At 38.4% G+C, this 137905-nt stretch overlaps 1 protein-coding gene across 1 annotated transcript; it reads right to left on the minus strand.

Moving 5' to 3' along the window:
• Positions 1 to 16359: 16359 nt before the first annotated feature.
• Positions 16360 to 85836, minus strand: LOC136886160 (stAR-related lipid transfer protein 3). Its single transcript, XM_068225958.1, has 6 exons — positions 85815 to 85836; positions 85539 to 85637; positions 52796 to 52951; positions 44316 to 44420; positions 31055 to 31230; positions 16360 to 16734 (listed from the first exon to the last, which is right to left on the minus strand). The coding sequence occupies exons 2-6, from the start codon at positions 85599 to 85601 to the stop codon at positions 16521 to 16523; spliced, it is 714 nt and encodes a 237-aa protein (XP_068082059.1). The 5' UTR covers positions 85602 to 85637; positions 85815 to 85836; the 3' UTR covers positions 16360 to 16520.
• Between the last annotated feature and the right edge of the window lie 52069 nt (positions 85837 to 137905).

Raw genomic sequence — 137905 nt, forward strand, 5'->3', positions numbered from 1 at the left:
GAATATATGAGGAGATAGAAGATTTAATACAATATGTCAAAGGTGGCGAGAATCTAATTGTGATGGGAGACTGGAACGCAGTGGTAGGCCAAGGAAGAGAAGGTAGCACAGTAGGAGAATTTGGATTGGGACAAAGGAACGAAAGAGGAAGTCGGCTGGTTGAATTCTGCACTGACCATAATTTAGTCCTCGCCAATACTTGGTTCAAACACCACAAACGACGGCTGTATACGTGGACGAGACCTGGAGACACTGGAAGGTATCAAATAGACTTCATTATGATTAGGCAGAGATTCAGAAACCAGGTGTTGGACTGCAAAACTTTCCCAGGAGCAGACGTGGACTCTGACCACAACTTGTTGGTCATGAAATGCCATCTGAAGTTGAAGAAATTGAAGAAAGGAAAGAATGCAAAAAGATGGGATCTAGACAAGTTGAAAGAAAAGAGTGTGATGGATCGTTTCAAGGAACATGTTGCACAAGGACTAAATGAAAAGGCCGAAAGAAACACAGTAGAGGAAGAGTGGAGAGTCATGAAAAATGAAGTCAGTAGGGCTGCTGAAGAAATGTTAGGAAGGAAGAAAAGATCAACTAAGAATCAGTGGATAACTCAGGAGATACTAGACCTGATTGATGAACGACGAAAATACAAGAATGCTAGAAATGAAGAGGGCAGAAAAGAATACAGGCGATTAAAGAATCAAGTGGATAGAAAGTGCAAGGTAGCTAAGGAAGAATGGCTGAAGGAGAAGTGCAAGGATGTCGAAGGCTGTATGGTCCTGGGAAAGGTAGATGCTGCATACAGGAAAATCAAGGAAACCTTTGGAGAAAGGAAATCTAGGTGCATGAATATTAAGAGCTCAGATGGAAAGCCACTTCTAGGGAAAGAAGACAAAGCAGAAAGATGGCAGGAGCATATCCAACAGTTGTATCAAGTTAACGATGTAGATAATTTCGTTCTGGAACATGAAGAGGCTGTTGATGCTGATGAAATGGGAGACCCAATTTTGAGGTCAGAGTTTGACAGAGCTGTGAGTGACCTAAATAGGAACAAGGCACCTGGAATTGATGATATTCCCTCTGAATTACTGACTGCCTTAGGAGAAACCAGCATGGTAAGGTTATTTCATTTAGTGTGCAAGATGTATGAGACAGGAGAAGTCCCATCCGATTTTCGGAAGAATGTTGTTATACCTATTCCCAAGAAAGCCGGTGCTGACAGGTGTGAAAACTACCGCACTATTAGTTTAGTATCTCATGCCTGCAAAATTTTAACACGTATTATTTACAGAAGAATGGAAAAACAAGTTGAAGCTGAGTTGGGGGAAGATCAATTTGGCTTCAGAAGAAATGTAGGAACACGTGAAGCAATCCTGACTTTACGTCTGATCTTAGAGGATCGAATCAAGAAGGACAAGCCCACGTACATGGCATTCGTAGATCTAGAAAAGGCATTCGATAATGTTGATTGGACCAGGCTATTTATGATTCTGAAGATGATAGGGATCAGATACCGAGAACGAAGAATTATCTACAACCTGTATAAAAATCAGTCTGCAGTGATAAGAATCGAGGGCTTTGAAAAAGAAGCAGCAATCCAGAAAGGAGTGAGGCAAGGCTGCAGTTTGTCCCCTCTCCTTTTCAATGTTTACATAGAACAGGCAGTAAAGGAAATCAAAGAGAAATTTGGAAAGGGAATCACAGTCCAAGGAGAGGAAATCAAAACCTTGAGATTTGCCGATGATATTGTTATTTTATCTGAGACTGCAGAAGATCTCGAGAAGTTGCTGAATGGTATGGATGAAGTCTTAGGTAAGGAGTACAAGATGAAAATAAATAAGTCCAAAACAAAAGTAATGGAGTGCAGTCGAACGAAGGCAGGTGATATAGGAAATATTAGATTAGGAAACGAAGTCTTAAAGGAAGTAGATGAATATTGTTACTTGGGTAGTAAAATAACCAACGATGGCAGAAGTAAGGAGGACATAAAATGCAGACTAGCACAAGCAAGGAAGAGCTTTCTTAAGAAAAGAAATTTGCTCACTTCAAACATTGATATCGGAATTAGAAAGATGTTTTTGAAGACTTTTGTGTGGAGCGTGGCATTGTATGGAAGTGAAACATGGACGATAACTAGCTCAGAAAGAAAGAGAATAGAAGCTTTTGAAATGTGGTGTTATAGAAGAATGCTGAAGGTGAGATGGATAGATCGAATCACGAATGAAGAGATACTGAATCGAATTGGTGAGAGGAGATCGATTTTGCTAAATTTGACGAGAAGAAGAGATAGAATGATAGGACACATCTTAAGACACCCAGGACTTGTTCAGTTGGTTTTTGAAGGAAGTGTAGGTGGCAAGAACGGTAGGGGTAGACCAAGGTATGAATATGACAAACAGATTAGAGCAGATGTAGGATGCAATAGTTACGTAGAAATGAAAAGGTTAGCACAGGATAGGGTGGCATGGAGAGCTGCATCAAACCAGTCTATGGACTGATGACTCAAACAACAAACAACACAATATGTAAATTATTCCAACCCCCCTAATTTTTTCACTGAAGATGGCTCAAACGAGCTGAAACATGTCTGAACTTGTTTACTCCGTCTAATGACGGAATATATGATGTATTGAATAGGAGGATACTTTCATTTTTCGCCATTGTAAAACTACAGTACAATGCAGTGAAAGAGCATACAGAGATATTTTCAGGGGAGAATATCATTTACACTTTGTAGTACCACATTTGGACTCGTGTGGGTTATTGTGATAGACTGTTCCTTCCGACTGTTAACAGCGAAAATGAAACCGAAAGCAAGAAAAGCAACCAGGATGTTAGTTTATTCTTGGATTTCATTAAGATAATGGATGGGATTGGATTTTTGATCGAGGTTTATATGAATATTTTCTAAAATGTTTAATAAAGTTCCCTTTTTGGTTATACGTAGGATATCTAGATCTTTATCCCATTCATAATCTTAATGAAATCCAAGAAAAAACAAACATCCTGGTTGACACAATAATCGAGAAAGATCTTAAGCAAAGCTCAATTAAGTCCATCGCAACACGCATTACTGGTTCATCCTCCCCTCCTTCCTCTCACTCTCCCTCCCCTCACCCTCTGTTTCCCCCACCCAACACAACTCGGAACGGTCGCCAGTCAGTGTGGAGGTCAACACGACCCAACCTAATCTATACAAGCACAGGGCTGGAGAAAAGAGGAAGTGAGTAATATTTTGTGACTCTTCATATTATCTTTTACTTCTACTTCATTTTTTTCGTTCTCATAATCAGCTTATATGTTTTTCATTTTTAGATCCAGGCTATACTTGTATTCTCCATGAAGAAATGTAACTGATTTTTCAGAACTTCACTTTGTTTCCAGAAGCATGACAAATAGAACAACATTTAACAGTCTTAACAATTTTTAAGTATTTCCTCCAGCCAACCAATAGTTGTATTAAATACAGTTGAACCCACACTTACAACCAAGTTCGTCCAAGATTGAAGCTATGTACATTTTAAACACAGATTTCCATTGCATTTCTTGATTGTATTTTAAGGTTGAAGCTATATACATTTTAAACATAGATTCCCATTGTATTTGTTGATTGTATCTTATCTCAAGTTTTTTATGCATCACTGTTTTTGTACACGTCTTTCTTCTTTGTTATTTTAGCTGATGACCTCTAGGCTAGGTCGAAACATGCCCTATGTAGCTCTTTAGACAACCATTAATCAAATGGCAAACGCGTATTGAACAGATGGACTTTATACAATTAAATTCTTTTCAAATTTTATCTTAGATATTTAATGTCAATATGGAACTGGAATGAAGTTCATTACTTGTAAAAGTAAACCTACTATATACATATTATGAGTCATTGTTGCATGTACAAATTCGTAGAAGATGAAACGGATGAGATCTTCAGCTGTGGGGGATGGGGGGGTGGTGAGAAAAGGGAATGGTTGGGCGATGTGGGTGGTGGGTCAGTGGTTCTAATAGGGGCTACAAGTTCTGGTCGATTTTGGAGAGGTGGAGGGCGGCTTCTGCAACGGCGTGAGTATACTGGGTAAGTGCCTCCAAAGGTGTGACACTAGAGTGGTTGGTGTGTTTGTTAGGAAATCTGGGCATAGCGTATTGTCGATTGCAATATCCACATACCGGACTTGGAGCAATGCAGTGAGTGGGGGCCGATTGTTGTAGGTGAGGCACCTCTCGCACCTGATGAATTGGAGAGGTGGTGCACGAAATGGTTCAACTTTATGGTGGTGTCGGTGAATGGATACTTCGCTGTCCAGCCCTCGGTCTATGTGTTCTGGTGATGGTAGAAGAATCCGTACCATGTATGTTGGACCCGTTGAATTCTTGATCTGGAATGCCCGTTTTGCAGGGATGCCTTCTGTGTTGAGCTTGGAGAGTATGGTATCTTCAGCAATAGAGGGTCTACCCCTCGTATGATGCAACTGAGAAGTGGGGGGGGGGGGGGGGGAAGTGGAGTTTTTGTAGGTGGTGGTAGGAGAGGTTGAAGGAGGGTGCTGTATCCTAGATGTTGAGAATCTATGGCAGTGGTGAGAAGAATGGCAGAATGTCCCCATTGACCTGTATGATGACTCCATTTGTAGTTCTTCTGATGTCCACAATGTCTTCTTGGCTCATGTTGTGTCTGAGTAGGGTGGAGAAAATGGTGTGTGGTGATTGGAAGTCAGGGAAGGGATTGGAAAGTAAGAATGAATGTGTTCCTGCTGGAGTGAGTCGGAGGAACGGGAGCAATTGATAGGGCATCTAGTACCAGGTACAGTAGAAAATGCAAGCTTGGGTGGGTAAGGAGGGGGGGTGGGGGCAGTAGGAGGAATATTCTGAACTGAGGTGTCCATGGGAAGCAGATCAGTTTTCGTCGCTGCTGGAGGTGCCAGTTGGTGTTGTTGAGCTCATTCCTCTGCTGCCGTAGATTGTAGCGTCTATCTCATAATTGAAATTGGAATCTGGAGGTGTCCCATTGTGGAGCTGGTGGTGCTGGGATCAATCTGGCTTGGTAATTAGACACAGTATAACTGGACATTACCGCCGAGTGATATGCAGCTCCGGCTGACTGGCTAAGTTCGGTGATGGTGGTAGTTGTGGTGGTACTAGTTGTTGCCGTTGTGGTGGCCAGACAGTGAGGTAAATGTGGAAACATTATGTCTGACCCAGTAGACTGTAGAGTTCAGGGCATATTATTCCACCAGTGTTGCAGTAGTTGCTGATGATGGACTTGTCCTGGGGTGAAACCAACAGGATTTTTTTGTGTCCACCTGTTCAGTTCACCTTTTCAATAGGGAATGCCCAACGTGCCTGACTTGCAGTGTTGAAAACCATTGGGCAGCAAAGGATGTGTAGTAGAGGCTTTTAATTTTCTTTTCTAGTTTTCATTTCTCCCCTGAAGGGGGAGGCGGGCCACTCAGAGGATGACGCCCTCTCTCTGACCATGAGATTCGGGCTGTTAGATGGAAAAGTGAAGCGTTGAAAGAGTTGGTTGGGAGCAGTGTGAATAATAAAGTGGTGGGAAAGTTGTTGGGATCTTGGCTAAGCTTGATTGGGTCAATAACTGGAAGCTTGCTATTTTTATTTATTTTTAATTTGGTAGATGATTTACGGTATGGATGTATGTACGAATTCATAAATGAAAGGATGAGTTCATGTGGAGATATAAGAGAACGAATGTGTAACTGCAAGAAAGGGGTGATAGGAGGATGTATGATTGAGTGAATGAGTGATTAGAGATGGATATGAATGGACGGATAATTCTTCTCAGTGAGCTGTTATTTAATGCGTTATGCCTTGCCAATTGAAAAGATTGTATTTGACAGTCATTTTTATGTACATATATTCTATTACCGTCGAAGTTTTACGGGTAAAACATGTTCTTAAAACAACTTTGTCATCTTTCGTTATTATGATTCGTCTGATATAAAAAGATAATGAGCTCGAGTTCAGCTTTATTATGCTCTTGTAATGTATTGCATCTAGGCTTTATACTTTGTCAGATGAAAGAAAATGTGTCAGAAGCTGAATTGACTTTCTTTTTTTTCCAGCTTCTGATACACTGATAAAAAGATAATGTGCTAGAGTTCAGCTTTATTATGCTCTTGTAATGTATTGCATCTAGGCTTTATACTTTGTCAGATGAAAGAAAATGTGTCAGAAGCTGAATTGACTTTCTTTTTTTTTTTTTCAGCTTCTGATACACTTTCTTTCATTTGACAAAGTATAAAGCCTAGATGCAATACATTATATTATAAGAGCATAATAAAGCTGAACTCGAGCACATTATCTTTTTATATCAGACGAATCATAATAAGGAAAGATGACAAAGTTGTTTTAAAAACATGTTTTACCCATAAAACTTGGACGGTAATAGATATATGTACATAAAAGTATTTTTATCATGTATTGTGATCTTTTTAATGTGTTTATATAGTTATCATTTTAATATGTGTATTAAGTCTTCAAATAAACTTAAGTATATAAAAATTGGACGAACCACTCTGAAACATGACTACTTAATGACTGTCAAATACAATCTTTTCAATTGGCAAGGCACAACACTTAAGAATATGTAATCTAATGTAAATGTACAAGACAGCTGAAGATGACTTTGTGAGGAGTCGAAACCAGTTCTGTTATTAAGAAATTTAATAAATAAGTATTGATCAGGTGGATCTTTCTTTTCTTTCTATGATATATGGTAGATATCAATACGGAACATAATGAAATTAATTAATCAAGATAAATCTGGTCAATCCATCGGTGGTGCAGGAAGAGCTTTGCATTTTCTTGAGAAGGTAGTGTGAGCTTGGCTGCAAGTGTGGCATAGAGGTGGTGCGTGAATATTTGGGCAGCTGGGTGTGGAGTGTGCTTAGCTGCAGTGTTCACAGTTTTAGAGCTCTACGCGGCAGTGATTGGTGCTACAACTGTTGTACTGCGAGCGGGGTTCACATCGTGGGGGTTGAGGTGGCGGAGCATGTAATGGTTCCACACGATAGTGCTGCCGATAGATGTAGACCCCTTCTGTAGATGTTCGTGAGTAGTTGCTAAATCATGAAGGTTGGTCCAGAGGAGCTCTTTATTCGGAATGCCTTTTGGTCGGGGATTCCGTCGACATTTAATTCTTGTACGATTTCTTCCGTAATGGCAGGATCAACCCCTCTGACCACACAGCTGAGTAGACGATGGCGAGAGGCTGGATGTGGCGTCTTGAATGTGGGCTGTTTGAGAGGTTGAAAGGTTGTAGAAGAACCTAGTTGTGCTGCACCAATTGTATTTGATAGTTTATGAGCTGCTTCCACGCCATTCACGTTGATTATGATGCCATTCCCTGTTGGTCGAAAATCTGCTATCTCTTCTTTCCTCACATTGAAGTGGAACAGTGTGGTGAGAATCTTTCGAGTGGAGTGGAATTCAGGAGTGAGACTAACTAGAAGAAATGCTTGAGAGCCTTGTGGGCGAGGTTGTATGGAGCGAACGGAAGTGATTGAGCGCTGGACTGGAGGAAGGGGTGGATATTCTAAATCCGAAGGAGTGTTAGTTATCATGGGTGTCGATTCTATACTGAGTTGTTCTTCGTGAGTTGAGATGTGCAGCATTGGTAGATCTGTAGCAATACGGCGAGAGGCTGGTGCAGCTTCGGGAGGGGTGTGAGATGCTGGGCGCTTATACTGTACGCCTGGAGTGTACTGAGGGACAGTAGGCACGGGATTATGTCTGGGGTAAATGGGATTGTGGGTATAAGACTAATACCATATGAAAAGCTACAGCCACTGCTTCAGCTGCGGATTGACCAGGGCTAGACCTGGTGGTAGTAATGGTTCTAGTGTGAATATGGGTACACGATGGTGCCTGTAGAAAGGGAAGAAGATGAGGGAGAAAACATTGTCGGCAATCCTGCCCTCTATGTGAGGTGAAATAACCCAAGAAGAAATGGGAATTTGAACTTTGAAGTGAGGGGGATACAGCCAGCCAGTTTCCAAGAAGAAATGGAGGTTTTTTTAGAATTTGCTTTATGTTGCACCAACACAGATGGGATAGGAAAGGCCTAGGAGAGGGAAGGAAGCGACCGTGGCCTTAATTAAGGTACAGCCCCAGCATATGCCTGGTGTGAAAATGGGAAACCACAGAAAACCATCTTCAGGGCTGCTGACAGTGGGATTCAAACCCACTCTCTCCAGGATGCGAGCTCACAGCTCCGCGCTCCTAACTGCATGGCCAATTTGCCCGGTGAAGTGGAGTTTTAAACCTTGAAATGAGCCAAGGAGATATAACGTAAAGTTCAGAAGTGAAACCTCGCAAAACACTACTCGGTGCCTGTCTGACCACGTTTTTAAGTGGCTATGAACCACGGTAACAGATTATCTTACAAAATTGTACAAAATTATGTTGATATCCTCCTACTATAATATTTTACGTCCAATTAAGACGATTCTTTACACAGACATAGACATGTTTCGAACCGGCATTGGGTCATCCTCAGTAAGACATATATAATGAATTAAAAACATCAGACACACAAAATGAAATGTTAGTTTTAAAGTTTTTTCTTAAAAAGCAGAGTCCAGCTCTCGAGAAAACAGATCATACAAGCGGGCCACGTAACACTAAAAATCAGACGGTTCAACTTCAATAATGCTTATGTATATCAGCTCATGTCTGAACATAACAACTAAGCCAATAGTTTACAGATACTAGGTTGAACTACACTAAGGGACAACAAAAACATTGAAACATTGAAAAAGATCTCCAACTCAAGACTGTTTTAACAATCACCATCTCACTGTTTTTAACTTTCAACATCTTTTTTAAGAAAAATACTTTTTAACTAACATTTCATTGTGTGTGTCTGATGTTTTTAATTCATTATATATGTTTTACAGAGGATGACTCAATGCCAGGTTGAAACATGTCTATGTCTGTGTAAAGTTTCATCTTAATTGGACGTAAAATATTATAGTATAGGTTATCAACATAATTTTGCACAATTTTGTAAGAAGTTCAACCGTTAATATGGATCTAACATGAGTTTCATAGTCTGTAATGGCAGATTATAGCATAAGAGTGTTCATTGGACTGAGAACAAACTTAAATCTGACAGTTGCCAGAAGAAGCGTTCAGTACAACGAAGGATGTAGTGGAGACCACTGCGTGGGCTACTTGAAGCCACAGGCAGTGCCAATGCACTATGAGAGACTTGATCTCTTTTACAAAAATTGATACCTGTTAGACCATCAAATGATACAGATATTGATTACCATAGGAACCCTGAAATATTTGTCCCGAATGAGTAAATTCATAATTCCAATATACTGTAAATGGTCCGTTATTGCACATTTTGAATTTTCCGGCTAACTCATTCTTGGTTGCCAGCGATTCACCTCACTGTGCCAATTTCGACTTATCAGTTGGTAACTAGCACACCTACCAACACGCATGGCTAGTGCACATAGTGGAGGATACTGTGTAGGCTACTTGGAGCCACAGGCAGTGCTAATGCACAATGACATACTTGGTCTCTTGTACAAAAAGTTGATGCCTGCTGGGCCATCAGATAATATAGATATTGATCCCCATAGTCTTCCTTGGACTCTTGAGTCATGGCTTGCCGAGTGTCTTTTTCCCTGTTCCTGTCACGTTGTGTACACTTTCACCTGAATGTGGCACAGGCAAACCCTTGGCCAGGAATGTGTTTACCCCATTGCCCATCATGTCTTGACAAGTTTCAGCTGTACTGGCATTTGGAAGTTCACTGGATTTATGTAACACTCAAAAATTTCGCTTACAATGCGACACTGCATGCACTGTTGCAGGCTAACTCCCATGTCTGTTGTATATCATGCATTTAAGTGCAGTTTTATGCCGAGATGCCCTTCCCGAAACCAACTCTCTGTCGAGAGATGTATTCACTATTGTGTGTTTCTGTAATGGTTGGTAATGTTTTGTGTAAATCAAAAGATATATATTAAGACAAATACAATCACCCATTCCTTGAGCCAGAGGAATTAACTAGACGTGGCTAAAATCCCTAACCTCTTAACCAAAGGCTGCTACTGTGACCATCTAGCCAAGGAACCAGATAATAGAATGTGTTCTCAATTCAAACTAATTGTAAGAAGTTTTTTGTAAGAAGTTTGTTTTTTGGAGATGGTCTGAACTTATAGGCAGTGTTAAAAACTTGCAACTTTGATGTTTATTCCTTTCTGTTACCTATAATGATCTGTTAGGATCCTTTTTCCTTTCTATGTCTGCCCTATGTTTCTAATTTTTTACCACCTGTATTCATCTGTTTGTCTTCTCCCTTTCCCTGACTTTATCCAGCTTTGTTCTTATCATACACTTCTCACATTACAAGTTACAATCTTTCTAAAATGTTTTTTGAGAGTCCACTGTTCAATACGTTGGGTTTTTTTTTATTGATTTATATAAATATAAACTCTAGATAGCAAACTCACATGGCTTAATGGTTCAAACCCAAAAGAAAAAGACCAAACCGCAGAAATATTACCGTAAACCTGTCCAATGTGCATTTTTCAGAAGATGAATTAAACATATTTAACAAAGGCCTCAAATTCAATTGGCCCAGTGTCCACAAAGTAAAAGACATCATAACGACAATCGCCGAAGTAGAGTCTAATATTGCCAAGCTTCCCACTGAACAACAAAATGACACGAGATATGAAATTAAGAAGAAACTCGCCAGTTTGGTGAATGAAATAAACATAAATTCTACACACATCAATCATAAACAAAATAAAGATTTACAAAATAAAACAGAATGATGTAATTAATCATCACTTGAGCCTGGAAGTTAAGCATTTATTTTTGGTTAAAATAGGCAGGCAAAAAGGCACTTGAAATACTGAAAATAGGCATTCATTAGGAGTGAAAGTAAAGAGGAATCTCGCTCATTATTAATGAAAATATGTATTTTCAATACTTACTCATTTCTTTATTATCAATTTATCACATAATTAGCATACTTACTCTTACTTCCCTTGGTTATAAGCAACAACAAGGTGCTTTTTCAAAGTATCAACTGTCATAGACAGACGCTTGTCAGAAAGAATGTTTTTCATCATGGAAAAGGAACGTTCTACTTCCACTGAAGTGATTGGTGCAAATTTGAAACAAGCTATTTCAGAAGGACACATGCCAGTTAAATCAGAATTTTCACCTTTCAGAACATCACAAATGTTCTTAATTTTTTCAATGTCCACATTAGCACTCGGAACACGTTTACACTTTTCACTAACACTGCTTCCTTTTTCTCCTGGTGCTTGCAGCAGTTGATTCACTGCATCTTCAATGATCGCCATAGATGATACCAGCGAATCATCTCTTTTCTCCAACTTCAAGATTGCTTCCGGTATCACAATATGATGTGTTGTTATAAATGCCAGATCATTGCTGAGCTCTTCATGGCCCAACAACTTTTTTACCTTGCGAACTGAAGCAACTTCGTCTACTGATACGGCATGAAGTACCTCACGTATCTTGTCCAAATTGTTGCTGTAATATGTGACTGCTGAGATAAAGATTCCCCATCTGGTGAGAACTGGCTGTGGAGGTAAAGGGAGCTCTGGGACCACGTCCTTGAAAACCCGGATTCGGGAGGGTGATTTTAGGAAAATTTTCTTGGTATTCAAAACTAAATTATCCACGTGAGGATACAAACTTCTTATCTCTTCAGCAATTCTGTGCAGTCCATGGGCTAGACATGTGAGGTGGAGCATTTTAGGAAAGAGAACTTTCAACGGTGTAGCTGCTTTTTTCATGTAAGGTGCCGCATCTGTGACAAAACGTAGGACATCATCATGCCGTATTCCATCCGGCCAGAGTAACATTAATGAATTTGTGAATAACTGTGCCACTGTGGAACCATTTGCTCTCTCCATCTCTTCTGTTGTCAAAAGAAATATTGATGATAAGTCAGTTTGCTTTGCTTCTATAGTTCCAATGATGACGTTGGCCATGTAACGTCCCATTGCATCCATAGTTTCATCAATGAAGATCCAGATCTTCTTTTCTGCAACTCTGCTTCGGATCCTCTGCAGGGTCTCTTCAAAGGAGATATTCAAATACGTTTTTCTTAATGTGGGTTCTGATGGAACTTCTTCTTTAGTGTACTTCTGCAGAAACATCCTGGGGGATTGATTTTTCAGTTTCCAGAATGGAATTCTGGAGTCCAAGAAAGCTTTACATAGATCCAGGGAAAACTGAGATTGGCTGCTGGATGTTTTAACTGCTGTTGATATTAAATTGATCTTAGTGCCAACAATTTTTAACCTAGACTTATATTTCGTTGTTGCGAAATGTTGAGTTATAAAGTATTTTTTTGTGATTAATAGATTTTTCACAGATTTTGCAAAAGAGTATAGCTGCATCAGTAGAAAGTGCATCCGAACCAAATTCGCGAACATAGCCATGTAATTTACCACACAAGGATGAAAATTTCGGCATGATAAATAAGTCAGTGCGAACACCCAAGTTGCCTTTAACAATTTCAACAGTAGACTAACAGCTTCTTTTATGTTTGACCTGTTAGACAGAAGTGATTTCCTCCCTTCCTCTGCATTATTTTATCATTTTGAAATCGGGAATACCAGGTAATTACACATTGTCACAGCAAAAGGGGTGTGAGGATGGAGAAGAGACGTACTTCCCTCATTCTATCTCTTTCCTGGTATTCATTATGCTTGTGCATTCCTTTCACTAATGAAGGTTCTGCTATTTACAGAGGTTAAATGAATGGGTTGAGAAAATAAGCTTTCAAATGCCTGAAAACAAATAAACGATTTACAGGGAACAATATTCTAGATAGATATTTGTGACGACAATATGCAGTTTAATTTATGGAACCATTTTTATCTTCGCTGTTCGGAAATTCATGATGTGCTTTTTAAAATGTGTAAATCGCAGAAAAAATTGCATAAAGTTCAAACAAGGCAAAAAAAAGCTTTAAATCTTAAAATAGGCACCGGGCGCCAAAATAGGCAAAAAAAGGCAAAATAAAAATTGTCTCTACACTTCCTCAATGCACGAAAACATATTTATCTCTATGTGATTCTTCAATATATCCAGTCAGATAAAAAAAAAGGCATTTTGCCTAACTTCTGGGCTCTAATCATCACAAAGGCCAATAAAGGCTGCAGCACAGTAATAATGAACAAGAATGGCTACATTAATAAGACTGAAGCCTTTTTCACAGATAATTCTTTTTCTTTAATAAACAAGGATCCCACAGCCAAGACTTTGCTAAAAAATTCATCCTTATTACTAAATGAGCATGAATCACAAAAATTAATAAACATTTCCAATATGTACTCGAACATTCCAACAAGAGAAACAGTTAAACATCATTAAGGGTAATTTAACTAAACACAGCCATCTCAGTATAAAATAATTCATGCAGTAGAGGGTTAAAGCACATCAATCATGTTTTTATCAAATGTAAAATAATTGCTAACTTGCCCTTTTTTAGACAGAGCAATATATATGTATAGGACTTATAGAAAATACTAGCTGATGTACCCGTGCTTTGCTACGGGATTCTCAGAAAGACTGTCTTTTTGGTTTTCCTAACTACAGTTAACTTAGGCCATTACAAAATTGTCAGTAGGAATGTAGGGATTAAAAGCAATGTTATCGTATAAAATACTCGCTCAAATGAAAAACCATTTCCTCACTTTTAACGAACAGTACTACGATGCCGATCTAACAGTCCAAAGTTCCAGTGCGGGAATGACCAGGCTGCAGACAGTCGTGAACACTCCTCTACCATTGTTCCATTAAATATACACACTGTTCATTCCAATCAGTGCCTCAGGGTAGGGATTGAATAGCTCGAATGTTATGATGAACCAGTTTGTTACATGCCAGTAGTATCAGAAAATTTATGAACCAGAGGAATGGCATGCTTAAGAAGAAAGTTATCTAACTCCCCAGCTACTTCCCGTCAATATTCAGGCAGGCTCTTATACTCGGTACGACCGGGTGAGTTGGCTGTGCGGTCAGAGGCGCGCAGCTGTGAGTTTGCATCCGGGAGGTAGTGGGTTCGAAAACCACTGTCAACAGCCCTGAAGATCGTTTTCCATGGTCTCCCATTTTCACACCAGGCAAATACCTATCTGTGTCGGTGTGACGTAAAGCAAATTTTTAAAAAAGTACTCTGTATATAGCATTAATCCCATCTATCGGACATGACTGGCAACAGAAGATACAAAGTACATCACAGCAAACAATGGTCAATGTAAGTTATTGTTGTTCAATGTTATGAGCTTTCTGTATTGTAAGGCTTCACATTTAGGTTTCTTTCAACTCTGCGATATTAGGGCGTCTTACGAAATTATTTATAGCTTAGACCAGGGCCTCTCAAACGCTCAAAATCTCACGCGTGCAAATCGAGGCACAGAGACTCTGTGCACTGTACATTGTTCCGACTCGCCTCAACTCGGCTTGACTCGGATGGTGCAGTGCGCTGAGAGCGACGAAGCGTTCGATGATAGACGGCTTGTTTATCAGTGAAATAGATAAGCGCAAGACAACAACAACATAAATGGAGCAACTTCTTTCGAAGAAAGCAAAGACTTCCGAAAGTCCATTTCAATCGAACTGGGAACTTTCGTATTTCTTTGTCAGTCGTGATGATGAAGCCAAATGTCATCCGCGGGACAATAATTATGTGATAAGTGAATCAAAAAGATATATTTTCCAATATAAAGGCTTTGCTCAAATTCTACAAGAATTTGTCGAAGGAAGATTTTCCTAAGCTGCATCAAGAAGCAGCTAAGATTATTTCTATGTTGGTTCCACATGCATATATGAAAAGAATTTTTCCTGCTTTGACTTGTACGAAAACTAGATTGCGTGCAAGTAGGCCTATTTCTGATTGTAATTTAAAGAAGGCTCTCAAATTGATGTCAGTCGGTCCCTTGTTCCAGACATAACTGGTATCATTGCAAAGATAAAGGAAAAGAAGAACTAGAGAAGATAAATTGTCTGCTCAAACTAAATTGAAAGAATAGTGTTTTAACACCGGTAACATTGTCCCATACAACAGTGTCACCGCTCACCGCACATAAACATTTCGCAATGAGGGGAGGATCAGCGGGGAAGGTGGAGAAGGCGAAGACAGGCCAAACGGGTGAGACAGGTGTAGGGGAAGTGCAGTGGGGGTTGCACTCTGGTCAACCTAGTGAAGTCGTCTCCTGCACCTTGCGCCCGTGCACTGCACGGCGCATGCACCCTGAGAGGCCCTGGCTTAGACTGTAGTTCCTTATTCCCTGACTTTACATAACGATTTTCATTAAATTCTGTTTAGCCATTTTCTCGTGACTTGGCGCTGATATGGACTTGGCAACAATAATCCAAATTCATGAATATCTCTGTTACCATAGCCGGTACGGTAAATATGTATAAGACGTAAATGTTCGGAAATTTAATACTATATAACTTTAGTCATGTAGTATTTATCGATAGGACCACTAATAACACAAATATTTGAGAATTTAAATTTAGGCCATCCCCTAAACTACCATTCCACTCAGCATGAATAAGATTATTTATGGCTTAGATTGTAGTAACTTATTCCTGGACACTACATACCGATTGTCATTAAATTCTCTTCAGCCGTTTTCTAGTGATGCGTGTACATACATACAGACAGACGGACAGACAGAAATTACGGAAAATTAAAAAGTGCATTTCCTTGCTACTATGGACACAGCCAATACAGAAATACCATTTTTTAAATACTGAGCAATGTACAGACAAAACTCTTATATATATATAGATTAGTGGTGACCTAAGCATTTGAGTTACAGTTTCTGCTCTTTCATAATCAGGAGGGGTGGGTATCAATGCTCGTTGAAGGACTATCTTGACAGATGTTCAGTCTTGATATGGGAAGTGTACGATAAGAACAAAGCTGGAAGCCATCCTTTCAAGTATCCCAATTATTCAACAAGTGTTGGAAGTGGTTCCTTTGAAAAAAGAGATGCACTTATGATTGACTGCTCTTGAATTCAGTCTAAATCTGTAAAGGTAGGTAGGTGGTAGTTGTTCCTGACACGGGCCTAGTTAAGAGATACATTCATAATTAAAACTTAGTGTCCCAATATAGGAAAGTATATACCGTATATTACTTTTGGGTGTATTTAGCTATTGTAAAGCTTTAAATCAGCTTTTCAAATACTTTGCTTTCTAGAGAAATTGTCATTCCCTAGATTTTTCTTAGTAAACACTACTGCTGTAGCAACTGAAGGTAGTGTATATGTAAAGTTGAGACATTATCCAAGAAGGAGAACGTAAGAAAAAAGACACACACAATCTTAAAAAAATAGTTTTATTTTCTGTTACACTTGGTGGTATTCTGAAATTCATCGAAGAATATGGGCATTTCTATAGTAAATACAACTTTGCTATGTTCTTTTCATGTTAGTCATGACTGTTGTAGGGTATATCAGAATGAATTATCACAGTTAACAGAACACTCAGTTACTTTGTGAAGAAGCTTGCTCGTTCTGTTTCTTGGCATATGCACGCACATTGTTCAGATTGTCCAACATGATGGATGAGAAAGCAGCATCCACTACATACTGAGGTAGCCACCCACGTAGGTTTGTATCAAGATACCATTCCAACTGGCACCGAGACTTGGACTCTTTCACAGGCCGCATAATCCAGCAGCTTGGCCCATTCTCACCCCTGAAGAAATTACAATAAATATTTTCATGTGATTGAGCATTCTACATACATACTAGATTGGCTGCAAAGTCTTTTTTTATAAACAGTAATTTATTTCTCAGGAATAAACTAAACTAAAATTTATTAGTATTATTCAATATTGAATTTTCATGACCACATTGTACTCTAAGTTGTCAATGCATACTGAAAAGATGTTAAGTACTGAACAAAAATGGCAAACTGTACACTAGTGGGATCTGAACCCACAATATCTCTTGGCATGTATTAAATGTACCAAACACTATCTAATACGTTGAAAGTTTAGTTTGAGCACAATGTGGTTGTGAAAATTTGATGTTCATTGAATTGGCCATCAATGGGCGATTTGAACGCACTCTACAATTGTGATGGCAATAATGCTGGATCTGTAGCTTAGATCCTTAACAGAATGAATATGACCTAGGCTCAACTGATAGAGCATCTGATGTGAACTAAGGAGGTTGTGGGTTAATGATACAAAAAAACTGGTTGTTCCAGTATGTTGGACAAGCCAAGAAAAAGAGGGTGTAGGCAAGGTTTTCTGAGGCAAAATGAATTAACATCAAATAAATGAACTGTAGGTGTAATAGCCATTGAGGCAAGATGTCCACAGGCAAACCACCTGCGACAAACAAACAATAATCATTGGTAATAAATTTCATATTAATCCGTATTGAAGAACAATATAGTGTAAAACAAAAGCTTAAAGGTTTGCACCTATTCATTACTGTTTGTTGTAACCTTAAGAAAGTTACCTGTATTTGTTGAACCTAGTTTTGGTCTTACTAGAGACCATCATCAGTCAAAATCAAAGTAAAGACAAGACATGAATAAAAAAATGAATTTAAAAAATATGTATGAAACAAGCACGTCTGAAAACTCTGGGTTTGATTCCTGACCAAGTAAAGGATTTTTACTTGTATCTGAGAGCTGGTTCAATGTCCACCTGGCCTACGTGAGAACAATTAAAGAGCTATCTGTCAGTGAGACAGTGACCCTGGTCTAGAAAGCCAAGATTGATGGCTAAGAGAAATCAATGCACTGACCATGAGTCACCTTGTAATCAGCAGGCGACAATGCCTTCTTACAGTAATATTTATTTACATTTTATGGCCTTCATTGGACCACTCTAGCCAAATTTATACAAAGAATTTTTCAGTTTCCTATCAGCCCAGTACTTCTTCCTTCTCTCGGATCTTATCTTTCTTTCTTCATCGGAAATCCCCTTTCCTATTGTCTGCTGATTCTAGTTTGCAGTCTGGTTTGCGTGTCTGTGAGTTTCCTCAATCAATCAATAAATACTGATCTGCATCTAGGGCAGTCGCCCAGATGGCAGATTCCCTATCTGTTGCTTTCCTAGCCTTTTCCTAAATGATTTCAAAGAAATTGGAAATTTATTGAACGTCTCCCTTGGTAAGTTATTCCAATCCCTAACTCCCCTTCCTATAAATGAATATTTGCCCCAGTTTGTCCTCTTGAATTCCAACTTTATCTTCATATTGTGATCTTTCCTACTTTTATAAACGCCATTCAAACTTATTCGTCTACTAATGTCATTCCACGCCATCTCTCTGCTGACAGCTCGGAACATACCACTTATGATATAGGAATCTGAAATGTAATACCATGGTATTATAAATTTGCTCATTCAGGACAAACATTTCAGATTCCTATATCATCTGATGGCCAAGCAGGCATCAATTTTTAGTGATGAGACAAAGTCTCTTAGTGCATTGGCACTGCCGGTGGCTCCAGTTAGCCTAAGCAGTGGCCTCCACGGTATGCACTAGCCAGCGTATTGGTAGGTGTGCTAGGTACCAACTGATGAGCCCACCCTAGCACACGAGGGCGAAACGCTGGCAACCAAGAATGAGCTAGCTGGAAAATTTAAAAATGGTATTATAAATTTGCTCATTCAGGACAAACATTTCAGATTCCTATATCATCTGATGGCCAAGCAGGCATCAATTTTTAGTGATGAGACAAAGTCTCTTAGTGCATTGGCACTGCCGGTGGCTCCAGTTAGCCTAAGCAGTGGCCTCCACGGTATGCACTAGCCAGCGTATTGGTAGGTGTGCTAGGTACCAACTGATGAGCCCACCCTAGCACACGAGGGCGAAACGCTGGCAACCAAGAATGAGCTAGCTGGAAAATTTAAAAATGGTATTATAAATTTGCTCATTCAGGACAAACATTTCAGATTCCTATATCATCTGATGGCCAAGCAGGCATCAATTTTTAGTGATGAGACAAAGTCTCTTAGTGCATTGGCACTGCCGGTGGCTCCAGTTAGCCTAAGCAGTGGCCTCCACGGTATGCACTAGCCAGCGTATTGGTAGGTGTGCTAGGTACCAACTGATGAGCCCACCCTAGCACACGAGGGCGAAACGCTGGCAACCAAGAATGAGCTAGCTGGAAAATTTAAAAATGGTATTATAAATTTGCTCATTCAGGACAAACATTTCAGATTCCTATATCATCTGATGGCCAAGCAGGCATCAATTTTTAGTGATGAGACAAAGTCTCTTAGTGCATTGGCACTGCCGGTGGCTCCAGTTAGCCTAAGCAGTGGCCTCCACGGTATGCACTAGCCAGCGTATTGGTAGGTGTGCTAGGTACCAACTGATGAGCCCACCCTAGCACACGAGGGCGAAACGCTGGCAACCAAGAATGAGCTAGCTGGAAAATTTAAAAATGGTATTACATACCACTTAGTCGAGCAGCTCTTCTTCTTTCTCTCAATTTTTCCCAACCCAAACTTTGCAACATTTTTGTAACGCTACTCTTTTGTCGGAAATCACCCAGAACAAATCGAGCTGCTTTTCTTTGGATTTTTTCCAGTTCTTGAATCAGGTAATCCTGGTGAGGGTCCCATACACTGGAACCATACTCTAGTTGGGGTCTTACCAGAGACTTATATGCCCTCTCCTTTACATCTTTACTACAACCCCTAAACACCCTCATAACCATGTGCAGAGATCTGTACTCTTTATTTACAATCATATTTCTGTGAATACCCCAATGAAGATCTTTCCTTATATAAACACCTAGATACTTACAATGATCCCCAAAAGGAACTTTCACCCCCATCAACGCAGTAATTAAAACTGAGAGGACTTTTCCTATTTGTGAAACTCACAACCTGACTTTTAACCCCATTTATCAACATACCATTGCCTGCTGTCCATCTCACAATGTTTTCGAGGTCATGTTGCAGTTGCTCACAATCTTGTAACTTATTTATCACTCTATAGAGAATAACATCATCCGCAAAAAGCCTTACCTCCGATTCCACTCCTTTACTCATATCATTTATATATATAAGAAAACATAAAGGTCTGATAATACTGCCTTGAGGAATTCCCCTCTTAATTATTACAGGGTCAGATAAAGCTTCACCTACTCTAATTCTCTGAGATCTATTTTCTAGAAATATAGCAACCCATTCAGTCACTCTTTTGTCTAGTCCAATTGTACTCATTTTTGTCAGTAGTCTCCCATGATCCACCCTATCAAATGCTTTAGACAGGTCAATCGCGATACAGTCCATTTGACCTCCAGAATCCAAGATATCTGCTATATCTTACTGGAATCCTACAAGTTGAGCTTCAGTGGAATAACCTTTCCTAAAACCAAATTGCCTTCTATCGAACCAGTTATTAATTTCACAAACATGTCTAATATAATCAGAAAGAATGCCTTCCCAAAGCTTACATACAAGGCATGTCAAACTTACTGGCCTGTAATTTTCAGCTTTATGTCTATCACCCTTTCCTTTACACACAGGGGCTATTATAGCAACTCTCCATTCATCTGGTATAGCTCCTCCGACCAAACAATAATCAAATAAGTACTTCAGATATGGTACTATATCCCAACCCATTGTCTTTAGTATATCCCCAGAAATCTGATCAATTCCAGCTGCTTTTCTAGTTTTCAACTTTTGTAACTTATTGTAAATGTCATTGTTATCATATGTAAATTTTATTACTTCTTTGGCCTTAGTCTCCTCCTCTATCTCGACATTATCCTTGTAACCAACAATCTTTACATACTGCTGACTGAATACTTCTTTCTGCCTTTTGAAGATCCTCACTTACACATACACACTCCCCTTGTTCCCGATTTTGTCGGTTTTGTTTCTTAGGTCTTCCACTGTAATTTGTAGTTCATCCATATCTTCTTAATCCACTTAAGGTTGCACTTACTATTCCATAATTTTTCTATTATTCTCCTGATGATCCTGTTCTCTGGTGATATGAAAGCAAAAAAATTATTTTTAATTACATTAGAATAAAAAGATATACAGCAAACAGTTACATGAATTAGTGAATTATTAGAGACTATGAATCTCACGTTAGATCCATATTGACGGTTGAACTTCTTACAAAACTGTACAAAGTTATGATGATATCCTCCTAGTCGATACTATAACAACCGAGCTCAATAGCTGCAGTCGCTTAAGTGCAGCCAGTATTCGGGAGATAGTGGGTTCGAAGCCCACTGTCGGCAGCCCTGAAGATGGCTTTCCATGGTTTCCCATTTTCACACCAGGCAAATGCCAGGGCTGTACCTTAATTAAGGCAACGGCTGCTTCCTTCTCACTCGTAGCCCTTTCCTGTCATCGTCGCTATAAGACCTATCTGTGTCGGTGTGACATAAAGCAAATAGCAAAAATGGCAAAAGATACTATAATATTTTACATCCAATTAAGACGAAACTTTACATAGACATAGCAAATTATATCGAAACAAGAAATGTAATGATAATAAAGGAAATATTTTTTAAAAGTACTGGTACATGACAATAAAAAATTACTTACAAGTAGTGTAACTTAATAAATGGAAGGAATCATAAAGAAATAAAACGAAATAACGAATTTTCCATTCCAAGTAGTGTAGTATAGCAATCATACACAAATTCCCAGATAAATATATCCAATACCTTAACATCACGATTTACCCTGGGTTGAGTTGAGGAATGAGTTACTACTAGCTTAAAATTATAAATACAATGCCACCACATAAAAATTTAGGGGATATTGAATCATTTCTTGAAACATCCTGCATGTTTGGAAAAAGGTTCCAAGAGTGCAACAGTTCCTTACAGTTTCGCGATTTTCAAATTAATATTTACTCTAGTTTGTTTTCTGCAGCCTACCTTTTCCCCTACACGAATGATCGGCCCTGCTTATGTAATAGAACTTTTTTAGGTTGATGTTCAACTCTCCCCAAGCTGGCTTATTTTTATAGGCATTGTACATAGCACATAATCATGCTCTTTTCTTTTTAACACCCAGCATGTCCCACCCAAGTCTCTCTACCATTCTTGTGACTACTTTTGAGATTGAAATCATTAAGTATCAACCTTGCAACCTTTTGCTGTACCACCACTAGATTATTGATGAGTGCTATTTGTTGTGGGTTCCATATCCCATATGGCTGCTCCATATTCCAAGATTGGCCTCTTGAGCATAAGATAACCCAGTGCCTTTGCCAGGGATTTGCTAGCCTTTAGCACCCTCATCGCGATATGTATAGACTTGTCTAACCCCTAACCCCTTGGCACTGCAATCCTGAAGGGCCTTGGCCTACCAAGCGACCACTGCCTATCCCGAAGGCCTCCAGGTTACAAGGTGTTGTGTGGTTAGCACGACGAATCCTCTCAGACGTTATATTTTGCTTTCTAGACCAGGGCCGCTATCTCACCATCAGATAGCTCCTCAATTCTAATCACGCAGGCTGAGTAGACCTCAAAGCGGCCCTCAGATCCAGGTAAAAATCCCTGACCTGGCCAAGACTCAAACCCGGGGCCTCCGGGTAAGAGGCAGGCATGCTACCCCTACACCACAGGGCCATCATATAAAAACTTGTACTCTTAGTAATTACACTCCCTATGTGACTGTTCCATTGTAGTTTTTTTTTTTTTACTCCTAGGTATGTGCGTTACTCACTTTCCCCAAAAGCATCCGATCCAAGACAGTATTGAAAGCACTCTTGCCACTGTTTCTTCCGTATTCTTATGAAATTGCATTTTCATGAATTTATTTTAATTTTGTTGCCAAATGCCCACTTGTAGAATATCTCTAGATTGTTTTGTAATAACCTATTATCATCAGAATTTCAGATCTTTCTGTATATTATACAGTCACTAGCAGTTTTGAACAAGCTCTGCCCTCAGTGTATCATGTTGTTCATTAATATCCCTCCTATGAATGTACTTGCAAAGTTTCTAGGTAATAAAATAATACACATGAACTGTTGTGATAACAGAATGTAATATTATATCAACAAACACTTGAAAATACATCACAAATAGTCATTGAATTACATTTGTTATTTTGCAGTTTGGTAACTTTTTAAAACTTATTGCAAATTATTGATATTGATTCAGTACATCTTTTCTAACCACAAAATCATTAATACAGTGCTGTAAGATAAACAATATTACATGGCACATTATTAGGAATGTAAATGTATGAGTTCGAACCCTGGAGCAAGCTACATAAAATTGACCCTGACAGAAACATGAAGTTTCCAAATTAATCCCTGCTGCTTTTCAGCGATTGTCCTTAACCCTTGTTTGCAGTCATCGTGAAAGCTGCGTTACAATGATGTAGTTATAATTTCCGCTGATGATGAAGTTGAGGTGAAAGATTCATAGCAGACATTCCAATTGCTGCACTCTGTGACTAAAACAAAGTCTCTACAGGTTGGAATAAACTGAGTCAAAAAATATGTAATAAAAGCATAAGTTTAGAATTAAGATACACCATTGAAAATACAGTTAAAATCTAAGACCGCCTTGTGAATACTATAAAAAGTTATTTAATCTATATCAATAAAATGCTGACCAGGCGAGCTGGCTGTGCAGTTAGGGGCACCCAGCTGTGAGCTTACATCCAGGAGATAGTGGGTTTGAACTTCACTGTCGGCAGCCCTGAAGACGGTTTTCTGTGGTTTCCCATTTTTACACAGATGAATGCTGGGACTGTACCTTAATTAAGACAACTGCCGCTTCCTTCCCACTCCTAGGCCTTTCCTCTCCCATCGTTGCCATGAGACCTATCTGTGTCAGTGCAACGTAAAACAAATTGAAAAAAAAAAATGCTGTATATGTTTCGAGAACTTTTTCTTCTTCTCTTTATCAGCGACCAATCATTCCACCAAATATTGAAATAGATAAAATAACTTTTTGTAGTATTGACACGGTGGACTAAGATTTTAACTGTGAGTGTCAGTAGTGTATTAGATAAGTCAATATGGACCAAAATCAAACCAAACCATAATGGTTAAAATAATAAATTCAAAATTTTAAATTACAAAACAAAGAGGAATGCAAAATCATGGTAAATACGATTGAAGAAAGTAATCCGCACTGGAGAGCAATCATTCCTTACTCACTCATGGAAATGAAGTTAATTTTTCAGAGAATGAATTGCTGGATTGTATCATTGAGCAAAATCCATGTGTGAAGTAAGCTATCACTGTAGGCCTTGAAGAGATAAAGAAGAGGTTTTTGTGGATGTTGAGAGATGTCTGCATGAAATATCCAGTTGTTAAAGTTAGCTACACCATTTTTGGACACTGCCTCTTACAGAGCTAGAGGGAAAGTTGAATGGAACTTTATCACCAAGTGAGTTGGTTATGCGGTTCGAGGCATGTAGCTGTTTGCATCCACTCCGGAGATGGTGTTACCAAAGTAACGTCTGGCCATACCTTGACCATTTGCAAAGAGTTGGGAGATTTTTGGACATATCTCAGAAACAGCTGATTTTTAAGGCCTTAAAATGCTTTTCTGGGGTCCCACAGGGATTTATCGACTATTGTTTCTCTCAGTGAGGAGCATAAAATAAGCTGTGTCCAGTCCATCTATGACAACTTTGATAATTTGCCTACTGTTTTTTGTTTTTGTTTTGTGCCCTCTTACAACATGAAGTTAAAATTTTAATTTGACAATATAAATACATCTACAGCCCATCTGAGTGTCTCATGTGCCTTAGCGGAAATTTGTATAACAAACAAACTTACTTTTGTCACTTCAGATTTCAATAATATATACCATAAAGAGAAATGGCCCAACAACACTACCCTGTATGACTCCTGATGTTTTATCAACTTTGTCACCAAGCGAGTTGGTTACATGGTTCGAGGCATGTAGCTGTTTGTATCCACTCAAGAGATGGTGGATTCGAGCCCCTCTGTCGGAATCCCACAATACGGTTTTCTGTGGTTTCCCATTTTCGCACCAGGTAAATACTCAGGCTGTACTTCCAATCAATCTGTCACCATTGATCAGCAGTTAGGACTGTAACCCAGGAGACAGATTCCCTATCAGTTGTTTCCCAGCCTTTTTTTAACCCGTAGTGAGCCAGAAAACGATATATCGTTGTTTCGTATATACTCGTAAAGTGCCAACCATGATATATCGTTGTTTGAATTCTGTATGAGTTAGTACAACTTGGGCCGTCAGATTGCAACATCTTATGTGTCGAGTCCATAGAGAATTATTGTCATTAGATTTTAACTATGCCACTAGATAGTGAGTAAATTCATTCGTAATCATGTGCTGAGTTTCTAATGTCTGTGTTCATCTACGACGTATGATCTCCATGCCGTGTGAGTAAAATGGTGACTAGCAGGAGAAGTTATTTTGTTAACAATGAAGAACTGGCTGTATATCTTAAACATTTTTAGTGAAAAAAAGGATGAGGAGACTCAGATAAGGAATTAATTCCTCCAACAAGTGAGGAAGGGGAAAGTGAAAGTGTTATTGGGAGTGATAATAGCGAGTTTTCTATAAACACTCAACCACGTGCTCATTGTCCGAGTGTAAACATTGAAAGTGGTAATGACCGTCTGTGTGATGATAATGACAGCTGTAACAATGTCCAACAGCAAAAATGTCCTGTTTTCCGTGAAATTCAATTAGGTCAAGGTGCAAAAGGCCAACCCTCACCTGATTATGATGATACTCCTGGCTAGAGACATGCCCCTTCGTCAGACACAAACCTATAGCGTATTTTTATTTTATTTTTCACAGCTCAATTATGGAAACTCATAACTACAGAGACAAACAGGTAAGAGAAATCATGTCTTGTCACCACATGCCAGAGCACAGCAGTGGCGCCCAGTTACATTGACTGAAATGAAGGCTTTCATTGCTGTTTTGTTGGAAATGGGTATAACTAGAAGGCCGAGCATATTTTTTATTGGGTCAAAAACCCCCGTTATAGTCCATGGTTTGGAAATATGTACTCAAGAAACAGATTCCAAATGATCTTGAGATTCTTTCGTCTTGTGAACAATGATAATCTGTCACCATCTGGTCACCCTGACTACAACCCATGTGCCAGGTTCGATCCCATTGTTGAACAAGCCAATTGTGTATTATGATACCATTGTACATAACTCTTAAAATACTGTAGATAAAAATTTAAAACTTTACATGTTTATTCATCTGAAATAGGACATTTCAAAGAACTCGTCAATATTTATCGTTGAGTTGAATTTTCTGATTTTTTCTGTTTTGTTTCTGAATTTTAATTTTTGGTGTTTTAGAATTGTTTGGATTTTTTTTTTTCAAAATACCCAAGAGCATCTTAGTAATGTAATTTAGTTCATCAGCAAGAGTGCCTTCTTGTTAACATTTCATAAAAATTTCAAGTCATAGTTATAATATTTGTGAACTATACAGTCCAGAGAGTGAGAACCTGCAAAATTCTTTAAATCTGTCGGGCACTCTTGGCATGCTGTGAACACCTGGGCCTGGCACTGAAAGGGTTAAAGGATTTGAAAGAAGTTAGAAATGTTCAAACATTGCCCTTGATAAATTATTTATAAATCCCTAATTCCTTCCTATAAACAAGTGTTTGCCCCCATGTATCCTCTTAAATTACCAAGCAAGTGGCCTATGTGGTTTGGGTCACATAGCTATCAGCTTGCATTCAGGAGATAGTGGGTTCGAACCCCACTGTCGGCAGCCCTGAGCAAATGCTGGGGCTGTATCTTAATTAAGGCCACGGTCACTTCCTTCCCACTTCTAGCCCTCTCTTACCCCATCATTGCCATAATACCTATCTGTGTCGGTGTGATGTAAAGCAGATTGTAAATAAAAAAAAATAATAATTCTTAAGATCCAACTTTATTTTCATTTTATTATCTTCCTTACTTTGAAAAACTTCACTCAATGTTATTCGTCTACTAATGTCATCGACCCATCTCTTCACTGACAGCATAAACGATTCTGCATAGTCAAGTTATTCGTCTCCTTACTTCCAAGTCTTTCCAGCCCAAAGTTTGCAATATTTCTATAACATTACTCTTTTCTCGGAAATCACCCAGAAAAAAACTGCTGCTTTCCTTTGAATCTCTTCCATGTACTCAAGTAATCCTGGTGACGGTCCCATACACTAGAACCGTACGCTAATTGGGGTCTTACCAGTGACTTATGTCCCAGGCGCAGCAGGTCTATGTTTGCCATGTTAGCCGTCTAACACCATCTAAGCATCCTCAAAATAGATGAATACATTAATTTACTTGAATTTGCCCTAAACAATAATTACTTTAGATTCCACGACACTATCTACAAACAGCAAGGCCTTCCCATGGGCTCACCAGCTTCAGGAATACTAGCTGAGATCTACACAGACCACTTAGAACACTCAAAAGTTAGCAAAATCAACAATATATCATTCTGGTGCAGATTTGTAGACGATATCTTTGTTGTTATAGACTGCAGGTCCACAAACAAAAACGACATATGGTACTTGAACAGCTAAACAAAATAGATCCACATATAAAATTTACTATGGAAACTGAGAAAGATCACACTTTTAACTATCTTGACTCATCTGTCACTAAAACTGAAGGCCACTTAACATACAAAATCTACAGGAAACCTACACAAAACTCCAACACAATAAAAATTTCTTTCACTCACCCGAACGCACACAAAAAAGCGGCATACTACAGCATGATTTATAAAGGTTTCAACATACCTCTCTCTCAGGAAGAATTAAAAAAAGAACTGAACATTATTCACGAAATAGGGGAGTATAATGGATACAATAGAAACATGATGAACAAAATCATTCACAAAATAAAACATCAACTGAAATCCAAATTAAGCAGAAACAGTGAAACTAAGAAAGACTACGCACTTTTTACATTCAATAACACCCACATCCATCCCATAACCAATATTTTCAAAAAAAACAATCTAAGAATAGCTTACAGAACCATGCGTAATAATGCTTCTGTTTTACACAACACTAAATCAGTCAATGAGAATAACAAATACAGCCACTCACGAGTATACCACATAAAATGCAAGATTGTGAAGCCAGCTACATTGAGCGCACCGGCAGATGTTTTTCTATTTGATACAACGAACACATCTACGCCACTAAATATAACCACTCTTCATCCATAGGGCAACATGTTGAAGCACACAAGCATAAATTCACTAAGATCGAGAATGACATGGAAATTTTAAATATGAACCCCACAGGCCCATTGCTCAATATAATGGAAGATTTTTACATCAATATGGAACAATATGCTAATCCTAACTTCAACTTAAACGGAATCACAGACAAAACAAACATTATTTGCAACACAGCCATACCCATTCTAAAAGACACATATTTAAAAAGAATCAACAAACAAAAACCCAAACACACCCTAGCAGACACACCCCACCCCACACTACCTCTCCACAAGCTGCTTCCCCCTCCCCACCACCTCTCTTTCTTAACACTACGACAGCCACAAAATGTACACGCAACAATGTGCAACATGCTCCCAACTATGCTCGAGGACATATCCAGCTCACAAGTGAGTAACACACACACACACACACACACACACACGCACGCGCGCGCACGTTCACACACACACACACACACACACACCATGTACACAACCTATTTAACAGGCACACTATCAGTTATTCTAATACCTACCTTCTTTTTCCTTCTTTCTCAGTTTTTTTTTTAATTTACCTGATGGAATGCAAGTATGAAGAGGGGAGCACCCACAACTCACTTTCATTGATTTCAATATGTCACACACAGCAAAGTAAACCTCAACAAGGAAGTTTGATATAGACTAGCATGTCTTTCAGCATTGATATAGACTGAGAGTGAGCTATGTATCTGTAAACAGATTACTAAACCTCTTATTCTAATGAACACAACGTCCCCGCATATTTGCGGCCTAACAATGCACTTTGAATAATCTCATAAAACCGTTGGACATAGTGTTGGAATTTAACATTAGATATCCGAGCCTGACACCAGAATGTCAGTGATTCTTCATAGACTATAAGAATTGTATCCAATTTCAACCTCAACAAATATCCTTTTTGAAATATGTAGAAATCATGGGGCCAGGATAAAAGCCCTTTAACCCCCCAAAACTGTACCATATGTATATATCTTAATATTAAGTATTTTTAGTATAGTGGCATTCACCAGCATGTTTTTCAGTATTGATATAGACTGAGAATAAGCTATGTATCTGTAAACAGGTTACTGAACCTCTTATTCTAATGAATATGACGTCCCCACATATTTGCTGCCCAATAATGCACCTTGAAACATCTCATAAAACTGTTGGATATTTTATTTACATTTAACATAGATATTCGAACTTGGCACCAGAATGTCAGTGATTCTTGATAAACTCTTAGAATTGTATCCAACCTCAGAAATATGTTTTGAAATTTGTAGAAATCATGGGGCCAGGGAAAAAGTCCTCTAACCCCCAAAACTGTACCATATATCTTAACCTTAAGTATTTTTAGAATAGTGGCATTCATGTTTATTTTAAGGCATTCTTGTTTAATTTTAATTTTAGTAGTATTTATTCTGTACAGTCGCTATTAAGCAGGTTCTTCAACAGCTGAAGATGTCCTATTTACAGGTCGAAACCAGTACTGTCCTTTTATGTAAATAATTGACACTATGTAAAATAAAGTATTGATTAGGTGGAGAACTCATGCTTCATACTTGTGTACTTAGAAAGCTTCCGTCGAGTTTCTCTTTCACATAGCATAAACGCAAAAGATATCATGTCTGTTATTCTAGACCATGGAAGCATCAATCTAAGTAATGTCTATCCAATTCAGTAATGCTTTAATTTATGACGCCAGGCTGAGTGGCTCAGATGGTTGAGGCGCTGGCCTTCTGACTCCAACTTGGCAGATTTAATCCTGGAGCAGTGGGGTGGTATTTGAAGGTACTCAAATATGTCAGCCTTGTGTCAATGGATTTACTGGCACATAAAAGAACTCTTGCGGGACTAAATTTCAGGACCTCGGCGTCTCCGAAAACTGTAAAAGTAGATAGTTGGATGTAAAAACAAATAACATTATAATTTATGACAGTGCTATAAAGGAGTAGTTGAATTTAGTTTTGTCACAACCAAAGAAAATCTAACCATATTGTCTAGCAATTGCAGTGCAAGAGAGGCAAAATAAACACTTATCACCTATATTTTAACCTTGGATTGGCATCACCTCATCAATCCTTGAATGAGGATTTGCATAGAGGCATTAAGAGAGATCAGATGAACACAGAATGTTCAGCATTCATCCATATAAAATCTACACAGGACTACTATTCTGTGCATCTTTGATAAACACTGCTTTCATTTATGAAGAATACATATTTTGTCAAGAAACTGTTCCCAAGATGAAAAAAGATTGCTTGTTATATCCGGAAACATTGATGCATTATACAGAGCCACAAGAAATATCACTCAGCTTCATTGGGATGTAAGAAATTCCCCCAGGGGCTGTCAATTTGGGAGCATGGGGTGGCAATTATGGTACCTCCTCATTGAATCTGGCATTGCTTCCACTTATGTTTGCAAGGCTCCTTGCTTTCAGCTTTTCTATTTGTCCTCACTTGGCCATCTCTTGATCTCTTCCAACCTGATTAATATGAAGTTTATAGAACTTAGGGGTGTCTTTAATTTTCAAGCTGTCCATGGCCATTCCTTTCGTTCACTGATGGCCTCCTTCTTCTAAGGATCAGACCTCTTCCTTCTCCTCTTGTTCGGGCTTGTGTTAAGAGAGGGTTGGTTATACAAAGTAAAATATTAATCACCACCAATAACCACTACCACTATATGAATGCCCATTCACTGAAATCTGGCCCAATTAAAAGGGAAAAGGTGATATTCCTGAAAGAACCTGATTTAGATATAGTTCAAGGTATGATTATTAGACTGAATATTACTGAAATATGGAACAATCTGGGCTTGAAATGATGGTACCTTAAACAGCAAGAACTTGCCTTACATATCTGTTGTGATGTGGTGCAGCTGGGTGAGGCACTGAAGCCCCAGCTAGAACATAGCAGTTATCGCGCATTGCCCAGTGTGACAGGATAACAAAATCTCGACGTGCTACCAGCCCACCCACTCGTTCTGCTGTGACTTGATATGAAATATGAGTGTTCTCATCAATATTCTGAAACAAGAATCATTAAATCATTTAGGATATTAATTGAAAATGAAATGCATTATAACATAAATCCCATCATCTTAATACCATGAATAGTAATAATAATGGCATGTGGCCTCCAGAGAGGCACAAGCTTGTTCCTTTTCATTACTTGTATTGGGTTATTTTTATCCTTTCGTGTTTGTCTTATGTTCCTGGTCTTTTACCTCCTGTATTCTCGTTTTCTTCTTGTCTCTCCCATTTTCTTGTATCTGTCTGGCTTTCTTCTAATTATCTTTTATTTCCCTCAATGAACAGTCGAGGGCAAATATGAAATAGGATAAACTTCATATCATCATTGCTGGGACAAAACCTCCTATGTGAAAATATTTGGAGATATACTGACCTGCAGCACATACATTATAAAGAGCGAGAATGCCTTGACAATATGTACACAATATTGCACCTTAGATGACAGAACCTTACTGGCCAAAGTTCTAAGCTAAAATATTTCACATAGGAGGTTTTGTCCCGGCAGTGACGATATGTTCATGTACTGTCTTCACAAAGTTGGCCACTCTTCAATTAGTCTCAATTCATCTGTTTTTCTTAAGCCCTGATGAAGTTCTTTCTGCTTCCCAGCTTTATTAAGGTAATTGGTTTCAACATTCATTGATTAGGCCATCTTGATAGATCTTCAGTCTTGATTTAAGAAGTGTAAGCTAAGGAAAAAGTCAAATAAATTCAGGAAAAGGAAAGAGGCAAGAAGATAAAAGTTTGTACTGATATTAAAAGATTAGGAATACAAGACAAATACAAAAGAATCCAATCAGTAATAGAAAGAAACAAACCAGTGACAGAGTCTAATATAGAAAGATAGAAAACAAACTCCATAGCCTCACACATTGCTGTCTTAACATAGAAGAGCTTTCTTTCTCATTTACTGGAGATCTATTTCTTCTTATGCTCTGAAGAATTCATTTCTGTCTCCCAGTTTCATGAAAAGGGTGAGTATTCAGACACTGATGTCAAGATTGTTGAAGATCTCTCAAGAATAGTTTTCTCAATGAAAGACAAGCTTGAGAAGTAGTTCTAGACAAACTTGCATTGATGATGAAGAGAGTTTCCAGGTATGAAGGTACGGGGTTTGTCCTTGTCCTTTCATGTTTTCACTTTTGTAAGTTGTCTCTGTTGGTCCCTCTTCTCAAAGTAGCCTGTCACTGTTTATATTTCCATCACCATGGCTAAACAGTTAACATGCTGACCTTTGGTCCAAGGGGTCCCAGGTTCAATTCCTGGCTGGATTGATATTTTGACATTGTCACAAGTTTGTTCCTTTTCATTACTTGTATTGGGCTACTTTTCTCCTTCTGTGTTTGTCCCCTGTTCCTGGTCTTTTATCACTTGTATTCCCCTTTTTCTTCTTGTCTCTTCCATTTTCTTGTCTCTATCTGGCTTTCTTAGTATTATCTTTCATTTCCCTCAACAAGAGTAAGAATCTGTTAAGGGGGCCTCTCAATGATGTCTAATGCCCAGCCTACTGATGAAGCTGGACCTAGAACTGTCATCATTGTCAGGTGATTCAGTCTTGTGACTTGTCTTCCCCCTTAAAATAAGACTTTTCCATTTGATTCAGTCTTGTGCAGTACATTTGGCATCTTCATAGCACCATAACCCTACTTTCTCAATGAATGTCTTCACAGACGTCTTTCTTGGTCTTCCTCATGGGCACTTACCAGATGTTTTACCATCAGTCACCTCCACTTTCAGACTGATATGCCTAGACCTAGTCCCAGAATAGAACTAAGGAATTATTATTTTATGTTAAAGCTGTATGCTTCTCTAGACATACAACCAGGAAAGCAGCACTCCTTTTCCATTCTCTTGTTTTTATTGAGCTAAGGATAACATGATGGAAAGCATAATTAGCAGTCATATGAATTTTAGCATAAATTGAAAGGGTATGTATAGGTACAGTCGACTCTCAGTCTGACACTCTCTAATTTGAATCTCTCGATAATTTTAAGTTTTTCCCTGTCCCTTGAAAGATACTCGATAAATTGAAAAAAAAAATCAATGTGATTTGATCTCCTCAGTAATTTGAAGTTGTAGGAATGGCATTTTACCGACATTCTATAATTTAATGTCAGACTTCCCTACTCTATAATTTGAAGTCGGTGATTACAGTATTGTTATCATGCAAAGACCTGTCCTTTGTTTACATCAATAATGAGATATATGAGTGAGTTTACAGTCTTGAGTCTTCTTTCAAACATTAAAGTGTGTTACAGTATAGTTAATGTTTTATTTCTGTAATTTTTTAGTATCAAAATGAGTTCAAGAAAGAATGAGTGTCTTTCCATAAGTGAAAAAAAACATGAGATTCAAACTGTGGAGGATGGACAATTAAAAAAGTATGTTGCCAAACAGTTTGTCACTGATTTTGAAAAACAAAGATCACATCACCAGATGTGCCTTAAGTGCGAGTGGAAAAATATCACATCAGGGTGAATTTCCTGTCTTGAGGAGTGTTTGCTTAAGTGGATTCGTCAGTGTAGAGGACACAATGTTCACATGTTTCACATGGGCGGTTTCATGTTGAAGGAAAATGCCCAAGTTTTTGCACAGTCTCTTGGGATTAAAGAATTTGCAGTAAGTGAGGGGTGGCTTTCAAAATTCAAAAACAGACATGCCATCACACTTAAAAAGATCTGTGGAGAGTGTGCCAGCATGGATAATTCCATTTGTTCTGAATGGATTGACAAACTAAATCAACTTTTTAATGGCTATGACCCAAGGAACATATTCAACACAAATGAAACCAGGCTTTTTTCTAAATGTCTTCCTGATCGCACCCTGATGTTCAGAGATGAGAAGTGTCATGTAGGGAAACTGAGAAAGGATAGAATAACTGTCCTTCTAGCATGTAACATGGATGGACCTCAAAAGTTAAAACCACACATTATAGCGAAATCTGCAAAACCATGCTGTTTTAAAGGAATAAAATCACTGCCCACAGCTTATTGGTCAAACAAAAAAGCATGGATAATGACAGAGTTGTTTAATGAATGGCTGACCTCGATTAACAGTGACATGAAAAAATAAACACGCAAAATCTTACTGCTTTTGGACAACTGCACCATGCATAATAATCCACCACCATTAGACCAAGTGAAATTGATTTTTTTTTTTTTCCCATCCAGCACAACATCAAAATTACAACCATTAGACCAAGGCACTTTTCAAAATTTTAAAAGTCGCTACTGCAGAGAAATTGTTTCTCTTGTGCTGCATAGCATTGAAAAAGGTGAAGGCAAACATAACAGTTTTGACCATTATAATCATGATTGATAAGGCCTAGAAAAATGTCAACCCTACCACCCTTTATAAATACTGCATAAAGTGCGGATTTAAGCAAACCAAAAACACAGAACGGTCATCAGAGCCGCCAAAGTTTATGAGTTCTGACTCAAGGTGGAGACTTCTACATAGCAGTGGAGAGTTACATTTGAGGATTATGTTCAAGTTGATGATGACATCGGTGTCCACGGGTGCCCTAACCGATGCTGAACTGTTGAACTTGGCCTCTCCGGATGAGGAAAAGGAAGAAAACAAAGAAGAACAACTGCAAATTCCAATCACATTGCGCGAGGCAAGGGCATCTCTTACTGCCCTATGCTCCTACACCCTTAGAACGGGCACAAGGGACAATTTCTTCTCAGCACTCACCAATACAAAAAATTCACTGGACAATGATAGGTGGAAGTTGCTCACTCAAAAGAAATTATGGACTTTCTTTTTCAAAATGAACATTTGTGTATAATTGTACAAATGTTGTGAAATAAAAATCATAAATTTTAATCAAACTCTTGTTTGTTAGAATTTTTTCCTCCCTCCCTCTTGGTTATTTGCACTATTATTTTGAACTCTCAGTAAATTGAACTTTTCTCTGGTCCCTTGAGTTTCAAATTACTGAGAGTCGACTGTACTTTAAGTCAGAAATAGTTTCCAGGAGGACATTCCAGGAAACATTAGTGAACAAGGGGAGTGATTTGTGAGGATTTACTGTACAGTAGGCAGCTAAGTTAAAGATGGAAAAGATACAAAAGATGACAGATTAGGAAGAGAAAGCTAAGGGTGTGGAAATTTGCAGGAGGGGAAATAAAGAGTTCCAGACACACATTAAAACAAGTATACCTAAGGAAGACATCGGAAGGGTCAAAGAAGAATGGGCGTACTTTAAAACAGTCATGGTGGAGTCTGCAGAAAAGACCTGTGGAAGAGTATCAGGAAGGAAGAAAGATCAAGAAACACCCTGGTGGAATAACGGGGTAAAAGATATAGTTAAACAGAAAAAACAAGCTTGGAAAAAATGGCTGAGAAACAGAACAATAGAATGCAAAACAGAATACAGGCCCTGCAAGATTGAATGCTCCAAGGTGGTTCAAGAAGAGAAAAAGAAATGCTGGCAAAAATTCACTGAATCTCTGCAAAAAGATGCAACTGGAAGCGAAAAGATCATATTCCAGTGGGTAAAAAATGAAGAAAAACCCAGGTAAAGATGCTAACTTCATTAAAAATGAACAGGAGGAAGTGATGACACAGAAGAAGGATATATTGCAGAGGTGAGAAAAATACTTTGAACAGCTTTACAACATGCAAAATATCTCTGTACAAGGAGAAATCGAAGAACCAGATTTACTGTAGATGGGAGATAAGGAAAACGGGGTGTCCATGGCAGAGATTGAGTGAGCCACTAAAAGGATGAAACGAGGCAAGACAGCTGGAATTGACGAGGTCACTATAGAAGTGATAATAGCATCAGGAGCAATTGGTCTACAGTGGTTGTATAGACTCTTCAGAGTGATATGGAGAGAAAAGACTGTTCCAAGAGTGTGGACGAAAGGGGTCATTATACCAATTTTCAAGAAAGGTGACAGGAAGCAATGTGAAAATTACAGAGGAGTGACATTGATCGCTCATACAGCTAAGATCTTTGAAAGAATCTTGGATAAACAAATAAGAAACAGAGTAAAGGGAAAATTGGCAGAACACCAGTATGGATTCGGAAAAGGCAGGTCCACATTTGACCCATTGCGTCAAATGATGGGAAGGTATTGAGAATATGGAAAGGACATGGTAGTAACGTTTCTAAATATTGAAAAGGCATATGACAGTGTCCCAAGGAAATTGGTTTGGAAAACATTGACAGAGGCACAGATTAGGAATGAAATAATGCAATGGTAATAGCACTGTAGAGTCTAGCCTAAGCAAGCAACGAGAACAGACGTGCCGTGGCGAGTGTACTGGTTGAGAAGAGTAGACGGGTCAACTGAAGTGTGACAAGGAAGATGATCGGTTTAGAGCATTTTAAGGTCGCTAGGAAGATGGCAAGGAAGAATAAAGAAGGGAACAATCAGAAGGAGCATGAAAAGATGCAGCAATGGATCCAGGAGAACATGAAGGAAACTAGAACAAAAATGGAAAGCAGTGACAGGGAAATTGTAGCACTAAGAGAGAAAATAAAAACTTTGGAAGAGAAGATGTTGAAGCAAGAAATAGCAGGCGTCAGTCAAGAACGTAGGGAAAAAAAATCAATATTTATTTACGGTGTGAAGGAAGAGAAGACAGAAGCTAAGGTGGACATTATTTATAAAGTGGTAGATATTGATCAACATAAAATGAAAATCAACTTCAGCGAGGTTGATATAGACAATGTTGTGAGAGTAGGAAAAGTGAAGGGGAGTAGACCAATAAAGGTGATGCTGCTATCCACATTGATGGCAGACATAGTGGTAAGGGACACTGGAAATCTGCAGGGTGATAAAATGTGGATTAAAAGGGACATAGGAAGAGATGGGAATGAGAAATACAAGACTCTAAGGAAACATCTAGTGAGGGAAAGACTGCAAGAGTTGAGGGCACGTATCAGGGGCCAGATTCTGGTAATGACCAATGGGAAATGGACGCGGAGGTGGTTGGTGTCCAAACTCAAGGCAATGGAAGAAGGTATGAGAGTGAGAGTGGAAGAAAGGTGGGTTTCAGAAAACAGTCCCAGAGAAGACGGACTTGGTGCTAAAGAAAGGTCAATAGGAGGCTGAGTGTTTAGTGAGTCTAGTGTAGAAGCAAAATCCGAGGAAAGGCAAATCAGTGTTTGTATGGAAAAAATGGAAAAAACATTAAAGGATATGATAAAGTGGCACGTGGGGCTGGCAGGTGGCACAAAGTATAGTGAAAGTGAAGATATGTGTGAGAGCGCAAATAGAAAAGAGACTACGACTAAAGGAAAAAGCCTAAGTCTAAAGAACATGTGAGGTAAGAAAAGCAATAATGAGGAGGGCGTAGTAACGAGAAGTAAGAAAGCCAAGTAATATGTTTGAACGATAAGAGAGGTAGTGTAGTGTAGTGTAGTGAGGAATGATGAATGAGTTGGTAGCAAGGTAGTGGTGGATCAGTGTCTTTGTTAAATGTATGCCAATTGTAATTGTATTGTCATGTATTGCGAGCTGGATATGGTACATGACTAAAAGATGGGTTTGGTAATTTAAATGAAGTCCGACTCGTTGGCTGAACGGTCAGCGTACTGGCCTTCGGTTCAGAGGGTCCCGGGTTCGATTCTCGGCCGGGTCGGGGATTTTAACCTTAATTGGTTAATTCCAATGGCACGGGGGCTGGGTGTATGTGCTGTCTTCATCATCATTTCATCCTCGTCACGACGCGCAGGTCACCTACGGGTGTCGAATAGAAAGACCTGCACCTGGCGAGCCGAACTTGTCTTCGGACACTCTCGGCACTAAAAGCCATACGCCATTTCATTTCATTTAAATGAAGGTGGCCTGGAGTCTAAGTGATAGTTGATTGCACTGAATGGTGGCTGGAGGTTGGTCATAGAGTGATCAGAGTTATTATGTTTGAATAATAAGAGAGATAGTGAAGTGTAGTTGGTAATTATGGATGATTTTTTAGTAATTAATGGTGGATAGTGTCTTCGTCAACTGGATGTAAACTGAAAGTGAAACGTATAGTGAGCTTGATATGATATATGATTAGGAAAGGAAAGGAAGTATGGTCAATGAGGGTTACTAAGAATTTAAAGGTGGTTGGAGGTTGGTCATAGAATGATGAGAATTATGTGAATTATAAGGGAACATTAGAGTGATTATGGTTGATTGATAAGACATTGTTTTGAAGAAGTTAAGGTGAAGTGTGGTGAAGTAATGCTGGTTGGACTGAAAGGTGGATGGAGGCTGGTCATAGAGTGATCAGGAGTTATTTGAATTATATGTGAACGTAAGAGTGATTATGTTTGTTCGAGAAGACATTGTTTTGGAGGTGAAGTTAGGTAATGCTGTCTGGCAACAAGGAAGTAGTTCATATGGTAAATGCAATGTGTGGCACACTGGCGTGGCAGATGTCGTAATGTGATGGCTGGCTCAGCAAACCTGACCAGGTCAAGAGATAGGCTAGGTTTGCGAGACCAGCCAGGAGAGAGGTGAATGTCTTCCGCCTTCTGATGTCCGACTGCCAATGTTTTATTTTATCTTATTTTATGTTTTTTTTATTCAGCTGCCTTATTGCCATGGCTAATGGATCTCTGGAAGTGAGTTGACCATGGGCCACTTGTTTCTAATTACTATATTGTTTTGTTTTAGGTTTGCTTATCTTTATTTGTTATTTGTCTGATAAGTTGTGTAGGAAGAACTTGTTTAGGCTTAGAGATTCCACAGGGTCAAACATGGAGGCAAACTCTGTACTGACTCTGAAATAAAGAAATAATAGCATTGTATCAAAATTGCAAAAGCCGTGCTAAAACCAAAGTGGGTCAAACTGAATGGTTCAGAGTTGAGACAGGCTCTCCCTTACTCTTCATTATCATCATGGATAGAATTTTACATAGTGTCAAGGAGAAGATGATTGGCGAGCAAGTAAATTCTATGTTCTTTGCTAATGACATTGTAGTTTGGGGACATAATGAGGAGGAAGTACAGACACAAGTTGATTTATGGAATGAGGAGATACAAAATTTTGGAATAAAGAGTAGTACTGCAAAAAGCAAGACTTTGATCATGACGAGAGGTAACAGAAAATCAAGGGGAGTGATAAAAATAGGAAATGAACCTCATAAAGAAGTGAAAATTTTTAAATATTTGGGCAGCATGATGCCACAAGATGGAAATTTGGATAGAGAAATTGATTTAAGAATACAGCAGTCTGCAAGATTCTACCAGTGTGTGAGAGACATTGTATGGAACAAAGATGTGACAATGAAATGCAAGAAGGTTTTATACTCCTATTTTAAACCTATACTGACCTGTGCTTCAGCTGCCTGGACGTTGACTAAGCGGAACCAAAGTAAGATACAAGCAGATGAAATGAGGTTCTTGAGGAGCATACAGGGAAAGACAAGATGAGATAGAATACGAAATGCATTAAAGCAGATGAAATGAGGTTCTTGAGGAGCATACAGGGAAAGAGAAGATGAGATAGAATACGAAATGCATTAAGGAAAAGCATAGGAGTGTGTAAACTTCAAGAAGAGATTGATATAGCAAAGCTGAAATGGTTTGGACACAAGATGAGAATGCCAGGAGAGAGAATACCAAAGAGAACATTCTTGCATACAGAGACTGCAAAGAGGCCTAGGGGACATCCTAGAATGAGATGGAGGAGCTCTGTTGTGGACTGTATTGCAAATAGAGGAGTTGACAGCAATAAAGTACTAGAAGAGGAGTGGTGGAAAGATCAACTAAGGTGGAGGGCTTTGGTACACTACCCTACCCAGAGAGAATCTGGAAAAGGGAATGGATGAAGAATGTATAAGAAGAAAGAAGTATTCAGTCACCAGTATATAAAGCTAGTGGAATACAAGGAAAATATCAAGGTACAGGAGGTTACAAATACTGGAAAAGTACTGAAATTTACCATGATAACAAATATATTTATAAAATTAACTAGAAAAACAGCTGATTTCTGGTGATATACTAAAGGCAATGTATCTGAAGTACTTATTTGATTTCTATTTGCATGAAGGGTCTGTACAAAATCAATGGAGAGTTGATATGTGAGCCTTTGTGTATCAAGGAAATGGTGATAAACACAAAGTGGGTAATTGCAGGCCAGTCAGCTTGACATGTGTTGCATGTAAGTTCTAGAAAAGCATTCTTTCCAGTAATATTAGATAAAAGGTTATTCCAGTGATGCGCAACGTGTAGTATTCAAGCAAGATATAGCAGATATTTTAGATTCAAGAGATCAAATGGACTGCATCACTACTGACCTGTCCAAGGCTTTCGATAGAGTAGATCATGGGAGAATACTGTTGCAAAAACTAACAGGTTACGTAATTAATGGGCCTCTCCTCTCCTGGTTTGAATCGTATCTTAAAAATCCCTTGCAGATTGTTAAAATAAGGAATCATTTTTCTGCACCTATTATTGTTACTAGTGGAGTTCCTCAAGGTTCACACCTTGCGCTCTTACTTTTTACTCTCTACATAAATGACATTAAAATTATACTTAAGAATTCTGAATTGCTTTTGTTTGCCGACGATGCAAAAAATTTTATGCAAATTAATTGTCCACTTGATTGTTTAAAACTTCAAGAAAATCTACATCATCTGGAAAAGTACTGTATTCAAATAGGTTGAAACTTAATCAGGAAAAATGTAAAATAATATCATTTTTAAAAACAAGAAGAAAATATCATTTCAGTACAAATTTAGTAACAATAACATTCTAACTCCTGTTTCACAAGTTAATGACCTTGGTGTTTTATTCAGTTATAACCTATGATTTAATGAACATATTGAAAATATTTGTAAGAAATCATTACAAAGATTGGGTTGCATTACTAGATATTGCAGAGAATATTCATAGCTACCTATCGATGCTGTATGTATGGTACGCCCTATACTAGAATACTGTACACCTGTATGGAACCCTTCTCATCAGACCTCTATCCATAGATTAGATTCAGTACAACATAAATTTCTTTGTTTATATTCATTTAGAACAGGATTCTAATATGAAAATGTTGATTATACAGCCCTACAACAGTCTTTAAATCTGCAAAGTCTGTCACAACACCGTGAATTCCTGGATACAATCTTCATTTTTAAATTGCTTCATTCCTTGGTGAATTGTCCACAACTCCTTGAAAAAATTAACGTACATGTACCAGACAGACGCACGAGGTTCAAGAATACATTGTCTACAAATTGGCATAGAACTAACTATGTATTCAATGGGCCAATTGAACGAATGTCAAGATCTCTAAACAAAGCGGATTGATATATTTAACTGCTCATTGTCAAAATTTAGAAATCACTTACATAATCTCCAGAATTGACTATTACTTTCCTGTGCTTACTTGTAATATAACCTGTGTATATATCTGTTCATATTTTTCTACTTATACTCCACTGAACTTTCTTTTAGGGTGTTTTGTTTTGTTTATTTTTCTCTATTGTTTTGTAAAATGGTATTACCATTAATAAAGTATTACATTACCAGATACCAACCTCAATTGAGGAGCTAATAAAGATGAAATGAATGATGATGTATGAGATGGATAAGGAGGTGAAGGAATCAGCTGTGGCCTGTGAATAGGAACTGTCCTGCCATTTACTGGAAGTGAAAATGAAAATGAGAAACCATACAAAACCCTTCTCAGGAATGGGGTCAAATCCACTCATCTAGTGAATTTAGAGCTTGGCTGCACAGCCGCAGCATGGTCACTCTGCATGCAAAATGCTTCATCCAAATGTAATAAAAGTATAGTGTGTCATAACCTTAAAGTGTCCCGAACATGATTTCAATCTTACAATTGTTTTATCACAATATGTTAAAGAGAGGTTATCAATTTAATTTACAGTGGGTTTCTCAGTTCTGCGAAGTCAGGTAAAGTTGTGGTTAACATCATTATGAGCACTGTGATACTGTTTTCATAATAAATATTTATATAAAAGCTATACATATCCATAGAGTGTATATGGATTATTATTCAGGAGGGGAATTGTGTGTGCGCCAAGCAGGGAATACAGCTACACTCCAGATTCTTGTAGAGCACAGTGTTGCTGCACTCACAGTAGGCCATGCATTATTAAATAAATTATTATCGACTCTCTCTTTGAAACAAGAAAAATATTTAATTTAATATCGACTATTTCCCATCACCTTTTTGCATGAGAGCTTTGGACTTTAGTTACAAAATTTCCTCATCGGAGATGTCGGTTCTTGCTGAATCAGAGCTTGAATCCACATTAATAATGTTGTCAGGGATGTTGTCAGGAAATTCATTGTTATCTCAATAATATGCCTTTGCTGGCAAGATGTAGTGTTTACAGTGCGCTATGTCTTCTGGTACCGGTATGGGCTAGAATAAAATTGTTACTTTCATTGACCTGTCTCAGTCTCTTCCTTGGCTTTGACAATATGAAAGTGGCTGAGGTATGAGTGATGCTAGTAATGCCATTCCTTATGCAGCCAGTCCCTGTTATGAATGGTGTGAAAATGTCGCTCATAGGGTCGGTTGGTGCAGGCATTTCAGTGGGCTTGGCAGACTGATGTGTAATAGCAACTTCTGGCTCAGTGAGGAAAGCAACGGGAAACTACCTCACTCTTCATTTCCCTAGTACGCCTCTTCAGTGATACCTAGGCCATCTTTGACAGCTAATGGTGAACATGTTGAGGATCCAACCAGCCTTCGGGCTGAATACCCAACATACACATACATCTCAATAATGGTACTCAACTTTATGGGCATGCTGAATACATTTCTCCAGAATTCATGAGTTACCAAGAGCAAAGCTTCAGTGCATAGATCTTTAATTATTTCCATGCTTCTCCCTATTTTTGTCACACTGGTGATATTTACTTTCATCACTCTTGCCTTAACATAACCCCAAATGAGCTCAATTGCAATTAACTTCCAGTGAGCAATTGGCAGCCAAACTAACTCTACATCAGTACAGAGTTGTTTTTTTAGTATGTCAAACTTTCTTTTAGGTGTCACAAAGTGTGATCCAGCATGGTTAATTATTATAGCTTTGATTTCATAAGCTAGTCAAGCCTTTCAACATAAATAGGTTGTGAAACATTTCTCTTCATAACACAAGGTATAATCTCTGTTTTCTTCCACCACACACTCGGATTCCTTGTAGATGGATCTATTATTGTGGGATGCAGTGCATGGTCAATAACAAAGGCTGATTTGGATGCCAAAAGGCTTAAAATTTTCCTAAACCACTCCTCAAAATGGGTAGTGTTCATTCCATTGTGATAATTGCTACTTCTTTTATTACCAACAAAACATAGCTGAGCACCAGGTAAGAAACTATCGCAAATCACACTTAGATTCATCATGATTTCTCCTTCTGAAAACCAAGATCTCAAAGGCATTTTGATCCAGAATGGAACAATGAACATCACTGAGAATGACCATGTTTCACGTGGTTTCAATAAATTCCAGATGATTCAGGCCTGGTGGGAATACTAAGTGAAAATAAACCGATTGCGGTGATGCGGCAACACTGCGTTTTCAACACAGCCATCATGTCACTGTTGGCACCTGCTAAATTTCCCGCTCAAATAATAATTGGTAAAAAAATCTCTTGTAAGTTTCAAAATCTTGCATGAGACTTAAGGCTATGACACATTAAAATTGTATCATATTCATTAAAATTCGTTTGTAGAATGCCAAAAAATATGTTCTGTTTTTTTCAATTACAATAGCTGCAGATATAGACATGACAAAAAATGTTGTACTCTGCTACTAAATGAAGAAATAATGGAGCTATAATTGGTGCAATTAGATTTGAGTTTGATGCACCCATTCAGTTTTTATACAAGTTTAAACTTGAGTCTCCAAACTTTTGAATCTGACTATAGATTTTGGAATTTTACCAAGGGAGATGTTTGATAAATTTCAAACTTCATTGAAATCATTTAAGGAAAGACTAGGCAAATAGTGGATCTGGAATCTGCTACCTGAGTGACAGCCCTAAATGCAGATCAATGGTCTTGATGATTATGTGGTATTAAGTTTGAAAATGAATAACAGAAAATGTAGTTCTCAGGTGAACCTTCTTTAAATAGGTCTTTCATTAGTCTTACCTGTAAGAGACGAGATTCCACAATTACAGGATTCCATTTGGAAAACTGATCAGGTTGACAGAACATCAGGTTGAGAAGAGCTCGAGGTTCCATGTTGACAATGCCCTAAACATCAATTACTGATAAGCACATATGGTTAATTTGGAGAAATCAGCTATTATTTTCATGGTCGTGATGTATTGTACTGCTTACTAATTCTTAGCAATACAATGACTAACTTTTCTATATTGTATGTACTATAACTAAAGGCCACAGCAGGTGACAGTACTCAAGCTCCTTGATTTTAGCAGTGCATTTGGTACAGTCAACATACAACTCCTTTCAAAATTGTGCTCCCTAGGCACCAACAGCAGAGCGCTCAGTTTGTTTATATCCTACTTTAAAAATCACCATCAATGTGTCTGTAAATAACGTTACATCCCAATGGGCTTTCACATTATCTGGCATCCCTCAAGGATCTGTGCTGGGACCGTTATTATTCAGCCTACATATCAATGTCATCTCATCCCCACTCCTCTACTGTAAACACAATCTAAACTATGTTGATACCATATTTCAGTCCAATGTATGAATACTGATGCACAAATGCTCACTATAAAGTATATGCCAGATTGACATACGTCATCAGCTCACAAAAAACTCAAAACATTATTACTGCACACCAGAAATGACTATGTACTCCAAATAATCAAAATTATCCTCCAATTACCACAGGTGATACTGAAGTCTGTAACTCCAGGACAGTTACAAACCTAGGGGTCACCATAAATGAGAGACTGACCTGGAGTGAACATATATGTTATGTGTGTAGAAAGGTTCATGCATCTCTTTATTCCCTAAAGCATCATAAGAATGTTCTGGACCTTAAATTAAAATTTGTACAATCACTTCTATTCCCCATCTTTGACTAATGTGATAATGTACTAACCTGTGAACAAGCAGCAGCAAAAACTATGTGTACAGAATTCTTGTATTTAATAAGCCTTCCAGCTTCAAGATGATGCTCACATAATCATACTACAAAAAATAAGTGGGGTCAAAACTAAATCACCATAAAAAAACCCACAAAATGACCCTCGTCTACCAGTTTTATACGAACAGTCCCTCCTATCTATTGTCTAATTTTAGGCTTCTTCCATAAAATTAATACTTGTTCCAGATTACTGCTCAAAATAGCACCACATCAAACAAATACATACAGCCATTCCTTCCTGGTCACTGCTTTGAGGCTATGAAACACAATCCCAGCAAATTTTAAAATCTCATTTTTGTTGATTTGCATAAATGTATGAAAGAATGATGTATGAATGAAATCAAATATAATATATTAAATGCAGGGGCCTGGCATCTATGTTACCACTGTAGCCACCGACAACATACAGAAGGTTGAAATTTGGAATATTCCTTAAGATGTATCATTTGTATTTTCTGTCAACAATATAAAACCACTAAATTCCTACAACACATGTCAGAAATGATATGATTGCTGTCTAGTGCCAAAGAATTGAACTGAAACATAGTATGTACACAAAACGTCTTCAGTGTTTCTGATTTACACCATGTGATGCCTCCAATGCTTGAATGGCAAACTCACCCAGGCTGAGTGTTAGTGACCTTCAGTGAAATGGCAAGATATTGTCACACTTGGTGTTATGCATTATTTGCCAGTTAGACACAAAGACAAATGGTGTTTTTCTTCCTTCTCCTATTCTCCACAAGCATGGCTTCTGAACTGACTGGTGAAGTATTCTCCTATGATTGTGCTGTATTGTAGAGAGCCTTTTAAACTGTTCCTTAGGATCATGTACATTTAGTGAGAAAAGTAATATTATTTTGAATAGCAGACCAACTTCTGAATTAAAAGACATGAAGCCTAAATCATATGGAGGCTTCAAAACACATCTTAATATAAGTTTACCAGACTAAAATTAATCACCCTAGTGCGCACGCAGAGATGCATCATTAAGCCTGTACAGATGGCGCAGCGAATGGGTCCCGTGCACTGCCTCTATGTGAGCATATGCCAGTAACAATCCACGAGACATTGATGTTTCAAGAGGACAGTGAACGTCAAAATGGATAGATGTAAGGATGTGACAGAGCAGCAAAAAAGGGCAATCGTTTTTTTTCTATTTGTTTTACGTCGCACCGACACATATAGGTCTTTGGCGACGATGGGATACGAAAGGCCTAGGAAGTGGAAGGAAGCGGCCGTGGCCTTAATTAAGGTACAGCCCCGGCATTTACCTGGTGTGAAAATGGGAAACCACGGAAAACCATCTTCAGGGCTGCCGACAGTGGGGCTCGAACCCACTATCTCCCGATTACTGGATACTGCCCGCACTTAAGCGACTGCAGCTATCGAGCTCGGTGGCAATCGTTTTAGGCCGTGCCCATGGACATATGGCGAGTGAAGTTGCTGGATTTGTTGGTGTTTTGCAGCAGACTCTTCAACGTGTCTGTCACATGTCACTACATGTGGCCACGAAACATGACGTCAGAATTGTGGTCGGAAAAAGATCCTGACTGAGAGGGACGTGTTTCATGGCTTATGAATCAAAATCGCTTCCAAACCCGACAGGAATTGCTGCAGTCCATGAATGAAGGTCCAGCCCAACCTGTTAGCGAGAAAACATTACGACGGGAACTGCAAACTGCATGCAATGAACATGTGGAGTTGGTCACCTCACAAAAGGCCATTGCTTACGCAGGCACATAAAGCTGCGCATCTTCAATGGGCTAGAAATCATCGAACATGGACAGTAGCTGACTGGTGGAACGTAACGTGGTCTGACAAATCACGCTTTTGCCTGTATTCCAATGATGCACATCGTCGAGTGCACTGAAGGCCAAATGAAGCATTTCATCCTGGATGTGTGCAAGGTAAGGTTCAAGCTGGAAGTAAGTCTGTGATATTTTGGGTTTTTTTTTCTTACCATGCATTGGTCCCGCACACGGAGGTGACCACTAAAATGAACCATCATATTTATTTAAACATTCTAAATGATTAGGTGTTACCTTTCAGTCAACATCTGCATGCTGAGTATGCTATTGATACCCCCGATTTTTCAAGATGACAACAGCAAAGTTCATTGGGCTGGACTCATATGAGACTGAGTTTATGAACTGTCCCCCACCCTATTACATGACGATTGGCCTAAAAAATCACCTGGCTTGAACCCTGTCAAAAATCTGTGGGATATGTTGGAACAACGTGTAATGCCGACATCAGCATCCCTGCAATTTGGTGGAATTGCACAATCAAATCATCAGCGAGTGGCTTAACCTGGATGCGACGTACCTGCACAACCTTATGGACTCGCTTCCTAACAGAATCCAGGTGTTTATCAAGTTCAGAGGTGGAGTTACACGGTATAAAATGATGCCTGTAATGATTTCCCCAGGGGTGACTAATTTTTTGTCCTGTGAGCTTATGCTATACTGAATCACCATAGCTATGTGTTTATTTTGGTCACATCTTCCAAAATGGCAAATACACTCGATTATTACTATTCTCATAATTCTATTTTCTTTGTATAATTCTATATATTGGATATTGTATTTGGAAAGAACTTCATCCTCTCCTAAACTGTACCAGTTTCAAACGACAGGAGCCAGGAAATTTCCATGCCACGCCACTGATTAAATATTAGACTAGTATCTTACGTGATCCCATCTACGTTTTAACATAGTAATATTCAGTTAATTTCTTTTTTCCTCATATTCAATATAGTAAGTTTTAATTTAAGCTAGCTAGTAAGATTCTGTAGTATTACACATTCTTCAGTCATTAATGTGATGTTTTTCTATTATCGTTTACTCCTTATTTATCCTATACTTTTTCAATAATTGTAATCCTTTTTTGACTTACATGTTTTCCTCATTAATTTTAATTGATTACAATGACATTTAAATTAATACAGAAAAAAACAATACAGGTCACGTCAGGATTATGCTGCTACCATACGTGACAATAGACGGTACTGCCTGTGATTGTCTGGCCGAGGATAAAGCAGCCATTACCAAACTTGGCTACGAGTGGACTCATACTCCCTTTGGAGGCCAAGTGACGCCCTTAGGTAGGAAATGACACATAAATTCACCAGAAAAGTGGAAGACAACCTCAGACCAAACAGCAGATAAAATGGAAGAACTTTCTCCTGTCAGCAACGCCTGTTCTTTAGTGAAATGGTTGCAAAATGTGTCTGTAATCCTGAGGAGCTGCCTAAAATTACACCTGGCAGTAGGTATGAAATGCCTCTGGAAGTGGTGACCCTACTGTAATAATAGCCTGTATGGTACTTCTACACTTGCCTTGAAAAAAGTTACCGTGTACCCTGCAAGTGATGTGCAGTTCCTTGGGTGTTGGGAGAACTGTGAAAAATGGGCGACCAGTAGCTAACATCATGAAGGTCGGCATAATCATCCTTATGACCCTGACAGGAAAGGCAGGAGAAGTGGTGGATTTTATGGAGAAAGAGGGTATAGAAATGATGGGGTTGAGCAAAGTTAAATGGATGGGAAAGGGAAAGAAGAGAATGAGGAAAGGATATACACTATTCTGGAGTGGTGGTCTAGAGGCAAAAGAATGGAATGACTCTGATCATTTCAAAACAGCTGGAGGAGTATGTATTGTAGATATGGTGGAGTACATATCAGTGAAAGTCTAATAAAAATTAGACTGAGAATGAGGTACAAAGTGAAGGACTGCATAGAAGTAGACAGGGAACAAAGAGGAGGATGTCGAAGAATTGCTGAAGAAACTAGAAAAAGAAGATAACTGATATGAAAGTAAATTCTTGTTCTTTCGTCATTCATCAATCAGGTCTAGTATATCCTGAGTTATCCATTGATTCATAATTGATCTTTCCTTTATTCTTAACCTTTCTTCAGGAGCCCTACTGACCTCATTCTTCACAACAGTCCATTCTTCCTCTATTGTGTTTCCTTCAGCTTGTGCAACATGTTCCTTGAAACAATCCCTCACACTCTTTCCTACCAACTTGTCTAGATTCCATCTCCTTGCATTCCTTCCTTTCTTCAATTTCTTCAACTTTAGATAGCATTTCATGACCAACAAGTTGTGGTCAGAGTCGACATCTGCTCCTGGGAAAGTCTTGCAAACCAACACCTGGTTTCTGAATCTCTGCCTAATCATAATGAAGTCTATTTGATACCTTCTAATGTCTCCATGTCTCGTCCACGTATACAGCCATCGTTTGTACTATTTTAACCAAGTATTATTGAGGACTAAATTATGATCGGTGCAGAATTCAACCATCCAACTTTCCCCTTCATTCCTTGGACCCAATCAAAATTCTCTGACAGCATTACCTTCTCTTCCTTGGCCTACCACTGTCTTTCACTCTCCCATCACAATTAGATTCTTGTCACCTTTTACATGTTGTATTAAATCTTCTATCTCTTCATATATTCTTTTGATTTCTTCATCAACCGCTGAACTAGTAGGCATTTAGACCTGAACTATTGTGGTGGGCATTGGCTTGGTGTCTATCTTGACAACAATAATTCGTTCACTATGCTGGCCATAGTAGCTTACCAGCTGCTCTATTTTCTCATTCATTATTAAAACAACTCCTGCATTTTCCATGTTTGATTTTATGTTGATAATTCTGTAGTTGCCTAACCAAAAACCCTGCTTTCTCTGTTAATGTAATTCACGTATACCAACTACATCTAACTTTAGTCTACCCATTTCTCTTTTCAGACCTATCTGTGTCAGTGTGACGTAAAGTAAATAGCAAAATAATAAAAAAAAAACTCTTTTCAGATTCTCTAACCTACCACAATGATTCAAACTTCTAAAATTCCACGCTCCGACTCGCAGAATATCAGTATTCATCTTCCTAATGATTTCTCCCTCTCGTGTAGTCCCCATCTGGAGATCCAAATGGAGGACTATTTTACCTCCAGAACATATTACCAGGGAGAAAGCCATCATCAATACATCATTCAATTTTATAGTTACGGTTGTAGTTTTCCATTGGTTTCAGACTTGTAGCACTATTAACACAGCTAAGTCATATTATCATGTTGACTACCAGCTCCTCAGCGGGTGATTTAAACCTCCAACCCAGCCTTTTTAAATCCCCTCATCTGTATAGTGCACTATTTTACATTCAACGTTACTGTACAAAAACTGGTCGCTGAGCCTTTCGAGAACTGGCCTAATTTTGTACAGCCTATCAGGATTCCCCTCATAAGGACTGCTGTCGTTAAAGTGCAAGAAAGACAATATGTTTTTGAACCAGATTCGTGCCATAGTTTTCTAAAATATCGGCAAGCGAAAACAGTGTCCTCTGTTCAGTACATTTTCAGATTTAGTTTTTAAATTATTCCAACGATAGTCCTAAAAAAAATTTTATCTCATTTATGTTGACCAGTTTCCACGTTTAAAAAATAGAAAAGGTCTATTTAGTGAATGGACGCGGTGCTGCACTAATAACTTGTTCCGCGTAAAGGTTTGTCTAATGGCATACATATTCAAGGAAATTGTCATTTACAAATAAATTGATGAAAGACATAATTTCAGTGCTATTTTCAATGTCAACATTTAATCATACCCGGCCAGTGAACTTGATTGCCCGCCTGCGTATTGGTTATTTCAATGTACTGAATTTCACTTTGCCCAGAGTCTTGTATATCATCATCAGAATTGCTTTCACTATCACTGAAATCAGGGATGTGTTCTTCACCAGAATAATCGTTCAGTAGTTTGTCTTCAATTTCCTCACTTCGCGTACTGTGTTTGTAACTCGTCATGTTATCGCGATACACAATAACTCACTTCACTACACACCGTCACAAGAATACCACGACTGGCTTAGGTCCATGTTTACTCAAAGAACAAAAGAAAGAAAGCATTGGGATGTACCCTAAGTTGAGGTAGTCAGGGTGAGGGACCGTTCATTTATATGCCATCTGTGGTTCTCAACACGAACTACGACATCATATGAATTTAGCGCTAAATTCAAAACATATGAATTATAACACAGTAGAGATTTCCACCTATTCAATACTAAGATGTATTTACAATATTTACATTACATGGGACTAGTTTCAACCCTCCTCGGGGTCATCATCAGCCATATTAAACCATACACAATGTATGGCAAAATCCTAAAACAATTTTTTTACGGCAAATATCTTATGGTTATATAATTTACAATATGAAGTGTGGTTGAAATGTTGCAAATGAAAATGAGAGATATTACGTGTGATGCAGGTGAGTAATAATTAATACAAGTAAATAATACATACTAGAGAGTCTGGAATAAAAGTACCGACCGACATACATACATACATACATACATACTAAGAAGTCTGATCGGTCGGTCGGGTGAGTGAGTGAGTGAGTGAGTGAGTGAGTGAGTGAGTGAGTGAGTGAAAACCTATTTTCGTCTATCCACAAGATAATTTCAAATAGTTTAATATTTCAGTAAACCTCTAGCAATTTCCTTCCCTACTATAGCCTCAAGTAATTACAGATATAATAATTACACAACTTTACAGATAGACTTCACAGCATTAAGTATGCAGAGCTGTCAACCGCAAAGTCCCAAACCATTTACATGGAACACACCAAGCAGTGTGGGCTTTGGCTCAACAACGGCTACTTTTACTAGCCTTGCAGTTCTGCATTCTGGAGGTGGAGGGGCTGGTCTTGGCTGTCGGCTGTCCTGAGAATGGTTTTCTGAGGTTTATCATTCTCCTCCACTAAGAGAAATGCTACGACAGATCCTTTCATAGACCATGGCTGCCACCACCTCACCTTCTCTGCACTTCAAATCTCCTTGGCCTGAGAGAGGTAATAACCTTCTAAGAGGCCTGCCATACTCCCTCAGGGCACGGAATGAAAACATTGTTGTAGTTGTAATAGTAGTAGAACATAAGACCAGAACAAATTTCTCTTTTTCAGAAAGGATAGGCTTAAGCTGACTTCATTTTATATCATCCTTGCTTCTGTTCTCAAAATTTCCATTACCTAGGTAGAAGATTGGATCTCCAAATAAATTACCTGTCCTAACTATCGAGTATGTTCTGCAGTTTTTAAATTATGTGTTTCTGTGCACCTGTTTCCTAGCACAAGAGTGTCTATTTCATAAAATTTAAAAGGATGTTTTTTGAAACTACATTTGAAGTACTGTATGGTATTTCATTATATTTTATAACAATTTTTAGTCTAAAATATTAAATATAAGTTAGCATTTTCATACAAGATTGTCAACACACTGCCTTACAGTCATCTGCAGACCATATGTGATGTATTATTCAAATATTTCAACAAAGATAACATTTCTCTTATATTGGTACCTTCATTTTCCTGATGGATAATACAGTAGATAAACATGTCCAGATCATTTTACATCTTTCCTTAGGACACAAAATAGTGTTCATGAGTGAAGCATGGGGAAACAGAAATGAGAAACTCAGATTTCAATGAGAACTTTGGAAGCTACCTGAGCCTTGAAGACCTTCCCTACAACAGGCAAATGAGCACTGTGAACAGTGTCTCCATTTTCCATGTGTTTCTCAAGTCGCCAGTTGGTGTTGTGGAGTATGTCCCAGGAGACTTGAAAAATGCGGTGAGCTTCAGCCAGATACTGATCCTGGGTCTGGAAATAAGATTTTGATATTAAATATTCAGATCTGAATACTATCGAGAGCAGAATTAAACATGTTCAGGAATTATTGTGTCATGAGAGTTTTACTTAAAGTTTACATAGATTATCAAATGAGCACCTTTCATTGCAAGGTGTTATGCATTGAAACATTATTATTATTATTATTATTATTATTATTATTATTATTATTATTATTATTATTATTATTATTATTATTATTATTATTATTATTATTATTATTATTATTATTATTATTATTATTATTATTATTATTATTATTATTATTATTAACAAATACATTGCAATTGGGAAATATCCCAGTGGCAATGGTCACTTACTGTAGTGTGATAAGAAAGTAAAGTTAAAACACAGTTACACAACAACAACAACAACAACAACAACAACAAAATTACAACAAGCAATTGCATGGAAAGAAAATATTACAAGAAATACTACTAGTTTAACATTCTAAATCCAGCATCATCATATACAAATTCACTCACAACTTAAGTATCTCCAGACCTAAAAATTATGGCTTACAGTACTATAGGTTGAGCTTACTACTAGCTTAACATTACAAATGATAATAAAGTAAAGTTAAAACCCAACTACCCAACAACACCACTACAACAACAAGAGCACAACAAGAAATTCTATGGAAAGGAAATACAACAAGAAATACTACTAGTTTAACATTCTAAATCCAGCATCATCATAATACAGTCTCACACACAACTTACGTACCTATTTCCAGTGCTTAACACTATGGCTTACAATACTGTAGGTTGAGCCAAGGCCAACTAGATATACAGGCCATAAGGCTCCCCCTCCACTTCGGGCGCTACGTCACACTAGTCGCCAGCCGCTTCACTTCTCGCCAGTGACTTATAAGCTGATCTGAACTTCGCAGCAGTGAGGCTATCGATGGTGTTGAATGATTTAAACGTGTGTGAACATTGTGAATTATGGCCACGTCGTGTTGTATACCTGGTTGTAGAATAAACTACAGTTCAAAACAGCCTAATATTTCAGTGTTTAAATTTCCTACTGGCGTGTTTCGGAAACAAAAGTGGATCATAGCTATCCATCGAACCGAATTCATCCCTTCAGCAAGCTCAGTTGTGTGCATAAAACACTTCGACGAAGTTTCGTAATTAGGGACGATTCCGTTAAAAGACCTGATGAGTCTATTTTAACTGTAAAACCTAACCATTTAAAACTCTCAAACGATGCTATTCCTAAGTTTTAAAATGTGCCTGCCTATCTGTATAAAAAATCTTCCAACAACGAGCAAAAATCCTATTCAAAGACAAGAAGAAATTGAAAAACGGGAAGAGGAAGGAAAGAAAGAAAGCTGAGGAAGAATATGACAGGATCAAGGACTTCGACGACGTTCAGGGTAATTTCAGTATTAAACGCAAATTAGATTTGGACAAAGTTTCAGTCAACTTTAACAGCCAAAGTCTGTATTTTCAAAATGTATGTGACTGAGGAAAATATTCCGAAAATTGGTACTTCCTTAACATTAAACGAGGCTCTTGATTTTAAATCCATTAAACATGATATTTTCATGAGTTATAACCCTGATATACGTGCATTAGGTGATGGGGGCAAGATATTAAAATGGTCAAATTAGAAAAGTATTTATAACTTCCTGTTTAGACCTGCTCGTAACTCAAAAGTGACTGTCCACGACAAAATAGAATCTGTACACAAAATAATCGATGAAATTGAAAGTTAAGTTAATGAGTGTATCATTACTGATAAATTATATATTTTTTTAAGGAACAGTTAAATATAGCCTTTGCAAAGAAAGTATCTTACTCCTGTATTCTAATAACATGGTTCACTTCAATATTTTTCGCATTTCCTGGGGCATAAAAGAAGATAAGACAGTCAACGTTTCTTACAATGCCCCACTTGGTTATTCACAGTCTTTTACTGCAAAACTAGGCACGGGAAATTCGGGTATTGATGATTCACATTTGAATTACTTGAAAAAAGAAACTAAAGTTGTTAAAGGAGCATGAAATATTTTGTAACTTGTTGAATGGAGTCTACATAAAACGTGAGCTGAACTATAAAGGAGGAAAGGTTTTATTTTTGTTTTTGCCAGTGGCTTTACGTCGCACCGACACAGATAGGTCTTATGGCGACGATGGGATAGGAGAGGCATAACAGCTGGAGGGAAGCGGCCGTGGCCTTAATTAAGGTACAGCCCCAGCATTTTCCTGGTGTGAAAATGGGGAAACTACGGAAAACCTTCTTCAGGGCTGCCGACAGTGGGATTCGAACCCACTATCTCCCGATGCACGTTCACAGCCGCACGCCCCTAACCGCACGGCCAGATCGCCCGCTAGGAGGAAAGGTAGAGGGAGTTGCTTTTAGTAGTAAAAGCGGAGAAAATAACACTACATTAGCTACAACTGCACAAACGTTTATGTTGTCATCCAGTCTTTAAAAAAATAAAGACGTTGTTGATTTGTTTCCATGTAAGAACCTATGACATTTCTTAGAAGAACTAACTTTGCAAGTCTTTAAAGTATTAACAGATAGTCCTATAGCTTATAAGGTAGCATGCATATTTTCTAATAATAACAGGAAAATGTTTGAAAAGCTGTGCAAAAGCAATTTACAAACCACTTTTCAAAATCCATTTGACGAAACACACACACACTCAAAAAATTGTTTGATACTGGTCATTTATTTAAAATCTTAATAAATAACTGGCTTAATTAAGCTGACAACTTATCCTGACTTTGACAACTCTGAGTCAGACAAAAAAATGTCTGAGTCTATCTAGTGCGGCCTTGGCTTGCTCCTGCCCTGTACCAAAAGGTGTTGTACCAGACTCTTTTAGAGCTACAAAATGTAAACCTGTATACTAATGTTTTTACATGAGGATTCTCAGAGAAAAATTCTGACTTCGCTTGTCAAAAATGTTCTGGAAAACGAAAATGTTTAAACATGCTGTGATTAAATAAATAGTTTTAAACATTTCGTTGACAGATGTATATACATCTTTTGTAATATATTATTGAATAACAATAGAAAAGTTACCGTAGATAAACTCATCGCTGAGAAGAAGAAATCCTCAGGAAAATAAAAATGTACAAACTGAAACCTTAGGAATTCTTAGGTAAGTTTTAAGTTGCAGCTTAATTTCTAAGAAAGGATTCAGACTTTTGTTGTGAATTGCCATCATGCATTTTCCTAGTAACATTAAAACTTTTTGTATACGTATTATGCGTTCTAATCTTTTAAAGATACCGTGTTGAGTTACAAGTGACAGATGTCATCATAATTTTACGTAAAGAAATGTACATGTACTGCCCTTCCAGTTTTCTCCCCGCATAAAACTCGTGTAGTATATAAGCCTAAGTAAAGCCACAATTGAAGGAGTGTTCAATTTTACCGTTAAGGTTGAATAAATGAACAATATCATGGTGAAATTGAGAGGGGGCCCTACACTGCCATGCTGAACGCCAGCCACTAGCGTGACGTCACGATCCGAGCCTTGTGGCCTGTCTATCTAGTGTGGCCTTGGATGAGCTTACCACTAGTTTAACACTACAAGTGATAACAAAGTAAAATTAAAACATAATTACCCAACAACAACTACAATAACAGGAGTACAACAAACAATTCCATGGAGAGAAAATATTACTGGAAATACTATTAGCTTGCTTTACATCCCATTTCACACCAGGCAAATGCTGGGGCTGTACCTTAATTAAGGCCACAGCTGCTTCCTTCCCACTCCTAGCCCTTCCCTGTCCCATCGTCGCCATAAGACCTATCTGTGTCAGTTCGACGTAAAGCAACTAACTATCTTCTATGCACCACACAGTGCAATTAATGCTGAGACCAATAAGTCTGAAATTACAATGTACTATAACTGCAACAAAGGAGGCGTAGACACCTTGGATGAAAAGTGTGTTGTTTATTGCACTCAGAAAATAGAGAAAATCATGAGGAAGTGGTAGTTAGTGCAGTGAACAATGAGACAGAAAATAGTGTGAGTGAATCTTCCAACGAAAGTAAACACAATATTTTGAGACTCCCAGCTTTACGATGTGCAGCTCAAATTGAGAATTGAGCGGTGGCCCATGGCCATTTTCTACAGGGTCCTGGACATCAGTGTTGTCAATCTCTTCATCATGCACAATGCCTTCAAGAATGATCCTGCGAGAAGTAGGTTAGAATTCATGTTAGATCTCGCCCCCTCTCTTGTGACACCGCAGATGGAAAGAAGAGTGAACAATTTTCATCTCATGTTTAGCTGAGAGCTTGCATCCACAGATGAGAATACCAGAAGAAGAACCACAACCCTCAAATGAAAAGATGCAAAAAAGGAAAACGTGTTACCTGTGTGACCCAAAGAAGAAAAGGAAAACCTTTTACTTGTGCCATGGGTGCAAAAAAGCAATCTGTTTGGTGTGCAATAGTAAAGTATGTAGGCTACTCACTGCATTCAGCACAAGTAGAAATGAAGACTAAGAGAAACCAAAGTAATAGATGGTATTAGTGATCACGAAGCTGTTTTTGTCATAGTTAAAAATAAATGTGAAAGGAAGGTATTAAAATTAGGACCATTAGGCAGTACTATATGGCTGATAAAACAGGCATGAGGGAGTTTTTAAAGAGTAACTATGATCGCTGGAAAACGGTAAATAAGAATGTAAACAGACTCTGGGAGGGGTTTAAAGCAATTGTTGAGAAATGTGAAAATAGGTTTGTACCTTTAAAGGTGGTAAGGATTGGTAAAGATCCACTATATTATAACAGAGAAGTAAAGAGACTAAGAAGGAGGTGCAGGTTGGAAAGAAATAGACTTAGAAATGGTTATGGAAGTAAGGAGAAATTGAAGGAATTTACTAGGAAATTGAATCTAGCAAAGATGGCAAGCATAATTGGTGGTCATACAAATTTTAGTGAAAAACTGAAGGGTATGTATAAGTACTTTAAGGCAGAAACAGGTTCAAAGGAGGACATTCCAGGAATCATTAATGAATAAGGGGAATGTGTATGTGAGTATCTTCAAAAGGCAGAAGTATTCAGTCAGCAGTATGTAAAGATTGTTGGTTAGAAGGATAATGTCCAGATACAGGAGGTGAGTAATACTAAAGAAGTATTAAAATTTACCTATGATAACAATGAGATTTACAGTAAGATACAAAAGTTGAAAACTAGAAGAGCAGCTCAAATTGATAAGATTTCTGGGGATATACTAAGGGCAATGGGTTGGGATATAGTACCATATCTGAAATACTTATTTGATTATTATTTGGTTGAAGGAGCTATACCAAATGAATAGAGAGGGCTATAGTAGCCCCTGTGTATAAAGGAAAGGGTGATAGACATAAAGCTGAAAATTACAGGCCAGTCAGTTTGACATGCATTGCATGTAGGCTTTGGGAAAGCATTCTTTCTGATTATATTAGACATGTTTGCAAAATTAATACCGTAACTGGTTTGACAGGAGGCAGTTTGGGTTTAGGAAAGGTTATTCCACTGAAGCTCAGCTTGTAGGATTTCAGCAAGGTATAGCAGATATCCTGGATTCAGGAGGCCAAATGGACTGTATTGCGATTGATCTATCTAAGGGTAGATCATGGAATACTACTGGCAAAAATGAGTGCTATTGGACTAGAAAAAAATGACTGAATGGGTGGCTATATTTCTAGAAAATAGAACTCAGAGAATTAGAGTAGGCGAAGCTTTATCTGACCCTGTAATAATTAAGAGGTGAATTCCTCAAGACAGTATTATTGGACCTTTATGTTTTCTTATATATATCAACTAGCAAGATACCCGTGCTTTGCTACGGTATTATACTGAAATTTATAATTGGATGCTTATTGTTTTATATAAAATCTGCCGAAATTCGCGATGTGACTCGTTTTCTGAGAGAATCCGCCAAAATTCGCGATCTGACTCGTTTTCTAATACATTACGGCAAGTTTCCTCCCATTTTTCAATCTTTCTTTCCAGCAATCGATTTCGTACTTCCTGGGCTAGCTCCAGGTATTCCACCCGGTCAGTTGGGTCCCTAAATCTTTGTCATCTTTTCCTATAAGCATTTTTAATATGGATCAAATCCTTCAGGAGATCCGGCGTGGTGTCGTCTTTGGTGCCTTGGCGATACTGAACCCGCGGCTGGACTGAATTCTTAGTCATTACCCATCCAGGACCCGTTTCCAGTGCGGTCCGTACATTTGACGATGGTGCAGAACATTATTATTATTATTATTATTATTATTATTATTATTATTATTATTATTATTATTATTATTAGATGTTCTGGACCCCACAGCAAGATGCGAGACCACTACTTGGTGGTAAATTACATCTGCTGCCATTGTCATTGTTTCCAGTCATTCGACAGGGTCAGGAATGGAATGAATAAAACCCCATCTAGCGGCGACAATAGGAATTATGCCGGCTGCCGAAGTACTCCTCTGGGGCAATGATCGATGAATGACAAATGAAATGAAATATTGGACAGTGTTGCTGGAATGAATGATGACAGGGAAAACCGAGTATCCAGAGAAAAGCATGTCCCGCATCCGTTGTGTCCAGCACGAATGTCACATGGAGTGACCGGGATTTGAACCACGGAACCCAGCTGTGAGAGGCCGGCGCGCTGTCACCTGAGCAACGGAGGCTCCTTATAAGTACATTATGAACAGTAAAATCAATTGGTCTCACCTCCTTTTACACCCCACCGCCGTTAAGTTTATTTACCCGCCCCACCCCCCATAAAAAATTAAAAGAAGGCATGTTTCTTTATGTTTAAAGGAGATTCCAAACACCAATGTTCATGTCTATTACCTTCAGTTTTGAGATATAAGTATTCCCATAAAAATAATTCACTTTTTTCACTTCCTTTCACACTCCTCCCCCTCAAATGAATTTTCTGGCAAAAAATACTTGTTTCTTTAATAGTAAAGGATCTTCTAAATACCAATTATCATGACTACAACTTCTTCAGTTTTTTATTTATGTGTCCTCATGAAAGGAATTCACCTCCTTTTCACTCCCGCCCCCCAAGAGGTTCCCCCCAAAAACACGTTTTTCTTTGTTTTTAAAGGAGGTCCAAATATCAATGTTCACGTCTGTAACAACTTTAATTTTTATTAGATGTATGTATTCTCATACAATTAAGTCAATTAATTTTTTATTCTTTCACCCCAACCCCCCTCATTGGATTTTCCAAGAATACGTCTTTCTTTACTTTTAAAGCAGATTCCAAATATCAAATTTCACGTCTGTAACATCTTCATTTTTGAGATATCAGTAGCCTAATTAAAAGAATTCACCACCATTTTCGGTCACTTTTACCCCCTCCACCCAAGTGATATTTCCAAAAACTAAAAGTACAGGTCTCATTATTTTTAATAGAGATAAAAAATACCATTTTTCACTTCTAACTTGTTAAGTTTTTTGAGATATACTGTAGAAATTCTCATTTTAAAATTTCACCCCTTTTTAGTTCCCCTTAAGTGGAGTTTTCAAAAACAAATCACCTATGTTTCTTTACATTTACAGGAGATTCCAAATACCCACTTTTTATGTCTGTAACATTTTACGTTTCTCAGATAGGTATTCTGTAGATATAGTCTTTCAAAAAATTCACCCCAATTTGTCACTCCTGTTTAACCGCCATTTATTGGATTTTACAAAAACAAAAAATACATGTTTCTTTATTTTTAAAGGAGATCCCATATACAAATTTTCAGTTCTGTAATATCTTCAGTTTCTGAGATATATGTATCCTCATTAAAGGGATTCAACCCATTATTCACCCTTTTACACCCCTCCTATTGGGATTTACAGAAAACAAAAAAATACGTGTTCCTTTATTTTTAAAGGAGATTCTAAATACCAATTTTTACATCTGTAAACGTTTAAAGTTTTAAGATGTAGACACACTCATTTTAAAAATTTACCCCCCTTTTCACCCCTCCATTATTTGGATTTTCCAAAAATGAAAAAATACCTATTTCTTTATTTTTAAAGTAGATGCCAAATACCAATTTTCAGGTCTGTAATATCTTCACGCTCCGAAATATAAGTAGCCTCATTAAAGGCATTCAACCCGTTTTTCACCCTTTTCCACCCTTCCTATTGGGATTTTTCGAAAACAAAAAATACGTGTTTCTTTATTTTTAAAGGACATTCTTAATACAAATTTTTACATCTATAAACTTTAAAAGTTCTGAGATATAGATACACTCATTTTAAAAATTCACCCCCCTTTCACCCCCCAATAATTGGATTTTCAAAAACAAAAATATGTGTTTCCTTATTTTTAAAGTAGATCCCAAATACCAATTTTCAGGTCTGTAATATCTTCAGGTTCTGATATGTAAGTAGCCTCATTAAAGGCATTCAACCAATTTTTCACCCTTTTCCACCCTCCCTATTGGGATTTTTCTAAAACAAAGAAATACGTGTTTCTTTATTTTTAAAGGAGATTCTAAATACCAATTTTTACATCTATAAACTTTAAAAGTTTTGAGATATAGATACACTCATTTTAAAAATTCACCCCCCTTTCACCCCCCAATAATTGGATTTTCAAAAACAAAAATATGTGTTTCTTTATTTTAAAAGTAGATCCCAAATACCAATTTTCAGGTCTGTAATATCTTCAGGTTCTGATATGTAAGTAGCCTCATTAAAGGCATTCAACCTTTTTTCACCCCTCCTATTGGGATTTTCCAAAAACAAAAAAATACATGTTTCTTTATTTTTAATGAAGATTCTAAATACCATTTTTTACATCTGCAAACTTTAAAAGTTTTGAGATATAGATGCACCCGTTTTAAAAATTCACCCCCTTTTCACCTTTCCATTAATTGGATTTTCCAAAAACAAAAAAATACGTGTTTCTTTATTTTTAAAAGAGATCAAAAGTACCAATTTTCATGTCTGTAATATCTTCAGTTTCTGAGATATAAGTACCAGTATCCTGATTAAAGGCTTTCAACCCCCTTTTCACCCTTTTTCACCCCTCCTATTGGGATTTTCTGAAAACAAAAAAATACGTGTTTCCTTATTTTTAAAGAAGATTCTAAATACCAATTATTACATCTGTAAACTTTTTAAGTTTTGAGATATAGATACACTCATTTTAAAATTTCACCCTCCTTTTCACACCCTTAGTGACGGAATATCTAAAAATCCTCTCTTAGCGAGCACCTACGTCTTAATATGAATCTCCAAAATGTCCAGTAGTTTTGGCTCGGCGATGATGAATCTGTCAGTCAGTCAGGACAAGTTATTTATATATATAGATGATATGTGTGAAGAAGTTGAACCAGAGATAAGGCTGTTTGCAGATGATGTTATTTTGTACAGAGTAATAAATAAGTTACAAGATTGTGACCAGCTGCAGGGTGACCTTGATAGTGTTGTGAGATGGATGGTGGGCAATCGTATGATGATAAACAGGGTTAAAAGTCAGGTTGTGAGTTTCACAAATAGGAAAAGTCCTCTCAGTTTTAATTAGTGCGTTGATGGGGTGAAAGTTCCCTTTGGGGATCATTGTAAATACCTAGGTATTAATATAAGGAAAGATCTTCATTGGGGTAATCACATCAATGGGATTGTAAATAAAGGGTACAGATCTCTGCACATGGTTGTGAGAGTATTTAGGGGTTGTAGTAAGGATGTAAAGGAGAGAGCTTATTTGTCTCTGGTGAGACCCCAACTAGAGTATGGTTCCAGTGTATGGGACCCTTACCAGGATTACTTGATTCAGGAACTGGATAAAAGCCAAAGAAATGCAGCTCGATTTGTTCTGGTTGATTTCCGACAAAAGAGTAGCGTTACAAAAATGTTGCAAAGTTTGGGTTGGAAAGACTTGGGAGAAAGCCTTACATCTGGTATGTAAGTGGTATGTTCCGAGCTGTCAGTGGAGAGATGGCGTGGGAGGACATTAGTAGACGAATAAGTTTGGATGGTGTCTTTAAAAGTAGGAAAGATCACAATATGAAGATAAAGTTGGAATTCAAGGGGACAAATTGGGGCAAATTTTCGTTTATAGGAAGGGGAGTTAGGGATTGGAATAACTTACCAAGGCAGATGTTCAATAAATTTCCAATTTGTTTGCAATCATTTAAGAAAAGGCTAGGAAAACAACAGATAGGGAATCTGCCACCTGGCTGACTGTCCTAAATGCAGATCAGTAGTGATTGATGAAGTTTCTGCTTTTCAGATTTTTCCATGTTAAAAATTTTCATTGATTTCCACCATTTCTGGTAAGTCATGACTGTGTTCTAAGTGGTCGTCCTTCAACCGGGGAAGAGACAGTGGAACGTGTTCATGCCAGTTTCTTGCGGAGTCCGCAGAAGTCCACCTACAGGGCAGCGAGGCAGCTTGAACTTCCACAGGCAACTGTTTGACATATTCTGTGGAAACGTTTACGAATAAAACCCTACCGCTTGCAACTGTTGTAGGTCTTGAAAGACACTGATTATGCTGCTCAAGCATCCTTCTGTACTGATTTTCTCACATTAATGGAAAAGGATGGGTTCTCCGAAAGCGTAATTTATAGTGATGAAGCGACTTTTCACCTTTCTGGGACTGTGAATAGACACAACGTAAGGATCTGGGGAACTTAATCCTCATCAAGTTGTGGAACACCAATGCAATTTTCCCAAGGTGAATGTGTTTTGTATGTACAGACAAGAAAAGGTTCCACCTTATCAATACAATTTCATTATTGTAAGAATTAGCTTACAGGACCAGTTTCAACTTTTAAACAATCATCAGCAGCTGTATATGAATACTTTTATATTTGTGTCAAGTATTATATGGTATGCCCTTTTCTAAGGGGAAATGCCATAGGGAAGCATCATGTCTAAGTGTCCAAATTTGGCATGTTGAATGTAAAATGGTTATATATTATATATAATTCAGGTACTTAGATATAGTGCTATCTCTTTCAGGACTAGAGTTTGTTTATAAAACCTAACTTAAGCTTAAATCTAAATTACAAATACATTAAACACATTAAGATACACAGTACATGTTAAAATCCTTTAAAATAATGAATATATAATATTTCATAAAATGAATGTATGCATCTTGCGTGTATCTATGTTCTCGTTTGAGTCCAATGTCCAAAAGATAATTTAAAAGAGGAAATACGTCTAATCCACAAATAGCTAAAAATAATGGATACAAGAAAGAAATGGTCAATACAATTATTCATAAAATCAAATCTCAACCAAAAACCAGATTGACAAAAATAGACAAACCTAAAAAGGACTACGTATTATTTACTTTCAACAACGCACACATTTATCCCATAACTAACATCTTCAAAAAAACCAACTTAAAAATAGCATTCAAGACCACGCACAATAGCACTAACATCTTACACAATACCAAGATAATCAACAGTAGCAACAAGTACAATCAATCAGGAGTATATCGTATCAGATGTAACAATTGTGAAACCAGCTATATTGGACGTACCGGTAGAAACTTCACAATCCGATATAATGAACACTTAAATGCTGTAAAACATCATCATTTTTCCGCAATAGGCCAGCACATCGAAGAATATAAACACAGCTTCACAAACATCGTAAATGGCATGAAAATATTAAATATAAATCCTAAAGGCCCCTTGCTCAATATAACAGAAGAGTTTTACATATTGTTGGACCAATACGCCAATCCCAATTACAATATAAATGAAATCACAGAAAAGACCAATACCATTTTCAATAAAGCCATTCCCGTCTTAAAAAATGACTATCTCAGAGCAATCAAAAAACAGAACATAACACGCGCCATAGTACCATCAAACGACATGCCCAGCTCCGCCCCTAGCCCCACAACAGCAACTCTCCCTACCCCTCTATCCATTCCCCTCGCAGCAGCAGACACAAACCTAATGAGAACGCGATACAGTACACGCCAAGCTCTCAAATCCAACGCAACCCAACCACGACAGCAATAGAAAGTACACATTCACATTAACACACACAAGCATTCCTTCAGCTTTTAACTCTATTCATTTATTTTCGTCTTCCACAGATAATATATATCAGCATACAGTTATAGACGAGGAAGGAGCCACCACTCTGCATCAAGAAATACTTACGTACAACCAAGACCACAACTTCCTCCAATACTTGAAGATAATATTCCACGCACAGCTGCACATACTTACCTCCGTCTATATAACTGGATTTTGTTAACAACAGAAGTCCCCTGCCTGTTGTAAAAGTCCCTGTGGAGGTGGGGGTGGTAGAACAACACCCACGATATCCACAGATTTTCTTAAGAGGTGACTGAAATGGGCCCCAGGAGCTTTCAATTTGGGAGCATGGGTTGGCAACCACGGGACCCTTAACTGAGTCCTGGCTTTGCTTCCACTTACTTGTGCCAGGCTAATTTTAATCTATCATGTCCGACCTCTGATGGTCAACTCTTGTTCTTTTCCGAACCCGAGCCTATTAGAGGATTCCAGTACTAGAGATTCTTTCATTTTCTCGCCCTTCATGGCCCTTGTCTTTCTTTGGCCGATATCCTCATTTCTCTCTGATTAATGTTCATAAAGGATGGTTGCCTAGTCGTACTCCCTCTTAAAACAATAATCACCACCATGTGTTGTAAAAGGCAGTTAAGGGGGGTCTAAGGGTCTCTTACCTTCGGAGTGTGGTTTGGCGTCCAAGTGGCCTAACGGGCTCTTAACTTCAGAGTTGGGTTGGCATCCAAGGGGCCCTTAGCTGAGCCCTGCATTGTTTTCACATGTGTCAGAGGATGGTTTACTTGATGGTCATAAATAATCACCACCACTAACACTGCAGAATACATAGTAAGCAATGTTGCTAAGCCCAGTTTGGTGATATATTGCGCATTCCCCTAAAGCATTCAAATTGCAGTATGCCCTTATTAATAGCCTACTCCTTATCTTTACTGATATCTGGTAAAGATTTGCATCTCCTGTTTTTAAGATACTTGGTTTATAGTACCAATAGTCAACTACAATAGTATTAAAATATTTTATTATTAAGGTCCACCTTTTCAGTACAAACTGTACAATGTTTTACATTACATTTATGTTCAGGGACTAGTTTCGACCTAACTGTAGGTCATCATCAGCCTTAAAGCATATCAACACAAATATATTGAAGAAAATAAACAATGTACAGACACAAAGGTCTTAAAAACTATATGCGCAACTCATAGAATTGAAGTTAAGACTGGTTAGATAAAATAAAAATCCGTTGAAAGTTCAAGCAATTTAAGACACAGTGCAGTGTCAATCACATAAAAAATGATATATACATACCATGTAAGAAATTAAGGTAATGTTCAAGAGATGTACTGCACTACATTAAAAAGTTGCTCTTTGATAGAGATTCATAAAAATCCAGTGTGGTGCACTACATTAAAAATTTGTTTATGATAGAGATCCTTAAATTCCTGCTCAAAGATGATACATAAAGTTCAAGAAAGGCTGGCTCCTTAAATATGCTGCTTTCTATTCATAGTTTAACTAGGCTGCAATCACGCTGTCCTCTCAAGATATTCATATATTCAGTATACAAAAATGCAATGCATGATGTTAGAAAGGCTCTTCTGTTTTAAGAATCTTGAAAGATGATGATTGTTGCACATGGAGGTCTAAATACATAATAGTAATTAAAGGTGGTTGGATTTCGCAGTTCAATGCGAACTATACAGTTGACCTGGATAAATGACAGCTAAAATAGAAAGAGTTATTTTAGGGGGAAGAATATACTTAAATGACATATGTTGTATGGGAATCACCTTGTGTTGCAACAAGTTGAGCGAAGCTGGAAATGAAGCGTGAATGAGGAGTGGAGTGGGTTAGGTTTTAATGAAGCCTTAAGAAGGAGGTGCGGGGAGGAAGAGAGGAGAGAGGAAGGAAGTGAAGCGGAAAGAAAGGGGGTCAAAGTGGTGGGGGCTGAGGGATTCGGGAATACAGACAATTGCCTAAGTAAAGTACTGTGAATAGAACAAAAAATTGGACCTTGACTATTTGATTTTGTGTTTCTGAAAATATGAATTAGCAGGTCAAATAAAATATTCGGTCTTTCAGAAATGTCATTAAGATTGTAATTTGGATTAAAATATTGGTCCAAATGTATAAAGCAGTTTTTGGTATGTTAAGGAGGGGTCCTTTATTCATAACTTTGAGAATTTCCATATCCTGCTTAATGTCAGTGAACTTGTGATTGTAATCGTGCATGTGTTGTCCTACTGCTGAAAATGTATTGTATTTTAGGGTATCTTATGTTAAAGCTCCTTCCAGTCTGTCCAACATGAGGAAAATTACAGCTGTTGCATTTTTTGCTATATAGCCTACTCCTGATTTTGAAAAAATATTAGTATTATTAATAGAAGTAGAAGTGTGTAAGATTGTTGCATTATTATTGATAGTTTTAAAGGCTATTTGAACATAATGTTTCTTAAAACTGTTAGTGACTTTATAAATTTATTTATTGAACGTGAAGGCAGAAAATAAAGTAACATTGGGTTTTTCTCTTTTCAAAGTGGTAAAAGGGCAATGTTTGTGTTTATCAATAATTCTTTCAATGGAATAACTATTGTATCCATTAAGTTTTGCAATCATACAAATATTGTTCAATTCTTTTTTAAGATAATAATAATAATTTTGTGTGGCTATTACCAGCCGAGTGCAGACCTTGTAAGGCAGACCCTCCAGTGAGGATGGGCGGCATCTGCCATGTGTAAGTAACTGCGTGTTATTGTGGTGGAGGATAGGGTTATGTGTGGTTTGTGAGTTGCAGGGATGTCGGGAACAGCAGAAACAGCCAGCCCCCGGGGCACTGGAATTAACCAATGAAGGTTAAAATACCCAACCCGACCGGGAATCGAACTCGGGACCCTCCATACCGAAGGCCAGTACGCTGACCATTCAGCGAAGAGTCGGACATTTTTAAGATCACATTTGGGCATTGGTACAGTAAAGGCTCGATAAATCATGCTATGGTATGCTGCTCGTTTATGGATTTGGGGATGTGAAGAATCTTGATGAATTGTAGAAGCTGTTTGGGTAGGTTTTTAAGGAGTCTGGTTGTCTAATGATAGTCAAGTCTAAAAAATGTATTCTTTGTTCATTTTCAGATTCGAGCATAAATTTTATGTGTGGGTCAATATTGTTGATGTTAAAAAGAGTAGTAGCAGTGTCTGTTGTGCTCTCATCTAAGATTACTAAAGTATCATCCACATATCTAGCCCAAGAAAGAATATTGTCGAAGTTATTATTGTTATCAATCTTAGTATGTTCTAAAAAATCTTAATAAATTTCCGCCAAGATACCTGAGGCCGGAGATCCCATGGCCAAACCTTCTTGCTTTATTTTGTATCTTGCTGTATCCTGTATTTCTAAAGTACTTACTGTAGGTGCCTGAATTTACTTAAATTGTTTTCTATGATAGGGTATAATTTAGACATTTGAATACTAGGATACATATTTACAATGTCGAACGAGTGAAGGGAATGATTAAGTTGAATACAAAATTTATTTAGTTTATCTATCAATTCTATACTATTTTTAACAGATTTTTTGGGTAGAAAATGATAATACCTTCTTAAAAACATTTGAATGAATTGAGATGTCTTATATAGAGGGCTTGGTCTATAATTGATGATCCGGCTAATGGGGATGCCGGGCTTGTGTATCTTATGAAGGGCTTTAACAGTGGGAAGGCTTGGGTTCATACTAGTTAATTATTATTTTCTTGATCCGTTAAAAGGAACGAAGTATTCTTTAAAGTTTGATTAAGTAGGTGTTGGATTCTTTGAGTAGGGTCCTTTTCAACTGTAGAAAACGAACTGTCTGAATTCTTTAGTTTTACCTATATATTCATTTCTTTCATTGTAACGGTTGTGTTGCCCTTGTCTGCTTTTGTGACAATAAGATTATTATCAGTAATAATAAGAGCATGTATTTATTTCTGTTCAATGACTGATTCTGTATTGCTATTATAGTTAGGGGGTTGCTATTATTATTTGAGTTAAGAATGTTTCGTTTTACTTTGAACCTCACTTCATCCTGTTTTCCATTGGTAATTTACTGATGGCTAGTTCAGATTCTAATACCATTGTGGTAGTGGTATTAAGTTTATTAAGATTAGGCCAGTTGTGATTAGGACATTTGGTTAGAATTGAATTTTCTTCGTCATTCAAAGGTACATTGGATAAATTAATAATCGGTGGATGAAAATGATTTGTTGTGCTAGTGAAATTTCTATTTTCATTAACATGGCTGTTGCTAGGTTTAGAGTTCTTTAGTGTGCAAAGCTTCTAGCGAGAGAGTAGATTTAAGGCTGCGGGTCATGAGAAATGCTTCCTTAGAGCTTAGTAAAAAAGCAATTATAGGTCTGTTTGCCAGAAAATTTTGTTACAGGTAATCGCTGTGTTATTTTAAAAACGAGTGTACTTAGTTGAGTGAATCGAAGTTTCCCTACTCCATAGAAATTATCTTAGTTTATATATATCCACAACGTAAGAATTGCCATGTTCTGCTAACCATGGGGGGCGTGGCTATTGACTTCAAGCGATAGCCACAGAGAGTAGTGGAGCGGGCAGCTCCCTGTATTCTTTACTCCTGGAAACACTACCATCTTCTCTTTTCCTTCCTCCTCCTCTTCTACTTTCCTCAACATCTGCCTTAACCTAATTCCTGGATGACACTCTATCCTGCTTCCCTTTCCTTCGCACACTTTCCTTACATGTCTAACAATGAAATCCCCCATGATCAGAGCCTTAACCCTACCCACCTCATCTGATACCCTCCCCTCCTAGTCCGCCCTATCTTTCCTCGTTGCTGCAGAAGCTACTTCCTCCTCCCTTCTCTCCCGCCCATGACCCTCCATCTGTCTTTTCCTATCCTCTGTTCTATATTTCCCTTCCCTACCTTTTCCTTTCCTCCTACTTCCACACTTCTCAGCAACAGTTCCCTGTTCCTCATTTCCCTTTGTTGTTCAACCTGCAGCAACTCGTACCGATTTCTCACAGACACCTGTCATAAATTCTGATCCCGAATGGAGCCCCTAGCCTGCAATCTCCTTCCCCTTAAACATTAGGCCATCTGAGTTTTACAATTCCCCCTTTCCTTCCCATTCCTCTTTTACACCTGTTGTATCCTGTACATTGTTTAAGGGAGGTCTACTTTCCTTCCTGTCTTCTGAGAGAATCCTAATTATCTCCCTCAAACTCTCCAACTCCTCCCTCCTACTCCTTAATGCCCGGCCACATGTACAGTTCCTACACTTGCACTCCTTAGCAATTCTTTACAGAATAATAAAAAGGAAAGCAAAAGTAAAATAACTTATTCTGTTCAAAATAAAAATGAAAGGAAAGAAATATTGTCTAGGGTAGTACACAAAGGTCACATGACAGTAAGGTAATGAATATAAGCTACTATTACACCACTACAATACTACTTAGTTTTACTAAATTTTGATCCTACAACACCCTAATAGGATGAAAACTGCTGTTAATTACTGAAAACCAAAAGGAATACACAAGAATTACACAATTCTAAACTGCAGTTAAGTCTACCCTAATTACTACAACAGAATTCTAGTAAGAGAGTTACTATATGTACTATACTACACAAATATTTCACAGTAATAGAATAAGCACACTAATTTCTAGTAAGATACTACAATACACTACAATAATTATAAACTTTGTTCCAACATATCCTAATTACAACAGGTTATTACTAAGCACAAACAGAAATGGAAATTAAATTAAAGTTTGAAATTCCCAAGAACTACTCAAAGATTACCGACCTAGCTAAATGCATAGACAGGTTATTATTAGCACTATTTTTCCTACTATGCTCTAATAGAAATGAAAACTGCCATTTGGTTGATGATACTGTTTGGGTGATACTCTTCAACGTGGTTACGCCGTCATAGATTGTCACATACCATTGTTCGCATTTAAAATTGATTTGATTGTTCATAATTTGCTGTTTTTGCTACCTAATGTATTCTCTAGTTTTTGGATGAGTATTCTCCTATCTAGTGTATACTGTCAAATGCCTTGGAGTAGTCTATGTAGATTGCATACAGTGGTGTGGTGGGTTGCGCTGGTGTTATTGTTATTTCTTGTACCTTGAGCAGCATATAATCTTGATCTGCTCAGGGTGAAGCCATATTGGTTCGGTGGTATGCTGGCGTATAATTTTTGTTCCATGCATCCTAATAGGATCTTGGAGTAAAGTTTGAAAATAACATTTTCCAGGGCAATTCCCTTGTAGGAGTGGGTTATCCTTCCTTCCTTCCTTTCCCTTTGTAGATCACGGTTATAATTGTCTTTCTCCATTGTTCTGGGACTGAATTATTCTTTAGGCATTTATTGAATAGGCATGTTAACAGCTCTAGCAGGTCTTGGAGTGTGTCTTTCAGGTGTTCTATGAATATTTCATCAGGTCCGGCCAATTTGTCATTTTTCCCCTTTCTTATGAGTTGGTTGACTTCCTCTGTTATAATTGCGCTCGTGTCTTATTTGTTCGCTGCATTTGGTGTGAAACAGTTTGTCATTTTATCCTTCTCCCCAAGGAGGTTGGTGAAGTGGGCTTCCCATTGTTCCATGTTTGCGAGTGGGTTTGGTGCCAGTTACTTCGAGAGCCTTAGTATTTTGTGAGGTTTCACTGCTGCTTCATTTATAAAATTCTGTTCTGTTCTTCTTTTCCTTCAACAGTCTTTTGTATTTCAGACGTTTTTCAGCATATTCCTCTAGAGCAGGGCCTCTCAGGGTGCATGCGCGTGGTGCATGCACTGTGCACGGTGAAAAAGACGACTTGGCTTGGTTGACCAGAGTGCAGACCCCCCCACTCCTCTATTTGGAGCAATAGCGCTTACTCTCTCTTTCCTCACGGCTGTCTCGCTCACTCCGCCTGTCTCCCTCTGCCCCACTTGCGCCGTAGCGCTCCAAATCCGGGCTGAGTTCAGCCGAGTATAGCCGAGTAGCCCAGAGACTAAGCGTTGATCCGAGTCATGCCGAGCAACACCGATGCACAGTGCACGGACTTCTTGCGCCTCGCTCTGCACGCGTGAGAATTGAACGTTTGAGAGGCCCTGCTCTAGAGCTTCCCCTCCGTGTTCCCTAGCGTTATGGAAAAGTTGCAATGTGCTTTGTCTCTTTGTCAAACCATGGCTTTGCAGTGCGTTCATATGTGAATATTTGAGTGGTGGCATGCAGAATTGTGTTGTTCAGTGCTGATACCACATCATCCAGATTCCCCTGCTTCAACATATGCATTACTGCCGGCAGCTCTTCTTTGTTCACTTGCCATCTTTCCTCATCTATTATGTGCCTTGAGACCTTTGGTTTAAAGTTTTCGCCTGCTTGCTCCTGTATACCAGATCTTATTTGGACTTCAGTTATTATTGGGAGGCATTTTCTGACAGCAATTCTTTTCTATTTTTACCTGTGTGTGCCCTTGGATGTTCGTAAAGACTAAGTCAATTTTTGCTCCTCGCATTCGGAGCTATATACGTGTAGTCCTCTCTATTTAGCAGTCTTAGCTGGCATTCCGTGACCGCTTGGGTTTTTGGGCTCTATTTATCTATAAGGCAGTTTAGGTCCCCTAGTAGTATGGTAGGCTTGTCGCTTTCTATGTTCTCCATTGCCTTACCTAGCCCGTCAATGATGATCTCTGATTCTGTGTTTGGTGTGAAGTATGCTCCTATTACGTTAATTTTTGCGATGACTACTGTTAGAGTGTTCTTTGTATAAACAATTGAGCTGATGGGTTGCAGGTGCAGCTTTATGAAACAGCTTAGTCCCCCTGATGGTCGGCCTCTATATCCTTTTTTAGCTAGGGAATGGATACTGTAGAAGCTGCGAATGCATACTTCCCCTATGCTGAAAGTTTCTGTGAAGAATAGCACATCATTTTCTTGAAAAATGAGAAGGGGGGTCATGGAAATTATATATTTTAGGCATTCTATATTTCTTGTCATTATTTTGAGGTGTTCTGTGTTGTTGTTGATGTTGATGTTACTGCACAATCTGCCGTCCTGATAGCTTTTGCGGGGATATATAGCACTGGTTGCTGACCTTTAATATTGGAACTGAAAGGGTCAGAAGTTTTCATTGTCCACTGTTTCTTTGTCTTCTTCCAGGATTGCTATCTTGAACGCCTTATTTCTTCCTTACGTTGAAGGTTAGGTCAAATCTTCCACCTTTACAATACTAAGATTCTTTATTAACTAAATATTTACTTGATTTTTAATTATATCGGGACATGTTTCGTCTACCTTGTAGACATCATCAGCCATAAAAACTTTTGAGAAAAAGCTACAAGGACAAGGACAAAGTAACACATTAAAATAATTCGGATAACCGAATATGTCATTTAAAATGGTGAAGAATTCAGAACTGTTTTGAGCACAGCACTTAAGAATACCGTTGACATTAAAATTAAAATTGTCCACATGGGATGATTCAGTAAAAACTTTGCGTTAAAATTCTTCCTTTTTGTGTGATGTGTTAATATATAATATTCTGTTATGTCGTGAAGGCTTGATAATGAATTGCACAATGTTCATTCCAATAGGATAATAACGATGTATAAGAAATCCAGCGAGCATACGTTAAAGCCGTCTTATTGGTGTAGTGTTGGCATTTCCTGTTGAGAAGTTAGGTGGAAAATTTGAACGTGATGACGTAATGTGGAATGTGCAGTAGAGGGCCCTAGAATAAGAAAGATAGCTGTTGTTAGTGTTAAAATAGGCAAGTTTTTGTGTCTTGAGATGTAAAGTAATGAAAAAATGAAAAATGAGAAGTGCGGCACATCTGATTACTTACGTTCTCGCCTGTCTGACAGCGACTAGTTCAGTGTGGAAGCCTGTGGTTGACTGAGAGCGAACTATGGAGGTCGTGTGTGAAGGGAGCCGCCATGAGGGGAAATTAGGGGAAGGTTAGGATCAGTAGGCAGGAAGCCGTCACATGGAAGCTTGTAAGTGGGTTTGTCAAAGTAAGAACTATTGAGCAATGCCTCAAAAATTACGTTCGCAGTTTCGAAAATTTCATTCAAATTGTGAAAGGGATTGCATTTATGATCTATATTAATATAGATGTTTTCTAAAACATTGAGTAAAGTGCTTTTATTATGAAAATAAAGAATTTTTAAGTCCTGTTCTATGGAAGTGAAGGAATGATTGGATTCTGGCATGTGAGTACTCATGGCGGAGTACCTTCTATGTTTAGCGGCGTTGATATGTTCCTTATATCTAACTGAAAAGCTTCTTCCGGTTTGCCCAATGTAGCTCGCGGAACATTGGTTACACTTTAACTTATAAACGCCTGGAATGAACATTGTGCAATTCATTATCAAGCCTTCACGACATAACAGAATATTATATATTCTTAAGTGCTGTGCTCAAAACAGTTCTGAATTCTTCACCATTTTAAATGACATATTCGGTTATCCGAATTATTTTAATGTGTTACTTTGTCCTTGTCCTTGTAGCTTTTTCTCAAAAGTTTTTATGGCTGATGATGTCTACAAGGTAGACGAAACATGTCCCGATATAATTAAAAATCAAGTAAATATTTAGTTAATAAAGAATCTTAGTACTGTAAAGGTGGAACATTTGACCTAACCTTCAACGTATACTCACGACAATACGGGCTTTATAATGAAGTTTATTTTATGTAATGATTATGCCAACCAGGCAAACAAAGCTAACACCTACTTGAATTTTAAGATTAAGCTATCAAAAATAGGCAAGGACATTCCTTTCTTGAAGAAATGTTTACATAATGGACTCATTCCAAATTTTTTGAAGTTCAATCAAAATAAGAACAACAGTTCTTATTGGCACAGAAAAACCCAATCTAGGTCTAATTCATTATGGATCAGGAATGAAATTAAGTTTCTACACAGGAAAAAATCTTTACTTAACACAAAGTTATATGAAGAACATCTGTTTGCTTCGTCCTCCCTAACCCCTCTAGAATGGGATTCTTTTCAGAAATTCGCTCTTACGAAGATAGAGAATGTAATTGTCAAAAAACAGGCCACTTTAGACAACAAATTCAACACACTTTTGCGTAATAATAGTCACAATAAAAACTTCCTTCCATACAATACACACATCAACGATTCCGACTCGGAAGACGTGAAGTTCCATGATCCGGTTATAAATCTTTCTGATGCCCAACTTAGCGCTTCGGATATCGAAATTTTAGAGAAGGGCCCTAAATTCAATTGGCCTACTGCTTTTAAGTTGAAAGATGCCATTACTATCACTGCCGAAACTGAAAACGCCATACAAAAACTACCAATTGACAGCCAAACAGAAATTAGACTTAATATTCGCAAAAAAAATTCTAATTTAATTAAAGTCAGCAAATCTACAGCTCCTTTATTTCCCAAAAAAACCATAGACTCGTTAAAAAAGAAGATTAACGAAAATGATCTAATAGTCACGAAAGCGGACAAAGGCAATGCCACAGTTATTATGAACAAAGAAAATTACGTGCAAAAAACTGAAACCTTCTTTTCTGATAAATCTTTTAAACTGATAAAAAAAGATCCTACTAACAATATCCAAAAAAACTTAAAACAATTATTGAAACAAACGTCCTTTATTCTTACTGAACATGATTCTCAAAAACTCATTAATATGAATCCCAGTATCCCCACAGCTAAAGCATTGCCTAAAGTCCACATAATAGATATTCCCATAAGACCCATAGTTAACTACAGGAACAGCCCGACTTACAAAACTTCCAAATTTATTCATAATTTCTTGAAGAAATACTACAAATTTGAAAATCCCAACTCCATCAAGAATTCTATAGAATTTTGTAATTTGACAAAAAACCTAGAATTACAGCCGCAACAAAAAATGTACTCATTTGACATTAAAAACATGTATTCCAATATACCAGTCAAGAAAACTTTAAAGATCATCAAGGATAATTTTCTAAAACACAGAAAATTAAGCATACAAGAAATAGAAGAATTTTTAAATATTTTAGAATTTGTAACTTCCAACAACCATTTCACTTTTAATGGGAAAATTTATAAGCAGGATAGTCTTCCTATGGGCTCCCCGGCTTCAGGAATAATGGCAGAAATTTATTTAGACCACTTGGAAAATTCCAAAATTCTTAACAAAATTAAAGGTATCGTATTCTGGACACGCTTTGTTGATGATACATTTACTTTAATAGATCACAACGTCTCCAACGGCGATATCGTTCTTGAACAGTTGAATGCAGTCGATCCATGGATCAAGTTTACTTCCGAAGCGGAAGTCAATAATTCATTAAACTTCTTAGATGCCACTATTAACAATAGCTCCAACAAATTCTCTTATACCATATTTAGGAAGCCCACCCAAACTATTAATACTATTCGACAAGACTCAACGCATCCGGAATCTCAAAAAAGAGCAACATTTTATAGTTTAATCCACAGAGCTTTTCACGTCCCTTTATCAAATGCTAATCGTAAAAAGAACTTGAATTTATCCGCTTAATAGCGAGTAAAAATGGTTTTAGCAGGCATTTCATTGACAGGATAATCAATAAAGTTACTAACAAATCCAGTTCAACTTTACTTAGAGAAACAAAAAGAAAAACAGACAAATACGCCACTTTCACTTATACAAATAGTAAGATTTATGATATCACCAACACCCTCAAGAAACATAAGATCAACATTGCTTTTAAAACAGTCAACAATAATACTAATCTTTTTTACAACCAACATAAAATTAACAACACTATGAATAAATATAATAGGTCAGGCGTTTATAAGTTAAAGTGTAACCAATGTTCCGCGAGCTACATTGGGCAAACCAGAAGGGGCTTTTCAGTTAGATATAAGGAACATATCAACGCCGCTAAACATAGAAGGTACTCCGCCATGAGTACTCACATGCCAGAATCCAATCATTCCTTCACTTCCATAGAACAGGACTTAAAAATTCTTTATTTTCATAATAAAAGCACTTTACACATGTTTTAGAAAACATCTATATTAATATAGATCATAAATGCAATCCCTTTCACAATTTGAATGAAATTTCCGAAACTGCGAACGTAATTTTTGAGGCATTGCTCAATAGTTCTTACTTTGACAAACCCACTAACAAGCTTCCATGTGACGGCTTCCCGCCTACTGATCCTAACCTTCCCCTAATTTCCCCTCATGGCGGCTCCCTTCACACACGACCTCCATAGTTCGCTCTCAGTCAACCACAGGCTTCCACACTGAACTAGTCGCTGTCAGACAGGCGAGAACGTAAGTAATCAGATGTGCCGCACTTCTCATTTTTCATTTTTTCATTACTTTACATCTCAAGACACAAAAACTTGCCTATTTTAACACTAACAACAGCTATCTTTCTTATTCTAGGGCCCTCTACTGCACATTCCACATTACGTCATCACGTTCAAATTTTCCACCTAACTTCTCAACAGGAAATGCCAACACTACACCAATAAGACGGCTTTAACATATGCTCGCTGGATTTCTTATACATCGTTATTATCCTATTGGAATGAACATTGTGCAATTCATTATCAAGCCTTCACGACATAACAGAATATTATATATTAACACATCACACAAAAAGGAAGAATTTTAACGCAAAGTTTTTACTGAATCATCCCATGTGGACAATTTTAATTTTAATGTCAACGGTATTCTTAAGTGCTGTGCTCAAAACAGTTCTGAATTCTTCACCATTTTAAATGACATATTCGGTTATCCGAATTATTTTAATGTGTTACTTTGTCCTTGTCCTTGTAGCTTTTTCTCAAAAATTTTTATGGCTGATGATGTCTACAAGGTAGACGAAACATGTCCCGATATAATTAAAAATCAAGTAAATATTTAGTTAATAAAGAATCTTAGTATTGTAAAGGTGGAACATTTGACCTAACCTTCAACGTATACTCACGACAATACGGGCTTTATAATGAAGTTTATTTTATGTAATTATTTCTTCCTCTCGTTCAAAAGGCAAAGCATTCCTTTACTTTGGTGAGGCCCTTTTCTGTCATGTAACCTATGATATCTTCTTCTGTGGTGTCCTCATCTAGGTGGCCTACATACAGGGAGTACAAACTTTTGCCGGTTTGAGTCTTCCTCCAGTATTGTTTCCCTTCTCCCTTTTGGATGGTGGTGGATGGAGTACTTACTGAGTGTGTCGTAACTGGTGGCTTCTATTTTTGATTGTCATTCCCGTTTCTAGTGTTACTGTCTGGTTCTTGTCAGGCCCGCCGTCTTGTTACTGTGACGAATCCCATATTGTCTGTGTCCTCCCCAGGATTCTTTGTTGACTTCCTCTCCGGTAGACAGGTTGTTTTCTGTTCATTTTGTAGTTCAGTTGTCTGCTGGGCTGCTTCCTTTATCTCTTCTCTAACCATCTTTTGGATATTTTTCATCATGTTCTCTATCTGCAGGCTGATTCTCCCCATGATTTTCTTCTCCAGTTCTCTGTGGATGCCTCTCTTTTTTGGGAGGTATGATTCCTTGGGAGGTGGGAGGTGGCTTTGTCTTTTTCTCTGTGCTGACCTGTTCTGGTCAGTTGCTCTGGTGATGCTGATATTTAGTTGTGGGTTTGGTCATTAGGTGCTTCTATTAGCTGATCTCTCAGGTCTCCACCTTCTCTAGACTGTTCTGTTCCAGGAGACTGATCTTCTGATACCAGTGGGGGGTTTGTCGATTTGGCCGTTGGGTGCCTCTCTTGGCTGGGGTTCTTCCAGGTCAACAGATGGCGACACCTGTCTCGGCAGGTTGCTGCCTACCTCTTGCCATACGTCCTTTTGGGTTTCCTTGACTTCTTTTGAGGTATTTTCTTTTAGCTGTGTCTTTCCCTTATTTAACACGTTCAATGCTGAGGGACAGGATCCGGCCCCTAGCGCGCTTCCTGCCAGTGCGCATGAGTCGGATCCGGCCCGCGTTGCCATGCCATTTCTAAGCAGTCATGTGAGCTCAGCTCTTGATGAAGACACATTGTATGTAGTACGCACCTTGAGTAGTAGTGGCGTGATATATTTTCGCTCGTGCGATGCACACATCTTTCGGTGATTTTTTAATGATTGTGGCAGTAGTGGGCCTATATGTTATAACTTTGGATTTTATTTAAATTGTTTTTATTATGATTGTGTGATGGCTCATTGTTGTGTTGATTTGTCCGGCAGTGATGATGAGTCTACGAGTGAAGGAAGTGGTGATTCTGAAACGGAAATTTTGGAAAGTGAGGACGAACCGGAAATCAACCCAACCTGGTCAGATCGAACGTTTGGCTTGAAGAATATACCATTTAGCAGAGAAAACAAATTGCTAGTGCCGATACCAGGAGAAAACAAGCCAATTGACTGGTTTCTATTGTTGCTTGATAACAATCTTTTTGAACTTGTTTGTCGTGAGATAAACAATTCTGCATTAGAGTTGTTTTGTGGGCCAAGCACAAAGGAGAAATCTCGCATTACGAGATGAAGGGTGTCAATGTCAATGAACTAAAGACATTTTTGGGTTTGCTGATTCATACAGGAACATTGCGAATGAGCAGATTCCAAGATTATTGGAAAACTCACAGACTTATCAACGCTCCTGCGTTTCGACAGTATATGAGCTGGGATCATTTTCTACTTATATTACGATGCCTACACTTTTCCCCGGCTAGACCTATCAATGATCCCAAACCCCAGTCATTAGACAGGCTGGAAAAGGTGAGACAAATTATTGATCTTTTTCAACAATAAAATGTCTAGCATATATTATCCTTCAAGGGAACTGTCCATTAATGAAGCTATGGTACTTTGGCCTCACTTACAAATTTATTGTGTATGCCGGAGCCAACAACCAGTTGTCTGGGAAAGGACACTCTACAAAAGAGGTCATGCATCTTTTGGAGCAACTTCCGAATAATGGCCATGCCATGTTCATGGACAATTAATATAACAGTTTTTCCCTAGCGTCTAAGCTACTGTCAGAAAACACATATAGTACAGGAACAGTCCGAACTGACCGGCAGCACAACCCTCCAATTGTAAAGATGGCAATACTGGCTAAAGGTGGAACTATCGCCCAGTATGCCGAGGGAATTATGGTGGGCAAATGGAGGGACAAGAGAGTGGTACAATACATTTCCTCGCAATTTGAGAACACAATGGTCACTGACAGAAATAAAAGGGGCCAAAAAAAGAAAAACCTTTGCCAATAGTACAATATAATGCACACATAAAAGGGATGAATCGGTGTGACCAACTCAAGACATACTATCCTTTCGAAAGGAAAACCATTTGCAGGTACAAAAAAATTTTGTCCACAAGCTAAATGTGTTTTTTACAGTTTTCCAATTTATAACATGTCCATGTCATATATTTCATTATAACATAATATTTTCAACAAATAGTGAGTGATCAGTGGTGTAGCACATGGTACTGAGGGGCCGAATCCGACCCACAGACTTTAGACGTCTTCAGAAATTTTAATTTATGCACAATACCAGGGTTGGAAATCCAAAAATGGTTTTATACGAATTTCGCCTACAAATAGTGGAATCACTTCTGCCATCCCGTCAAGCAGAGCTCTGAGAAAGAACAACTTACATCGGTTGGTGAAAAATGATGAGCGAGACTTCAAAGGAGTAACTAAACACAAAAAGTGCAGGGTCTGCTATAAAGCAGGAAGTAAAAAACAATCAACATTTGTCTGTTCTGGGTGTCCAGATTTGCTGGGGGCTTTGCCCGGTTGGTTGCTTTGACAAGTACCATAAAGACATGTAAGTGAACCAAACAGTGGACGGTGGGTGGAGCTGTAAATTATTGTACATAGTAAAAAAACAACATTAATAAAGCTAAATGTGTTTTTTACAGTTTTCCAATTTATAACATGTCCATGTCATATATTTCATTATAACATAAGATTTTCAACAAATAGTGAGTGATCAGTGGTGTAGCACATGGTGCTGAGGGGCCGAATCCGACCCACAGACTTTAGACGTCTTCAGAAATTTTAATTTAGGCATGTATCATCTTTATAGGCACATGTTCGGATTTTTGACAATATGTGGTAAGTTTTATATCACTTTTTCATCTTCAGTATTTGGGGGTGGGAATGTGTAATTTGCAGAGCAGTGAATGTGTTAATGGAGTTTTCATTTCAGCAAAACATATCTTATGGCATTCACTACTTTTTGCATGGCTTCCTTTGTCTCTTTCTTGAGGTAACCAAATATTTCTGCAATATTTTCAATGCTTTTGAGAGTTGATTCCATATGGTTTTTTGTCTCGTCTGCCATGCTTATTTAGATATCTGTGTGAATACTTTATGACAGATGATACATGCAGTGTATAAATTTGCCTTTTCAGTGTCTGAATGCCTATCCTCATTTAGCGCGTGAGTCAAACATTCGACCCCTATGTGCGTGTGAAAGTCTTACCACGGCGCGTGCCTGAATACGTATCTTCTACTGCGTGAATGAGATGAATGAATGCCTTACCGCACTTGATGCATAAGATAAGCGTTTCCCCTCTAAGTATAACATTCTGCTGTGTGCGCTGGTAGTGCGGTAATCAAGTTGTTTTACTGTCCAACAGACCGGCAAGTAACTCTCGTGTGCAACGTACCTTATTGAGGTTAGGAGCCCCAGATATTTTGTGTACGAATCTTCTAATTTCTCCCATATTTTTGGGTTTTTGGTCATTTTATTCCATTGTTTTACTTTCATGCAATTGAACAGATAGTGTCTAAGAATGTATACATTTCATTTATCACTTTTATTTGTCGTATTTCTGGGACCGACTGATACACGAATATTGCTACATCTTTTGTTCACTTTATGAATGACTAGAGGTGTTGGTACTGGTGTACGAGTCAACAAATCTTGAAATGGAGAGTGACAACCTGCTCCAGGAGATCTTTGCTACAGGTCAACTGCTACTGTGACAGTCTTGCACTATGACTCGCAGTTTGCTGTACCGTCCACCGCTACTGTGACAGTCTTGCACTGTGACTTGCAGTTTGCTGTACCGTCCACCGCTACTGTGACAGTCTTGCCCTGTGACTCGCAATTTGGTGTACCGGTCCACAGCTACTGTGACAGTGTTGCACTGCGACTTGCAGTTCCCTCTACTGGGAAGGGTTGTTACTCCTACCTGCAAAAGGTCCAGTGATACAGCTGTTTGTCGTCGTCGTCGTCTTGTACGGTTAGGGAGGTTGTAACAAGAACAGGATGGAGACATACCAGTACGGTGTTTATTATTTCATGTAAGGGAAAGAAATGCATAGTAATCTATAGTCCGCACACTTTATGTTGGTGCATTTGTGTACGTGGTTGAGGAGTAAGGAGGGAGGTGTCCCGGTATCGATAGTGCTGCCTGCTGCTGCCAACCGAAGGAAAATGAAATCTGAATTGGATCGAGAATATGATCGATCGATACGAAGTTTCTAAACCGTTATCATCTTAAGCCAACAACTATGTCACATACACATTATATAACATTATAAAACATTTCTCGATGCGGATCTTGTTCCTAGCATGAATTCTATACTTTGGCTTTGTTGTGTAAACAACAACAGTACTAGTACGTAAAGTGTACACCAGATGTCGCACAACGATGCTTAAGCGATTCATAGTTTGTGTTTCAAAGGTTGCCAGTACGAATCTCGAAGATCGCCGAGGTCGACCGATTCAGCACTAGCGTGTAAATGCACCAACATAAAGTGTGCGGATAATACTTCAACATTAAAATGTTTCTACAAATTAGCATTATTATTACAAGTTGCTTTACGTTGTACCCACACAGATAGGTCTTATGGCGACAATGGATAGGAAAGGCCTAGGAGTGGAAAGGCAGCGACCATGGCCTTAATTAAGGTACAGCCCCAGCATATGCCTGGTGTTAATATGGGAAAACCACAGAAAACCATCTTCAGGGCTGCTGATAGCGGGGTTCGAACACACTGTCTCCAGAATCAAGCTCACTTCTGCGTGCCCCTAACCGTACGGCCAACTTGCTTAGTATTATTGTTATTATTATTAGTGTCTGCCTCTGGGGTGAAGTGGTTAGTGTGATTAGCATCCATCCCGGAGGCCGAGGTTCGATTCCTGGCTCTGCCACGAAATTTGAAAAGTGATATGGAGGCTGGAACGGGGTCCACTGAGTCTTGGGAGGTCAACTGAGTAGAGAAGAGTTCGATTCCCTCCTCAGCCCTCCTCAAAGTGGTTTTCCATAGTTTCCCACTTCTCTTCCAGGCAAATTCCGGATGGTACCTAACTTTTTTGCTAGGGGCTTTACGTCGCACCGACACAGATAGGTCTTATGGCGACGATGGGATAGGAAAGGCCTAGGAGTTGGAAGGAAGCGGCCGTGGCCTTAATTATGGTACAGCCCCAGCATTTGCCTGGTGTGAAAATGGGAAACCACGGAAAACCATTTTCAGGGCTGCCGATAGTGGGATTCGAACCTACTATCTCCCGGATGCAAGCTCACAGCTGCGTGGTACCTAACTTAAGGCCACGGCTGCTTCCTCTTTCTTGTCTATCCCTTCCAATCTTCCCATCCCCCTACAATGCCCCTGTTCAGCATAGCAGTTGAGGCCTCCTGGGTGGGGTACTGGTCCTCCTCCCTAGTTGTATCCCCGACCCAAAGTTTCACGCTCCAGGACACTGCCCTTGAAGCAGTAGAGGTGGGATCCCTCACTAAGTCCGAAGGAAAAACCAACCCTGGACGGTAAATGGATTATTATTATTATTATTATTATTATTATTATTATTATTATTTATCTTAACATAGTTAAAATATAGTCAAACATCACTTTTGATACTATAACTAAACATTTAAGCTGGCGAATATTGTCAATAAACATTTTAAATTTGCAACACTGAATAATTTTTAAAACGTCATATGTTTCAAAATGATTATCGGCGATCTCTAAACTATATTATAGGTCATTCACATTTCAGAATATTAGGGAAGAATTGCACACAAAATGCTCTCATTTTCAGAGTTGGGAAGTAACGGAGTAAAAGTAATCAGATTACTTGTAATGATTACATTCATAGTAAATTTTACTTTTAATCATTACGTGTTACAGAAAAGCAATTCTTACTTGTAATTTACTTCTGAAATAAAATTGTGCCGGCCTGAGTAGCTCAGACGGTACAGCGCTAGGCTTCTGACCTCAGCTTGGCAGGTTGGATCCTGGCTCAGTCCGGTGTTATTTGAAGGTACTCAAATACGTCAGCCTCGTGTCAGTAGATTTACTGGCAAATTAAAGAACTGCAAAACAAAATTCCGGCACCTCGGCATCTTCGAAAATGGTGAAAGTAGTTTTTGGGATGTAAAACAAAATACATTATTATGTATTTATTGAAGATAATAAATGTAGGCCTACCTTCGAGTCTTTCAACTTCAACCTACCACCAGTGTGTCATTATCGAATCAGAATGTATGATCATGATATCATTGAAGAACAGCACAAATCATGCATCCCCGGGCTACGTAGGACTACAGTGCTGTTCCTCAGCTCCATCTGTGCTAGTACCAGTTTGTCACTGTACCGGCAACCTGTCACCCCGGCCTGTGTGCTATGCCGTAGGCTATGACTATGCCATGCTCCTCAACTCCATCTGTGGTTGGACCAGTTTGTCACTGGACTGACAACGTTTCACTGCCCCAGTCATGTCACTGGAGCAGTTGGAGCAGTGACACATTATTCCTGAACCGTCACACCTCTATGAATGACATTAATAGATAAATATGCTTGAATGAAGTTTTAAAAAGTTGGAACGTTTGAATTCAAGAGGACAAACTGGGACAAATATTTGTTTCATAGCAAGAGAAATTAGGGACTAAAAAATTTACCAAGATGTTTGATAAATTTCCAGCTTCATTGAAATATTTAAGGGAAGAATAGGTAAAATAATTGATAGAGTATTCAGAAACCATAAAGCTAGTTAATGGAACGTAAAATCAATAACATTAATTGATTGATAGGGAATCTGCCACCAAGCCAACAGCCCCACATGGTGATTGATTGATTGATTGATTGATTGATTGATTGATTGATTGATTGATTGATTGATTGATTGATTGATTGATTGATTGATTGATTGATTGATTCTATCTCAAGCTGTATTTTTTTAAATAAAATTATTATTATAAACACAGGTTTCTATGTAAAAGATATTGGTGCCATCAGCAAATAATTACACCTTGCTGTGCAAGTGGAAGTTTTCATTGTCGCATTAATTAAACATCATAAATTATTTTTCTAAACACTCTTCTCCAGATCTGTGAGAGTAGGTATCCAAATGTTCACTTACTCAATCCTCTAACTACTGTATAGAAAGTTATAGCTAATTTGTACCTTCTATGCTACAGACTGTACTAGGAATGAATCTACTGTACAGCATGACAATCCTCCAGAGACTTTCTGTATCTAAAACATAATATTGTAGAAACCTATGAAGACAATATCTGAATACGGCCATGAAAAAGTATAAAATTAATAAGATTTTGAATCGTTTCTGTATTTGAACCAATAACATTAGAATAAACTCACCATTGGTTCTTTAGCATTCTCCTTATCTTTTGATTCTCCTTGGAAAAGTTTGAGAAACTTCATGGTGTTGATAGAATAAGTCTGTCCACTGCTGATTTTCTGAAATCAGTTAATTTATTCTTCATTATTTATTAATAAATCAATATGTACTCTTACAAAATAATATGAAGGGGATTACTATCAGATTATTCCATGGCGTTCACATCTTGTGAGTATGGAGTGATGACCAAAGAGTGCCTACTTGAGTCTGGCATCACTCCAATTACTTATATCCACCTTATCTCTATTCTCTTTCTTATCGAACCTCCCTTGATTAACACTAGTTCCCTTCTCATCCCAATGCTAGTATATTTGCGAGGTCAGGGAATACTTTCATTTTCCCATCTTTCATGGTTCTTCACATTCCTCAACCAATACTTTCATTGTTCAAGAGATTAAACCTCTTCCTCATACTTCTTGTCAGTTTGCCTGTTAAAACAATATTCACCATCAACACCACTTCAATATAGTAAATATTCTCAACAGTGTGAACAGAGTATACATAACTTAATCACTCTTAATATATAGTTTATTCACAGAGATGGAAACACATTTTCCATGGAACTTAATGATCTTTTATGGATCAGTGGTAGAATGACAGGCTTTGGATCCCAGTATTGTGGGTTCAAACCTGACAGAGAATAAGAGCACTACCCTAGTATATACATGACATACAGAAAATTATTTTTATGGACAAATACCATACTGCTGAATTAGTCATGATCTTACAAAGGTCGATCAAATATAAACAAGATTTCTGTTCCTGAACATCAACAGTTGGTAGGAATGGTAGTGCAGAGAGTGTGCTCTCAGATATTTCTCACTGTTTCATCAGTAACACTCACGATGTCAGAGCAACAGTTGCACCCCTCCACTGCGTAACGAATAATTATAAAATTTCTTGCTCATGAAGGAGTTACAGTGGCGGAAATTTGCCAGAGATGACTGCACAGTTCGGTGATGAAACATTGTCAAGGATGCATGTGTTTGCCTGGCATAAAGAGTTCAAGGAAGGGTGAGAACATGTGGAAAATCAGCAACACGATCGTCGTCCTTGGACCAGCATTACAGACGAAATCATTTGTGTGGTTAAAGACATTATTGACGACAATCAACGGGCATGAGCAATGCACAATCAATGCTGCTTACTAATGCGAGCTGCTGAACAATTTGAGGGTTGCATATCACCGCAAAAGATGAGACCAACCAATTCAACAGGTCATTCTCCTCCACGACAATGCGCGGCCCCATACTGCAGCTCTAACTGCCTTCAAGCTGCAGGAAATGCACTGGACTACCTTTGATAATCCTCCTTACAGCCCGGACTTATCGCCCTGTGATTTCCATTTGTTCGGACCGCTTAAAGATCTAGGAGGGCAACGATTTGAAGGTGACGAGAGTGTGGAAGACTTGGTGTGCAACTGGCTGGTGACACGACCCTGTTCTTTTTACGATGAAGGCATCAAAAAGCTGCCCATATGCTGGGACAAATGCATTTCCAAAGCAGAAAACTATGTGGAAAAATAAATTATAATTGCCTTGTGTTTTCCAATAAATGAACTTAAATACAAAATATAATCCTGTTTATATTTGATCCCCCCTCGTATACTCAACGGCTTGGTGGGTAAACGACTACTACGACGACGACGACTACTACTACTACTACTACTACTGCTACTACTGCTGCTGCTGCTGCTGCTGCTGCTGCTGCTACTGCTACTTTGATATTTTAATATTCAGAATCCATGAAACTGAATTATAGTTCCCTTACGGTGAAGGCATCAAGAAGGTGCCCATATGGAATTTTTTATATAAAAGCAAAGGCAGGCATTTATACAAGTAGAGATATGTATCGCCTCTAGTCCATCATCACTGCATTGTATTACAAAGGAGGTTAGAAGTGGTGCCAGATGACATACCTGTGGAGGTACTCACCCCGTATACTCCCGCCGTTGTAGAAGCCGCCCTTCACCTCCCCATAATCGCCCAGACCTGGTGGCCCCTATTAGACCATAGACCCGCCCACATTGCCCAATCGATTTCTATTCTCACCACCCACCGTTGAAGATCTCATCCGTTTTGTCACTCTCTCCCTGCTCAACATTCACCCCTACAATCGCTCCTTAGTCCTCCATCACCTGCAGGCCACAGCCAAACAAACCTTAAACCTCCACTTCTCCACCACGCATTCCGGCTTAAATTCTCATTTCAGTTTCACCCCTCTGGAAACACTGGTTTAACCTCCCATACTCTCCCGTACATCTTGCAGGTCTGTAAGTGTTTTACAAGAACATTGTCCCATGGTTAAATATTTCCACCGCTTGCTGTCTGTTTTCATACCTGGTATCCCAGGCATCAGATATAATGGACAATCACTCAAGTTTTGTTAAAGCTGTAAATTATGTTATTACAAAAAAAAAAAAAAAAAAAGCAAACTGTACTAAACCCTTCCACTTTATTATGCATATACTTGTAGCTTGTATGTATGTTCAAAAAAAAAAAAAAAAAAAGAGAAATAAATAAATACACTAGTAACATCCTTAGGCATAGGCAAAATTCCTCTCCCACCTCCTCCTTATTCACATCCTTTACCTACCTCCTTCTTCCATCACATCTTCCCAACCTGCCCGCATCTCTTTGCCAGAGAGAGGGCGTGACCCTCCAGGTGGCCCACCCCACCCCTTCAGGGTGGGGAATGAAAACTTTCATAGATAGATAGATGCCAGATGACACACACAGTTCTGAAGATCATCGTGGACACATCACTCTACTTGGATAACACTAGATTTTCATCTACCAACAAGCTGACAGGAGCTGCAAGACGCCAACATCTCATCCGGTCTATGGTCAAGCAACACAGTATGAGTCAACCGTCAATCAGCGACCCAACTAGCTCTTAAATATTATGAGTAAAGAACTGGAATCAGAGATGATATTATGATGCCGATGATGTTATTTTATATAGAGTAACAAATAACTTACAAGATTATAACCAGCTGCAAAAAGACTTACAATGTTGTGAGATGGATGGCAGGGAATGGTGCGATGATACACGAGGTTAAAAGACAGGTTGTAAGTTTCACTAATAGGAACAGTCTCCTCTGTTTTAATTACTGTGTTGTTGGGGTGAAAATTCCTTACGAGGACCACTGTAAGTACCTAGATACTTAAGTACCACTCTGTGAGGTCACACCATTCTAGTAAGAGGTGTAGGCAGAATTCCAAAACTGTATACAGCTTAGAAAGCCAGCCTTCCTCACTCTGACATAAAAAACATGATGAGGTATGTTTTTCAACTTCAAAATGAACTAAGCATGCTCAGGATAAAACTCATGATTTTGGGTCATAGGATATAAATTTCATCATGATCCATACTGATGAGCCGTATCCTGCCGGCCCATAATAATAATTAGAGTATTATTTGACCCAATATGTAAAATTTATTCATAAAAGTTACAGTCTAATATGTTAAAGCATCGTATCCCAAGATAGTTGATACCAGATGTTGAGCAAGACAGTGAGTCGCTGGACATTGCTTCATATTTCCGTATGACCGTGAGAAAGGATGGTGTAACCAAGCGCGGGCCTGGATCGACACGTGTATTAGATGCTGACCAAGCAATATATTTCAGCCAATGGAAATTAAGGACTTGGGAAACATGGAGGCTACACCGCGCCAAATCTTAATTCCAGAATGACCAACGTGCTCAGCTGCTAAAGTCAGTTTCTGTAGGTAATCGGTTTTCCACAGTTTCAGAAGTCAGATATATTTGGAAATGTAATATAAAAATTGGTGGAAGAGATTTGCTAGTGTTTGAGCTGTGTTTTGTAAATATATCACAATAAGTAGTGTGTCATCATATACGACGAATTCTCTGATTGGTGGTTGGTTCAGACACCCGGGAACCCCAGTATTAATGGCGTCACCGAAGCCTCCTCAGTAACCCTAGCTCTGGAGAGCGTCACTCTGTGTTAAATGCTTGGATAGTGCGGAAGCACAAACTCTGATTGGTGATCGTGGTTAACGTGGTGTTATTCCAGTAACAGTAACTGGTTCTCAATGATATTTTAAATTGTGCAGTTGGAAAATTTTAATGTACTTGAATAAATGGAATAGTATAATTTTAGCAAAGTTTACTTTCAATCGATAAAGACGGTGTTTAGTGACCGCTGTGTAACAAGTGTAGTGGAAACGTGCTATTGTTTCACTACTTCGCGACGGGCGCGTTTTCGCGTGGAACTTCCGTAACGAACCGTGTGCTGCTTTTCAAACTGTATTTTTACCCTTTAAGTGAAGTGTGTAATATATATGTGAATCAGTGTGTTTAGCTGATATTTTAAAGAGAAAGGGTATTTCGGCTCATAGCATTAAGCAGTGAAGATATTGTCAACTAAAGTCCTCTGTGTTTCCAGTGAATTATTTTCCAGCAAGATGATGGCCACAACCGTAAAAGAAGGAAGTGCATTCCCACATGTTAATGCTGTGATTAACATGGAATAAATCCCTCAATTAGCGGGGATGTAAGCTGCTATCCTGGTATCTCGAGGGTTGTCGATTCAGTTAAGGCGCATGTGATATTTATGGCATGATATGTAAATTATGTTAAGGTACTAGGGCAGTGTAGATAGGATTTATAACTTCATGTAAAGTAAGCCTGACGGCATGTGTTTGTTTAATTTTGTTATTATAATAGTTTCGGATACGAGAATAATGCATGTTTATTTTATTTTCATTTTGCTTTATGATTAGATGTTTGGGAAAATGAGGGATTGATAGAATTAGTTGTTGTTTATTTACATATGTTACTTAGCGTAGGATATTCCGAGTTTTCCTTAAATATATGCTAGAAGGGCTAGATTGACAGGTTCATCTTTATACAACGTTAAACACGTATTAGTTCATTTTATTTCGGTTATTCAGAGAGACAGGTATAGCTATTCTGCATGATGCATGGTTTTACAGAAGCTGATTGAAAGAGCTGCAAAACGTCGTTGTTAAAATAAGATCTTTGAAGTTAAGTTGGATTCTGTTTGCCTGATGGTCTGCAAAGGACACGAACTGCGTCTCATAATGTGGAAGGCCAATGGGATTTATGAGAAATAATGAGATAAAGATTGCATGCCGAATTATAATGTATTGGTGCAGGCTGATTGTATGCCTGACAAGATAAAAAGTATTGTGCAGATGTGTGTGCCTGCCTAGTGTCTTCTGAGTGTATATTGTGATCAGAATGGACAGTGTTAATTCCAGACTATTGAGTCTGATATTGTTAAATGGCCCAAGCATGCTAAGAAGGAATGAATATACGTGAGTTTCCGTGTAGCCGATGAAAGGCATTATCTCATGGCAAGCTGATTTCTGGCCTGTGTTTATCTGTAGGTGTGAAGGAGACAGTATTTCCTTGTGGCAGCCTCGGGAGACAAAATCCAATCTTTAGCATAGTGGAGTTCAACATTTCTTTTCAGCTCGTAATCTACCCGGAAGTACATGATGGATGACCGCACTGTTGAGCGCTCAAACGCAGCAGAAGGAGGCAATGTTGCCCATTGCTTTCTTCATGATATCAAGGGTTATTTATATGTTTTTCCCTTACAGGATGATGTTTTACATTGTTATTTGTGATTGTATACCTTGTCTTGTTGTTTTTAAAGGGAACAGCCCGAGTGCTGAAGTATTGATGGTTTATCTAGTTCTATCTAGATCTTTTGCAGTGAACCGGGATTCACATTAGAATCAGTGTAGCATTTAAGACTTTACTCGATATCAGATGTATATAGATGTGTTTAGTTTGATTATTTGAATTGTTGTAAATACAGTATAGGATATGCCCCTAGTATTTTGCATAACTTACATAGCGTCCATTGCGTCTTAATTATTTTTCTTTTCATCGTAACTTTTCTTTATAATGTAACTTTTATTTAATTGTAATTTCGGCGACTCTCGGGATTAACTTAACTTTGAAACCGTATCGTTGGGATGCGATAGTGAGAAACTCCATACGGAAATACCACATGTCAGTGTTTGCGTACACTTGTTGCCATAAATTATAAACATTGGACTATTAGAAGAAGCTCAGTCTTTATGTATATAAGTGTTCTTTGTTGAACTTGATTTTGATGTCAAATTTGGTATTATCATTCAAGTAACTTTGACTTATTTTTAATATTTTGAGTTCATTTTTTACAAATTATTTTTCTTGATTTAATTGTTTTCTTGGGATATGATTGGAGATATTTATTAATAAATCCATCTTACCCCCTATGATTGTTTCTCATTCGTGTTATACCTCCATGTCCTGTCATTGATTGATATTTTAGAGTATGAACTTCGACTTTTTATCCTGACCCAACCGACAACCAACCCACTCTCTGCCCAACCCTGAGTTAGTCGGATGTTCATACAGGAATGGAGGCATCGTCCTAGTGGGTATTTACCCCTGGGTACGGTACACTGACAAACGTTCACATTAATAAGAAATTAAAATGAAGGTCCACCTGTTCAATACCATTTAATATGATGTCAAATCACTTATACAATGTATGCATTTAACACAACTCTCACTGATACATGTTACTCAGCAAGGCAGACTTTTACCAACTAAGCACACAAAATAGTTATTTTAATTTTCAACAGCAGTGTAAGAGCTCAGCTCCAATTTTAATATTATATGTGTAACAGTTCAGGTCCAATTTCAATACTTAAATTATACATGTACAGGTGTTACTTTTTAGGACTGTTCATTTTAGATTAATACCAACGGCAATGTCACACATGACAAAATTTGACTAGTGGCTTTTAAATTCACTAATTATTGTATTATAGACTGAGAGATTCTTCTGCCTCTTTTGAAAAATAATTTGTAATATGTACGAAGGGTATGTTTTTAAGTAAGGGCTGTTTGAGAATAACTACACAACAAAAGATGATTTTCAAACATCACATTTATTTTCAGATTCTACATACTTTACTCTATTTCTCAACATAGCCGCCAAGTTTTTATAAACACTTATCATACCTTACAATTAAGTTTTGAATACCCTCTTCATAGAAACTTGCCGCCCACTCTGATAACTAAGAGTTCACGGCTGTTTTCATTTCATCGTCATCATTGCAGTGATTGCCGCTGAGGTGATGTTTGAGGTGGCGGTACAGATGGTAATCGCTCGGTGCAAGCTCAGGGCTGTAGGGTGGGTGGTCTAAAACTACCCAGCCAAAAGTGTTGAATAAATCTTGGGTCTGAGCTGTAGGCTTCCGCATTGATAGTGGTTCCTCGCTGCATGAAGTCGACCAACAAAACACCATGGCTATCCCAAAACATGGATGCCATGATCTTGCGCTGGTACAGAGTCTGTTTGGCCTTCACCTTTACAGGAGAGTGCGTGTGTCTCCATTCCATTCTCTTTTGCTTTGATTCGGGCATGATATGCGAAACCCATGTTTCGTCTCCCATTACAATCTGACTCAACATGTCGTCACTTCCTTCGGCATAGCGAGTCAAAAACGTCATTGAACACTCAAATCTTTCATTTTTGTGGTCCTCCGTTAAGAGTTTAGGGACCCAACGGGAGCACAGTTTCCAAAAGTTTAGGTTTTCAGAAACAATTTTGTAAAGCACTGACCTAGACACATCAAAAAATGCGTTTGAGAGAGCTGTTATTGTGAAGCGACTGTCCTCATGAATCTTCGCTTCAATTGAAACCACCAAATCGTCTGTGATCAGATATGGGCGACCAGAGCGGGCCTCATCATGGACGTTGTCACAACCATCTTTGAAGTCTCGTACCCACTTACGCACTTTGCCTTCACTCAAAGCATTAGCACCGTACACTTCGTAAATCTGTCAGTGAATGTCTACAGCAGATAGGTTCCTTGCCGACAAAAATATATCACTGATCGAACCTCGCACAAGACGGGCGAGTCGATAATCTTGAACATCTGTGCAAGCACAGAATAGAACTGTACAGTTTAGCAACAGAGCTGCAACTGAGCACCGTTATTCCCAAGGCATGCCGGTACACAAAGTACATGCTCATTGCATTTCGCGTGCGAACTACTAGTGTCTCCAACAAAATGGCCCTTACTTAAAAACACGCCTCGTAGATAATTATTTAAAGTGTTAACATGATTGTATTTGCACTATATGTTATCAGTTTTAGTCCATGGCTGAAGATGATCCATAATGGGGTCGAAACCAGTCCCATTGTATTAGTGTTTTGACATCATATCATGATTATTGGCCTAAAAAGCTAGCTCACTAATATAATGAAAGATCTTCATTGGGCTAATCAGATAAATTGGATTGTAAATAAAGGGTACAGATCTCTCCACATGGTATGAGTGTATTTAGGGGTTGTAGTAAGGATGTAAAGGAGAGGGCATATAAGTATCAGGTAAGACCCCAATTAGAGTATGGTTCCAGTATATGGGACCCTCACCAGGATTACTTGATTCAAGAACTGGAAGAAAAGCAGCTCGATTTTTTCTGGGTGATTTCTGACAAAATAGTAGCGTTATAGTTGGTCCGTTATCAGACATAATAAATTTTCCAGCTAACTCATTCCTGGTTGCCAGCGTTTTGCCCCAGTGTGCTAAGTTGGGCTCATCACTTGGTACATAGCACACCTACCAAGACGCATGGCTAGTGCATACCGTGGAGGCTACTGCATAGGCTACTTGGAGTCACCAGCAGTGCCAATGCACTATGAGACACTTTGTCTCATTTTCAAAAATTGATGCCTGCCTGGCCATCAGATGGTAAAGATGTTGGTTCCCATAGTACCGTTAAGTAAATGTTGTGAAGCTTGGGCTGGGAAGATTTGGAAGAAAGGAGATACGCTGCTCACTAAATGGTATGTTCCGAGCTGTCAGTGGAGAGATGGTGTGGAATGACATTTGTACACAAATAAGTTTGAGTGGTGGAATATGAAGATAAAGTTAGAATTCAAGAGGACAAATTGTGGTAAATATTCGTTTATAGGAAGGGGAGTTAGGGATTGGAATAATTTACTACAACCGACAAAAGGGTAGTGTTACAAAAATGGTGCAAAAATGGTGGCTGGGAAAAATTGGGAGAAATTTGGTGATCAAATTAGATTGTTAGGCCCAAAATCATGAGTTTGACCGTGAGCATGCTTAGTTCATTTTTGAAGTTGAAAATTATATAGTACATCAGGTTTTTTTATGTCTATGGAAGAAAGTCTGGCTTTCTAATCTGTATGCACCTCTTACTAGAATGGTGTGACCTGACAGAGAGGCTAGGATGTGAAAATTGATGTACAAGAGAAGACTAAAAGCAGAAACTAAAGGAGTTACTTATAGTAATTTTGAATTCATACTTGCTCCCTATGGAAGAAATCTAGTAAGCCCTTATCCCTATAAGGAAGCTCCACTGTCACTTATAGCTAATAATGTCAGCCATCTTGATAACACATAAAACCAAACCAACCAAACCCCATGGCACCACAGCCCTTGAAGGGCCTTGGCCTACCAAGCGACCGCTGCTCAGCCCGAAGGCCTGCAGATTACGAGATGTCGTGTGGTCAGCACGACGAATCCTCTCGGCCGTTATTCTTGGCTTTCTATACCGGGGCCGCTACCTCACCGTCAGATAGCTCCTCAATTCTAATCACGTAGGCTGAGTGGACCTCGAACCAGCCCTCAGGTCCAGGTAAAAATCCCTGACCTGGCCGGGAATCGAACCCGGGGCCTCCGGGTAAGAGGCAGGCACGCTACCCCTACACCACGGGGCTGGCCTTGATAACACATAAGAACTGTAAATTGATATGGAAATTTAGGGATTTAGTTAGCAGTGACTACCTAAGAATGGCATATTTTGGTCTCTTCCAGTCACACATTACTTATGGACTGATATTATGTGGGCATTCTTCTTATATATATAATATTCTTTTAATACAGAAAAACCAGGCGAGTTGGCTGTGCACGTAGAGGCACGCGGCTGTGAGCTTGCATCCGGGAGATAGTAGGTTCGAATCCCACTATCGGCAGCCCTGAAGATGGTTTTCTGTGGTTTCCCATTTTCACACCAGGCAAATGCTGAGGCTGTACCTTAATTAAGGCCATGGCCGCTTCCTTCCAACTCCTAGTCCTTTCCTATCCCATCGTCGCCATAAGACCAATCTGTGTCGGTGCGACGTAAAGCCCCTAACACACAATACAGAAAAAGGTTGTCCGAACAATGTGTAGCGCTGGTGCAATTGATCATTGTCGACCTCTCTTCATTGAGCTTTAAATACTGACAATTATAAATTTGTATATTTATAAATCTTTGATATAATTATGTTAAAAACAACATAAATGAATTCAGTACTAGGGAAAACATTCACCTTCATGATACGGGGCAAAGCAGACATTGACATCCCAATTCACAGACTGTCAAAATTGCTCACTCACATAAAATATTAGTTGTTTAAGATTATGTAATAAATTACCACATTCTGCATGGTCCACTCCTTTAAGTAATTTTAAAAGAAAAGTGTATGATTGGTTAAGAGAAAATCCATTTTATATTACCTCTGAATTCTTAGAAATGCATAATCTTAACATTAAGTTTTAATAAAAGGTGTATGTTCATTTAGCCTTAGTAATATTAAGTACTAAATTATTATCAGTTGATGAAGCCTATTTCATTGTATATGGTCAATGGCAAATAAAGATTCTTGATTTTTGCTGTTTACTGTTTACCAAGCTCGTGGTTTGCCGTGTTCCCCAGGCAATTGAATGGATAGTCGCCTTCGAACAGGCCATGGCTGATTCCTCTGTAACTCCTCATTCCAACTCATTTTAAAAGGAGTTTTGTATTTGCCTACTGGAAAGTAGAGATTAAATATTGTTAACCAAGGGATTATTTCTCTATACCTATTTAGAACAAGATGACGCATTATTGAGCATAAATTCTTCGATCAATTTATTCATTTGCAAGGCGACGGTGGTGTTGTAATGAAGTTGTGCTGCATAATATATTGATCTATATGCAAGAACTAGCAAGATACCCGTGCTTTGCTACGGTATTATACTGAAATTTATAATTGAATGCTAAACATTTTATATATAATCTGCCGAAATTCGCGATCTGACTCTTTTTCTGAGAGAATCTGCCAAAATTCACAATCTGACTCGTTTTCTAATAGATTACGGCAAGTTTCCTTCCATTTTTCAATCTTTCTTTCCAGCAATCGATTTCATACTTCCCGGGCTAGGTCCATGTATTCCACCCGGTCCGTTGGGTCCCTAAATCTTTGCCATCTTTTCCTATAAGCATTTTTAATATGGATCAAATCCTTCAGGAGATCCGGCGTGGTGTCGTCTTGGGTGCCTTGGTGGTACTGAACCCGCAGCCAGACAGCATTCTTAGTCATTACCCGTCCAGGACCCGTTTCCAGTGCGGTCCACACATTTGACGACGGTCCAGAGCATTATTATTATTATTATTATTATTATTATTATTATTATTATTATTATTATTATTATTATTATTATTATTATTATTATTATTATAGCTGTTCTGGACCCAATAGCAAGAAGCAAGACCGCTACTTGGCGGTAAATTACATCTGCTGCCATTGTCATTGTTGACAATGTGACCAGCACCATTGTCGTGCGTAGGCAAGTTTGCGGGATTTCTGGCGAAATGAATGACATACTTCAGTGCATGAAGACCTTATTATAGAGGTGAACAATTGGACGGTCAATCTCATTCCTATCGTTTATTTCAAAGGTGTTTAAATTTTTATTTATATGCCAGGAGAATCTACTGTAGTCTAAGAACATTCTCTGAAGAAAAAGATGGCTCTTGAAAACGAACCCAGGAAAGATAAAAAATGATCGGTTTATGATCAGAATAAGTACATCAAAAATCTACAGCCTGTTTCCAGTCATTCAACAGGCTCAGGAATGGAATGAATAAAGCCCCATCTAGCGGCAACAATAGGAATTGTGCCGGCTGCCGAAGCCTGTCGCACTCCTCTGGGGCAATGGATAATGAATGACAAATGAAATGATATTGGACAGTGTTGCTGGAATGAATGATGACAGGGAAAACTGGAGTATCCAGAGAAAAATCTGTCCTGCCTACGTTTTGTCCAGCACGAATTTCACATGGAGTGACCGGGATTTGAACCACGGAACCCAGCTGTGAGAGGCCGGCGCACTGCCGCCTGAACAATGGAGGCTCCTTATAAGTACATTATGAACAGTAAAATCAATTGGTCTCACCTCCTTTTACACCTCATCGCCGTTAAGTTTATTTACACCCCCCAAAAAAAATTAAAAGAAGGAGTGTTTCTTTATGTTTAAAAGAGATTCCAAACACTAATGTTCACGTCTATTACATTCAGTTTTGAGATATAAGTATCCCCATAAAAATAATTCACTTTATTTCACTTCCTTTCACACTCCTCTCCCCCCCCCCCCCTTAAGTGAATTTTCCGACAAAAATACTTGTTTCGTTAATAGTAAAGGATCTTCTAAATACCAATTATCATGACTCTAACTTCTTCAGTTTTTGTTTTATGTGTCCTCATGAAAGGAATTCAACTCCTTTTCACTCACGCCCCCAAGATGATCCCCCCCACCTTAACACGTTTTTCTTTGTTTTTAAAGGTGATCCAAATACTAATTTTCACGTCTGTAACAACTTTAGTTTTTATTAGATGTAAGTATTCTCATACAATTAACTCAATTTTTCAATCCTTTCACCTCCTCCCCCCTACCCTTCATTGGATTTTCCGAGAATACGTGTTTCTTTACTTTTAAAGCAGATTCCAAATATCGAATTTCAAGTCTGTAACATCTTCATTTTTGAGATATCAGTAGCCTAATTAAAATAATTCAACACCATTTTCAGTCACTTTTACCCCTCCCCCCCTCCCCCACACACCCTCAACCCAAGTGTTATTTCTGAAAACTAAAAATTCACGTTTCTTGATTTTTAATAGAGATAAAAAATACCATTTTACACTTACATGACGTGTTAAGTTTTTTGAGATATACTGTAGAAATTCTCATTTTAAAATTTCACCCGTTTTTAATTCCCCTTAAGTAGAGTTTCCAAAAACAAATCACCTATGTTTCTTTATGTTTACAAGAGATTCCAAATACCACCTTTTACGTCTGTAACATTTTACGTTTTTCAGGTATTCTGTAGATATAGTCTTTCAAAAAATTCACCCCAATTTGTCACTCCTGTTTAACTGCCATTCATTGGATTTTCCAAAAACAAAAATACGTGTTTCTTTATTTTTAAAGAAGATCCCACATACACATTTTCAGTTCTGTAATATCTTCAGTTTCTGCAATATATGTATCCTCATTAAAGGCATTCAACCCATTATTCATCCTTTTACACCCCTCCTATTGGGATTTACAGAAAACAAAAAAATATGTGTTCCTTTAATTTTAAAGGTGATTCGAAATATCAATTTTTACATATGCAAACTTTCAAAGTTTTGAGATATAGATACACTCATTTTAAATATCTACCCCCTTTTCACACACTCTCCCCCTCCACTATTTGGATTTTCCAAACGCAAAAAAAAAAAAAAAAAATCTTGATTTTTATAAGAGATCTCAAATAAAACTTTTCTGGTCTGTAACATCTTCAGTTTCTGAGATATAAGTATCCTCATTAAAAGTATTCAACCCCTTTTTCACCCCTCCTATTGGGATTTTCCAAAAACAAAAAATACATGTTTCTTTATTTTTAAAGGAGATTCTAAATACCAATTTTTACATCTGTAAACTTTTCAAGTTTTAAGATGTAGATACACTCATATTAAAGTTTACCCCCTTTTCACCCTCCATTATTTGGATTTTCCAAAAACAAAAAAATACCTGTTTCTTAATTTTTATAGTAGATCCCAAATACAAATTTTCAGGTCTATAATATCTTCAGGTTCTGAAATATAAGTAGCCTCATTAAAGGCATTCAACCCATTTTTCACCATTTTCCACCCTTCCTATTGGGATTTTCTGGAAAAAAAAAAAAAAAAAAGGTGTTTCTTTATTTTTTAAAGAGATTCTAAATACCAATTTTTACATCTATAAACTTTAAAAGTTTTGAGATATAGATACACTCGTTTTAAAAATTCACCCGCTTTTCACCCCCCCCCCATTATTTGGATTTTCCAAAAACAAAAATTATGCGTTTCTTTATTTTTAAAAGAGATCAAAAGTACAAATTTTCAGGTCTGTAATATGTTCAGTTTCTGAGATATAAGTACCGGTATCCTGATTAAAGGCATTCGACCCCTTTTATCACCTTTTTTCACCCCTCCTATTGGGATTTTCTGAGAACAAAAAAATACGTGTTTCCTTATTTTTAAAGAAGATTCTAAATACCAATTTTTACATCTGTAAACTTATAAAGTTTTGAGATATAAATACATGCATTTTAAAATTTCACCCCCCCTTTTCACCCCCTTAGTGATGGAATATCCGAAAATCCTCTCTTAGCGAGCACCTACATCTTAATATGAATGTATACCCAAAATTTCATTTCTTTATATCCAGTAGTTTTGGCTTGGCGATGATGACTCAGTCAGTCAGTCAGTCAGTCAGTCAGTCAGTCAGTCAGTCAGTCAGTCAGTCAGTCAGTCAGGACAAGTTATTTTATATATAAGATTGTGTCTCTGTTGTGGTTTCTGGCAGGCGTTTGTGGCTTATTTTGATGTGCTGACCTAGTGTTGGCATTGTCTAGTAGTTTTACGATCTTGCTGTTATGAATTTGCTGTTATTGGTGTTATATTTGTGAAAGTTTTAAGCCTCAAGTGACAGCCATCTTGGATTTGCTATAATGGTTCCACAGATAACACTAGATAGAAAGGCAATTTATTATATCTGTCTATAAATACCTACTGTTTACAGTGCACTTTGTCTTCTGGTATGGGCTAGAGTAATTTTGTTACTTTCATTGATCTGTCTCTGTCTTATACTTGGCTTTGACAATATGAAAGTGACTGAGGTATGAGCAATGCTAGTAATGCCATTCCTTCTCCAGCCAGTCCCTGCTATGAATGGTGTGAAAATATTGCTCATAGGGTCAGTTGGTGCATGCATTTCAGTGGGCTTGGCAGACTGATATGTAATAGCAACTTCTGGCTCAGTGAGGAAAGCAACGGGAAACTACCTCACTCCTCATTTCCCTAGTACGCCTCTTCAGTGATGCCTAGGCCATCTATGACAGCTGATGGCGGAGCTGTTGAGGATCCAACCAGCCTTAGGACTGAAGACTGGACAACAATAAATTCTTGCCCTAAGTGTCAGCCATCTTGTCCGATTTAACATAATTGCCATAGAAACCACAATTCATACAGGAACTCTGCACTACATATCCGGTGTTCCTAGACCGCAGAATCTGTATTGTTTAATTACATCTATGCCCTATCTAAGTAAACCATTTTCAAAACAGGCAAATCAGCAGCGTCTGTGCTTCAGTGGAGTGACTGCGAATGGCGTCTGTTCTCCACATTAGGGGAGGTCTAAATATTACCTTAGAGGAAGAGGAAGGAAGCGGCAGTAGCCTTAAGTTGGGTACAATCCAGCATTTGCCTGGAAGAGAAGTGGGAAACCACGGAAAACCACTTCAAGGATGGCTGAGGAGGGAATCAAACCCCCCTCTACTGTGCAGTCAATCTCTGGCAAATTTCCGCCATTGTAACTCCTTCACGAGCAAGAAATTTTATAATTATGTGTTATGCAGTGGAGGGGTGCACCTGTTGCTCTTACATCGTGAGGATTGCAGACAAAATGGTGGGAAATATCTGAGAGCATGCTCTCCCCACTCCTAACGGTCAAACCTTAGCATAGCAGAAGTAAGAGGCCAGTCCTACCAACTATTGATGTTCAGGAACAAAAATTCTGTTTATATTTGATCGACCTTTGTAAGATCATGACTAGTTCAGCAATACGGTATTTGTCCATATAAAGGATTTTCTGTATGTCATGTTTACGAGTATACTAAGGTAGTGCTGTTATTCTCTGTCAGGTTTGAACCCACGATACTGGGATCCAAAGACTGTCACTCTACCGCTGATCCATAAAAGATCATTAAGTTCCATGGAAAATGTGTTTCCATCTCTGTGAATAAACTATGTACTAAGAGTGATTAAGTTATGTATACTCTGTTCACACTGTTGAGAATAATTACTATATGTATATCGAAGTGATGTTGATGGTCAATATTGTTTTAACAGGCAAACTGACAAGGAGTATGAGGAAGAGGTTTAATCTCTGGAACAATGCAAGTATTGGTTGAGGAATGTGAAGAACCATGAAAGATGGGAAAATGAAAGTATTCCCTGACCTCGCAAATATGCTACCACTGGGAAAAGAAGGGAACTAGAGTTAATCAAGGGAGGTTCGATAAGAACAAAAAAAAAGAGAATGCATTTTCTCCTTAATCTCTAACAAGTGGTCAGATAGAAACAGGTGTTTAGTAGATCTGATTAAAAGTGAACTTCTAATTACTGGAAACATGAACATGTCTTGTAAAGAGTTCCATGGCATATTGCATTTAGACAGTGCAGTTTTAAAGTCAGTTAAGTCAAATGTGAAGTACAGATGGAGAAAACAAGTCATTTCTAATAATGTTTTTTCTGCATGTTTTTTCATACCTAATGCATTTTCTGAATGTAGTTTTAAGAGCATGTAAGTTAGTTTCTTTTATGTATTTCAATAATTATCATATTCTGTTAATGAAACTAATTATAATCTAATTAAATTTTGGCCTAACGTTTGATTTTCAAGTATTTAAAACGGTCCCTTATTTTTGTGAAAAATTCCATATTTTTAGGTAATTGTCCTTTATTTCTTATGTCAAAAAGTGGCAACCCTAAGTGGAGGGACAGTGTGGAATGATATTAGTAGATGAATAAGTCTGAGTGGTGTCTTTAAAAATAGGAAAGATCACAATATGAAGATAAAGTTGGAGTTCAAGAGGACAAATTAGAGCAAATATTTGTTTATAGGAAGAGAAGTTAGGGATTGGAATAACTTACCAGAGGAGATGTTCAATAAATTTCCAATTTCTTTGCAGTCATTTACAAAAAGGCTAGGAAAACAACAGATAGGGAATCTGCCACCTGGGTGACAGATCAGTAGTGATTGAAGATCAATTGATACACAGAGAGCTATCCTCGGGATTGGGTTACAGCTATAGTTTCCTGATGCTTTTTGCCATGAAGCAATATCAACATTGCTAAGCCATGTTAAATATTATTACCAGGCCATACCAGTCAATCATCCAGACTGCCACCACTTCCAACTTCCAAAAGACTGCTACCCTTTTCATGAACCATTCGTTAGTCTGATCTCTCGACAGATACCCATCCAATATGGTTGCCTCTATGGCTCGGCTGTCTGCTTCATTGGGATATGCAAGCCTCCCCACCATGTCAAGATCATATGGTTCATAGGGGAGGTGTGTGTTGATATGACTGTTTAATAATAATAATAATAATAATAATAATAATAATAATAATAATAATAATAATAATAATAATAATAATAATAATAATAATTCTAAATCTACCTCTAACCCAGAAAATCTGCAACAATTGGTTAGCAGAAATTCTTGAAGATCTACAAGAAATGGGTATTGAGGATGAAACCATTCAAGATAGAATGAAATTTAGAAGCTTAGGAAACAAACATAAATTTGCAGAGAAACCAACAAGAAAAAATACAGACTGGACAGAAACATGCAGAAAGGAACACAGTGAAAAATGAAGAGATATTGGGAAGAAAAGAAGCAGAAACATTGTGCAAAATAAGTTCAAATGCGCTCCACAGTTGGGCACAACGAATAAATAAAAATAATAATAATAGAAGCTTCCATGGCTTAGGTGGCAACGCATTGGCCTCTCACCGTTGGGTTCTGTGGTTCAAATCCCGGTCACTCCATGTGAGATTTGTGCTGGACAAAGCGGAGGCGGGATAGGTTTTTCTCCTGGTACTCCGGTTTTCCCTGTCATCTTTCATTTCAGCAAACTCTCCATTATCATTTCATTTCATCTGTCGGTCATTAATCATTACCCCAGAGGAGTGCGATAGGCCTCGGCAGCCGGCACAATTCTTATCCTCGCCACAAGACGGGGGCTTCTTTCATTCCATCCCTGACCTGTTAAATGACTGGGAAAATGGTTGTAGGTTTTCATTTTCAACAACAACGACAACAATAATAACAAAAACAACAACAGGATTTTAATATAATGACTTTGATATTTTATTGTTACTGGGGGGGGAGTACCATGATTTACAGAGGTGTAGGAAGGTGCGGGCATGAATGGGTGGATAGAGAAAAGGTCAAATTTTAATTTAAAACTCTAAAACAGGAATTTTATTTCTTCCCTTATTTTTTGTTTTCTTTTCAGATTTTAAACTTTAAACAAATAACAATGGACCAGATCAGGTTAGCTCATGAGCTTAAGAAACAATTATAGAAAAACAATCAGACAACAATGATTTAACAAAAGAGCTTGAAGCTCCCAAGTTACAATTTCACCAGAGCACCATTGCTCCCTTCAATAAATCCTCAAGGAGACTGAGCTCCCGAAATTTACTACATTCACTTGGAGCGTCTTTGCTTCACATACTTAAGTAGGGGACTATTCTCCAAAATTTACAAGTTTCAAGCCTCTCCAAGGCACAAACTAACTTTTACAAAACAAAAAGTATTCACTGTCTTGTCTGCTCAACAGTCGAATTTACATAGGGAATAGAATAATAGTAGTTAACTTTAACAGGGGTAATAAGTACCCATTTAGTGAAAAAAGAAAAGGTTAATGTTATTGGCCGAAAATAAAAATGTTAGGAGACGAACACTTGCACTCCTTTGAAATTCACCAGAATATCATTAAAACACTATGTGGGCTTATGGCCCGAAGTTACAGAGGCTAAGCCTATGCTATGGAGGTGACTAGATGGAGAGAAAGTTTTAAGTTACAAAATTAAGAGATAAATTTAAAAATTACAAACTCATATTCACCTCAATACTAAGTTGAAGGGGAATAAATGAGCGTACACACTCTTTATTCCCTAAGTTTGACTAAGGTCTTAGTCCTGGTTTAAAGATTTACAGAGTTACATTAAGAAAAGATTTTTGAAACCTTCCCCTCAAGTTAGCTTTCAGAGACTATTACACGATTACAAGATGTCTGCCATTACCTTGAGCTGGATGGCCTTCCGGAGGTGGGCAAGGCGCGTCCCACTCTACTGCTGGACTTTGGGTGATCAAAAGACAACATGCCCCGATAGGTCCCAGCTTTTATAGTGGAGAGGGAGGTTCCAGAATTATCTGGGCCAAAGCCCTGGACACACCCACCGTTTTGAGTGGTTGATTAAATAAATTTCAAAAATTCCTTATTTGTTAATTTTTAAAGCTGGCGGGGAGAGATCAAAGTGCTGATAACCTTAGAATACTAAAAACAATCTATAAACAACTCAGTTTTACCAACTAATGACTACAAAATTTCTCTTGAAAATTAATTGTCCATCCTCTCACCAGAGGGAGCACCTAGGTTGACAGTAGAGACAACACAGAGATAAGTTTTTTAAGGTTCAACCTTTTCAATACAAATTGTAAATAAAATATTATACAACTCATAATTTGTATTGAAAAGGTTGAACCATAAAAAAATTATCTCTGTGATCTCAGTTCAATACATAAACAAAAATGTTTATATCTTTGAGTAGAAACATTTGTCGATAAACATTTAAACTTCCTCTGAAATGAGTTTCACTGATCATATTATAGATGGCTTTCCAAAAGGTGCTCCTTTTAAATGTGCGGAGTTGGTGTACCTCTGGTACATTTACGATGATTATAATTGTACATGTCATTCTCAGAAATGAAAAATATTCTCACTCATGCCTTCATAATTAAAAATACTGTTGTACCTAATTCAGTTATTTTTCCACCTGTTTTAGGTACCAAAAAGTAACTATTTCATGCCTAAAATAGAAGTGATGCCCCGAAAAGGGATCTAACCAACATTTTTACCGAAAATGAGATTTCATCAAAATGACGATCTATATGGATGTTCCTGCATATTGGCATTGTTATGTGGAAGAATTCAGAACTTGTTGCTGTACTAGAGGGTGGAGAACTTCTGTCTCATGCAGGAAAGAAATGTAACTCCATTCCAAGATGGTGGAGCATAGTTCTTTGCTTGTGACAACGAATGCATTAAAGCATGAAAATGCGAATGTAATGTGAATGAATGGAAGGACGTCAAGCTCAAACATCTTAGGGAAGCTGGCTTGGCATATACTTCAAAGAAAGGTGTTGCAGTTCCAGGGAGAAAAGCACCAGAACCAGTGAGTATGTTTGCATGGAATAGGGATCTATATGCATGGAGTGGAGTTGGTCAGAATATCGAGTACATTTTTTTAAAGCTTTCAATGATGACTGCTCACAGATCTCTGCACACACCAAGCTGGATAGCTGCAGTTGCTTAAGTGCAGCCAGTATCCGGTTTTCGGGAGATGGTTCAAACCCCACTGTCGGCAGCCCTGAAGATGGTTTTCCCCTTTTCACACCTTAATAAATACCATGGTTGCTTCCTTCCCATTCCTAGCTCTTTCCCGTCCCATCGTTGCCATAAGACCTATCTGTGTCGGCGCAAAGTAAAGCAATTTGCATGCGATCTCTGCACATGGTTATGAGGGTGTTTAGGGATTGTAGTAAGGATGTAAAGGAGAGGGCATACAAGTCTCTGGTAAGACCCCAAATAGTATGGTTCCGGTGTATGGGACACTCAGCAGAATTACTGTATTCAAGAACTGGAAAAAATCCAAAGAAAAACAGCTTGATTTGTTCTGGGTGATTTCCGACGATGGAGGTTAATGAAGATTTTAGCAATTAGCAATTAAATTAATTCAAATCAATCAATCAATCAATCAATCAATCAATCAATCAATCAATCAATCAATCAATCAATCAATCAATCACCACTGATTTGCATTTAGGGCACTCGCCTAGGTGGCAGATTTCCTATCTGTTAAAAACATTTAAGCTCTTTAGGCTCTTTTTCTATCTGTTGTATTCCTAGTCTTTTCTTAAATAATTGCAAAGAATTTGGAATTTTATTGAACATCTCCCTTAGTAAATTGTACTCTTTATTTACAATACCATTTATGTGATTACCCCAATGAAGATCTTTCCTTACATTACCATCTAAGTACTTACAGGGATCCCCATAAGGAACTCTCACCCACTAAAACTGAGAGGACTTTTCATACTTGTGAAACCCACAACCTGACTTTTAACCCCGTTTATTATCATACCATTACCTGCTGTCCATCTCACAACATTATCGAGGTCAGTTTATAGTTTGCTCACAATCTTGTAACTTATTTATTACTCTATACAGAATAACATCATCCACAAAAAGCCTTATCTCCGATTCCACTTCTTTACACATATTATTTAGTATATAAGAAAACATAACAGTCCAATAATACTGTGTGTATGTTCAGTCTTCAGCCCTAAGGCTGGTTCGATCCTCAACAGCTCTGCCATCAGCTGTCATAGATGGCCCAGGCATCACTGAAATGCATACTAGGGAAATGAGGAGTGAGGTAGTTTCCCGTTGCTTTCCTCACCAAGCCTGAAGTTCTATTACATATCAGTCTGCCAAGCCCACTGAAATGCATGCACCAACTGACCCTATCAGCAACATTTTCACACCATTCATAGCAGGCACTGGCTGCAGAAGGAATGGCATTACTAGCATCGCTCATACCTCGGTCACTGTCATATAGTCAAAGCCAAGGATAAGACAGAGACAGATCAATGAAAGTAACAAAATTGCTCTAGCCCATACCAGAAGACATAGTGCACTGTAAACATTAGGTCCTGCCAGCAAAGGCATCCAATAATACTACCTTGAGGAATTCCCCTCTTAATTATTACAGAATCAGATAAAGCTTTGCCTACTCTAATTCTCTGAGATTTATTTTCTAGAAATATAGCAACCCATTCAGTCACTATTTGTCTCATCCTTTTGCACTCATTTTTGCCAGTAGTCTCCCATTATACACCCTATCAATTGCCTTAGACAGGTCAATCACGATACAGTCCATTTAATCTCCTGAATCCAAGATATCTGCTATAGCTTGCTAGAATCCTACAAGTTAAGCTTCAGTGGAATAGCCTTTACTAAACCTGAATTGCCTTCTATCAAACCAGTTATTAATTTCACAAACATGTCTAATATAATCAGAAAGAATGCTTTCCCAAAGCTTACATGCAATGCATGTCAAACTTACTGGAATGTAATTTTCAGTTTTATGTCTATCACCCTTTCCTTTATACACAGGGACTACTATAGCAACTCTCCATTCATATGATTTTGCTCCTTCATGCAAATAACAATCAAATATGTACTTCAGATATGGTATTATATCCCAATCCATTGTCTTTAGTATAACCCCAGACATCTTATCAGTTCCAGCTGCTTTTCTAGTTTTCAACTTTTGTATCTTATTGTAAATGTTATTGTTATCATAAGTACATTTTAATACTTCTCTAGCATTAGTCACTTCCTTTATTTGGACATTATCCTTATAACCAACAATCTTTACATACTGCTGACTGTATACTTCTGCCTTTTGAAGATCCACACATATACACTCCCCTTGTTCATTAATGATTCCTGGAATGTCCTTCTTGGAACCTGTTTCTACCTTTAAGTAAAATTTGTATGACTGCCACTTATGCTTGCCATCATTTTATCCTTAGCTGACTTCTTTGCTAGATTCAATTTCCTAGTAAGTTCCTTTAATTTCTCCTTACTTCCACAGCCGTTTCTAACTCTATTTCTTTCCAATCTTCACCTTTTTCTTAGTCTCTTTATCTCTCTGTTATACAATAGTGCTCAAAAGTTAATCATAATCACTAAATGAGGCCATACCGCCTGACAGGAATGTCAAACGGATTGCTGAACAAATGGAAGCTGACTCACACACCCTATGTCACACAACTTGTCCAAAAAGACAGTGTCAGAAAGGTTCTGATAGCTAAAGTACACCTTTGACAACAACTAACAAAACTTGGCAATGTCTTCCACAACAAAATACGCTGATAATAGGGTGTATGGTTACCCTAATGGCCACACATGCATCGTAACAATGTGGCATGCTCTCTATCAGATCGTCCAAGAGGTCTTGTGGCAGTCGATCCCATTCCTCCGAAAGGGCAATGTGAAGGTCTTGGAGGGTCCTTGCTGGAGGCTGACGGGATGCTGGAGTAAGTGGAGCACACATTGCTGGAAGTCAGGCAAACAGCCCAGCTGTTCTGAGCCTCCTGTATACAGTGTGACCGGAAATGGCAACCCCTGAGACGGCTGCAAGCTCCGCCGACAATTGTCTTGCAGGTGCACTCCAAATTCGTCAGGCGGTTAAGGCCAGATATCGGTCTTGCTGTGGGGTGGTTACCCTTGGTCGACCTGGTATTGGCCTATGACTAACATCTCCTGTGTCTCCAAATCATCTCCAAAGCCTGGAAATGACACTTTGTGGCACATTCAAGGATACAGCGACTTCGGTCTGTGTCTGGCCTGGTTCCAGGGGCAAGTATTCTACTCTGCAAAAGGGGTCCAAATGGCGTTGTTGCGCCATTATGTTGTCACGTTCACCATGAGGCTACATTCCGCATACTAAAACAGGGCAAACGCAACTGAGGGAATATGGGGCGCAGGCACTGGCTGTGTTTACCTTGCGGTTATGCCGCTAGTCAAAGCAGGGAACACTCCTTTCCTATACAGAGTGAACGTGTAAGGTTGGTAGGTGCATATGTCGTGCGATTTGCGGTCTATTTCCTGTTGCCCTGCTCACTCGTAACTTATGCTTAACTTTTGGACACTAGTTTATTAAGTGGGTCTCTAGCATTTGTTACCACCTCTGAAGGTAAAAACCTGTTTTCACAATCCTCAACAATTGCTTTAATCCCATCCCAGAGTCTGTTTAAAATTTTTATTTACCATTTTTGACTGATCATAGTTACTTTCTAAAAACTTCCTCATGTCTGTTTCATCAGCCATATGGTACTGCCTAATAGCCCTAAATGAAGACCTTCCTTTCTATCACATTTATTTTTAACTGCGACAAAAACAGCTTCATGATCACTAATACCATCTATTACTTTGGTTTCTCTATAGAGCTCATCTGGTTCTACCAGCACCACATCCCCCTAATTGGTTCTATCACTTTCTGAATCAGCTGTCCTTCCCATATTAACATATTTGCCATTTGTTGGTCATGCTTCCTGTCATTCACATTACTTTCCCAATTGACATTTGGTAAATTGAGATCTCCTGTTATAATCACATTCCTTTCCATGTCGTTTCCCACATAGCTGATTATCTTATCAAATAATTCTGAATCTAGTACAACACGGTTCAACCCGGAAAATAAATTAAATAATTCTTCACACCGTGGAAGCTTCACTTCTAAGATACCAAACCTTTACGGGGAGGATATTCTCAAAGCTACTAGGCAGTTCGACAACCTTCGGAAGAAAATGAGTAACTACCTGGCTTGACTCGCCTTTCTGAAACGCTGCAGGGACAACAGCATTATACCAGCATGTGTGAGACCGAAATATCACACCAAGAACCGACGGACTGACCGTATTATTCATGAAACCAGCATAAAACTCCTCAGAGAACCGATCAGTGACACAAGACAGACTCTGGACTACCTCAGCAATAAATTATTTCATCTCCACCTGCAACTTGCCAGCACTCTGTCGCTCAATGATTGGACCATGTTAGACAGCATTAGCAACACACAATCCCAGCGTACACTGGAACTATCCCTTGGAATCTGGAAAGGAAAATCTGCGAGGCTATCGAAATCAAGAAACATCCGAATAACATAAATTTAGAAGAAGGATACAAAATCAGTAATTCTTGGATGCACATCATTCATAGTTTAAGACATACAGACCACAACATAAACACACGGGCCGCAACCCCATTACATAACAGCGCGGGCAAGCCCCCACTACCTGGCTGTGACATAAACTTTCCAGAAGCCTCGCGAGACAGCCAGGGCTTACGTCAGCCAGATAGGCTAGGATATAAAAGGCCAAGATCAAGGCCACTCTAGTAGTGTAATTTCTGCCTGGGAGACTGATTACCTCGGATCAAGTAGGGGTATTTCAGTCGCCTTGACAAAGAATACTGCAATGTATTCGAAACGTCGGCAAACTGTACGTGATATGCGTACAAGTACAACACGGTTCAACCCGGAAAATAAATTAAATAATTCTTCACACCGTGGAAGCTTCACTTCTAAGATACTGTCTCTACAATACTTCTAGAGTTCAACACTATGTCATCCCTACTTGACTTCAAGATCCCTGTACCCTTATCACTGCTCCCTAGATCACCCTGTTTCCCTGAATGTACCTCCCTCTAACCCTACTAAACAAATTTTCTAACTTACATATACCATTGCAGTTTAAGTGAAGGCCATCTGAGTGCATATCCCTATCTCCTACCCACCCAATTGGATCTATAAATCCCATTCCTAGCTTCCCACATACCCACTCCATAGTCTTATTTAAATCACTTTCCAGTCTGGTGATGGCTTCCTCTTGTGTAAAATATTTCAGATGTAAAATAGTCTCCTATTTGGATCTCCGGGTGGGGACTGTATGTGAGAGGGCAATCATCAGGAAGTTAACCCCTCAGCGTCGCAGCCATTTAAATAGCTTCCTACCCCGCGGCCGGATGAGATTTCAAGTACGCGCGACTGAAATACATCGATTCACTTAAAGCGTTACTGCAAGTATAAGAGTAGCCCGATTTTCACGAAATTTGGAATTCCTTATAACAGAACTATGTACATGCAGATAATTACATAATTTTTTCACATTTCATTAGTAATTTAGTTCCGTGTGATAGAGTTCGAAGCACTCTTTGAGACAGGGACTCACGTCACACTCCTGGCAGCAGTACACTGACGTCTTCTTTTCGCCGTGTTTTGAACACAGGATACAATGTCTCTGAGGTTTGGATTTCCAACTCTTGGGTGCAATTTCCTGATAAAATATCTTTCCTGCAACCTTGTAACTGTATTATCTGATGCGCGCCGGCCTTAAATATTTCGTTCCCCTCCCAAGCGAACGTATTTTGTAAACAAACCTTTCACCAGCTGAACCCGATAAGGTAATTGCTCAATATTTGTCTCTGTGACCTGTGTGAGTATTATTAGAGAATTTAGCAATCAGAATTCACCGTTGAAAACTTCTGTTTGACCTGTATAATTATCTATAATCTCTTACACGAAATTTCCAAGTACTGTTTCCTCCTCATCGTCACTCTCATCATTTACCACTGCTACATCATCTATTTCATTATCACTGCTGCTTATCACTACTACTTCCGACTAAACTTTCATCTGAATTATACAATATTTCAAGCGCGTTACTGTCAGTCATCCCACAGCTGAGCGCCGTGCGTCACACGGACTGGTGAAGCTGCAACGAGACTGAAGGCAGCAGTACGAAACTGAATGAGAGGAATAACATTTATGACGAAACAAACCAACTCGATACATATTTCAGATAAAAGGTCGATACAACGTCTTTCAAACGAGATATATACCATGAACAACTGGTTCTCGTATCGTATGACAGAAAGCAGCACTAACTGATGCCTACACAGAGCGCTCGTGGAGAGTACGAAAATATTACAAGCTGAGAAATAAAGACAAATATAATAAATAAACCTCACTCCCAATGTACAAATAGAGCAAAGAACATTACACGAAAGACAAACTTCTCAGATCATCATTTCTTTATTTTATTCTGTGGGAATGAAGCAAACAGACTTTAAAAAAACAGAGATTAGAGCTCAGACTTATTTGACAAATAACTATCCTTGCAAAAACAACTACATTATAATGATTTTTCAATTCTTATTTACAACACTGATAAAGCCAAAAATGTCTTCTTGGAAACAAAACAATTTTCATATCGGTAACTCCAAAACTCTTCGCGCTATAGCCATAAATGTGAAACCATGTATGGGTCTATACCACGTATAGAGGTTGGCGGCTACGGAAGAAAAGAGGGTCTATACCACGTATAGAGGTCGGCGCTGAGGGGTTAAATACTAACATTCTGCAAGTTGGAGCATAGAATGTTGAAAGTTAAAATCGTTGCTGTAGATTAGAGAATCTGAAAAGGGGAATGGATAGACTAAAATTAGATGTGGTTGGTATAAGTGAAGTACATTGGCAGGAAGAACAGGATTTTTGGTCAGGAAATTACAGAATTATCAACAGAAAATCAAACATGGGAAATGCAGGAGTTGGTTTTATAATGAATAAGAAAATAGAGCACTATGACTAGCATAGTGAACTTATTATTGTCAAGATAGACAGCAAGCCAATGCCCACCACAATAGTGCAGGTCTACATGCCTATTAGTTCAGCAGATAAGGAAGAAATCGAAAGAATATGCGAAGAGATAGAAGATTTCATACAACATATAAAAGGAGACGAGAATCTACGGTAATTGTGATGGGAGACTGGAATGCAGTACTAGGCCTGAGAAGAAAAGGTAATGCCTTAGGATAATGCGGTCTGGGACAAAAGGAAAAAGAGGAAGTCAACTAGTTGAATTCTGCACCGATCATAATTTTTGCTATTTGCTTTACGTCGCATCAACACAGATAGGTCTTATGGCGACAATGGGATAGTAAAGGCCTAGGAATTGGAAGGAAGCGGCCGTGGCCTTAATTAAGGTACAGCCCCGGCATTTGCCTGGTGTGAAAATGGGAAACCACAGAAAACCATCTTCAGGGCTGCCGACAATGGGGCTCAAACCCACTATCTCCTGATTTTTTTTTTTTTTTGCTAGGGGCTTTACGTCGCACCGACACAGATAGGTCTTATGGCGACGATGGGATAGGAAAGGCCTAGGAGTTGGAAGGAAGTGGCCGTGGCCTTAATTAAGGTACAGCCCCAGCATTTGCCTGGTGTGAAAATGGGAAACCACGGAAAACCATTTTCAGAGCTGCCGATAGTGGGATTCGAACCTACTATCTCCCGGATGCAAGCTCACAGCCGCGCGCCTCTACACGCACGGCCAACTCGCCCGGTTATCTCCTGATTACTGGATACTGGCCACACTTAAGCGACTGCAGCTATTGAGCTCGGTGCAATCATAATTTAGTCCTTGCTAATACTTGGTTCAACCACCATAAATGATGGCTGTATTCATGAATAAGACCTGGAGATTCTGGAAGGTATCAAATAGAATTCATTATCATTAGGCAGAAATTCAGAAAAAAGGCATTGGGTTGCAAGATCTTCCCAGGAGCAGACGTGGACTCTTACCACAATTTGGTGATCAGAAATTGCCATCTTAAGTTGAAGAAATTGAAGAAATGAAGGAATACAAGAAGATGGGATCTAGATAAGCTAAAAGAAAAAACTGTGTTGGACTATTTCAAGGACCATGTTACACAAGGACTAAATAAAAAAGCTGAAGGAAACACAACAGATGAAGAGAGGACAGTCATGAAGAATGAGATCAGAGATATTAGGCCTGATCAATGAACGGAAAAAAATACAAGAAAGCAAATAATGACAAAGGCAGAAAAGAATACAGGTGATTAAAGAATGAATTAGATAGGAAGTGCAGGACAGCTAAGGAAGAATGGCTGAGAAAGAAGTGCAAGGATGTTGAAGGTTGTATGGTGGTGGGTAAAATAGATGATGTGTACAGGAAAATCTAGGAAACCTTTGGAGAAAAGAAAACTAAGTGTACGAATATTAAGAGCTCAGATAGAAGACCACTTCTAGGGAAGGAAGACAATGCAGAAAGATGGCAGGAATGTATTATACAATTGTATCAAGGGAAAGAAGTAGATGATAAGGTTCTGGAACAAGAAGAGACAACTGATGCTGATGAAATGGGGGACCAAATTTTGAGATCAGAATTTGATAGAGCTTTGAGGAACCTAAACAAGGAACAAGGCACCTGGAATTGATGACATACCCTCAGAGTTACCAACTAGCTTAACAGATGCCAGCCTGGCAAGATTATTTCATTTAGTGTCTAAGATATGTTGTTTCTTATGGCTAGATGTATGATACAAGAGAATTGCCACCTGATTTTAGACAGAATGTTGTTATACCTATTCCCAAGAAAGCAGGTGTTGACAAGTGTGAAAACTACCACACCATTAGTTCAGTATCTCAAGGCCGATGAACAAGATGTGAGGGCCCTTTCAAGAACAAGCATCGTCATCATCATCAGTTTAGTATCTCACGTTGGCAAAATTTAGCACGTATTATTTGCAGAAGATTGGAAAGACAAGTTGAAGCTGATTTGGGAGAAGACCAGTTCAGCTTCAGAAGAAATCTAGGAACACATGAAGCAATCCTGGCTTTACATCTGATCTTGGAGGATCGAATTAAGAACGACAAGCCCACATATATGGCATTTGTAGATCTAGAAAAGACATTTGATAATGCTGATTAGACAAAGCTATTTGAGATTCTGAAGGACATCGGGATCAGATACCAATAAATCTACAATCTGTAGAAAAATCATTCTGCAGTGTCATGAATCGAAGGCTGTGAAAAAGAAGCAGCAATACAGAAAGGAGAGAGGCAAGGCTGCAGTTTGTCCCCCCTCCTTTTCAATGTTTATACAGAACAGGCAGTAAAGGAAACCAAAGAGGAATTTGGAAAAGAAATCACAATCCAAGTAAAGGAAATCAAAACTCTGAAATTTGCCAATGATATTGTTAGTTTATCTGAATCTGGAGAAGATTTGGAGAAATTGATGGATGCTATGGACAGTCTTCAAGAAGGAGTACAAGATGAAAATAAATAAATCCAAAAGAAAAGTAATGGAGTGCAGTTGTACAAAGTCAAGTGATGCAGAAAATATTAGATTAGGAAATGAAGTCTTAATGGAAGTAGATGAATCTTGTTACTTGTGTAGTAGAATAACTAATGATGGCAGGAGGACATAAAATGCAGACTAGCACAAGCAAGGAATGTCTTTCTCAAGAAAATAAATTTGCTCACTTCAAAAATTGATGTAGGAATTAGAAAGATGTTTTTGAAGACTTTCAACTGGAGTGTGCATTGTATGGAAGTGAAACAAAGATTATAACTAGCTCAGAAAGAAAGAGAATAGAAGCTTTTGAAATGTGGTGTTACATAAGAATGTTGAAGGTGAAATGGATAGATCGAATAATGAATGAAGAGGTACTAAACTGAATTGGTGAGAGGAGAATGATTTTGCAAAATTTGACCAGAAGAAGACATGGAATGATAGAACACATCTTAAGACACCCAAGACTATTCATTTTGTTTTTGAGGTAAGTGTAGGTGGTAACGGTAGACCAAGGTATGAATATGACAAACAGATTTCAGTAGATGTTCAGCAAGATATAGTAGTTATGTAAAAATGAAGAGGTTAGCACAGAATAGGGTGAGATAAACGGCTGCATCAAACCAGTCAATGGACTGATGACCGAAACAGCATTTTGTTCAGAACTGGTTTTCAGGCACTAGGGTCCATCACCAGTGATTTAAAATTATTTGAAACGAATTGCTCAACAGCTATAACAACATGTCTAGCCAGCCCTTCTAATGGTATTTCATCTTGGCTGAATTTTATCCTGAATTGAACGTGACCAGCACAGCTGGACAACCAATATTTGTACATGTGCTCTTTGGGTTTTCTCATGCAATGTACTTTGTCTACTGACAATCTAGAATCTTTTCTTGAACCATCTAGCTCATTTTTTGTTTTGAAAGTTAGAATTTTAGTGGTCATACATTTTTACCTTTTTTTTTTTTTTTATGAGTTGTTTTACATTGCATTGACACAGATAGGTCTTATAGCGATGATGGGACAGGAAAGGGCTAAGAATGGGAAGGAAGCGGCCATGGCCTTAATTAAGGTACAGCCCCAGCATTTGCCTGAAAATGGGAAACCATAGAAAACCATCTTCAGGGCTGCCAACAGTGGGGTTTGAACCCACTATCTCCTGAATACTGGATACTGGCTGCACTTAAGCGACTGGAGCTATCGAGCTCGGTACATTTTTACTTCCATCTGCGACAACAGAGCAGTGTCATTAATAATATGTTTTATCAATGTACAAGACGTGAGGAGATTCTGTGACAAATGAACAGTTTGAACAGTTGTTGCACCCTCGATCCGTCATGGACTTGATGGTTCTTTTATGTGAATCAGTACATCTACATAAATACACAAATCTCAAATTATGGAGAAAGGAAAAAAAAATGGACATGAGGCATTTTGCACCAAGCCATTCAATTGGCTTCATTTTACACACCATAACTCATATATTCAATCAATCAATCAATCAATCAATCAATCAATCAATCAATCAATCAATCAATCAATCAATCAATCAATCAATCAATCAAGCATCTGCATTTAAGGCTGTCGCCAAGACGGGTGATTCCTATCAGCTTCCCTTATTCATCTAATAATGTCATTCCATGTCATGTCTCCAAAGACAGCTTAGAATATACTGCTTAGATGAGCAGCTTGTCTGCTTATAGTAAGTCTTCCCAGCCCAAAATCTGCAATTTTTTCATAACACTACTTTGTCGTAAATCACCGAGAACAAGTCGATCTGCTTTCCTTTTTATCTTTGGATCAAGTAATCCTCATGTGGGTCCCATACATTGGATTCATACTCTAATTGGGGTCTTACCAGAGACTTATATGCCCCCTCCTTTAGATCTTTACTACAACTCTTAAATACCTTCAGAACCATGTGAAGAGATCTGTATTGTTTCTTTATAACCTCTTAAATGTGGTTACCTCAATGATCGTTCCGCTAGGCTGTGTGGCTCAGACGGTTGAGGCGCTGGCCTTCTGATCCCAACTTGGCAAGTTTGATCCTGGCTCAGTCTGGTAGTATTTGAAGGTGCTCAAATACGTCAGCCTCATGTCAGTAGATTTACTGGTATGTAAAAGAACTCCTGCAGGACAAAATTCTGCCACTTTGGCATCTCCAAAACCGGAAAAAAAAGTAGTTAGTGGGACATAAAGCCAATTACATTATTATTAAGATCATTCCTTACATTAACACCTCGGTACTTACAGTGATCCCCATGAGTTACTATCACCCAATCAATACAGTAATTAAAACTGAGAGGACTTTTTGTCTTGGTGAAACTTATGAACTGACTTTTCATCCCATTTATCATTATACCATTGTCTGCTGTCCATCTCACAACATTGTCAAGGTCTTTTTGTTGTCGTTCACAATCCTGTAACTTATTTATACTCTATACAGTATATCAGTATCATCCACAAATTGCCTTATCTGTGATTTCAGTTCTTTAATTCACTAATGACTGGAACATTTCCCTCTTTATCGATAGCTGCCACTTTTATCTTACTTCCTAAAAAGTCACCACCTGAAGGCGTTACTGGCTACTGAACTGTAAGTATCTTATCGGCTCTTTCTAAAACTCTAGAATACATTGTACACCAACAAGTTTCCAACTACTTGCAAACACTCAATATTCCTGACAAACATCAGTCTGTTTTCAATGCAACCATAGCACCAGTACCCCACTACTTAAGGTTACAGAGGATATTTGTGACATGATGTACGAAAGACAAGTTACATTCTTAGCTTCTCTTCACTTCTCTAAGGCTTTTAACTCAGTGACACAGGCATAGAACTTTCCAAACTATTTAAGCTTCCTTTTTTGACGAACTGTCTCCAGGGGATGAACTCATATATCCACGATCATCACTAATGTGTAGGTAGCAACAGTAACATATATTCATTTCATCGTATTGATCTGTAGAGGTAGATGTTCCATGGGAGTCTGTCATAGGACTGCATCTGTTTTCCATCTATGTCATCTTTTAGCAGCTGTAGATACTACATGAATAATTTTATCTGCCCTGTAAACCAGAAAGACTAAATTATAAAATTCCAGTTTCAATACAGAAAGAAATTTGTGACTGGACTGACATATACAGACTTGGACTAAATGATGTCAACTCTTAAGCTATAAGAATTTCTTATCCATAAATATCTTTACTTTACCAAAACTTAACCTACAAAATTCACCAGTTAATTTCAGTGGATCAGTCCAAGATCTTGATATTATCATAGACAAACATCTTTCATGGAAACAGCTCATAATCAGTATTTCCAGATAAGTTTTGTGATGCTAAATTCAGTTAGAATATTTCAGAACATATTCTCATGAGTACTAAAGGAATATCTTTTTTTTTAAATTTGTTTGCAGCCTTATTTGTACCAGAAGCTAAATAAATCACCTCACTTTTGACTGCTGTGACACTGTGCATGACGACCTGGCCGTTACTCTTAAATATGAACTGCACATGTGCAAAATGCCTATGTACACTACTTACGCGACCAATCTTGCGCCTGTCTACAACGAACTAGGTTGGCTAAAACTCAAACATATTTGGGAGATAGTAGGTTCGAACCCCACTGTCGGCAGCCCTGAAGATGGTTTTCTGTGGTTTCCCATTTTCACACCAGGCAAATGCTGGGGCTGTACCTTAATTAAGGCCATGGCCGCTTCCTTCCCACTCCTAGCCCTTTCCTGTCCCATCGTCGCCATAAGACCTATCTGTGTTGGTGCGACGTAAAGCAACTGGCAAAAAAAACAACCAAACAGTGCCGTAATCTTCAGGCCTTATGCCTCCTTCACTGATTATTCTCCTCATTCTCATGTTTCTATTTGTGATGTCAATTGCACTACCTCTCATCTAATTACTAGTTTTGGAATGTGGTCAAAAATCGATACACTCCTGTTAGTACTACCTTTTGTGTTCGGCGGCATATATCTTTAGTTTATTAGGATCATGTTGTGCTTCATTAAAAACTGTCTGACGTTTTCATGGACACCATAGGAATCTAAGGCAAAAAGTTCCGAGCATGTGAATATGGAAGAAACGCCTCTGTCCGCAACCTAAGTAGCCCTAGAATTACAGTTTTCACATTGGGTTTTCTTATCACATAATTGTGTGTCCCATGAGAATGTTTGCTTATAAGTCTATCTGGCATCAACCCTCCTCACTTCCTCCTACTCCACTGGAGAAGATGCTCAGATCAAAGAGTGTCAGTAGACTATACAGTATTACATATCATACACTTTATTTTCCCACTATAGTGACTGAATTATTTAAAATTGGCAGAAGTGTAGTCTACATAAGTGTGTTTTGAGGTAGAATACAGTACTTTATGTCATAAGATAGGCACTAAACATTATCATTATTTTTTGATTTTGTTGTTTTATTTTAAATTTTTACTCTGCACTACAATAGCACTAGACTACAAAACTACTTGCTCTGAAGGGATCATGGACCATTCATCTATTCCAACATATGAACCAATAATGTATTTTTTCTGGTAGAAATAGAAAAATATACATTATATGCCTAATTTTTAAGAAAAGTAAGTTTTGGAAAGTTTAATATGAAATATTAAATTTATTTTGGATAAAAAAAATGGTTTATCTTTTCACTAATTCTATTTTTCTTTACTTAATTTTTTAAATTACCATAGGGTAATTGTACTCTCATTTCAAAAACAAGCACTGATCTACTAATGTGTAATTCTCATGTTTCTATTCCAGATTATATCAAATCATCATCTATTACGAACTCCACTATATAGATGGTTATCCCTGATTATAGAACATACTCACAATAAACAGGAACTAATATAGGCAATGTTAGTATATAAATAAATTATATAATCTAATTATTTTTCTAATACATGCCAGACATCCTACCTGTATGGATGAACTGTGTGCTTTTCAATACACTTGGCAGTGCATATAAACTAGACTTGGTTCTTGTCAAAAGAGATAAGGATGTCAAGCAGGTCAAGATCACAGGTTACAGACCATAGTAGTGCTTTGAACATCCTCTCATCATTCCATTTAGAGCACTCAGATTCACTAATGACACCAGGGCTTTCCAAAATTGTTAACAGTACAACATATGCTTCCGTTTGAAAGAGTTTGACACGCGTGAGCTTATTGCAAGATAATGAAATTTCATAAGGTTATTAGAATAAAGTAAATCATATCAGCTCAAATGAATAAATTTATTGTCTCCAAAATAATTAAATTTTAAGTACAAGGGAGAGAAATCATTTATTAGCAAAATGAATTACTTACTTCCACACAAGTTGCCCAAAGACGCAGCATATCATTTTAATGATGATAATGACAATATTTTGATACTGCAAAATATAAAATGATAAGAATTGGATATCAAATGACTTGAGGCAAGGGCAACAGGGTCCCATTTGAAATATTTCACAGGACCAATATATACTCTGTATTATCAGATAGCCAGACAAAGAATAAAAATATCTACAATGTTTTCTGAAATATTAAATATGAAATAAAGAAAAGAGTTTTATAATATAGTTTCATATTACAGCACTGTTTATTGGTATACATCTTTAAATATAGTTTTGGGCCAATGACCTTAGATGTTAGGCCCCTTTAAACAAAAAGCAAGTATAGTTTTCCAATACTGTACATTATTGCTTCTGGAAGGCAGATTTTGTTTACTTTTGCACATAAGATTAAAAAAGAGCAATATTTTGTTGCAATGTTCAGTGCTCTTGTTTAGCTGTGACTTATTATGTTGTACGTTGATTAAACTAAAAAATTTGATATATTTCACAAAAAAATATATATATTCCTGTATGTAATACGAAGTTTGTTGTGTTTTTTTTATGGGGAAAACCAACAAGATTGGAACAAATAAATGCAGGAATATACTGTATATCATACCAGACAAAAAGATGCAAGAGAGGACAGGTGAATGTGGGCAGAGGAAGTAACAGAAAAGAGAAAATTGGTTTTAAGTCCCACTAACTACATTTTCATGATTTTTGGAGACATTGAGGTGCCAGAATTTTGTCCTACAGGAGTTCTTTTATGTGCCAATAACTCTACTGACACAAGGCTGACGTATTTGAGCACCTTCAAATACCATCAGATTGAGCCAGAATTGAACCTGCTAAGTTGAGCTCAGAAGGTCAGCACTCTACTGTCTGAGCTACTCAGAAAAGAGCAATGAGGGCAAACTTCACACAATGATATGTGCTCTCTCTTCATCCCAGTTCTGTCATACCTAATTCTTCTCATCCTCCAAATGAGATTGCTTCTTTCTCCCAGATTTATCAGAGCAACATATGTCCGTCCTCACTGAGAGAGTTATTTGTGAGAAACCTTCACTTGTGATGTGGGAATTGAAGCATTAATTGAATGCTGTGAAAAAGAAGAGAAATACTCCATGATTCAATCTATTTGTGGACTTATCTAATAAACAGTTCATTGTGTACCTTAGATATTACTGTCCCTGATTAACTTCAAAGTAGTCCCCTTTTGAGGCTAAACATTGATTCCACAGCACTGCCATGATCAGAATTATTCCTGGAAGTAATGTTTTGGCAGTGTATTCAAAACGGACTATGATTCAATTCAAATTTCTTCCACCATCTGAAATCTTTTCTCCTTCAGCTACATTTTCAGTTTTGGGAACAGAAAAAAGTTGCAGAGCACAAGGTTAGGTGAATTGGAAGGATGAAACACCAGTCATGATGTTCTTGGCAAAAATCACCAAGTCAGGTGAGCAGTATGTACAGCAGTACTGTCATGGTGAATGAGTCAAGTGTTGTTTCACCCTTGATCAGGATTCTTCCTCCTCACATCCTCCATAGATGATCTGGAACTCAATGTAGAAAGCAGTTTTCAGAACAAACTACTTGTCAATAATTAGTTTTTATTTTTTAAAACAAATCAACATGCTCTAGGTCAAAACATCAAGTCTTTGTTGCTTTTGCTCAGGAGTCTGGGCATGGACTTTGATGCAGTATGCCCCATGTGTATATCTTCTGTTAAAATTTTGTGGCAGGTGCCATAATTGATTCTCACTAGTGTATTGACTTCACCAATGGCTTGACAAACTGTCTTTGTAGATAGTCTGATGCATCTTTGCAATCATTCCTGGGTGACCAGGGCACACATCATCATCAATCAATATTCTACACCACTTAAAAGAAGAAAAGCAGTCAAATGTTTGGGAATGTCCCATTGCCTGCTCCTCAAAAGCCATCTTCAATATAATTTGATGCAAACACATTGTTCATGTAAATCTTACATTTCAGTGTTCACAGAGAGCACATAGCATGTAGCTGCAAACAAAAATGTAGCATCACTACTGATGTACAGAACAAGCTGGTTTTCTTAGCACACTGACTCATCATAGCACCGTGGTACTGCTTTTGGCAGGTAACAATGATAACAATGATCCATACAATTGCGGGAAGAACAGTCAGTGAATTAAATGACTATAGCCTGTACTTAAACAAATGATGGAAGGTGACATGAACTCAATGAGTTCAAAAAAAGAAAGGGGAGGAAAAAAAGAATATGTAGAAATTTACAAACATAATATTCATACATTTTCATTTATTTATTTGAAAATATCCTACAGCATTTGTAGGTTGCCAGGATGACAAAGAAAAACCTAAAACATACAGTTAGTTACAATGTAAAATTACATTTTGCCACATAAACATATTTCTTTTAAAATCTTGATGAAATCAACCTAGAATTACATGGCTATCACTCTCATTACTAACAAATAATGGCGGGCCACTGATCTTCGATGTTAGGCCCCTTTAAACAACAAGCACCATCATCATCATCATCATCATCATCATCATCATCATCATCATCATCATCATCATCATCATCATCATCATCATCAACATCAACAAATAATGTCAGTGAAAACAGGGCCATTTATGCTAATGAATTGCTTTGGATGTATAGGATCTTCAGTATTTTTCTGTAGGAACTGAAAACAGCATCAGTCATTATCTGCGAAGGACGGTGTCCATTTTAGTCTCTGTAAATAATTTATCCAATTCAATAATCCAATTGTAAATTCTAAATCAATCCTGGTCAGCCAAGTAACTCCATATAAGTCATTTGATACTACCTAACAGCTGAAAGTCTATTTGAAGGACAATGTGATTGTGAAAATTAAATGTTCAATTACTATATGTGTTAGACATGATTTAATAGGTGAAAGTCTATTTTGAAGTATAATTTGGTTGTGAAAGTTCTATATTTAATTATAGGGTGTGACACCATTTATAGCATATCTCAACTCATGTAGTACATGGACATAGTACATCAAAGACCAGCGTACAGTATGACACAGTGTTCTGTTGTTAAAGAGCTACCATTTTGTTTGTATAGTCAACACGGAGAGGTGGTCTGCTGAGTATCATATTTTTGCCATTGAAACTTATTTAAAGAATAATGATAGTGTGGTTAATACAAAATGCATATTCAGGTGACATTTTAATTGGGGAAAGAGTAGGAAAGTGTCAGATCGACACACCTTTACGAGGTGGATTAGTTTCTCTTGATCAACTAAATTTGCTTGTAATTGTAAGCCAGGAGTGAGTGAGTGAGTGAACTGTGCAGACACCTAATGTGGTTGAACATGTTTGTGCTGCCACCTTGCGGAGCCTGAAGAACTCTGCTTGGCATTGCTCTGCAGCTTTGCATATTTCAGACCATACATTCAGAAGAACAGTGCATGAGGACTTCAGTTTTCATCCCTATAAACTCCAAGTTGCCCATGAACTGAAGCCTACAGATTTTGCTGCATGAGAGCAGTTTAGCAGAATCCTGTGTGAGCTCCTTCTGGAAAATCTGCAGCTGTTACACATAAGAGAGGTAACTTAAGGGGTCCAACTTTTTTTTATAAAGAGATTTTAGTTCATTCTTTAACCAAAGTCTGTTTGTTCTAAACTGAGCATTATGTTGATGGGGAGGAACAGAGCATAGTTTTGTGACGCTTTAAAAAAAATTATGGGTTAAATTCTGTGTAATACACTGTTTGATGAACTTTATATCCTTGCATATTTTCCCAATTTTGATTTTTTTTTTTTCCCTAGTTGTTTTACGTCGCACTGACACAGATAGGTCTTACGGCGATGATGGGACAGGAAAGGGCTAGGAGTTGGAAAGAAGCGGCCGTGGCCTTAATTAAGGTACAGCCCCAGTATTTGCCTGGTGTGAAAATGGGAAACCATGGAAAACCATTTTCAGGGCTGCCGACAGTGGGGTTCGAACCTACTATCTCCTGAATACTGGATACTGAATTTTGATTTTTAAGCACATGTATTGGTAAGCTATCGATTTTGCCTGGTTGGCTGCTTCTCAGTTCAATACCGATATAAGATGAAATTCTTAAATTTAAAAAAACCTGTTACACATCTCGAGTATGTACGATTAAGCACATTTTGAGTTATGTAGATCTGTGGAAGAACAAAACATGCATTTCCAGAGTGACATAAACCTGTGTGAGCTGCATGTCCATCCCATGCACAGTGCCCACATTACTGTATGGTGCGGAGTTACTTTCTTTGGATATATCGGACCATACTTTTTCAAGGACGATGAAGGCATGGCTGTGACTGTCAACAGTGAATGTTATCTAATGATGCTGCAAGACTTTCTTCTGCCACAATTACAGATGATGAACATGGATATGAACAATTTATGGTTCCGACAAGATGGTGTAACCATGCATACAGTCAGAATATGCATCGATTTTTTACAACAGACCTTTCCATGAAGAGTGATTCCCCATCAATGTGACATGCCTTGGCCAGCCAAGTCCCCCCAATCTACCATGTCCTGATGTTTTCTTATGGGGGCTCCTCATGCAAGGAGTTTTCCAGGCAAGTTGTCCTATCATACTGGAATAAAAGACCATATCAGAGCTTCTGTTGCCAATATCCCAGGCAACATGTTAAGACACATAATGGACAACTTCTGATATCAGTTAGAAGAATGTGTGATGTGCAGGGCTGTCATTTGTCCACAGTCATATTCAAACATTAAATCATAAATCCTGTAACTATTATTTACCTGACAGAGGAACAAATAAAAAGCAAGCAGTTGTTTGCTTAAGGTTAAATTTTATAAATATGCTATGTACACTGCCACACCCTATTGAAACCCACAGCAGGTGAATAGTGCTCTCTACAGTTGTGCTGGCAATAGTACTGGACTTGAAGCTAAGACCCAAACCAACAGAAAAGAAACAGCAAGGCCACCATAGCTTAATCTGTAGAGCATTTAATACCAAATACAAAGCTGCAAGTTTGGGTACCACTGGTGTCTGACTGGCCATTTTTGTTCTGTACTTTACATCTCTTTGGCATGCACTACATGTACTTGATATGACCTTGTAACCGAAAGGCTATTTAACCCTAGAATTGACAACTGGTCTCTGCTGAAGTGGTGCTGTCAAACATTCTACATGTGTGTATTTCTTCATCTAATTTCCTCAATTCGTTAACTTAAGTGTGGCCAGTATCCAGTATTCGGAAGATAGTGAGTTCAAATCCCACTATCGGCAGCCCTGAAGATGGTTTTCCGTGGTTTCCCATTTTCACACCAGGCAGATGCTGGGGCTGTACCTTAAATAAGGCCACGGCCGCTTCCTTCCCACTTCTAGCCCTTTCCTGTCCCATTGTCACCATAGGACCTATCTGTGTCAGTGTGATGTACAGCAACTTGCAAAAAAAAAAAAAAAAAAAAAAAAAAAAAAAAAAAAAAAAAAAAAAGAATTCATTAACAGATGTCATGACAGTCTGCCTTTTCCAATGATTGCAAATATAAAGATAGGAACTTTCTACCTAAACAATACATTTATTTGTTATAAGTTACCTACTTAAAATATTTTTACATAACAGTACCGGTTTCGACCCTTCAGCTGCTGAAGAACCTTTGTCATAATAAAAACAACATCCAATATTAAAACATTACTTATGCTAATTATGAATGACTAATGCTAAATTACAATGATGTGTTGTGGTAATAAAATATGCTTGAAAGTCTAAAAGGTTCACCAGTTCATTATGACACTGATCTTGATGTTCACTCATATACTCATTCATTCAATTACAGTGTTGCAGTGTTGACACACTTATTTTTAAATTAAAAACATCTTAATACTGAGTTAAAATGTGTTGTATTTTATAAAATCTGTTTCAATAGGAGGTTTGGTAATAAATAATCATGTATCTTGATGAACTTGTGCGATCAGACAGGCACGAGTCACATGTTTTGAACAATAAATTGAAAATCTTTGTATGCTTGGCTCAGGGTCAAGTTGTAGGGTTTGATGTCCCATTAACCAAGGTGCAAACGTTCCCCTCTTCATAATCGCGTTCTGTTGGACTGTGTCAGATAATCTAGGTAGAAGAAAGAAAAGGAAAGAGTTTTACTGTTAGAGAATGTCTATCGAACCTGTTATAAAAAGTTGAATATGCGTGTTACTTACCTACTTACTGTCTTGGCCTGTCACTTGTGTGCTTGTGTGCCATACACTGCTTCGTGTATGATGGGGACTAGCTATTGCAGCATTGGAGTGCAGAGGTGGTAGGGCAAAGGAGAGGGCTTGGGAAAGGGTTGGGGTAAGAGGGGGCAGGTTTTTTGGAGGCTTGGTTGTGTGTTTTTGTTTTGGTTTATTGACTCTCTTTAAGTAAATCTTCTTTAAGGGAGGGATGTCAGCATTAAAAATGATATTTTCTTTTTCTCATATTTCATTCAGATTAAAATTTGGGTTGGCATACTGATCCATATTGATACAGAATTCTTCTAATATATTGAGCAAGGGGCCCTTGGAATTTTGCCAAAATTTCCACGTTGTTTTCGATATTAGAAAATTTATGTTTATGATATTCTATGTGTTGTCCTATTGATGAAAAATGGTTGTGGTTTATAGCATTGACATGTTCATTATACTGGATGTAAAAGCTCCTGCCCAATGTAGCTGCCCTCACAATTATTGCATTTCATTCGGTATACTCCTGAATGACTGTATTTGTTGTTTTTGTTGACGCATTTATTGTTGTGCAGGACAGTGGCATTATTGTGTGAGTTTTTAAAGGCTATTCTTAAATTACAAGTAATAAACTTCATTCCAGTTCTGTACTGACTTCAAATATTTAAGATAAAATTCTAAAAGAATTTAATTGTATTAGGTCCATCTATGGTTCATGGTATGGATTACTGTAGTCACGTCCTAATCCGTGAACCATGGGCAACGGCTGAGTGGACTAATAAGTGGTCCTGAGAGTCAGGATACAAGTTGCTACGGAATGGGAGTGTGCATCTCGAACATATTCTGAGTCATGGCCTTCTTTGTGCTCAGGCGGCTAGGGCTATACAATCCACTGGTGGTCCATAACCCATTAGAGGAGAGATCCTCACTTGGACTATGTGTAAGTAGGGTAGCATCCTGCTTCATGAATTTACTGAGCTCAAAACATTTTAAGCAAGCCTCAGACCTATGAGAGTAACGGAGTCCCACTCCCACATGTCAGGCGAGGGACTCCTTGGAAGCAACTTGGCGAACAAAATGGAATTTGATGGGGAGCTATCAATATTAATGGGTCTTATGGAAGAAAGAAAGTAGAACTGGCTGAGTCAGCAAAGAGGATGCATCTGGATGTGCTAGGAGTAAGTGATATTTGGGTAAGGGGAGATAATGAGGAAGAGCTAGGAGATTATAAAGTGTACTTGACAGGTGTTAAAGAGGGAAGGGCAGAGTCTGCGGTAGGGCTCTTCATCAGTACATTGCATGCAACATAGTTTCTGTTAGGCACATAAATCAGTGAATGATGTGGGTAGATTTGGCAGTTGGAGGAATTAGGACTAGAATTGTCTCAGTGTATTCACCAAGTGAGGGTGCAGAGGAGGATGAAACTGACAAGTTTTATGAAGCATTGAGTGACATCGTAGTCAGGGTCAACAGCAAGGATAGGGTAGTGCTAATGGGCAATTTCAATGTGAGAGTTGGAAATAGAACTGTAGTATACGAAAGGGTGATTGGTAAATGTGGGGAAAATATGGAAGCTAATAGGAATGGGAAGCTTTTGCTGGACTTCTGTGCTAGTATGGGTTTAGCAGTTACGAACAAATTCTTCAAGCATAAGGCTATTCACCGCTACACATGGGAGGCTAGGGGTACCAGATCCATAATAGACTACATCTTAACTGACTTCGAATTTAGGAAATCTGTTAGAAATGTACAGGTTTTTTGGGGATCTTTCGATGAAACAGACCACCATCTTGTCTGTAGTGAACTATCTCTAGGCCTATGATAGAGAAAGTGAAATCTGTCTGTAAACAAATATGGATAGAAAATCTCCAGGATGAAATTAGGCAGAAGTATATGGATATAATTAGTAGGAAGTTCCGAACAGTGGACAGTAAGCAGGTTCAGGATATAGAAAGAGAATGGGTGGCATACAGGGATGCTGTAGTAGCAACAGCAAGGGAATGCCTAGGAACAACTGTGTGTAAAGATGGGAAAAAGTGAACATCTTGGTGGAATAATGAAGTGAGAGCAGCTTGTAAACGTAAAAAGAAGACTTATCAGAAAAGGCTTCAAACAAGGTCTGGTGTGGAAATAGATGAAAGAAACAGAGCGAAACAAATAGTTGCCGAGTCCAAAAAGAAGTCGTGGGAATATTTTGGTAATAACCTGGAAAGGCTAGGTCAAGCAGTAGAGAAACCTTCTGGACAGTAATAAAGAATCTTAGGAAGGGAGGGAAAAAGGAAATGAACAGTCTTTTGTGTCATTCAGGTGAACTCATAATACATCCCAGGGAATCACTGGACAGGTGGAGGGAATATTTTGAAAATCTTTTGAACGTGAAAGGAAATATTCATGGTGGTGTTACGAACAGTGGAGCTAAAGGGGAGGAGGAAAATGATGTTGGTGAAATTACACTTGAAGAAGTGGAAAGGATGGTAAATAAACTCCATTGTCATAAAGCGGCAGGGATAGAAGAAATTAGACCTGAAATGGTGAAGTATAGTGGGAAGGCAGGGATGAAATGGTTTTATAAAAAAACCAAACCAAACCCCATGGCACTACAGCCCTTGAAGGGTCTTGGCCTTCCAAGCGACCGCTGCTCAGCCCGAAGGCCTGCAGATTACGAGGTGTCGTGTGGTCAGCACGACGAATCCTCTCGGCCGTTATTCTTGGCTTTCTAGACCGGGGCCGCCGTCTCACCGTCAGATAGCTCCTCAATTCTAATCACGTAGGCTGAGTGGACCTCGAACCAGTCCTCAGGTCCAGGTAAAAATCCCTGACCTGGCCGGGAATCGAACCCAGGGCCTCCGGGTAAGAGGCAAGCACGCTACCCCTACACCACGGGGCCGGCTGAAATGGTTTTATAGGGTAGTAAAATTAGCTTGGAATGTTGGTAAGGTACTTTCAGATTGGACAAAAACAGTAATTGCACCTATCTATAAGCAAGGGAACAGGAAGTATTGCAACAACTACCGAGGTATCTCACTGATAAGTGTACCAGGCAAAGTATTCACTGGCATCTTCGAAGGGAGGGTGCGATCAGTCATTGAGAGGAAGTTGGATGGAAACCAGTGTGGTTTCAGACCACAGAGAGGCTGTCAGGATCAAATTTTCAGTATGCGCCAGGTAATTGATAAATACTACGAGAGGAATAGACAGTTGTGTTTAGTAGATCTAGAGAAAGCATACGATAGGGTACTGAGGGGAAAGATGTTCACCATACTGGGGGAGTATGGGATTAAGGGTAGGCATTTATGTTGACAATTGGGCTGCAGTGAGAATTGATGGTAGAATGAGTTCTTGATTCAGGGTACTTACAGGAGTTAGACAAGGCTGTAATCTTTCAGCTTTGTTGTTCGTAGTTTTGCATGGATCATCTGCTGAAAGGTATAAAGTGGCAGGGAGGGAACCATTTAGGTGGAAATGTAGTAAGCAGCCTGGCCTATGCTGACGACTTGGTCTTAATGGCAGACTGTGCCAAAAGTCTAATATCTTGCAACTTGAAAATAGGTGCAATGAGTATGGTATGAAAATTAGCCTTTCAAAGACTAAATTGATGCCAGTAATTAACAAATCTGAGAGAACTGAATGTCAGATTGGTGATACAAACCTGCAACAGGTAGATAATTTCAAGAATTTAGGATGTGTGTTTTTTTTTTTTTTGCTAGGGGCTTTACGTCGCACCGACACAGATAGGTCTTATGGCGACGATGGGACAGGGAAGGGCTAGGAGTTGAAAGGAAGCGGCCGTGGCCTTAATTAAGGTACAGCCCCAGCATTTGCCTGGTGTGAAGATGGGAAACCACGGAAAACCATCTTCAGGGCTGCCGATAGTGGGATTCGAACCTACTATCTCCCGGATGCAAGCTCACAGCCGCGCGCCTCTACGCGCACGGCCAACTCGCCCGGTGATGTGTGTTTTCCCAGGATGGTAATATAGTAAGTGAGATTGAATCATGGTGCAGTAAAGCTAATGCAGTGAGGTCGCAGTTGTGATCAACAGTATTCTGTAAGAAGGAAGTCAGCTCCCGGACCAAATTACCTTTACCTTTCAGACCAACTTTGCTTTATGGGAGCGAAGGCTGGGTGAACTCAGGTATATAAGGAAAGATCTTCATTGGGGTAATCACATAAATATGATTGTAAATAAAGGGTACAGATCTCTGCACATGGTTATGAGGGTATTTAGGGGTTGTAGTAAGGATGTAAAGGAGAGGGCATATAAATCTCTGGTAAGACCCCAACTAGAGTATGGTTCCAGTGTATGGGACCCTCACCAGGATTACTTGATTCAAGAACTGGGAAAAATCCAAAGAAAAGCAGCTCGATTTGTTCTGGGCAATTTCCGACAAAAGAGTAGCATTAAAATAATGTTGCAAAGTTTAGGCTGGGAAGACTTGGGAGAAAGGAGATGAGCTGCTCAACTAAGTGGTATGTTAAAGTCAAAGAAATATTAATGTTTATTTAATTCCACCTATTCAATACATAAAGAGTGATTTTAATTTTGAATTAAATCTTATGAAGTAAATTATAGGGACATGTTTTGCCCTTTTTTTGAAGGGCACCTTCAGCTTTAATCTCAAACCTGAATAAATCAGGATGATTACCTTTTATTTTGTTTTTCATCAGATCAGCAGTTGTTAGCAATATACTGTCGAAATTGACTCCTTCCCTAGAACCCTCAAGCATCTCATCTATGGTGACATATTTTCCAGGTGAATAATTACTTTTGCATCTGTCAACAAAACCTTCAAACATTTCTCGTATCGGAGCAAGTTTATCTTCTTTCCTCCTATCCTTTCTGGTATGGATGTCGTCAAACCAAATAGCTTGCAGAAGGAATTGGAATCTTTTCTGACTCATAGTACTATGCAATTGTTCTACACCAGTTCTGTCCTTTGCCCATAAATCTCTCAAATTAGTGTGGGAAGATTTTAGTACCCCAGCTAAGTACAACAGTCCGATGACCGCATTGATCTCGGCTGTGTTAGTATTGACACCATCCCTGCCCCTTTCATAATTTTTCCTTGCCTGTGCAATCCAAATATTGGTGTATGTAACAATCTGGTCCAGTACACCATCCGGAAGAAAGAACATCCAGGATTCCACAGGTGAGGTGACATTTCTACCCCGTTTCGTAGGTCCAGGCAGGTGGGTAACAATATTACGTCATCTGCTACACTCGCAGCCATTGTTTGATCTGCAGTGCACGTCCCATACTGTAATCATATCTCTTCTGGAATACTGAGGAATACTAAAGCGATTCACATTCAATCCATCATTTTCAGAGTGTTGTGATCACTAGTGTCAACAACATCTTCTACATCATCTGCCTCTTCCTTTGAATAAAATCCTTTGTCCCTTTCATTTTCCTCACCACTGAACAGATTTCTTTTTAATGCACCTAATTCTCTTTCTAATTGTTCATTACATTACTCCTCATTTTCAACACTTTCAAGCAACCTGAGAATGTTTTCTTGTTCAGTTGAATTCATCTTGGTAACACATTATAGCACACAAGCACTCGCGTGTGGTCCAAAAGACTACAACATTCATTACGTGAGAGTGCACATGGTCTAAAACACCACAGTCTAACAGTCTTCACTCCAGACAAGACTCCTGGTGACTGCGCAATGGTTGTAACAGCAGATTTGCTTGGTAATACCTCCACCATGGATATCGTGGAGGGAGGAACCAGTATGCCAGCCACACGACCAATGGCAGAGTAAAAGAGCCAGCATGTGGTCTTTTCCCCACCGCGTGAGTTACTGCGGCTTAACATGGCAACAACAATGATATGGAGTGCCAATATTTTTGACTGCCCTTCACAAATTAACTACCTCAGCTGGGATCGAACCTGCAAAACTATTGCTTTGGAGTTAGGGGCAGGAAAACGTACAGTTGGAGACTGGAAGAAAAATCGAGCAGAAATTGGAAAGTGGTGTGCTGCACAATGTAGTGGAACTGGAACGAACGTAAGAAAAACGATGTTGGAAGGAAAGCATAAAGAAGTTGAGAAAGCATTATTTTTGCGGCATGAACACTTAAGAGTAAAAGGCTTGCCTGTTACTGGGTCGATATTGCAGGAAAAACCATTGCAATTTGAGTGATAAATAGAAGGAGAAGATTCAGAATTTACTATCAGTGATGGATAGTTGGATCGGTGGAAAAAAACGATTCGGTATTCCCCAGATTATCATTAGCAGAAAGGCTTTATCTATTGATAATGAGGCTGTGCCATTGTTTAATAATTTTTGAAATCTGCAGTACAGTACGTGCATACATAATAAACACTTATAACTGGCATGTACTACATAACAAGTCAGAAAATACGGCATAAAGGTCTACACCCTTGCAGATGCAAGAACATATTATACTTGCAACATGGAAGTATACGCAGGCAAGCAGCCTGATGAATGGTTTTCATTGAACAACAGTGCTCAAAGTGTTGTTGGGAGGCTGGTGGAACCAATTTCACACAGTGAGAGAAATGTTACCACAGACAACTGGTACACATCCATTCCTCTTGCTCAGAGCCTGCTGACCAATCACCGACTTACATTGGTCGGTACTGTCAAGAAAAATAAATGGGAAATTCCACCTGTCTTCGTCAAAACAAAGAACAGATTTTAAAAAGCAGTATGTTTTGTTTCGGCCAAGAAGGAGTTTTATTATCGTACGTCCCCAAAAAGAACAAGGTTGTGTTATTGTTCTCGTCCGTGCATGGAGATGACACAATTGACCCCTCTTCAGGCGATGCCAATAAACCTGACATAACCTTATGGAAAGTGGAGTAGATGTCATCGATGAGTTAAAGGGCAATTACTCTGTTACAAGAGTTAGCAACCATTGGCCATTTACCTCTTTTCTACTCCCTTCTAAATATTGGTGGCATGAACAGTTACATCATTCTCCGAAGTAAAGTCGACAGGATGAACCGAAGGCAGTTTCTGAAGTCTCTTTCTACAGGATTGTGCAGAGACTGCATGGAGTATTGCGCATCACTGGCATGCATTCCCCGGGGCATCAAAATGAGGATCCAGGAATTTCTAGGGATCAGCAATGAACCGAGACCGGCTGAAAGAGAAGCACAGTATCGAGGAATGTGTGCTTACTGTGGAAGGAAAAAGAACAGGAAGACAAAAACAATGTGTGTGCAGTGTTCAAATTACATTTACAGGGAGCACACAGCATTTTCTTGTCTGGACTGTGCTGATGGAAAACCTGAAGAAGAGGACAACGAGGAGTTTTCAGTTATTCCTGTGTTAATATTACCTTGATGACACGTTACATTCTACCATGTAAAGATATTTCCTTATCTGGTCTGGGAAATTTGAGGTACTTTTCAATATACAGTACTTTATTTCTTATGTTCATTTTAATTTCAGAATTTTCAGTTTTATGTAGCAGTTTTTTCAATATATTTCATTTCTTATGCCCATTTTAATTTCAGGAATTGTTTAATTTATGTAGCATTGTTAATTTAGTTTGTATACTGCTTAATCTCATTTGTGTTGTTTCATTAAGTAGCTAATGTTACTTTATTTTATGTTGTGTGTTGTAATGCAAGTAAAAACAATTTTATTAAGTAAAATATCATATAAGCATCAAAAGCCTAAAACAAAACATTATATAAAGCAACAAATCAATATTCAGCCTATTTTAAAGTGATATTTCAATTAAGCATAATTGTGATCCTTAAGACCACGCACGAGTCCTCACATTACAAGTCCGCGCGCGAGTCCTCGCGGGTTAAAGATCTTTGGTGGTGCACTCTATGTCACCTGACAAAATTAAGTTCCCTTAACTCAGTCATAGGATTCATCCAGTAGAATTTCACTTTTATTGCCAGATAGCAGCACAGTTAGAAAGTCTACAACTCGGTAGTTAAGGCCATACGATGATTATTATTATTGTTATAGGAGGAGAGTATGATGATCGCAGCTTACCTTATAAACATTCATTGCCACATCTTTGAGCATTTGCATCACTCCTCGATACTACCAGCATTCACCGAGGTGAATCACACACTGAACAACACTACTTCTCCATAAACTTACTGCCTACATCACCTGTGATGTCACGCTCTTCTCCAATTTTCCAGATGTGTTCTAGTGAGTTCCATGCTCATTGGTATTAGCCCGCTCAACCACCCTTTATCGTCGGTATTTGGTTGGAAGGTGCTCTTCCTCACCTGTCCTTTCTCCATATATCTGGGAGCTTTGTTTGTGGACTCCATAATATGTGACTCTCCCCAGGAAAACATACCTTAAGTCGCGTGACAAAATTTTATGCTACAAAAAAAAAAATTTAAAAAAAAACTTTAATAAGAAAATAAAATGGAGGTCCACCTATTCATTACCTTTTAATATGATGTCAAATCACTTACACAATTGGACCGGTTTTGACCCCATTATTGGGTCATCTTCAACTGCAAATTTATTTTTCCTCTTTCACTGTTTATTTAAAGGCAACATTTTACGGTTTAATTAACAGAGTTATGAACATACCTATGTCTAGGAAGAATTATAATAGAGGGATAAATATATACCCCCAAATTATTTGTAGTAACAGTTACTTCAGAAAATTTATTAATAGAATGATATATAAAATGAAAAATGAACCAAAAACAACTTTAATTAAAGTGCAAAAGGAGAAAAAAGAAATATGCAGTTCCATTGCTGAAGATGACCCACAATGGGATAAAAACCAGTCCCACTGTATAAATGATTTGACATCATATTAAATAGTATTGAATAGGTGGACCTTCATTTTAATTTCTTATGAATGTGAATGTTGATCAGTACAGATCATGATGAAGTTTATATAGTACAAGACGAAGGAAAAAGGCAGGAAGGGCAAGAAATATCGATTTTTTAAATTGGAATGCCATCTGTTACTTTGATTCTTGAACTATGTGATGAAAGGAGTGATAATGATGTGACCATAAGGAAAAGTCTTCACAATAACCTTTGAAACAAGTTGTGCAGTCTAACAAAACCATACCTTAAGTCGTAATGGGAATTTAAAATTAGTGACTTAACGTATGGTTTCTTAAATGAAGTTGCTGCATTGTCTTCTTGTACCAAAATTTGAAATAACTGGCTTGTGCATCAAGATAATATATAGTTGCAATTATAGAAATTTACTGGGCTACATATTTTATAACTGGTAATTCTAAATAACTGCCTGCACAGGAGCCCAGTCATAGTACTGCGATTTGTTTCTTCATGCTGACAAGTGTGTTGCACAAAATAAAAATAACATTATCATATAGAAAATTATGTCAGGTTTACAGGTGCTGTAAAGGCACAACTCAATTGTACTCTGAGTCTGTGGCAGACCATTGCAGTTCTAGTTCTGGAAACTGCATGTCTCATGCTATATGTGCCGCAGCGAATGGCCCCACGACCATAGGGTGTGGGTCACTCCCAGGTAAGTTGGGATCCACCTTAAACAAACTCATGCCTATGGAATTCTCTCCTGCTGTTCTTCTTAAAGCCCAATGGTGATGGGATAAGGATGACAGAAGCAGGTTTGGGTAAACTGGAAGCTTCTAGTCTGGACCTGCACGCTGGTGGCAGATGTGTGATGATCACCTTCCTGAGACCCTGTGACAACTCAGGGATGCAGTCCTGCATCTGTGTCTGGGCTGGCCTAGTTAGGACCACCACTGCCCACCCTGAATGGGGAACGCCCTAGAAAATGTGGGCCAAATATTGGTAGTCACTTTCAAAACCTGTCTGGGAAACCGCACTCAGAGGGCCCAACTTCATCGGGCTACACCATCTTCTAGAAAGGAAAGGAGGAAAATGAACGTCACATCCCTGGTGTGGGTTTTGCAGTCAAGAACAAATTGGTGAATGATCATCGACCCTCTCCCATTGCAATAAATGAAAGACTTGTGACTCTCCACATACCTCTTGCAGGAGGCAGATTCATTACTCTCGTCTCCTCATATGCCCCCCACTCTTAAGGATGAAGGGGATTCTAAGAACCACTTTTACCACCAGCTGAACACAGTCCTCACCAAGGTGCCTGGTTCAGACAAGCTTGCACTATTAGGAGATTTCTATGCCAGAGTGGGGAGGGACAACCTCTTATGGGGAAAAATCATGGGTAAACATGGAATTGGGAACTCCATTACTAATGGTCTGTTACTTCTTGGCCTATGTGCTAAGCATGAGCTCTTTATCACCAATACCCAATTCCAACTGCCAAATTGTTTCAAGACCACATGGATGTACCCACACTCTAAACACTGGCATATGATAGATTATGTCATCACCCAACAGTGCAACATGAATGATGTCCTATTCATGAAAACAGCCCTGAATATTGATGGCTGCTGGACAGATCACAAACTTCTTAATAGTTGATTCAGGATCACCATCCATACAAAGCCATGAACTCACTTCACGAATCCAACAAGGAAGAAGTTCAACACCTTTAAGCTTCAACTTGATAGTGTTGCGACAGAATACCAAACTCCATTCTAGAACAACTAACTCACAATCCAATCAACACAAAGGATGTAGAATATGAATGGACCACACTTCAAAATATCATTACAGAATCTGCACAGAAAGTCATTGGCTATGAGGATAGGAAGAGACAAGACTAGTTTGATAATAAGAATGAAGAAATCTTGAAACTCATCAAGGCTAAACGGGATGCCTATCTATCCCTTTCTCAAGATCCAATCTCCAGAGAGAAGAAAATGTGTTTTCAAGAACTAAAACAGAAGTGTCAGTGGTGGCAAAAAAATGTCAAGAAACTTCAGATATTCTTAGATATCAGAGTTTTTGCAATTTTTACGCAGGGCTGAAAGAGTTGTATGGTCCTGTCCACTCATCATCAAGA

Source organism: Anabrus simplex, chromosome 1 (genome assembly GCF_040414725.1).
Source record: "Anabrus simplex isolate iqAnaSimp1 chromosome 1, ASM4041472v1, whole genome shotgun sequence".
Classification (NCBI taxonomy): domain Eukaryota; kingdom Metazoa; phylum Arthropoda; class Insecta; order Orthoptera; family Tettigoniidae; genus Anabrus; species Anabrus simplex.

Bases quoted from the DNA above. Each gene is read 5' to 3' on its own strand.
- LOC136886160 (XM_068225958.1), bottom strand. From the start codon at position 85,601: ATGAAGTTTCTCAAACTTTTCCAAGGAGAATCAAAAGATAAGGAGAAT. The intron at 52,952-85,538 runs GTGAGTTTATTC...TCTTATTTCCAG, and splicing joins AGAATGCTAAAGAACCAATG to ACCCAGGATCAGTATCTGGC. The intron at 44,421-52,795 runs GTAGCTTCCAAA...ATTGATGTTTAG, and splicing joins GGAAGGTCTTCAAGGCTCAG to GGCATTGTCAACATGGAACC.